General features: G+C 38.7%; 19 protein-coding genes, 1 long non-coding RNA gene and 1 other non-coding gene across 24 annotated transcripts in view; 7 read left to right on the top strand and 14 right to left on the bottom strand.

The window, feature by feature from the left end:
* Nucleotides 1-1026: 1026 nt before the first annotated feature.
* LOC116214521 lies at nt 1027-3979 on the bottom strand. Its single transcript, XM_031549918.1, has 3 exons — nt 3766-3979; nt 2295-2490; nt 1027-1880 (listed from the first exon to the last, which is right to left on the bottom strand). The coding sequence occupies exons 1-3, from the start codon at nt 3977-3979 to the stop codon at nt 1739-1741; spliced, it is 552 nt and encodes a 183-aa protein (XP_031405778.1). The 3' UTR covers nt 1027-1738.
* Nucleotides 3980-11468: 7489 nt separating this feature from the next.
* On the top strand, nt 11469-12759 carry LOC116212721 (LOB domain-containing protein 37-like). The gene is made up of 2 exons (XM_031547376.1): nt 11469-11826; nt 12062-12759. Exons 1-2 carry the CDS (start codon nt 11643-11645, stop codon nt 12508-12510), a joined length of 633 nt encoding a protein of 210 aa, XP_031403236.1. The 5' UTR covers nt 11469-11642; the 3' UTR covers nt 12511-12759.
* Nucleotides 12760-24756: 11997 nt separating this feature from the next.
* Nucleotides 24757-28965, bottom strand: LOC116212636 (protein SNOWY COTYLEDON 3-like). Of its 2 annotated transcripts, XM_031547267.1 has the most exons (7): nt 28535-28674; nt 27575-28443; nt 26931-27050; nt 26581-26697; nt 26389-26478; nt 25315-25422; nt 24757-25205 (listed from the first exon to the last, which is right to left on the bottom strand). In XM_031547267.1, the coding sequence occupies exons 2-7, from the start codon at nt 28391-28393 to the stop codon at nt 25110-25112; spliced, it is 1350 nt and encodes a 449-aa protein (XP_031403127.1). In that variant the 5' UTR covers nt 28394-28443; nt 28535-28674; the 3' UTR covers nt 24757-25109. The 2 variants fall into 2 exon arrangements, with proteins under 2 accessions (XP_031403127.1, XP_031403126.1); XM_031547266.1 differs by having other exon boundaries at nt 27575-28965.
* Nucleotides 28966-36679: 7714 nt separating this feature from the next.
* LOC116213318 lies at nt 36680-38029 on the bottom strand. The gene is made up of 4 exons (XM_031548206.1): nt 37923-38029; nt 37682-37800; nt 37477-37550; nt 36680-37190 (listed from the first exon to the last, which is right to left on the bottom strand). The coding sequence occupies exons 2-4, from the start codon at nt 37764-37766 to the stop codon at nt 36894-36896; spliced, it is 456 nt and encodes a 151-aa protein (XP_031404066.1). The 5' UTR covers nt 37767-37800; nt 37923-38029; the 3' UTR covers nt 36680-36893.
* Nucleotides 38030-45569: 7540 nt separating this feature from the next.
* TRNAA-CGC lies at nt 45570-45642 on the top strand. The gene has a single exon. It is a non-coding gene; the product is annotated as a tRNA-Ala (tRNA).
* A 645-nt stretch (nt 45643-46287) lies between these two features.
* Nucleotides 46288-47961, bottom strand: LOC116212961 (40S ribosomal protein S29). The gene is made up of 3 exons (XM_031547730.1): nt 47733-47961; nt 47244-47343; nt 46288-46619 (listed from the first exon to the last, which is right to left on the bottom strand). The coding sequence occupies exons 1-3, from the start codon at nt 47792-47794 to the stop codon at nt 46611-46613; spliced, it is 171 nt and encodes a 56-aa protein (XP_031403590.1). The 5' UTR covers nt 47795-47961; the 3' UTR covers nt 46288-46610.
* A 908-nt stretch (nt 47962-48869) lies between these two features.
* LOC116215154 lies at nt 48870-49883 on the bottom strand. Its single transcript, XM_031550756.1, has 2 exons — nt 49559-49883; nt 48870-49448 (listed from the first exon to the last, which is right to left on the bottom strand). Exons 1-2 carry the CDS (start codon nt 49644-49646, stop codon nt 49270-49272), a joined length of 267 nt encoding a protein of 88 aa, XP_031406616.1. The 5' UTR covers nt 49647-49883; the 3' UTR covers nt 48870-49269.
* Nucleotides 49884-53492: 3609 nt separating this feature from the next.
* LOC116213916 (casein kinase II subunit alpha-2) lies at nt 53493-57487 on the top strand. Of its 3 annotated transcripts, XR_004158174.1 has the most exons (11): nt 53494-53790; nt 54398-54527; nt 54963-55157; nt 55416-55573; nt 55686-55776; nt 55890-55955; nt 56180-56262; nt 56665-56728; nt 56836-56904; nt 57212-57327; nt 57445-57487. XR_004158174.1 is itself a non-coding variant. In XM_031549060.1 (10 exons), the coding sequence occupies exons 1-10, from the start codon at nt 53705-53707 to the stop codon at nt 57269-57271; spliced, it is 1002 nt and encodes a 333-aa protein (XP_031404920.1). In that variant the 5' UTR covers nt 53494-53704; the 3' UTR covers nt 57272-57487. The 3 variants fall into 3 exon arrangements, 1 of the variants encoding a protein (XP_031404920.1); XR_004158175.1 differs by lacking the exon at nt 57445-57487 and having other exon boundaries at nt 53493-53790; nt 56641-56728; nt 57212-57230; XM_031549060.1 differs by having other exon boundaries at nt 57212-57487.
* Nucleotides 57488-57656: 169 nt separating this feature from the next.
* Nucleotides 57657-59330, bottom strand: LOC116213918 (uncharacterized protein At2g23090-like). The gene is made up of 3 exons (XM_031549061.1): nt 59082-59330; nt 58777-58817; nt 57657-58015 (listed from the first exon to the last, which is right to left on the bottom strand). The coding sequence occupies exons 1-3, from the start codon at nt 59152-59154 to the stop codon at nt 57896-57898; spliced, it is 234 nt and encodes a 77-aa protein (XP_031404921.1). The 5' UTR covers nt 59155-59330; the 3' UTR covers nt 57657-57895.
* Nucleotides 59331-64712: 5382 nt separating this feature from the next.
* Nucleotides 64713-70852, bottom strand: LOC116214149. The gene is made up of 15 exons (XM_031549472.1): nt 70703-70852; nt 69565-70269; nt 69295-69468; nt 68996-69169; nt 68690-68863; nt 68215-68367; nt 67956-68126; nt 67602-67718; nt 67253-67381; nt 66304-66533; nt 65996-66211; nt 65825-65917; nt 65590-65691; nt 65143-65502; nt 64713-65074 (listed from the first exon to the last, which is right to left on the bottom strand). Exons 2-15 carry the CDS (start codon nt 70265-70267, stop codon nt 65024-65026), a joined length of 2847 nt encoding a protein of 948 aa, XP_031405332.1. The 5' UTR covers nt 70268-70269; nt 70703-70852; the 3' UTR covers nt 64713-65023.
* Nucleotides 70853-74862: 4010 nt separating this feature from the next.
* LOC116214034 (acyl-CoA-binding domain-containing protein 3-like) lies at nt 74863-77738 on the top strand. Its single transcript, XM_031549251.1, has 5 exons — nt 74863-75828; nt 76599-76704; nt 76791-76873; nt 76990-77053; nt 77378-77738. The coding sequence occupies exons 1-5, from the start codon at nt 75038-75040 to the stop codon at nt 77387-77389; spliced, it is 1056 nt and encodes a 351-aa protein (XP_031405111.1). The 5' UTR covers nt 74863-75037; the 3' UTR covers nt 77390-77738.
* A 4574-nt stretch (nt 77739-82312) lies between these two features.
* On the top strand, nt 82313-88706 carry LOC116214035. The gene is made up of 2 exons (XR_004158218.1): nt 82313-85631; nt 86545-88706. It is a non-coding gene; the product is annotated as an uncharacterized LOC116214035 (long non-coding RNA).
* A 4212-nt stretch (nt 88707-92918) lies between these two features.
* LOC116212716 (subtilisin-like protease SBT1.7) lies at nt 92919-95668 on the top strand. The gene has a single exon (XM_031547370.1). It carries the CDS (start codon nt 93082-93084, stop codon nt 95401-95403), a length of 2322 nt encoding a protein of 773 aa, XP_031403230.1. The 5' UTR covers nt 92919-93081; the 3' UTR covers nt 95404-95668.
* Nucleotides 95669-96475: 807 nt separating this feature from the next.
* LOC116212717 (protein arginine N-methyltransferase 2) lies at nt 96476-99423 on the bottom strand. Its single transcript, XM_031547371.1, has 3 exons — nt 99006-99423; nt 97698-98093; nt 96476-96951 (listed from the first exon to the last, which is right to left on the bottom strand). Exons 1-3 carry the CDS (start codon nt 99277-99279, stop codon nt 96638-96640), a joined length of 984 nt encoding a protein of 327 aa, XP_031403231.1. The 5' UTR covers nt 99280-99423; the 3' UTR covers nt 96476-96637.
* A 6673-nt stretch (nt 99424-106096) lies between these two features.
* On the top strand, nt 106097-108599 carry LOC116213870. Its single transcript, XM_031548980.1, has 5 exons — nt 106097-106436; nt 106721-106835; nt 106951-107514; nt 107636-107816; nt 108196-108599. The coding sequence occupies exons 1-5, from the start codon at nt 106360-106362 to the stop codon at nt 108219-108221; spliced, it is 963 nt and encodes a 320-aa protein (XP_031404840.1). The 5' UTR covers nt 106097-106359; the 3' UTR covers nt 108222-108599.
* Nucleotides 108600-108919: 320 nt separating this feature from the next.
* On the bottom strand, nt 108920-113529 carry LOC116213871 (cytochrome b5). Its single transcript, XM_031548982.1, has 6 exons — nt 113376-113529; nt 113227-113271; nt 111667-111699; nt 111421-111564; nt 109866-109921; nt 108920-109455 (listed from the first exon to the last, which is right to left on the bottom strand). Exons 1-6 carry the CDS (start codon nt 113410-113412, stop codon nt 109093-109095), a joined length of 678 nt encoding a protein of 225 aa, XP_031404842.1. The 5' UTR covers nt 113413-113529; the 3' UTR covers nt 108920-109092.
* A 993-nt stretch (nt 113530-114522) lies between these two features.
* LOC116214056 (3-oxo-Delta(4,5)-steroid 5-beta-reductase) lies at nt 114523-116427 on the bottom strand. The gene is made up of 2 exons (XM_031549298.1): nt 116107-116427; nt 114523-115869 (listed from the first exon to the last, which is right to left on the bottom strand). Exons 1-2 carry the CDS (start codon nt 116143-116145, stop codon nt 114724-114726), a joined length of 1185 nt encoding a protein of 394 aa, XP_031405158.1. The 5' UTR covers nt 116146-116427; the 3' UTR covers nt 114523-114723.
* A 2960-nt stretch (nt 116428-119387) lies between these two features.
* LOC116214520 (pumilio homolog 12-like) lies at nt 119388-120326 on the bottom strand. Its single transcript, XM_031549917.1, has 3 exons — nt 120138-120326; nt 119758-120019; nt 119388-119531 (listed from the first exon to the last, which is right to left on the bottom strand). The coding sequence occupies exons 1-3, from the start codon at nt 120287-120289 to the stop codon at nt 119388-119390; spliced, it is 558 nt and encodes a 185-aa protein (XP_031405777.1). The 5' UTR covers nt 120290-120326.
* A 485-nt stretch (nt 120327-120811) lies between these two features.
* On the bottom strand, nt 120812-122071 carry LOC116214519. Its single transcript, XM_031549916.1, has 3 exons — nt 121215-122071; nt 120947-121109; nt 120812-120841 (listed from the first exon to the last, which is right to left on the bottom strand). The coding sequence occupies exons 1-3, from the start codon at nt 122069-122071 to the stop codon at nt 120812-120814; spliced, it is 1050 nt and encodes a 349-aa protein (XP_031405776.1).
* Nucleotides 122072-125935: 3864 nt separating this feature from the next.
* LOC116214813 (metal transporter Nramp2-like) lies at nt 125936-129280 on the bottom strand. Its single transcript, XM_031550289.1, has 4 exons — nt 128540-129280; nt 127980-128116; nt 127216-127868; nt 125936-126670 (listed from the first exon to the last, which is right to left on the bottom strand). The coding sequence occupies exons 1-4, from the start codon at nt 129130-129132 to the stop codon at nt 126464-126466; spliced, it is 1590 nt and encodes a 529-aa protein (XP_031406149.1). The 5' UTR covers nt 129133-129280; the 3' UTR covers nt 125936-126463.
* Nucleotides 129281-133506: 4226 nt separating this feature from the next.
* The window catches only part of LOC116212878 (cytochrome P450 81Q32-like), a 5415-nt gene continuing 1423 nt past the window's right edge, over nt 133507-137498 (bottom strand). The window contains exons 2-3 of the mRNA XM_031547609.1: nt 134456-134765; nt 133507-134281 (exon numbers count right to left, since the gene is read on the bottom strand). Coding sequence (XP_031403469.1) covers nt 133661-134281; nt 134456-134765 — 931 coding nt within the window. The 3' untranslated portion in view covers nt 133507-133660. The remainder of the gene's footprint in view (nt 134282-134455; nt 134766-137498) is intronic.

Here is a 137498-nt window from a genome sequence, read left to right as displayed (position 1 = left end):
GATAAGTCAGATGGACCTAGTTCTGAATTAGTTTCAATAAGTTGGTCATGATCGATCCAACTGATTCCAATAAGCCAACGCTGATTAATTTTCTTAGATGATTTTTTCTGAAAAATGTGAAATTACATGAGGCCAAGTCAGCCCAATTTTGATTATGATTAAGGTGAAATTTCAAATACTTATCGAGAAATTATACATTACAGTGATTGAAAATTTTGATTATGATCAAGATGAAATGCAAAATTGAGATTGGGCTCAGTCAGCACAATTGGAGCTTCCAGTCTCGCCTTTATGTTCTCATATGGAGCCTATGTTTGCTAAGTGCAAGTCCCAACCCGACTGGACCATGTATATGAGTCGTCCCGATTAAAATAACCGCAACATGGTGGTAGCATAAACAAGAGAATATTTTACGTGTTTCACCCACAAAATCGGAAGTTCAATCACAGGAAGGGGAGCCTCATGCTGCCAGAAGTGGATTAGATATCGTTATGACATTACATCTTGAGTTCGTTGTTCCGAGGTAAGAACATATTGTTGTTGGATTACAAGCACATCTGACCTTCCTAGCGTGGGAATCCAATAAGTATTATTTATGTGGTCTTAGAGGCAAAGACAAGGCACTTTGCCTCGATCCTAAGCTTCATCTCACATCTAATCACTCGGTGGAAAGAATCTCTCGTCTCTTTCCAATTTTAGCTCATGCCATGCCCTCTCATGATCGGTAGAAGATCCTAAAATACGGGGCACCAACTCAAATCCAAGCCGGTTTATCACCGATGCGATGATTAATAGGTCCTGCATGACTGAGTCTAATCATAATAAGTCATCGTGCCCGTACCAATTCGATCTAAAACATTAGCTCAGCTAATGGTTTTAATTTTCATCAGCTGCTCTTTCATTTTTGAAATTTGCTCGTAGTAGCTTTGATGAAACTACTGATATCGGGATCATTCACATTCTTACATTTAGCTTCGAAACAACAATATTATTAGTGAGGCCATTCGAGTTTTCACGCTGATCCCCTGACTAATGTTCTTTTTGCATTGATTTCCCTTCGCTACGCCGACCATTCCAAAACTAAATACCGTGACAAAATGTCAAGACAACTGAAGGAAAAAAGTGAACATCCAAAACCCGAAGCCCATCGATTTCCGCGTTCCCTTTATCAATCCGATAGTCAAGCCCCTTAAGCCCAGTACATTCGCATCGCTGAATCGATATATGAAAGGTCCGGCTCGTGTCGAGGAGATCTGGCCTTTCGAGGGTATTTTCTCCCGCAGTGGTGTAGCTTTAGGCAGTTTCATAGCCCCCTTCTCCAACTCGTCGATCTCGCATCACCTGACAAGAACCTAGGAAGGCTGCATAGACTGTTGACCCGAGCGACGCCTTCTAAGGCTGACCACTCGTCATCTTCGCTGTTCGCGATGCTTTCCGCTAGGCTTCTCTTGGACTGCCCAAGACGTGAATTAACGGGCTTCTCCTCCTCCTCCTCCTCTGTTAGTTCAGAGACTGGGACAATCTCATTGGAGCATAGTCCCCAACCGCTCAAGGACCGGATGATGATCAGGACCAGCATCATCATAGGTGTCCAGACCTTGCGGTACTTTCTCGAGGGTAGGCATTGTTGTCTTCTCTACTGTATCCTCCTCCAGAGGAGCTGCGCATGGTTCATCTGGGGTGTCCTGGATTTAGATTTGAGGGCTTGTGATCCAGAAAGAGGCACACCGCAGCACAATCATCGTTCTTCGAACTGGGGTACTTGAGCCTCCAAGCCCGAACCGCACAGCCCACGAGAGCGTGGGCAGCTAGCGGTTGCCCTCCCAGGGGCAGAAGCCATGATGTCAACAGCTTCCCTTGTTCGAGAGAACATCCCATACCTGCAAAGGCATAAGACGTTAAGGAAAAACATCAGGATCTTACTTACAGGGAAGTCAATAAGAGATTACATAAGGCTATGGTTGATGCTGGAAAACATGTTCATGTTTCTGCTCTGGGGAAGAAAATTAATGATTGTTTTTCTTCAAGTTATTCAGAAAACAAACGTGTGTTTTGATCTTAATTTCATCCATCAGAAAACATATCTTCAAAAGTGCATCATAACACATACTATGTTTTCCATCGTGCATTTCAGGAAATAAAGACAAATTTCCACAACAAAATAAAGAAGCTAATGAAGTCTGACAACAGAAGCCGGATGAAGATGCTCCAAGGATCCTAATAGAAAATCATATAAGAAGTCTCAAGCCAACGAATTCATGAAAAAAGAAGTTTTCACTGGTTTAGATTATTACCCAGGCCCATCGGTTGCGAGGATGATGAGCTCGTCTCCTTCCGTTAGTCGACGATAGAAAATGTCAGGAACAGATATCAACCCAAAATCCTTCAGGCAGAAGTCACAAAAAGCTCTGGCCATAGCCAAGCCTCGTGAGTCATTATTTGGAATCCAAACACGGGCTTGTCCTGCAATGCCGATGCAAAGACCCTCCCCTTACATTGTTGTATCCTAGCAGCTGCTTCCCCTGTACGCTGCACAAACTTATAAGATCCTTGGAAAGTTGAGGAAGAAAACAGAAGAGGGACCAAAACGAGATTGTACTCAAGAGAAGGAGAGAGAGAGAGATAAAGAGACTTGGACGATCAGGTTTCAATTAGTCCTCTGTCCATGGACAGCAACTAGAAAGTTGTCTTCGTCTCTTAATGCTAATACTGCTCTCGAGTCACCTACATTTCCAAGCATCAGATCCTGACCCTCATATACCACAAGAATGGCATTGTGGATTAGGCTATGAAAGTTCCAGGTGCTTAAACCGAAGATGCAGCATGAGTTGGGTATCTATTTCTGTTTGAAGCAATCAAGCATGACCGATCAAAAGCATCAATTTGCCGGTGGTTATATTTTACGGAAATTTTGTAACAAAATGTGTTCTGCTTATCCGAGGAAGAATTTGTTAACCATCTCCTTATCCATTGTTCTTGATCTAGGTGGTGTCGGGCTGCAATCTACACTCTCCTTGGAATTCAATGGGTTGCTAAATTTTTGGTTCGTGAAGAATTATGGACTTGGCAAGCTATTGGAGGTTGTAAAAGGAAAATGAAGATCATCGAGATGGTCCCTCTATCTTTTTTGGTTTATATGGAAGGAAAGGAACAATCGAACTTTTGAAGATGTCCTCCTACGCTCAAGTTAGGAGTGTATATAGGGGAGAGTTTTTTTTTTAGGATAATCAAGAATGCTTGTGGTTACTTTAAGAGCTTCTTTTTATATGTATGCCATGGAGATGGGGTGTATAGAGCGTAAGAGAATTAATTGGGTCTCGGTGATGGACCTATGGGTCTTCATGGGCCACTATCAATCAATTGGGCTTCCGCAATACGGGCCGAAATTTACCTCCATATCAATATATATATATATATATATACCCGATGTCGCAGAAAAACAAACTATCAATTCATCGAACATGGATAAATTTTTGCACCCAGCATCTGCTAGGATTAAGCGGGTGGGAGTGTCTACTATGCAGCAATTGGCTAAAATTGAACCAAAATACGCGGAGATGGGGGTGTGTATTGTGCAGCAGCGAGTAACTAAAACGGACAGCGCAGGATAGAAAAGGTGAGGCTGCACAATCTCGACTACCTAGCAGTGATCATATGTGATAACGAAGCGTGGGTAGAGGCCGAACAAGTTGCACAACTGTTTTTACGAGCAGTTTAAGAACAAAAGAATGGACGTGAACTACAAAGCATTGAAGAATAGAGTACTGCACATCTGAAGGAGAGTCGTCTGGTAAAAGGCACGGAACGATATTAGGAGAAAGGCTAGCACTTCCAGTCTCCAGGAAGTGTGGTGGTTCGAAGGGCTTGCAAAGCGAAGGTCGACGAATAGCAGAATGCACCCTGTGGGCCTGCCGAGTTCCAGTCTCGAGAGGATAGCGTTGTCAGCGACCACTGAGAGAGACACTAAGTGCCATTTCATCCCAAGTTGTTCTGTTCATAAACCAAAGACAACCTAAGCTAAATTGTCCACCGGACAATTAACTTTGTATTTAAAAAAAGAATGTATATATATGGGATTAATTGTGTATTTTTTACTGTAGGTAGATAGATAGATAGATAGATAGATTTCGAGTCAAAGATGACAGTCACTGCATTGATCATCTTTCTTTACTCAATTCGTGAAGCTATATTAGCTTAATAGTACAGAAGAAATGTAACTTATTTATTAACATATATAACCTTTGATGTCCTAAAAGGCTATAAATCTCTATTAAGGCATAGTAATATTTTCATTAGGGCAGGCCACTGTAATTTTCCTAGCTAGCCCTCCCAAGACCACCTCCGTTGTTCAATTTTTGCATTTTTCGTGTTAAATGAAGAATCCCAGTTCAAAATCCAATTTAAGTTACCATATGACCATTTAAAAAATATTATTTTCATCATTTATCAGCTTGCACTTATTTTCTATGAATACAAAATATTATATATAAGATAATTTGTATATCTAACATTTTTTTATATTTCCTTTTAAAAAAATTCTAAATAAAAGTTGGAAAAAAATATATTAGTCCGACCATGACAATCGTTTATTTAGGCAAGGGTCCGGTTATCCGCTATATTGTCCTAGTCAAATTTACAAACACTGTGCAAAAGAAGAACTTTTTGAAAAAAAAAAGGTGGAATGAAATGTTTATTGAAATAACTTTTCAAATCATAATGATCATTTAAATTGAAAAGTCAATCGGGTTATCAGGTATCTTGGCAATCGAATCTAAAGAACACCAAAAAGGTCAAAGAAAAAATTAAGAGAAGATTGAATTAATTTTTTTGAAAAGATAATATTAAATTTTTTTAAGAAAAAGGAAGAGGATAGGAGTGCGGTTGGGAAAAACCCACCCTCTCCCCATAGGTCAGAAAGGGACCCGTGACGGATATCTTATCAATCGAATCTAAAGAACGCTGAGAGGTCGAAGAAAAAACTAAAAAAAAGAAGAAATTAAAATTTTAAAAATAGAGAATATTAAAGGAAAAAAAAATTAAAAAGGGAAGGGGATGGGGGTGCGGTTGCGGTTGCGGGTGGGAAAAATTCATCCACTCTCTCCCATAGGTCGGAAAGGGTCCTGTTTTAATTAAAGTTTATAGAAGAAGGATGGATAGATTCTTCTATGGTGTTTTTGAATAATCATTACTTAATCATAAAATATAAACGTAGAATTTGTCCCTCTCTGGATTGGAAATGCATAGATTAGTTCGATAGCCTGACCTATAATCAATAATTTCATGAACGATGTGATAATAAGACGAAGTGTTAAAGTCGAGTGATTGCCTTTGATATCATTATCATTATTATTATGATTTGTAGTGTTGATAGCCGGTGATTATGTACAATAATTGAATTGCATGCAAACACGAGATTGGTGCTTGGCACTGTTGTACTTGGTAGTCTTTTTTGGTTTAGAATTATAAGACATGCTCATGCATCTAAAAGTAGATATCGGTATATATAGTAAGAGGAAGGGAAGTAAAAATTTTCACGAACTAGAATTGAACTAAAGTGAGCTAGTTCAAGCAGCTCGGTACTTATTCCGTTTAAATAAGATCTCGAGTTCGAGTTCTTGTAAATGCAGAAAATCCACGCTGAGAGATTTTTACCCCTTAGTGGGCCAACTCGACTAGACTAGATTAATCGGGGTCCAATTTGGCTTTCGGATACCAAGGTTTTACATCGAAAAAAAATTAAATAAAAAAAATAATCTCATAATTTCGAGTCCAAGCCACCTTCAATTATATTTCATACGTCTATATGTATATCTAATGATAGAAAAGTTTTTAAAAAAATCCTTATTTATGTACAATCATCCTTTCTTAACTTATTTATCAAGTTACTCGGATTTTGTAACATGAGCTGGTGTCCCATTGATATGGGTTCTCTCCACCTTGGATGCATAGTGTGCCACAAGCCATATTAAGGGTAGTCTCTATCGTCTCTATGCAGGCATGCCGGTACTCCAGAAATCTGGTGTCCAGTAATGCCATGCGTGCCACAACGAGCAAACCCTTCATGCCGTGGTAGCTGAGGGCAAGTCGGATTGTATCGAAGTGAAGATGTGTGTACCCCTGAGAGATCCACTAGCGTGAAAACTCTGGAGGGATTTGAAGAGTCACGAACTGTTCAGCTTCCGAGGCTTGAATAGAATGCTGGTCAAACCTCGTAAACTGGACATATTCCTTGACCCGGTGAGGAGACTAACGGATGAGCTGACTCCAACATGGGGGAAGCAATGTCCAACTTACACGAATCATGATAACAGAACTGCAAGTTATTATATAATTAATCAATCATGATATATGATATAGTTGATAAATTACTTTCAAGTCTAAATAAACTTTTACTGCAGTGAGGAATTCAAAACTCACTTGACATCGAGAGACAAAATGGAATTAGTCTTACTAAAAAAGTTCACGGGAAAACCTCACCATCACACCAAATAAAGACTTCAAATTATCAATTGGCGGCCAGTGATTCTTTTTGTGATGTTACTATCCAATCAGATCCGGGGTCATAAGATCAATTGAATTTTTTCTTTTTGTATTTCCATTCATATGGAATACGAAGGGGGGCGGTGTGAGGGGTCGGCAACTTCCATCTACCATCGATTGCAAAGTCAAACCGTTGATGGCCCATAGATTTTCCGAAACTACAGTCTCCAATTCTCAGCCATATATAATAAAAAAAATTTACTCATCTATTTTTCACTCGAATATTCTTTTACATATCTTTACAGTAAGTTTGTTTAGTAATGATATCAAATTAATTCAAACTTCATTTGAATTTATTTTTCTCTCAATTTAACAGCATAATAATTACTTTTTTTATCATTTTTTTCAAATTCTTTCTCATACTTTTTTTATATTATTACAATTAATATTTTAATTCTAAATTATCTCAACTATTCAATACTTTTTTCTCAGTTCAACAACATAATTATTACTTTTTATTTTTTCTTCCAATTCTCTCACATGCTTTTCCCAATTACTTTTGTCTTCATCTCCTCAAATCAAACTAAATCAAATCAAATTAAATTTGACTATGTTACCAAACGCAACATAAATGAATGTATAGTGGCGCGCACAAAAAAGTCGAATATATAATTTCAAGCATACGAATGAATTGCATCGGTTTATATAAATTTAAATCATCAGATAAAAATATTTCCAATTAAACAGCTTGTTGAACTTGTTGATTTTCTTTTTCCTATTTCGGGTTATAACTTGTTGAATTTATATCTTCTGCTACAAATTTCCGATCCTCTTTACTCAGCAATTGGAGAACAATATATGATTAAGTTGTTACTGCGGTTTTCCTTTTAGGCACCATGAAATTATATACACACACAAATTTTATATAGTCACGCATATGGTCGCAAATCGAACTTGTAACCCTCGTTAACGTCAGCTAAAGAGTTTTCCGTCTGCAAAATCTGGATAATCCTCGTTATTGAAAGAATTATCAAATAAATTTTCGCATGTTATTGAGAAAGACATCTTATGCATGTTGACATGAAGTATCTTTGGTGGCGTTTGGTAATTATTAGGCACTAGAAAATCGGCCCTATTTACCGGGTCGGGTCAACCTTGGTATTCTCAATTTTTGGTAATATCTTTCCACTTAAGAAATCCATACATGATATATTCTATGTTATCTAATAATATTCTATTGATAAATATATTCTATTGATATATATATATATATATTTAAATGGGGCTGTAATAATGGTTAGAAAAAGTATGCGTGAAAATTTATTATTAAATTGAGAAATAAGATAAAAGAAAAAGTAATAATTGCGTTGTTGAACAATGAGAAAAATAATGAATAGTTGAGAGAATTTAGTATTAAAAAATTAATTATAATGGTAGTTAAGAAAAAGCATGTGAGAGAATTTATTATTGTATTAAATAAAACGATAAAAAAAGTAATGAATGTGTCGTTGAATTGAAGAAAAAGTAAAGTGGAGTTAAGTGGAGTAAATTATACTCCATAAAAAAATAAAGCACCTTTTTCCCTTATCCTTTTTTTTTTTAGAAAAGCTTAAAATAAACGGCAGTTCACTCTTTTTTCAATAGTCAAACAGGAACTCATCACAAGAGAATAGAGTCATAAAGTAGGATCGAACGATCGAAAAACTGAATACTTAATTTGCAATCGCGATTTTCAAGGATGAAATGACCAAATTACACAAACTCTGAACGGTCAACTGCATGGCTGCATAATCGAACTTTACCTAATACCCCTTGTTCACTTCGAGTAAAGGGATCTGCGGGTGAGAAGTTTGATACTCCTTGTCATCGTAAAAATTGTTCAAATAAAAATTTTATTGAGAAAGACATCTTAAGCATGTAGGCACTTATCATGTCCTTTTTTTTTCCCTGTATTTTCTTTTCTAGCAAAGGTTTTAAAACAAAAGGCAATCTCTTTAGTTTTTCATCAGCCAAAAAAAATAAAGAAATCATTCTTTATTTTTCTTTTAGGGAAAATAGCTTGAAAAATCAATTACCTTCATAAAATTCTTTGATATACTAATTTTTTAAATTTTGACCTAAAAAATCACCACGTTTACCTTTGTTTCCCTAATCTACCAATCCGTTAATTGGGCCGTTAAAACTGCTGACGTGATCGTTAACAGCGTTGATATGGCAGACAGTTGCCTACGTGGATGGCATGCCACAAACTTTTTAACCTAAAAAATCACATAGTTTGCTTTTTTTCCCCTCATCTACTAAAATATCCATAATTTTGAAAAATCACATAGTTCGCTTATGTTCCATTATCTACCAAAATATGGCTTCTTTCAAAAATCACATCCGTCAAAATATGACTTCTTTAAATTATTATAAGTTGAGTAAAAGGCAATTCGGTCCCTGACTTTTAAGTATTGTATCAATTTGCTTCTTAAATTATTTTTTGCATCAATTCGATCCTTGCCTTTTCGCGATTGCATCAATTTGATCCTCGGTACATCATTTAAGTCCATCACTTTACAAAATTGCACCATTTGGGTCCCTTACTTTGCAAAATTTACATAATTTTGGACGTAAATGAGGGACCTAAATGATATCGTTTTGCAAAGTGAGGGACCTAAATAATGTGATGAGAACCAAATTGATGCAAATTGATAAATTCAAGGACCAAATTGATGCAAAAAATAATGTAGAGACCAAATTGATGCAATAATGAAAAGTCAAGGACCAAATTGCCAATGTACTCTTATAAGTTTGAACTGGCGACCTATATATATATGTTGATTTGAATGTTAAAAGAAATTTTAATAGAAAAGAAATGCGAGAACAATTACAAGTTTGTTATTTACAAATCAAAAGAATATCCATATATGTTATCGCATTAAATAGTATAAGAATTTAAACATGTTATACTACAAAGACAATAATCATGCAAAAATAATTATTTCAACAGAACTTGTGCACGCCAACATTTATAAAATTTTAGCATTGTTATTTAGCATGATTGAACTTGTTGGACACGAGGATCAATTACTTTAGCGTGGTTCAACTTATTTTGACATGGTTCATGTAAATATAGATTTCTAAGATTGATAATTATTAAATTTTGATAATGTAGATATGATAAAAATGCTGAAAATAGAAATTCATCATATTTGCATTATCAAAATTTAACACCTAAACTACACATACAAAATTGAAAAATCCTAAAATTCTAAAAAAGTTTATGTGCGAGAAGAAATAAATAGTTGAATAACTCACCTCGAAAAATCTAACTCTAAATGTACTTAAAATTAAACTACGTACATGCGAGAAAATAATAATCGGTCCCAGATATCTATACTCATATGCTTTAAAAATAAAACTAAAATTTATTGTTTCTAAAAAATTAAAAAATATCAGAAAATAATGACCGGTTCCACAAATCTATATTTATTTATTTTTAAAATTAAAGAAGATTCAGAAAATCGCTAAAATAATGAATAGTTCAACAAATCTATATCTATATATTTCTAAAATTCAAAATTTTATTATTTAGAAAAAACTCAAAAGATCGAGAAAATGCCATTCAAAAATGAAGTGTTCTGGAACCATCTGGCATAGCCCACTTTTATCCTATTTTAGTATAAAACTTAGACATATTATACTACAAAGACAATAACCATGATAAAATAATTATTCCAACAGATCCAACAAGTTGAACAAACCTAAAAGTTTATAAATGTTAGTGTGCACAAGTTTTGTTAATATGGTTATTTTGGCATGATTATTGTTTTTTTTCTGTATAATATGTCTAAGTTTTTATATTATTTAATGTGATAACATATATGGATATTCTTTTGATTTGTAAATGATAAACTTGTATGTTGTGTTTGGTTTTAGAGTTAAGTAGAATTGAGTTTTGATTTTAATTATGTTATAATGATTGTGTTATTGAATTATGAGAAAAAGTGTGAAAAAATAATAAATAGTTAAAAAAAAGTAATGATTGTGTTGTTAAATTTTGGAAAAAGTAATGAATAGTTGAGAGAAAATAATGATTAGTTGATAAAAAGTAATGATTGTGTTGAATTATGAAAAAAGTAATGAATAGTTGAGAGAAAGTAATGATTGTATTGTTAAATCAAAGATAAGTAGAGTTAAGTGGAATATAGTTAAAATTATTTCCTGAAAAACAAACAAGGCAGTAACTATTCTATCACTTCTTTTCTATTAAAAATTCTTTTAACATTCAAATCAACATATATATATATATATAAAAGTCCATAATTCAATCTTATAATCATTTAAGAGAAGTCATATTTTGGTATATGTGATTTTTTAAAGAAGCCATAATTTGGTAGATGATGGAATATAAGCATACTATGTAATTTTTTAAAGTTATTGATATTTTGGTAGATGAAGGAAAAAAAACAAATTATGTGATTGTTTAAGTTAAAAAGTTTGTAGTATGTCATCGACATGGAAACAGTTTGCCACGTCAACGCCGTTATCAACAACGTCAACAATTTTGACGGTCAAATTAACAGATTGGTAGATCATGAAAACGAAAGTAAACAGTAAATTTTTATGTCAAAATTTAAAAAATTGATAGATGAATTTTTTTATGGAAATAATTAATTTTTCAGGCTATTTCTCATTTCTTTTATTTATTATATGTACCTTTTCCAATCTCCTCAAGCTAAAGTACAAGTTAGCGGGGGAAGTGCAGGGGAGGATATGGTCAGAAATTGAAAGATCCAACGGCATGAGAGGGAATCAGAATTTTTCTCGCGGAAACACGGAGCCGCTCGAACCCAAAGCTTAGGAGGAAGAGAAGATATGAAGATTCCCTTATACCCCCATGCGGGGCCCACCCTTAACCTTAACCCGACCACGGTTAATGATTGACGACGGTCTCCACACTCTCTCCTCCACTACTCCCCCCAACCCCTTCACTCCTCCGCCTTTATATTCCCCTGACCTCGCCATCGGTGCTTGAACCCCTCCCCAACAATCTCCGCTCTCTCTCTCTCTCTCTCTCTCTCTAGCCATCGATCAACCGGGATCCTGAATCGAACATCGCCGGCGTCGTCGTCGGGGGGCTGATCAGTCGAGTGAGGGGGTTTTTGGTTGGTGTGGACATGAGCTGCAATGGGTGCAGGGTGCTGCGGAAGGGGTGCAGCGAGAGTTGCGTGCTGAGGACGTGCCTGCAATGGATCCCGACCCCGGAGGGCCAGGGCAACGCCACCCTCTTCCTCGCCCGCTTCTTCGGCCGCAGCGACCTCCTTTCTCTCATCGCCGCCGTCCCCGAGCCCCAGCGCCCTGGTAACCGACTAACTCAAACCTGCCGCCTTCTTCTGATCATACTCTGTTTTCGCTCCTCCCTCCCAGAATTCACGAATCGATCATCAAGAAGTAAATTAGAAATGTGTGTTCGTCTTCTTTCCCCGATGCGGATGCGAATTGGGGCTAAATAATCAAACTTGATGATGATGATGACGACGGGCTTGTGAATTACCCGATTCTCAAATTGCTTTTTTTTTTTTGGATATTTTTTCAGCTTTATTTCAGAGTTTACTGTTCGAAGCGTGCGGGAGGACGGTGAACCCAGTGAACGGAGCGGTGGGGCTACTCTCCTCCGGCAACTGGCACATCTGCCAGGCGGCGGTAGACACCGTGCTCTCCGGCGGAGCCCTCCAACCGTTGCCGGGGATCCTCTCGTCAGCCTTGCCGAGGGACGAGCTGTCCACCAGCACGTGCCGGGGGCAGACCCTTCTCGGCCACCAGTTCACATCGTCATCGCCAGCAGCCCAGGGGGACCTCAACAATTGCAACCTCGGCCTGAATTCCGCCAACAAGTTCTCCGGTAAACGGCGGGGAAAGAGGAGCCATTTCATGGAGAATTGGCCGGTCAAGACGGCGTCGACCCTCAGCTCTGAGGTGTCGGAGGTTGCGACGGTCTCGAGCGGCGGAGGCCAAGAGACCAAGCTCTTGAATTTGTTCATCTAATTGACTGACTACCGATTAGGGAAGAAATGGGTATCTCCATCTTTTGCTGTTTCTTTTTGGTCTTTGTTTAATTAAGATCGGCGGTGCATAAAGAGCAATGGTAGAGAAAGAAAACCGGCCGCCGGAATTGAACTCCGGCGAGCTCTTAGTTTTGCGGTGGGTCAGATCTTACTTGTAGTGGCTTTTTTCCAATTGCAAGGAAAGATAATTTGTCATATAATGGAAAATTTTGCGCTGCTTACATATCTATCATGCCCCTGAATTCCTTCATATTTATGTCTTGGGTACAAAAAGATATTCATAATTCATGATTGAACTCATCGATCATAGTTTACGGAAACACGATACTCTCATTATAGGTCAAAGACTACATTATCACGCATTATTAACCGACACCCAGGACCCTTTGCAGTGTTGATGAAAGATAACTTCGCACCTCCTGAATTGGATGGATGCAATTCAAGAATCCTATTCGAGTTCCGTTAATATTCTAATGAGGCAAATGAATGATCATTCAGTCGTATATATTGGTGGTGATATAGATATTGATGCATGTTCTTGTTGTAGTATCAGATTGCTTAGCAGTCGATATAATATAACCTTTTTAAGACTTTAATGTGGGCTGATTAATTCAGTGTAGCCATACAAAAAGGAACGGATACAATGAAGAGAGTTCCTTCGATGACCAAAGGATGTGATGGCATCAATCAATCAGACAGACTCGGAGATGCCGAGACTCGACATCGCAAATTGCAGAGGCGGGTGGCCACATGACAATCAAACCCAAAAGCACAGATGTCCACGTGCCAAAATTCGAGCTACTACAGTCCCTCTTTTCTTTGTCCTCTTCATTTAAGTCCTCAGTTTCGGAATATATATTATATAGTAATATTTTTTTTATATATTTTTTAATTTTTTTCTTAATAAATTATATTGTAGAGAAAAAGATTTTTGTCCGCTAATAGAGAAAGGGAGGGAGGAGGGAGAGTCCACTTCGACCTGACGTGTGTTTGTCTTTTTCTAAATTATGTGTCGGTCCCTCCGAAGAATTTTATCCTATAATACTTATAGCGCCTCGAAATGGCGTCCATGAGCTTCGCACGCAAATATGATACAAATATATTTGTTTTTTATTTGTTTTTCATTACAGAGGACATGATTTTAGATGGAATATATGGAGAAGATGAAGCATATATAGATCCACGAAATCCATTGATAAAAATCGAATTTAAAATCCGTAAGATAGGCAATGCTATTGCATCTAAATTTCTTATGAATAATGTATTAATGAATAAAACATAAAAGGGGCTAAACTCCAAGTTCGATCCCTAAAGTTTGCTTCTCATCTCAATTTGCTCATCTATGATATGGTTTCAAGTATTATTTGATACAAAGGGATGAACGTATACGAGAACCGAATGACTAAACTATACGGGATTAACTTGTTTAGCAATTGTATTCTATTGCATTTAGTCCAGTTTGTCAGAATTATTGGTGAAAGAGCCCTCACATACGCTGATATTTTATTATACACGGACATTTCTAATTTTTCAGTGTGAGAGGTAATAATGAGATAAGCTTTTTGTTTGATTCTCTACGATTTTTTTAAAAGTTTGGATTGGTCTTGAAATGGTTCGACTCATATTCAATTTAAGAATTCAAGGTTTTAAATTGTGCCATGCAAATTTTTATGTTCCTTATATTTTCATATGAGATTTAAACTCTCAACACTAGCTCTCATATGTCATTGTGTGGTTTTGACACCTTACCTACACGTATTACCTGCATTTTAACACTCACCCTCAATATAAGCTAGGCTTTTTCACTTTCGTGCTTACAAACCATGAGGTCAACTTCTTCCACTACCCGATGAGAAGAGGATGGGAGATGATTGATTACGAAACGAGTTTTCTTTAAGCACTCGGACTTACTAGCAACCACAAGGCTAACTACCTCTTTTGTACTTAGACTAAACTGACCACAAGTTTCACGCTCTCTTTTGTACTTCGACTAAATTGACCACAAGTTTCACGCTCTGGCTAAACACGGGGTGTGCTTTAGCTACTCACAGCGATGGATTAGTCCTAGTGCGATGCAAACTCATACGGATGCATAACCCGATCTAATACCATATAAAAAATTTCACTAGGCCTATCAGTGGTTAGATCCATATCTAACTCCTGCAAACTAATAGATTTGCGATAACCAACTTCTTGTAAAACATTGACTTTTCCTTAACTATTCCAGGTAGAATTCTAAACTCTCTACATTTTGCCTCAATATTTTAGATCATATAAAGTTAAATCACTGAAACATTATAGCAAATCGAAATAAAAGGGTTGAACGAGGCAAGTTGACACTAAGGTCTTGTTGGTGAATAGGAATGGAATGGAGTGGAATGAAGAACCCATTCTTTCACACCGTTTGCTTATATGGTAACACATTCATTAGTTAGGACAATCATTTCATTCAGAAGGCATTTTTCCTTCAATTTTATCAAATGATCATTCCTTCAAAAAGTTTGAGGAATAGCTCATTTCATTATTTCTATGAAGTTTTTTATGCATCATATATTTTCTATTAATTTGATATATATCTAAAAATATAAAGTATAAAATGATCTTTTAAAAAATAAGTTCATCAGTAATCCTATAAATATTTTCTATTTTAATCTAAAAATTGCTATTTTTTTCTCAATATATTTAGATTTCACTTTACGAATTTTATTTTTGTTCCTTCCCAATCCATTTCGTGTACCAACCAGAGACTAAGAGAAAACTTTAACACTTTGTTTGGATAGCATCTCATGAAAGATTATGGAGGGATGGGGTGGGTTATGGAGGGGTTCTTTAATTCTCCATAATCTATGTTTGGATAAACTTCATTAAAAGGTGAGGTGGGATGGTATGAGAATTTGGAAAAGATCTTGAACCTTAATTATTTTTCATAATGTTATCTCAATAGTTGATTTTCTTATCCTTTCGTAAAATCCCAAATTGGTGGGATTAAAATACAAAGTTATGAAGGGTTATGGAGGGATAACTTATCCCTCCATAACCCTCTCTTCTAAAAAATTTTAAAAGCCAAATATAGGTTATTATAATCCATCTATAATCCATCCCTTTATAACCCTTCATAATCTCCAATCTAAACAAGATGTAAGGGGCAAACTGGAATTAATTTATCAAAGAAGAGGAGTAAGAGGAAAATGCAGGAAGGAGCCAGGTGAGGCCTCTAAGGCTAGCCGGGGACGATAGGGACAGCCCAGCAAATGAAATCAACGGTTGATACGTGAACAATTAGGGCTTTGTTTAATTTTTGAGCGTGCGATTTGATCCACTGATCTGATTGGATGATTCCACGTAAGGAGGCGGAAGTTTCTGACCGACGAATCAAGAAATGCCTACTGTTAATTGTTGTATGAATTTCAGGATTAAATCGGAGGAATCTTCGCTCAATTTGGATATAATTTATGATAATTTATTGCCTATGCCCGGGCAATGGGATTGGGCAATTTCTGAGGGGTCTGATTCAATCTTGCACCTTCTCTGATCATACATCATGGATCATATGCGAAAAATATTGATTATTATATGTCTAAAAATGCAATGCAATTATTGATGGATGCATCTTCTATCTTCTAAACTAGAAATTGAAGAAGACTGGAAATTGATGCAACATTATTCTTGTCCATAATTAATTATCAACAGCTAAGATTTGATTGTAATTAAGGATAAATCAGTAGATTCATATACTATTTTCTTCGGTGTGAATCGTGGTATCCAAAAGTACCATTATACCCCGACTAATCCAGTCAATCTGAGTCGACTTATTAAGGGGTGAAGCTCTTCCGACGTGAATTTTTTGTTTTACAAAAACTTGAATTTGAGATCTTAGTTAAACAGAACAAGCGTCCGATTGTTTAAATTAATCCATATTGGTATATTTATATAGTCTTTGTGGATTGTAAATTTATATATCCGTTAATTAATTACCAAATAATGATTACTCTAACAATTCTCTCCTTTTCTTCTCTCTTTCCCCTCACAGTTATTGAACTCCCACTCTCTTTTCTCTCTCCCATCTCACAATCTTTTATTTTCTTATTATTGTCGTTAGTTAATCACATAAAAAAATCTGTACATATATTAAAACTTGTAAAAAAAGTTACAATAGTCCGTGCGCAATTTGAATACGCTTCTTGTCTTCGCTATACTCAAAGCATATATATTAGCTCCTATAAAAACAAAAACAAAAAGTGTAGTACATATTGGAGGAGAGTTTTTTTTTTCTAAATAATGCATAATTTCATTAATCAAAACGAAGAGGAAGCTACATAGTTACGAAGATTCGGATATATCTAGAAAATACAAAGAGAGTTACAATTTCACTTTGAGCCGAATTGGCCCAGATCATGAGCCAGAGTGTTATCCGACCTTGGAATCCATGAACATTTCTAGTCTATAAGGCAGTTCAGAATATAAATAATATCCGATACTAAGCTTCTAATTTCTCACGGAGAGGTGTGTGGGTGCAAAATGACATTAACAAGCATTAATGCATCACAACGAAGCCAGATCTTCGTGAATCCTCTTTCTGCAGCTATTGAGAGTGTAAGGAGAGTAGCTCGGGCCTCTGCTTGAAGTGGCGAGTCCTTGTGTGATATCTTGAACCATGAGAGTGTTGGAGGACTACGTGGGTGATGAAGGACTCCTGATAAGCATGAGGTGGTAATTCGCCAGGACGCGTTCGAGCTGATGATGCTCCAGTCGGGGCCTGTAGGTTCTTGTGAAGGTTCGAGTTGCAGGGGCAGAGCGGATGAGCTTCCTTCTTGGTTTCTTGCATTTTGGCCTCTTTTGATGTGCTCAATGTAGCAGCTTTTGATTCTCTTGATGGTTTGGTGAAGGTCTCCCGATTTCTCTGCATGTAAGACATCATTGCGTGAGTTCCATAACTGATAGAGAGTTATAGCTGCATATAGAGAGAATTTCATTTTATCCGCATAGTTTGGAAACATCGTATGAGGGGAGCAAGTAACAAAATTAATCGGGTCCTTGACATGGGTGTTCGGTATAATGCTTTACTGAATATCCCATGGTGATTCCCTCCAAACTACACGATAAAATAGACAGTCTCCGTAGAGATGATTTAATTTATCGGAACTGGTTTGGCAAAGAGGACACGAGGTGTTTTCTTCGCTAAACCAAGGGAGGCATTCACTGGCTATTCTCCAAAGATGGAGTTTGAATCGGTCATGGAATTTCAGATTCCAAATGGGTTTCCATTCGATTTCATTGTTATTTTGGAATATGTGCTTCTGGTCAGTTAAGTAGAAGGATTTGACCGAGTGCTTTCCTGACGTGTTAGGGGTCCATACTGCTGCATCTTCATAGTCTTCTTGGGCCAAGTGAATTTTGAGGATTTTCTCCACAGTACCTTGCTCAAAGAGATTGGTGAGTAGTGAAATGTTCCATCTTTTAGGATGCAATAGCATGAGATCACGTACCTTGAGCTCCAAATTTGGAATTACATTAGTATTAGGAGAGGGCCTATGATCATGCGTACTTGGGATTCAAGGGTCGAGCCATGCGGAAATAGATGAACCATTACTTACAGAGAAACATGTACCTACCTGGATGGTGTTCTTACACCATTGGAGGCCTTTCCATATTGGCAATGGAGAGCTGCGATTGCTAGGGTTTAGGAAGTTTCCATATTTGGTCTTTATAGCTCTACCGGCAAGGCTGTTGTTTGCTTTTGTTAATGGCCAGGCTGTTTTTGATAGTATTGCCTTATTTGTGTCTTCTGCCCTTTTGAATCCCAGCCCTTCCTCTGTTCTTGGTTTGCAAATGGACTCTTAATTCTTTGGCGCGTAGTAACTTATGCTTTCCTTTGTTGTGTCCCACCAGAATCTTCTCGTTACTTTGTCAATGGTGTTCAATGTGGATTTCGATAACCGGAAGAGGGACATGGTTATGCCGTGGAGAGTTGCATGCGGTTAAAGCAAACTGAATAAGCTCATTATGCTCATGACTTTATACGTTATACAAGGTTACGGTAGGCTGAGAAACTCATTACATTCGTGGCTACATGTGTTACAAACGGTTCAAGGAGACTAAAGAAGCTCACTATACTCATGACTATATACGTTACACACAGTTATAGTAAACCGAGAAACTCATTATATTCGTGACCGTGCGCATCATATATGGTTAGGGTATAATGAAAAGTTCATTACACTCGGACTTTCTGTTAAGTAAATAAACAACCTTCAGAGAGATTCATGAATGCTTCAGGCATGTTTCTATATAAATGAACCTATTGGTTTCTCCTGCTCGATCCGTATTCTTGCCCCCCTCCCCTTTGATTTGACCATATATGTATATCAACAAGCCACAGCTTCACTTCTCGTTGAAACCAAATCGTTCTTCCTCAGTGATTCACCGAATACTGGATTTGCAATGGATGGAAAACTGTACACTACATAATCATGTTTGATAGGCATGAATGGATTGGAATGGAAATGGGATCATCCATACGAAGTACTATCATTTTGTATGGATGATTCCATTCCAGTGCTCTCCATCCACGCGAAACAAACACGCACTATAAGGATCTAACGGCTCTTCGAGAAATCCGAGCGGCTATTGTTTTGGATTAGAAAAAAAGGGGGAAATGAGTGTTTGATCAGTGGGTTATGACGATTGCTGAGAGTGTGAAAGACTAAACAAAGAAGGTGATGATGAAAGAGACATGAGCTAAGGTAAGCTTCCATTATAGCAAAGGATTGACAATTATTAATACGCCCGATGGAACCTACTCCAACAATTATCTTAAAAGATATCCGAAATAGAGATCCCATTTCTTCAACTGTCCAAGGGCCAATTTACTTACCCAAACAGAACATGCATGAATTCCTCGATTGAAAAAGAAATCTCGTCAATTATATAATATAATATCAATGGGGATTCAATTCTCTGCAGTTGTGGCTTCGTGTGATTACACTGATCGAGCTTTTTTTTTTTTTTTTTTTACTATTTTACAGCAAACGTGTTGATTTTTATCAAATGGAAAGTTAGCCTTTTGTTGTCAACAACATAACCAACAAGTAAATGCAATCACGAGTAATCAATCCATTTCACCAGGTTTGATTGGGACGAAATCAATATGAAAGAATCCACCCGATCCATTTAATACATATAGTCATATAATTATAAAATGTCTAACCATGCCTTCTCAACCTCGCCATCACTATAAGAGCAAATAAAATGATTACATAATAATCAGTATAAATACGCATAGGTATTGATGTACAACAAAAAATATTCCCTATGAATAATTACTTGGTAAAAAAAAGGATGTCAATTTTTCTAATTAACATGCCAAACCTCAAAGATTATTATTTAGCTAGTATATTGAGATAAAAAAAAATTTATCAACACTATAACTCCACCTATCCATTCAAATAAATTCCATGAATTAAATGAACTTTATTAAGCAATTATCTTCATACATTAGACTCAAAACAAGTTATTGACTAGAAGATTAGTTCTGGGTAAGTTAATTGTATCTATCATATTCATACATTCGCCTAAGAACCATATGATTACACGGTCCAATATACATCTAAACCTAAAAGGATTTATTTTTTGGTTTGCACCCCTAGTATCTAGAAGTTTTATGAGCCCTAAATGATCCATGTTCAAGTATGCTCGGCCCATTAAGAACTAAAATTCTCCCAGTCGTGGATTTTAATTAATAAAATTACAAAAAAAAAGTAATAAATTCAATTTTTTTAAAAAAAAAAGTAAGAAAAAAGGAGCCAAAATTTTGCAAAGTCTCCAGCTGGTAATTAAAGTACAGATTCATGCATATCCTCCTTTCCATCTATCTGGCTTTTATTTTTTTTATTTTTTATTTGTGCTCGAAATTCCATCTATCTGGCTTTATATAGCCCTTTTGTATATTCCCATATCTTCTCTCTTGCCAGTAAAAAAATTCTTCTCTGTGATCTTTCCAGCAAGTAATGTCTTTTTTGCATGTATTTATGCGTCTACTCTAAATTCTAATCATGTACTAATGGACTCTATACTAATGATTGAATTTTAATTGTATGTCGATCATTCCAAGTTATGTTTTTTTTTTTTCATTCTTAGGATGAAGAAAAAAACAATTCATAAGCAAAAACCGTGTTGCCACTTTATGCTTGACTCTCATTAATCTAGTTTACACAAAAAAAAAATGCAGTCTTCGTAAGGGAATAGATACTTTGAGCATATCAACTCCGATCACTCAACGTTTTCTCTTCTAGGCAGTCCAGATTGCAACAACATCCCATATGGACCTTTTCGTTGGCTAATGCGTGCATAAGGCCATTGGTTTAATATTATAACGATTTTATAATTGATGGATCGGGACTGAAAAAATTGTACAGAAAATATCAGAGGCATGATATTTTTGTTTTAAGCTAAAGATGGTTAGGTTCGTGTTATGTTCGACTTTGTCTCCATAATCTAGTCTGAATTGCACATTATTCACGGAGAAATAGCAAAACGGTTATTAAAAAAAGAAATTCAAAGGGACTTTTTCCATGAAATAAGATAACCAAGAAAATATAGATATAATTATTAGATAGGGAGAAAAGAAGATGGATGTAGATTAGATCAACCAGCATTTTCTTTAAATTAGGTCTTGGATTCAAATACTGTGAATGAAAAAAAATTATATTGAAATAATTTATCTCCTAGTGAAACGACTTAACTCGAACCAAATTAGTTAACAATAATTGAGATACCGAATATCAGACTAGACACTGTACGAAAATTGAGAGGGGAGATGCAAGTGGCAAAAAGGGACGGGGGAGAGGAGAGCGGGTCCCAGAAATTGGACCCTTTTTCATTCAAAAAGGAGGAGGAAATAAAATAAAATAAAATAAAATTTGGGTGGGAGCACGTCAGCCTACTCCCAATGGCTAGTCCTCCTCCACTGGAAGTGGGTTCCACCGAAGCATCTATCCCCCCCCGCATATATTATTTCTCCCTATTATTATTCTTTTTCCTTTTTATTATTCAATATATAAAAATATAAATCTTTTAAAGAGAAAAAGGGAAAACGGACGATGACTTTCGATTCCCCATAGAAAATCTCGTCCTCGTTTCGCCGCATATATGTTCTGTGGGTCCCGCAAACAGAACCTCTAATCAACTTCGCTATCGCCGCGCCCTTCCTCTGGTATGGCGATTCCTCCCGTCATCATATTCCTTATCAATTCCCATTTCCATTTGGCCATTCCTCTATCCATCCGCATGACATTAATAGGAAAATGTTCGGTCCCAGCCAAGACCATATATCCGGGTGCCTCACATCCGTCGGATAGGTTTACTTGGGACGGTCTAGGTCTGGACCACTCGGTACCCATAGTAACGGTAAGAATCTCTAAGAAGGGTTGTTCTTATTGTTTGTCCTTTGCCAATGGTGATTTTTGATGCGAAGTCAGTGAAAACTCACACAAGCCATGAATATAGTAAAGGTATCGTACTTGAGAATGATCTACTTATGCTCAAGATTCGAAATCACAACTAGGTTGCTTTTACTATGGTCGGATAAGAGTTTTGCTCATCTATTTATATTATATTAAAGTTGACTCATCGCATTCGAACAACAAGAGGCTCTCGTCTATTTCATGAGAGATTACCACACCAGATTTTTCAGTATTTTCTAGGCTCCTCATCGGATGTCCTTTCGGATGCATCTAAATTAGTAAATTTAAATAAATAAATTTATTGCAATAAAAAATATCAATCAATATATCTATTTATTGTAATAAATTAATATTTTCCTATCTCCCATTCTCTAGAATTCTCTCCTTATTGGTCCTCGCATCCCTTCCATCCCAACTATATATAAATCATCTCCATGAAATATCATTGTTTAACGCAATCAAGCACCTAATTGGTTACCAAACCCTCCATCTAATTTCTCAAGGCCAGGAAGTACTCTGAGTGAATCGGCGTCAGCGCTTCTATCAACCTCGCCGTGGTCCTCGAATTTTTTGCTGTTGAGGTAAGGATTGACATTCTTCACTTTTGATAATTTAATTTTAACCTTTTTGCTTGGATTTCAATTCGAGATTGATGATTTGATTGATGTTCTCGGATCGAGGTGGAGGTGACGGCAACGGCTGCAAGGTCCCGAAGTTAGCAGGGAACATGTCGAGGATAACATGAAGATGTGGATTGTGCCGAGGCAAATTTGGTTGGCCGTGAGGAACGACGAGGTGGCGACTGCGAAAGATGGCGTTCTGCTGAACATCTATAGCATGCTCCTTCAGAAGAAGGCCTTCCTCAGGTCGAAGTGCGAGCACGCCGACAACGTTGATTGAGCCCCTTCTGGATCATTGTTGTTGCCATTCTTTGATTCTTTTAGCTTTCATGTATGGCACTATGGCAGTGTCGTTTGAATTAACATTGCAATTAAGAGATTATTTTTCGCCATGTACTAATTGCGTGAATTTACTCACATTTTTTTTAACACGACAATAAAATTGTCTAATATTTTTGGATTGGGTTAATCATGTGGACTCAAAATTGCTATCGAGCTATTGAACTATAAAATTTTCACTTGACAATAGTATAAATATGTTAGTTAGTTAATAAATCAAAAGAGTTGAAATATGAGATTGTTATATATGGTAGACTTGAATTATTAGGAATGTAAATAGCGCAAATAATAAAATGTTATTTTCATAAAACAAAAAGTGATAAATGCCGAAAAAATAGATAGAATTTGGATTCCGGATTTGCCTTATCAAGGGTTTCTGGAGTTATTTCTTCAATTGTTGCCTTATTAGTTGTTGCCGTGCTTGGCTCTGCCGAATTTGCTTATCAATTGTTTACAAATATTATCTGAAACATGATCCATGCAACACGGAGGTTAACGGACTAGTTAATTGATCATTTTCACTCATAGTCATAACACCCAACAGGTTGTTATGTGTAGTAAATAGACTAAACCAATAGGACTTGTGACATTCATGTCAAAATTGTTCATAAGGGGGCTTGAGCTATAGCGAAATCATTAGGGCATAAATTCACCTAATCAATGAAAATCTATCACGCGGTCTATGTCTCCTATTCCGGTCCATGTCCCCTTCCCGATTTTGACTCGGGGCCATGATGAAATGATGTTAGCATGTTGGGATTGAAATTAATGATTTCAAGATAACAATTTGTAGTTATATCTGTTTTATCCCAATGTGATCTTTTCACATTATTTTTATTTGGTCGGTAGAAAATCATTGTATTTTGCTCTTATAATATCTGGTTGTACATTTTCTTGTTGTATTCGTTTTTGTTGTGGGTTTAGGAGGATTTCTCATTATTGTTCGAAGAAAAAAACAAAGTGACAATGTAAGAGCCAAACATTAAATAAATGTGGTTATGTACTTATATTATAAGTTGCCGGGTAATATAAGACAAAAAAAATTTTGAAACATTAATCCTCAATTGGGGTTTTACAATTTTTGTATGAATTGAATTGTGCGTTACGAGACGACCAATTGTCGTGCGTGTCCTCTCGGGATCCGAAGGGGAATATTCAATGTTGACTTCTTGAGGAACCAAAACGATATTCTACTCGAAGACGCAATATTATCCCTCCGCGTGACATATGACATATTGCAGAGAGAAGACATCATGCCATGTCGTGTTATATTATTATATGTATAATATATATGATTTAAATCTCATAGCACATAAGTTGCTCTTTCTTGTTTGTTTCGTATTGATAGGTTACTCGGAAAGTAACACTTTCATCATAAAGTGAGAATGTCACGTTCAACTGAACAGCACAGAAGTTGCGGGAACCAAATTTTCTCTTCATACTCGAAATTGAGAATTTTTCAAGATTTCCCCTTAGGTTGATAATGACATTATATTGCAATTTTAACTGTATCCGAGAGTATTTAACTCATTACAACTCGATTAATTCCATTTTTTGAGGCGAGTCAAACATAGAGCATCTGTGGGGATTTGCATGCAGCGGGCTCAAAAGCCCGAGTTTGCTATAGAACCTGGACCAACAATGCCTGAAATCTCAAAGAACGGGCCTAAACAATAGAGGCAAACTATCAAGAATCCATATGTATCAAAGCAATTCAGAGATATCTACCATTCGATTTTGCAGTTAAACGTGCTCGAACTTTTAGAGCAGTTGGTGGTGATCGAAAAACAAGTGAAGATACATAAGTTGAAGCATAAAGAGAGCAAGCGAGGTCCGAGAGATTTGTTCTTCAAATCAGAGTCACTAGCACGCATGCATATTTACATGATTACATAAACTTTCTTATTGCTTCTGTTATACAAATGGTGGATTCTCCTAACTAGGTCACCCAATTCGAAGTCGAGACGATGTTTTCTCCCTTCAATCTGTACACAACAAACAATGCACTCTAACTTCCTTCTACGATGTCAAATCCTAGAAACAAACCCCTAACTTGCAAGCCACAACCAAACCATTGACTACTTCATACAGCAACAAATTGAAAGAATCGGCAGGAAAATAACTTTGTATAAGATCATCAGTGTTTTCCATCGAGCTAGCTAGTCAGACGCTATTCCTAGGCTTGTGTCAGTGAAGTTTGAAAGTGCCCGAGGCATTAGCTGTACCATGTGAGTCCTGAGGCTACATTCCATGACCTATGCCATTGACAATCATTCAGTTAGATTTACGATGACGGAGCAACCGATAGTTCCATGATGACAAAAACTTGATGGAAGAGCATAAAGGAAGAGAAAGCACACTTACCTGCATTGTGGCAACGGTTGATAAGAGATCTCTCGATTGTTTCAGCAGAGCACTCTCTTTTGCTGCAGCATGCAGGAGCTCAAGCACCAAAGAGTTGACTTCCTCAACCTACGGATGGCAGAAACAGATAAAATGAGTCCACTCCAAATGGCTTGGGTGAGAGGATTAGCTAGCTTCTCCGAAAACATGAAGTAGTTTTATCCTTGATTTGAGTACGTTAAGCCGCTACTATATGTTACTGGACAGAGTTTGATATAAAGTCAATGGACCCTTCTTCTTTCTTAAATATGTGCGTATCCTACACTGATGCTCAAGCTTCTGAAAGGAAGCTGAAACAGACATAAGACATCTCTTAAGTAGCCAAGCTGGAGGAATGAAAAGTCCGGACCAAATTACCTCAATCTGCTAAAGAAGTGGAAGATAGTTTAGCAGAAGCTTCATTGCGACAAGGAATACAGTTAGATGATCTATGCTAATTCCGCAAATTTTGTGCCTGAATGTCTTAAAAGGAAAAACTAAGCTAGTGGGAAGGTTTGTTAATTCCTAAAAGGAGACAGCTAAATGTGTTGTGCATATAGATGCCACTGGGGGAAAAGAAAATCTTCCAGTGCAACCAGAGTAGAATCAGAAACACTATCAGATTTACTGTCAGTTCTTATCTGTATAATAGCAACAAGATACAAGTATATATATATTGCATTATGGAGCTTGCAAAAGTTACGAGGAAGGAAATAGAGTAACTATTTCTTTGCTCACGTATATGTTGTATCGAATGCATCAAGCAAAGAAGAAATACTAATTACCATAGCAATGCATTTCGATGATAGAAATACCAAAACAATTTCTGAGGCATGTGCCTGAAAGCAATCATCTATGATTAGGCTTGTCAGATTTTCTCTGCTTTATCCGTTTTATGAACTTTCTAAGGGAGGTCCATCAAAAAAAAAAAAGCAAAAATTTGAGGAAGCACAACAAAATAAACATGTGTGTTTTCAGCTGCCATCAAATTTTTAACAGTTCCAAATAGAAGTCGAAATTTCATATGAACTATTTGGCTTATAATAGCAGTATCACCTTTGTTGACAATAAATAGGTAGAGGACAGAACTGCCTGCATCACATCAGCAGCTGAACAAACAGCGTCCTTCACCTTTTGGATTTCAGCCTGAAATAAGCAGTAAAGAACGGTTGGTCACTTGCTCCACCAAAAGGGAAAGGATAGAACAAGATGCTCATAGGCATCTACTGAGAACTGGAGTAGTCATACCCTCGCCCCGGCAACAACTGGTAGACGAAGAGTGCTAGCTTTGAGAGCTTCAATAGCCCCAAATAAAGAATCAGAATAATCTTTGTCCATAGATTCCCAAGCTTCCAAGCTCACCATCTGCACTCAGACAAAGATGAGGAAGAATGGGATAAGCATAATTTTTGGAACATAGTCAAGTAGTATCTGTACTATCAGAGGCAAATGATTCAAAAACAGATGAAGCCACTTATAGAATGCTTTGAGCGAGAGAATTTGAATATCGGAAAACCAAATTCTCTGGAATAGGGATAACATGTAACTACATAGTAGGTTGCTGGGCAACAAAATTATCTTGCACTCGTGCAACTTACTTGCCAATGGAGAATAGAGGCCAGCTTCAGATTATGCCGTTGCCATTGCAGCTCTATCCTTTTACCTTTGACTGAGTTGCGCAATTTCGAGGTAATGAACCTTGCACTGAAGAGGCTCCTCTGGCACAACACGAAATACAACCTTAGCATATGCCTTCTAATATGAAGAGCTTATGCAAGAAAATAATGAATGATGAAAAGCATGATGAAAGGAATAGCAGTGAGTATGCAAATCCATTAGTATAATGGAGTAAATTTATTATAATTCTGTTTGAGCAGAACTCCACATAGAGGTTGAAATTACCACATTCAACAGTGAATACTCCATTCGAAGAATTTCTGGAGACAGCATTAGTATATTAAAACAGTCGAACTAAATACCTTTAACGAATATGATCGCGTAGCTACCGAAAGAAGACATGACGACATGCATCAGATAAGTGATGAACTAGGCTAACTACAAGCAACAATCCAACTAGGAACACTGATGGAAAATGACAAGGACTAGCATTGCAAATCGCATTTGTCAACCGTTGACTAATCGACAAACAGAAACGACCAGAATAAGAATGTCTGAAATTGGTCGAACTAGGACAACTAGTATGACAATGGATAGTTTTGCTTTAGAAAGTAGAAAAATTTACCAGTGCATCCAATTCCTGGGCACGGAGGGACGAATCGGCCCTAGCATTAACGAACCGCCATTGCAGGAGCCTGTTGTACAAGAGCCGCAACTCGTGGGCGTCGGCTACTCTGTTCTCTCCGATCCTCCCGCTTCTCAAATCAGCAGCAAAGCACAGTATAGAAGGCATGCTGCTCGCACTCCTTGCCGGCGTTGATGCTGCGGGAGTTGCCAACTTACTCGGGGACGGAGGCCAAACCGGCCTATGAGCTGGAGACTGATATCTCCTACTGTTTAAAGCTCCTTTTGGAGAAGACAACGGATTCTCAAAACCATTCTTCTTACTAAGTTTCGGAGTATTATCTGAAGAACCGGTCACGCTCTCACCATCGGAATCCATGAAAGCTTCACTCTGAAGATCAGATCTCAGCGGGTTTCTGTTGGAGCAGACCTCCACAGCCTTAGCTAAATCCGGACTGTTTGAAGTTAAGCTGACCTTCATCATCGTATCATTCAAGGCTCTAACCACATTCACAGATCCGGCGAATTTGCCGATCCGATCAGCACATTCCGCCCCGCTGCTGGCATAGTTCGCCGCCTGCTTTCTCCTCTCAGGGGTCCCTCTCCTCACGCCCGTCGCAGCAGGTGATGGCTTCGTTTTGCTGACCTGAAGCGAGAACGACTGTCCCTGGAACGCCACCGTCAAGCTTCTCGTAGAAGTGAACAACACCTTCTGCGCAGCAGTCTCCCGGCCGTTCAGGCCGCTGCCAGCTCTTAGATCGAGCAGATTCTGCCGAGGAGTCGCCACCGGCCTCCTCTGCACGGACTGTGAGCGCTTCATTGCCGCCGGAGGAGCTGGGGGTGACGGCGTCGAAACAGCTGGAGAAGCAGCTGTTCTTGAAATCAGGGGCGACGCGGACCGTTTTACCGTGGAAGGCGAGAAGGAATTCGAAGAGAGAGCAGACATGTAACGAGAGCTGACCTCTCGGCCCTTGGGACGGCGAGGAGCGGCGGCATTGTCGGAGTCGGAGGGCAACAGAAGCGACCGTGAAACGGCAGTGCGGGAACCTCCCTGGTGAGCTGCCTTAGGGCTCAGAGCTGTCGACACGGCCGTCACCATGACGCGAGCTCGGAGCCACGGCTCATGCTCCAAAGCCTTCTACCGCTGCTGCCAAATCTCGGCCCTGTCAGCCCAATAAATTCAGTGCGGAGGACGAAATTCAAACGAAACCGGAACTAACGAGAGTTTCCGTCCACAACGCAGCCACTCTGACACCTCTGCAGTGCTCAGACGAGGCCACCGGAGGTTACCGTTACTTGCCGCCGGCGGACGGGGAGGGAGAGAGGGGATAGAGTAGTGCAAAGCGGGTTTACGAGAGACTTGAGAGCGTACCATAACTGTCTTGGTTTTTGACTCGATGAATAGATAAATAGAAGGGAAGAGAGTGTGTGTGTGTGTGCGCCGTCTGCGAGTAGTCGAAGGGGCAATGGGTCTGTACTCGCCTGCTACTGAAGCCACGTCTGAGGTCGAGGGTAGTTTGGGAAATTGGGTGGTGGGAAGCGTCACACGTGGAAAGTGCACGTAGGCATAAAGAATGTTTTCCGGTTGGTGCCGTAGAAGACAGCGGAGACGTCATCGGAAAACGACAGGGAGTCTGTGCGCTATGGGTTAACGGCCGCCTAGTCGGCGCCGGATCGGACAAACTTTCGGGAATTGCAAGTTTTTGTCCTTACCAGGGAAATTTATGAGGTTAACCCAACGTACCTAATATGGCAAACAAGCTTCTCCAGTCTACTACCGAAGCTGTTCCGATCACCCGTAAGCCATGAAAATTCTTCCATGGTCCTAACTCGTCATATGACATGAAAAATTACCAATAAAATTGCTATAGACGAGTAAATGGACTTATAATCACATGAATAGTGAATCATAATGTCATATAACAAAAGAATTTCATTAGTTCTTTTTTACCGTAGCATAGTAAAGAAGACCATTCAAGTTTCTTAAACAAGCAAGTGGGCGAACCTTTTATGTTAAAACCCACATCAAATGGAAGTGATTATGATATGTAAATGCATGAGGTAGTTTTTAAAGGATTCAAATAATTTCTATTGCAACCAATATATGTCGATACAAGATCTCGGATCCGGGTCTTATCAATGGAGAATAGTCATGTTCAAGATTTAAAAAAAAAAAACTCTTTGATCGATCACAAAGCTACATAAAAATCTGTATATACTAATGGTTTATGGCGAAAGGGACTATGATCTTTCTCAAGTCAACTAATAGCTTTGCCACCCAATAAACTATGATAAGTATTTTACAACATTTTTAAGATATAAAAATCATTCTCATAGTCTAAGTGAACTCTCAAAAATTGATGAGATAGATCAGTCCAATGTATATGTTATTGTGGAGGCGATGATCCAATAAGAAGTATTATCCTACGTGACTCGTTTTTACATTTTTTTTCTTTTGTTTTTTGCGTGTACATTCTAATATCACAAAACTCAATCAGCACCGGCTAATCTTTTTCGAACTGGGTAAGCCAGATAAAGAGATGGGATGAATTCAACATTTTTCTTTTTATTCTTATATTTTGGCAATTTTATCTCTATATACGAGAGGAGATGGGATGGCTAGCTTGAAGATTGAGCACTGGTCCCAAAAACTCCTTTTAAAGCCAAACCAAATAATGTTGATGATTCCAATAATGCAAGGCAAATGTGGTGAAGCATTCAAGTATGCCCGACCTTCCTCATTCAGTTTCTTCTTTGCCCCTCTCTTCCTTTTACTTTATCTCATCCTCATAGCTTTACCTGATCTCTTAAGGCATTGTCTTTGCTTCAATGACCAAAAGATATTCTTTTACTTTGGTTTTCTCAAAGGAATCCATTGTGTTTTGTCAAGTTGGAAAGTCTATTAATTAGCATAAACAAGTCTCGGCGCTTACGTGATTGCATAATTACTTATTATAAATACAGAAAAAGGGTCAAATTAAGTTCGATATGAATAACTTTGTTGGCTCTTACCTCAAGATAGTTAAGATCGAGGTACAAACTCAAGTTATATACATAAAAGGATGTCATATACAGAGAATACTGATTCCAGCTTACTCTCGGGGACCAGGTATTTGGTGGATATGATGACAATGATCGAGGAGTTTTAAGACTGAGACACCAATTGGAAAAAGCCATGGATAAGCTTAAGCGGAAAGCCTTCGATGATCAAGGTTGTCAGGATCGCAATCCTACCTAGGATGAAGAGAGTCGTTGGATCGAGGATCAAAGGATCGGATCGAAAATCGTAAAATTCTACCTATAATTAAAAATATATATAATTAAATGTATGTTTTTATGTCTATTACAACTCCTATTTACCATCACTCGACTTTTATCTATCATAAAAAAATTCATGTTCATAAGATGTGAAGTTCTGAAAAGCCCAATCACCAACAATAAGTCATTAGAAAAACATAACGCATCGTTCACAAGTTACCAAAAAGCAAAATGGCATTATCGAACAGAAGTAACAAGCAATAACAAAGAAAGAAAACCAGATCACACATCATCGAAGTCATAGTGAAAATCATCGTCATTAATACCAATATCATCATCATTCTTAGAATCAAATTCATCTTCTTTAGAGAGCTACAAGTCATCAACTATGGCACTCACAGCTTGACATATGAGCTTAACATGCATGGACTTGAGCTAATTTTTTAAAAATTACTTATAGTGTTAGATCGTTAAGATTGCACAGATCCCGAGATCCTAGGAACCGGATCGAAATCTCACTAAGATCCTACAATTTAGATCCTTAAATTAAGATTAGGATCGAAAGCTTGCCATGGATTGTAAGATCTTATGATCCCAGAAGCTGAATCGAGATTCTAAGAACCTTATCGATGATTGTATGGAATCAAATGTTCTTTTGGACAACACCACATGGATGCTTAGCAAAGCTACAGTGCACTGAAGGACCACTTCTTTTTATTAGGTGCCTTCCTTCTATAGCACTCAACTTTTTCAGAACAGTTGGAATCGGTTAAGGCAATCAGTCTCTAATAGAATGCTAGCTAGCTAAACCAACTTTCTAATCATCGGCATATCTTTATTTCAAAGATGGAACAGATGTATTATATATGGTGAGATTGGGAACCGGATGTTTAAGGCGAGGTCTCATGTGATTAATTTCGACCATTGTCGAACATGATTAGTCCCATTTGGAGTCAAAAGATCATGGAATAGCTAGAGAAATGGACCGGTGAAGTGTTGCAAGCGACATTACAGTTGGTTTATGATGATCAATTCATTGAGATCCTTCTTTTCTAAGTCCAGTTGGGTCATGAATTATAATATCTTAGACTCTTTACATCAACCTTTTTCTATATCAGCCTTTTGATATACTCTTTGATTTTCTCAAAATCATAATTACATATAAACTGAAGAAGAATTGATCTATTTACACTTTTTTTTATTCAAACTGTTCCTTTCTTCTCGTCTTAATCTCGTCAAGACACTTAATAGCATCTAGTTTCGAACTCAATATGCTGGAACTATCTCTTCTGGTTGTTCAAGTTCATATGTTAATGAACCTTTTTTTTTTTCCTTTTAATGGTGAGACTATAAGGTGCCCGCAGCCTATTAGCTAGAAATAATCCTCTTCGGGTGTCATCTAGTCCGAGCCACGAAATGCTTCTAATTGGATTCGATCTCCTACAGTGCAATTCCTTTTCCTGTCAATGTAGAATGATTACCAGCAAAGGCCCTTTATAAGCATTAGATAGCAAATCGACATTAATTGACTTAACATTTTTAACAGTCATGATTGCTAAACAAATCTAAAAGGGGATCACTTTGAAGGATGCTCAATAATTCTCATCCCTCTAAAATTTTTCCCACTTTGCCGTCTTCTCTTGTCCTCTCTTTCTCTGCTCTTATGGGGTCCCTTAGTTTCTTTTATTTGCAGGACCATGTGTGATTACAGATACCCAGATTGCAACTCCTTTTATTCAATGTTGTGGCCCCATAATAAATTGATAGCATGGTCGTCCCGACAGAGGACTATCACGATAAAGTCCGATTCTTCTTCGTGCATATGCATCGACTAATGATTTTTCTACTTTTCCATGTTCAGTTCTGTTCTCTCTCGCTTTAGCTCAACTAACTTGCACTGGGCATGCATCTTGGTCTGATATATTTCAGGAGGGAAATGATCACCATTCTCATTAATTATTATGTTCGTTGTGATTAGTTAGGTGAGAGTCGATAGGGGGACTGTGTGTGGGGTGGGGGTCCTTGAGGCGTTTTTGTGAATCCTATCGGTGTCATTCTGAAACTAGCACTTTCATCTTTCATTCATTGGGTCGTAGAAAATGACTGGAACATGATATATATATCGAGTCCAATTAATCGTTTCTCGATGTCCCTTTGAGGCTCCAACTTTTTGGTTGAAAGGAGATCAGAGATAATCTACTGTTATTTGATGTTAACCCTAGCCTAAGAGTGCGAGATATTTTATTTAATCTAGCACTGAATTATTCGAGGTGCCGGCAAGCTAATCTGAATGCCGCTTGACTATCAAGAGATTAACAGGAGAAAAGGTAACTTTACTTTTCATTTTTTATTATAAAGGAGACCTATAGACATAATACAATTAAATAAAATCCGATCAATAATAAAATGGTACAGGTAATCCCACCTTACAATCTTTTGATTAATAAATGAGAGCATGTATTACACATAATTACATTATTTTATTTTAGTTTTGGATGAATGCTGATATTATTTCAAATTTTGTAATGACCACAGCCAGCTATTTTAAAAGAATTCCATTATTAAATGACAACGTTTACCATCTTCTTTTTAAGTATCGGTTACAATATATTGCCTATTAGAAGTATCGAATTTGTAATAAGCTGCCGATTGATCAGTAACATTTTTCTAAGCTAAGCTTGCCATTAGCTTGAGCTCTGCATGAAGCTTTCTGTGGAGTGGGAACCCTCTTTTTACTCTAATTGCAGAAGAAAAGTAGATTGCTTTCCTTAAAAAATGTATATATTGAGACCTTCTTTTACATATATACACACTTATATACGAAAAAAGAGAGAGGATATTTTTGGTCCTATAAATTTAACATTCAGTCAATTTTGATCCTTTAAGTTTGAAAAGTGCTGAATTAGTCTATATATTTGATTCGTAAGACAATTTTAGTCCATTTCGTGACTTATAAAACCAAAACTATCTTTCTTATTCAAAACTTATTGGACCACCACATATTACTTGAAAGCCAACTTATAGGGCCAAAAATATCTTTTTAAATTTATATGACCAAAATTGTCTTATAGAGCAAACGTATGGGACCGATTCTATAGTTTTAAATCTCGTAAGATCAATATTGACTGCATACTTAACTTATCGGACTAAAAATATATCTTCCCCAATATATATATGTATGTATGATCCATGATATCCATCCTTTAAGGATAACTAAGCTTGACAAACAATAGACACCGAAAGTGTCATGAAGGAAGAAAAAGAAAGTGTGTCATAATGAAAAAGGAAATCTGTGTATTATTTATAACCTATGTCCTAGCAGTGATATAGGAACCATAATGTGGAATAAGAATAACCTGATGGGATTAGTAAGTAGTTTAATGCTATCAATTAAACAATGTAGGAAAAGGAACAAAAAGATCCTAGCCCTCCGCAAGTGTTTCGCGCGTGCTAGATTGCTTTTCATATCTTTGTGTTTTTTCTTTTGGAATTTTGTGAATTCTTTCAGAATGTACCTGTTTAATTTTCCAATTAAGAGAACATAGTAGAGAAGATAATGGAAATGGTTTTTGAGGAATATATATATATATATATATATAATAGTGGGCGTTTCCTTAAATACAGTAGAGATCTCGAAGTCACTTATAACACAAGATCAGTCTCAACTTGCAATTTCTTTTTTTTATTTTTTTTATTTTTGCTGGATAGTCTCATCTTGCAATGTAATACAAAAACCAAGAATGGCCACATGGATTAATAGATACACGGAAAGGATCTCTATATAATTTGGCTACTTCCCATGTCTAAGACGCTGCTGATCTTATGGGTTTAGTTAATCAGGCTCTTCTAATTCACCCAAAAAAAATTAGCCTTTTCTAATAAAACTTTTTGTTAATCCTAAGGTGATAATTAATGACGCTGTACGAAATATAGGAAGCTAATGATTGTAGGAATGGAGTCCACTCTTGTTTAAATAAATTAAATTATGGAGCTAGCCGTGATTATAAGAGGTGGTCCCTCTGTATTACGACTATTAATATAAAGTAACTAATTAATCAATTCTTAAGCAGATTTGATTAATTAGTGTATTCAAGCCATGTATATATATATATATATATATAGTAGGGTAGCTCCAAATGAAAGAGAGATTCTATATGCTTTGTGCAGGGTACATATGTGTGCGCACTCTCATGTGACATATGGCCCATTGGTTTGCTGAAAACTTATGTGTGATCCTTTCTTTCTGGTTCATGACTCCAGAGGAAAAGCACTGTGGATAGAAAAGAGGGATGAATTCACTTTAAAAAATCTTATTAAAAAGAAAAAAAAATCGAAATCACTTGGCATGTAATATCATAACATACGAACTCTAATTTGATGCTTTCATATATAATTGGTGTCCATACAACAGGGACTGGTCCAGAATTGAGACCGAGCGAGCAAGTTCCTTGAAAGTGAATAAGCTAGTAAATTACACATGTCACGAGGCAAATATCAATAATTTCATTAAAAAAAACAGAAGAATAACATATAAATTTTCTTATATCATCTAAATTTTACCATCCTCGGTCCATCCCTGAATACCAAGTAGGTCATGACCGTTGTCTGACAAAGCTAGGTTAGTTTGTGCATTACCATGCCATTAGACTACTTAATAACCTTGGGTCGACTGGAAAGTGAGTTAAGAAGGAATTACTGACCAAGGACCTGTTGAGGAAATTCAGTGTGAAGGGTGAATTAATTGTGCCGAACCTTAAAACGAGAATCAGATAAGCTGGTGGATGGCTGGAGATCAGTTTCAATCAATAAGACGGCAATGCCTCATGATCTCATGGAGGTCTCATCCAAAAAGGGAAATGTCAAGATAGTCCATAGGTGTTGCTGATTATTACAAGCTGAGACTGGGCCAAAGTCCATTTCAATTTTCATGTTGAAAGCCCGGTTATGGGCCTGAGAGCATTCGCATGTTGTCTTGTTTTGTTGTAGCAAATATGCCTTTGCATATTCAGTCTTTCTATAATATTTTGATACATTATTGTGCTTTTATAAAGATGGAAATTAGGGATGTAAGTGAGTTGAGCCGAGCCTGAATTTAAGATGCCCTAGCTCATGAGCTCGAGCTCGGGACCGAGTTCGTCGTGCTTGAGTATTCGAGATTGATTTCGGCTCGTTACACTAATAGAAGGCTCGAGCTCGAGCTTGATATCATAGCAGCTAAAGAACCCTTGCTCAACTATGCTCGAGCTCGAGCTCGAGCTTGATATCATAGCAGCTAAAGAACCCTTGCTCAACTATGCTCGAGCTCGAGTTCGTATCGGCTCATTTTGGCTCTAAACAAAATCAATCACCATAAACCTATAATAAATCACACAACTATATCATAAGAGCTCAAGATAAATCATACAACAAACTATACCATAAAAGCTCGAGCTCAAGCTCATAATATTAGGCTCTTTTTTTTTAGATTAAATGGTGGGCAACAATGATAGCAAATTTGTTGCTCTTGCTACGTAATATTCGTGCTTTCGTGTTCAACCGCGAGCATATCAGACAAACTGAATAACTAACGTAAGCACTGGACTCATTAGTATAGCACCATCAAAGGCCTAGTATAATTCACAAAAGCCGATGTCCTCAAGTCCAAGTGAAGAGCATACTTTGAGCACATGTTTTGACACAAATGCATAAAGAAGATTCAAACCCAAGACCTTGAGATTATCAAACCACATGAAAATAAGTTTCAAACCACTAGGCCATCACTTTTGGTGGTTCGAGCTCGTCTAGGCTTGGATGAATTTGAGCTCATTTAGACTTTAAGCAAAATCAATGGTGACCTCAGCTAGAGTCATTTTCGAATTTTCATCGAGCCAAGCTTGAATCATTTGTGAACCGTCTCTTCTCATTTACACCTAGATGGAATCATTGGTGGAAGAAAACCGAATAGAGGCGGAAGCCTTGGCTTTGGAGTTTAGACATCGAAAGAGGAAGGAGACGATGAACAAACTGCGAGGTTGAATCAAACCACAAGCCAAGCCACTGACAGACTACATAATGTTATTAAGCTACTCAACAAACGAGAGGATGCATACAGCAACACCCGGATTTGACGTATCTACAAACTCGATACTTACTAATAATAAGCTACTGAACAACATCTTCAGCCGAATTTTACCTGCCTTGCACGGGAGGACTAGGAGGTGCAGGATCCGGTAAGTAAGGTATGACGGGAGTCCCATGGTCGATGGGCCCGCCCTTATCGATGTCTTCGAACTCGGGACTGGGTCGATGGGACTGTAATCCCGCATGCCCACGTTGCTGTCATCGGTTCCCTCGTCAGTTCCTCGGCCATAGCCATCTTCCTTTAACACCATCAAATAAACTTGTATCATTAATTTCATGTGTTTGGTTTGCTAAACACATTGCAATCTAGTGCAACAGTTCAAAACTCACTAGAAATACTTCAGTCTAACCCAAACACAGTATAAAATTTGAAACTCACTATAAATATTTCGTCATAAAAAAAAATAAAAACCACCAAGCTGAATTAATTTCAGCAAATAAAATTGGCTGAAAACACCTCATCAGAAAAAATAATAATAAAAAAGGGAGAAATAGAGAATAGTCACTTAGGTGTACTGCATGCACCTTGAGCTTCCTGCCAAGAGGTCCAATGGCCACAGCCCCACCATTAGCATTACGTGCAGAGACCTCAGATTCGTCTGGGAAGTTTCAAAACACAGGAAAATGTTCAGTGGTCGGAAAACATGCATATATATGTCTACTGCAGACAAAGACAACAAGATCGTTCAACGGTGAAGGTGAACAGAGCTGAAGGGCGTAACCATTTTACCGGTGACTGGGAGGAGGAGGAGGAGCATCAAAGCAGCGGCGGCAACCCCAGAGAGCAACGCCGTGGGGAGCCCTGAGACCTTCATGATTCCGGCGGCCTGGAATTCTGAGACTGATCGCCTGAAAGCCCCGAGAATGGGCGGTTTTAGACGGATAGAGTTTGGTTAGTCAACCGACAAAGATTCGAGAGAGAGAGAGAGAGAGAGAGACAAAGACCGAGAAAAAGAGAACACCGTACGTACCGAAAGCAGAGTGTCTTACTCGACTCGACAGAGAAATTGATGGGGTGGAAAAAAGGAAGGGTGTCGTGGAGATTTAAGAGCCGATCGAAGAAGCTATAAATACAGCTTCTTTGGGGAGTGGTGAAGAAGAACTGACATGCTGTTGGGTAACCCTCCAATTTGGAGGAAGTTAGGCTCAAATTGTATTGGGCTTTTATCGGGGTTTAATAGGCCCAAGAACCCATTTTTGTTAGGGTTTATTCTTCAGCAAATCAGCTGAGGTATAAAAGCAGCAGCAGACTGCAGTAGCAGCAGAGGGTAGACAGCAGCGGCAGAGGAGCTGCAAGCAGCAAAACAGCACAAAGAACAAAGGAAGAGCAGAGCCGAATTCTGCTCAACAGGGGCAGCGCGCAGCTGGAGATCAAACCTCGATCGGGATATCAAACGAACTCCGATTGGGACGAAATTTTGACAGCAGCTTCACAACACGTGGGGCTAACTTCTGAACGGTCAGAATTTCTATTCGAGCTCTGTAGGTGCTGTTTCAGCTGATTTTGTGAACCACCCGGTGTGGGTGACGAATTTAGTATTTGGGTGATCCAAGAGAGTGTTTTTCTTGAGTTTGGTGATCCAAGGGTTTACCCTTGATGAAAGACATTGTATAACCTTCATAGTGGATCGTTGATTCGGAGTTGGTCCCGTGGTTTTTCCCCACATTGGGGTTTTCCACGTAAAATTCTTGGTGTTGTTTTACTTTACTGCTTGTTGGTTGATTTGATTAGTTCCTATCTCGATTACACCAGTAGGGGAGGAAGATTAATTGCTGCGTTATTGTTTGGTTAAGTACATCCCTAACCCCAACAAATGGTATCAGAGCTTCGGGTTAGAGAAGTTTGAGTTTTTTCGGTGTTTTCGAGATGGAGGAGTCTACAGGATCCATGTTCAAGTTGAATGCAACCAACTACTCTATATGGAAGTCTCGGATGGAGGATCTTCTATTTTGCAGGGATTTGTACGATCCTATTGAAGGGGATTCCGCGAAACCCAAAGATAAGGATGACAAGGCTTGGGAACGCACAAATCGGAAGACTATTGGTTTGATTCGGCAGTGGATAGACAATAGTATTTATCATCATGTTGCTCAGGAGACAAATGCAAAAGCTTTGTGGGATAAATTGACAAATCTCTATGCGAGGAAGACACCGCAAAATAAAGCATTCCTCGTGAAGAAGCTGGTTCATCTTCGTTTTCAGGATGGAGGTGATATGGCTGCGCACATGAGTAATTTCCAGGATATTATTAACCAGTTGACGAACCTGGAGATAATATTACCCGATGAGTTGCAGGCTTGTCTACTTTTAGGGACTCTACCGGATAATTGGGACACACTTGTGGTTGCATTAAGCAATTCTGCGCCAAACGGGAAGCTATCGTTGGCTACGGTGACAGACAGTTTATTTAATGAGGAGACTAGAAGGAAAGGCACGGGAATTTCCATTCAGTCTGAAGCTTTGGTTACTGAACAACGGGGGAGAAGTCAAAGCAGAAATTTCTCTTCCAAGCATAGTAACTCACGTGGCAAATCGAGGGGCAGATCAAAGTCGAAGACGAGGAAAGTAGTCACTTGCTATCACTGTGGAAAAGAGGGACACTACAAAAGGGAGTGTAGAGCTCTGAAGAAAAATCAGAATGGCAACGGTGAGAGCAAGAAGGAAGAAGGCACTACAGCAGTGGCATGTGATGGAGAGACCTACATCATTTGTGATGAAGCTTATGTGAATTTCACATGTCAGGACTCTACCTGGGTTGCAGATACAGGTGCCTCGTTTCATGTCACTCCTCATAGGGATTTCTTTTCATCTTACACTACCGGGGACTATGGTTATGTGAGAATGGGGAATGGACAATCATGCAAGATTGTCGGTATTGGTGATGTTTGTCTAGAGACCGAGCTTGGCTGCAAGTTGTTTTTGAAGAAGGTGAGGCATGTTCCAGAAATTCGCCTTAACCTAATCTCGACGGGTCAACTTGATGATGAAGGCTACAGTAATGAATTCAGCAATGGGAGATGGAAGCTCTCCAAGGGTTCGTTGATTGTGGCACGGGGTCAGAAGACCGACACTCTCTACAGGCTGCGTGCCAGACACAACTCCGGTCAGGTTAATGTTGTTGAGGATTATCCTATCGAGCTATGGCATAGGAGACTTGGGCATATCAGTGAGAAAGGTATTCAAATTCTTGCTAGAAAGCAGTCTTTGCCCATTAAAGGTATGCACTTGAGCACCTGTGATCACTGTTTAGCTGGTAAGCAGAGGAGAGTTTCTTTTGTTAGAAGTCGTCCCTCTAGATGCCATCATATACTTGATCTTGTGCATACAGATGTTTGTTTTATGTCGGATAGATCTCTTGGTGGTGCTCTCTATTTTGTGACATTTATAGATGATCACACCAGGAAAGTTTGGGCTTACCCTATGAGAACTAAAGATCAGGTGACTGAGATTTTCAAGAACTTCCATGTAGCAGTGGAAAGAGAAACAGGCATGAAGCTGAAATGTGTCAGAGCTGATAATGGTGGTGAGTATAGAGGTCCTTTCGAGAACTATTGCAGGACTCACGGTATCAAACTTGAGAAGACGGTACCGAAGACACCACAACAGAACGGGCTTGCAGAGAGGATGAACCGCACAATTGTTGAGAGAGTTCGTTGTATGCTTTCTCAAGCGAAACTGTCTAAGCCTTTCTGGGGCGAGGCAATGAGGTCAGCGGTTGATCTTATTAATCTTACACCGTCAGTTGCACTTGATGGAGATGTACCCCAGCAGGTGTGGACCGGCAAGAAAGTATCATACAAGCATCTCAGAGTATTCGGGTGCAGGGCATCTGTTCACATTCCTCGAGATGAAAGATCAAAACTTGATGCCAAGGCAAAACAGTGCATCTTCTTGGGTTATGCACATGAAGAGTTCGGGTACAGGCTTTGGGACCCTGATAGCAAGAAGATCATCAGGAGCAGGGATGTTGTCTTCTTTGAGGACCAGACAATCGAGGATTTGCAAAAGTTAGAGAAGGCCAGTGTAGGCAATCCTCACGAGATCTCTATTCCTGTACCGGTTGATGTAGAGCATCCAATGGAAGAGGTACCTGGTGAATATGAAGAAACCACGACTGGGGGTGAGATTCCTCAGGTAGATGATAATGTGACTACGGATGATACAGGCTCGCAGTTACAGTTAGAGCCTGCAGATCTACCTAGACAATCTGATAGAATAAGACGATCATCTACAAGATATCCGCCTCATGAATATGTGCTACTGACTGACGGGGGAGAACCTGAGTGCTATGATGAAGCTGTGGCACATGAGTACAAGGAGCACTGGTTGAAGGCGATGAATGAGGAGATGAACTCCTTGTCTGAAAATCACACGTATGACCTAGTGAAGCTACCGCAAGGTAAGAGAGCATTGAAGAACAAATGGGTCTACAGGTTGAAGACAGAGAACTCGCGACCTCGATACAAAGCTCGACTGGTAGTGAAAGGTTTCAACCAGAAGAAAGGAGTTGACTTCGAGGAGATCTTCTCGCCCGTTGTCAAGATGTCATCGATCCGAGTTGTTCTCGCACTGGCAGCTAGTCTGAACTTGGAGATCGAGCAGCTCGATGTAAAAACAGCTTTCCTGCATGGTGACTTGGAGGAAGAAATATATATGAAGCAGCCTGAAGGATTCCGAGTTAAAGGTAAGGAGCATTTGGTGTGCAGGCTGAGAAAGAGCTTGTATGGGCTTAAGCAAGCACCTCGGCAGTGGTACAAAAAGTTTGACTCTTTCATGTTGAGCCATGGCTACACACGGACAACTTCAGATCATTGTGTGTTCGTGAAACAATTCTCGGATGGTGATTTTATCATTTTACTGTTATATGTGGATGATATGTTGCTTGTCGGTCATGATATGAGCAAGATTGCAGAGTTGAAGAAAAAGCTCAGCAAGTCCTTTGCCATGAAGGATTTGGGACCGGCAAAGCAGATCCTTGGGATGCATATTTCTCGTGACAGATCAAGTGGAAAACTTTGGCTTTCTCAAGAGAAGTACATCGAGAAGATTTTGGATCGGTTCAACATGGGTAATGCTAAACCAGTTTCTTCACCACTTGCTTCTCATTTCAAACTTAGCTCGAAGCAATGTCCTACAAGTGAGAAGGAGAAAGAAGAGATGAAGAAAGTTCCTTACTCATCAGCTGTAGGAAGTTTAATGTATGCCATGGTCTGTACAAGGCCAGATATTGCTCATTCTGTTGGTGTGGTAAGTCGTTTTCTCTCCAATCCGGGGAAAGAGCATTGGAATGCGGTTAAATGGATCCTGAGGTATCTCAGAGGAACATCCAAGGTGTGTTTACACTTTGGCACTGGTAAGCCGGAGTTAGTGGGCTACACGGATGCAGATATGGCAGGAGATATCGATTCCCGGAAATCCACTTCGGGATACTTGATGACTTTTGCAGGGGGAGCTATCTCATGGCAATCAAGACTTCAAAAGTGCATCGCTTTGTCTACAACGGAAGCCGAATACATTGCGGTGACCGAAGGTTGCAAGGAGATGTTGTGGTTGCAAAAGTTTTTGCAGGAGTTGAGCTTGAAGCAAGAAAGGTATGTTCTACACTGTGATAGTCAAAGCGCCATTCATCTTTGCAAGAATCCCACTTTCCATTCGAGGTCGAAGCATATCGATATCAAGTTTCATTGGATTAGAGATGTGTTGGAGTCCAAGCTGGTGAAGCTAGACAAAGTGCACACTGATGAGAATGGAGCTGATATGATGACAAAACCTCTCGCTAGGGAGAAACTTCATGTTTGCCGAAGTATAGCCGGTATGCTTGAAGCCTCCAAATAGTCGGGAGGGGGAGTTTGTTGGGTAACCCTCCAATTTGGAGGAAGTTGGGCTCAAATTGTATTGGGCTTTTATCGGGCTTTAATAGGCCCAAGAACCCATTTTTGTTAGGGTTTATTCTTCAGCAAATCAGCTGAGGTATAAAAGCAGCAGCAGACTGCAGTAGCAGCAGAGGGTAGACAGCAGCGGCAGAGGAGCTGCAAGCAGCAAAACAGCACAAAGAACAAAGGAAGAGCAGAGCCGAATTCTGCTCAACAGGGGCAGCGCGCAGCTGGAGATCAAACCTCGATCGGGATATCAAACGAACTCCGATTGGGACGAAATTTTGACAGCAGCTTCACAACACGTGGGGCTAACTTCTGAACGGTCAGAATTTCTATTCGAGCTCTGTAGGTGCTGTTTCAGCTGATTTTGTGAACCACCCGGTGTGGGTGACGAATTTAGTATTTGGGTGATCCAAGAGAGTGTTTTTCTTGAGTTTGGTGATCCAAGGGTTTACCCTTGATGAAAGACATTGTATAACCTTCATAGTGGATCGTTGATTCGGAGTTGGTCCCGTGGTTTTTCCCCACATTGGGGTTTTCCACGTAAAATTCTTGGTGTTGTTTTACTTTACTGCTTGTTGGTTGATTTGATTAGTTCCTATCTCGATTACACCAGTAGGGGAGGAAGATTAATTGCTGCGTTATTGTTTGGTTAAGTACATCCCTAACCCCAACACATGCTGGTTGGGGTCTGGGTTTTGGAAACGGAGTCATGTGCTTTTTGTTGTCTTCCATTGAATTGGAAAGAGAGAGAGAGTAATTAATTAGCTGGGCGCATTAAAAACACGAGCCGTGGTGCAGTTGATAGATCACATAGACGGATTTAGATTTGTATTTCAGTGGAAGTGATCGACAGCATTGAGTTCGGCTCTGATCGGGAATTAATCTCCACCAACGGGCTGAACATAGTTTCACCGAAAAAATTAGGGAGGCACCAGAACAAAGAAGGAATGATGGAGGTGGAGAAAACAGAGAGATTGAATTGAATGCAGAGAAGCGGAAGGGGGACGTGCTGGGTGGAATTCGAGCCGATGGGCACGTCCCATACCCTCTGCTCTGCCCCCCATGCCGTGCTATGTGCATTAAGGAGGGAAAGCAAAGGAAGAGACAACTCTGCTCGAATGGTGAAAAAAAAAAAAAGAACTTTTACGCACATTCAAAAAAAGAAAAAACTTATTTGGAGAAAGTGTTTAAGCGATTCTAACGCGCAACTCGGGAATCATTGCCAATAAAAATTGACTTGGAGAAAGCTTATGATCGTCTGGAATGGTCCTTCGTCAGATCGGTCCTTTAATTCTTTAATTTTATGAAAGATATGATCAAGTTTATCCCCTATTGTTGCGTTTCTCCTATGAATATTTCGGTCCCTCCCTCGTAACGGAATTAACTTGCCTATCTTTCCCAGGTCAAGGCATTTGCCAAGGGGATCCTCTACCCCATTTAGTGCCTACAATAGCAAGACTGATTCTAGGGGTTACCTGTGTTAAAGCTTCTCTGTTCGCCTTATATTTGTAGAAGATATTGTTCTTATGGGCCAAACAAATGGGAAGACTTGTGAAAGCATCCGTCAAAAACCGACTGATCATATCCCGGTGTGCCCCCTCGAAGCATTAACAACATGCATTCGTCCCTTCCACCCCACCCGGCCCTCACGAGACCGGGACGGTTTAAGCTTAAACGAACAAATCAGCAGTTGGTAACTTAGTAGGACAGTAGGTGGAGACCTCATGAATGGCGTAGACTGTCCGGAAGCTCGGGTAAAGTTTCTTATCGCAAGTGCTCGGCCAATTGCCCTAGAATGAATCAACGAACGAATGCTCGAACTAAGCCATAAAGGCTGGTAGCAAATTAAAGCTAACCTGGGGTCGGTACGAACAAGTCTATAAATACATGATCTGGACTAAGAGCTAACTAACTTGAGATTTCCCAATGAACCCTCTCTCTACATTCGCTCTCTAAACTATTCTCTCTCCCTGGTTCTTCACTCTGGTGAAACCTCGCCGCCGTTCTCCACCACCAAATCCCACTTCTCCGCCGTTCTCGTAGTCCCGACCTCATCAGGGATTATTACAATGCGTTTGTTTTCGGAGTTAAAGTCACGAATTTGTGATTGTGATTGTGATTGTAGAAGAAGACAAAAATATATGGGGTCCACCAGTTTGACTTTTGAAATATAAAATGAATGGAAGGTAGAGATAATTAATTGTAATGGGATTGTATTTTAATAATATATGGGACCCACCAATTTGACTTTTGAAATGTGTGTTTTGTTGTGTAGTGTTTTGAGTTAAAGTTAAAGTTAAAATCTTAAATCACGACTTTGAAAACAAACGGAGCATAATTAATCTTTTGATCAACCGATTCTGGCGATTGCAAGCTAACCACGTTTACCGAGAAGCAAAACTTTTTGTACAGATTTGCTCGCTAAGATAGACTCTTATTGAGTATATTATTCTTCATGCATGGAGCGAATACTTGGATTGTTAATGAGTGCACAAGGGTACATATTCTCAATCTTATCAATTGCAATATTGAATATCTCAAAGCTGCTATCCCACATGAAAAGGAGTGAAGAGATGCTTGTGTTTGTTTACATTTGTGTGAAACTGTTCGGTGAAAATGAATTCCATGAAGACAATAAGAGGAAAAATTGGGAAGAATTTAATGGAGAGACTGTCAGATCCTTGTCATTTACTGAGGTTACTTTGGTAATAAGGGCTTTCAACGATGGTCCACAATTCGGGGGTGTAGCTCATATGGTAGAGCGCTCGCTTCGCATGCGAGAGGCACGGGGTTCGATTCCCCGCACCTCCATTCTATTTTCTTGTTTTTTTGGTCTCGTGTTCGATTATCTGCCCCTCCACTCCTCTAATTGTTATTTTTTCATGCTTATTTGCCCATCGTCTTTTATTGGTGTAGAACTTCGTAACATACTGCACTCTATTAAACATTGGCATCTTTCTTCCCGATCAAATATTGCACATTTATACATTTATGCTCGGAAAGATTCCAATTATTTGCTTTCGATTATAGGAAGCATTTGGTTCAAGTATTATTAGATTTACAAGAAATGTGAAATTATAAGAAAAAATTGACTATTAATTCATTTATTAAATCCTAGATTGAAATATATTGAATTATTGGATTGTGGATGACGTAATAATATATGATTTAATGTGAGTCCAACACCTATAATCTCATTTTAATTTGAGAATTTCTTGTATTTCAAATACAAAATCTTTACTAATCACGGTTATAGAGTTTCAACTTGAAAAGGTGATTACAATTGTTAATAACGATGTAAAATACGATGCAAAGTTCGGATTTTACGATATAGAATCTCCACTTCACAGCGAACCAAATGCCACCATAGGGCAAATAACACTTGGAAGTATAACTTTCGACCAAAATAACCAAATAGAAGATGACAACACAACATCACAAAGTGGCTCGGTCATCTAGCATGAAGCATTAAATAGATACGAGGAGAAAGGGTCCCAGAAGGATGTACATAAAGATGCTCCAACCAATTGTCATTAACCAAGTAGGTGACTGTGCTCCATGGTCAAAAGAAACTCCGACCAATAACAATTGCTCGCCTCAAGCGGATAAATTGCCTCACCTCAAAATTTCTCAAAACATTTCATGATTCATAGCAATCTAAGATTGCAATAGACTAGTAAGTCTTAGATTAACTAACTAGGATAAGGAAAATAATATAAACTCCTGCTTCTTCAACCAATCTTACGGCGAAGCCTTCATCATGTCAATGCATCCTTTCCTTAACGATACTGCAAGGCAGCAGGGATAACATTGGTCAAATTTGCACTTCCATGACAAGATAAACACAGATAGGAGAACAAGCAATAAATATACGCGCTCAAGAAACACAGAGTATGCAAATACCACTGCCCTATCCCTTCTCCGCACAACCTCCTATTTTTAGTTGGTCAAGCACCAGAGTGGGTTGTTCTATGAGCTTCTATTCCCTCTATCCCATCATCCAGTCATGCTCAGCCAAATTAAAAAATCGACAACTTTGAGCCACAAACAAGCTCATTATGAACAAATCTAAACAGGAACAATGTGCTACTATCACCCAATCACGCTTCAGACCCAATCACGCTTCAGCCAAATCAAAAGGGCGACAACCTTGAGCCACAAACGAGCTCATTATGAACAAAGCTAAACAGGAACTATGTGCTACCATCCTTCCCCAGCCAAATCAAAAGTCTGACAACCTCGAGCACAAACAAGCTCATTATGAACAAATCTAATCGAAGGGATTTTGTGCTTCTAGGCAAGACCATTCAAGCTATGCATACGCAGGGATTCAAAGATGCAACTTTGTAGAAGCAAAGCCAGCTCAAAGAAATAAACCAAAGAGTGCCCAAGAAGGGGTTTAAAAAAAGGACCTTGATGAAGCCAATTTCCTTGGCATTGCTGCGAAAGCACTGCCTGCAGCACATGAGGCCGTACTTCCGGATCAAACCGTGAGGGTTCCCGCAAACTCGGCTGTGCACAAATCAACAGAATATTCCACAAATTAGACTCATCCCTTTATGCAAATTCAAAGAGAATTGGAATATCTTTTCTTTCTCCTACGACCTCCCTAATTTCAGCATCTGAGTAAGAGTCTAATAAAAAGCCTATGCCTCCTTTTTCCAGCTTAATATGAGAATTATGAAAGTCAATTGCCCAGTGAATATCATCAAATTACATACAAAATCTCTACTTGTCGATGGCCTTTTTAAGATCCTCAACGAATTCTTGAAATTGACAATCGCAGCTATGAAATTGATATCGAAGAGCTATGATTTCTGATCCCGAAGACGGCAATGGAAGATCGAGCTCAATAAATTCAATTCGAAAAATCTCAGGAAAGGAGGATCTGTAATGCATACCAGGCGCGAGAACCGGGACCGTAGTTCTTTGGGTGCGAGTTCCACACATTCGAGTGCCCCATCTTCCTATGTCCTGAGAAACCCTAGCTCGGTCGTCTCCTTCCTTGAGTTGCCGAATCTCCTCTGCTTGCGGTGGGAATCTATGGCCCCGCACTTAAACCCTAGAGGAAATTTTTCTTTTTGCACCCCCCAGTTTTTACATTTCCACTAACTTGCTCCCCGAAGTTTGCTCCAACTTGCACTTGCAGCTTTTGGGTTCATAAGAGACCCGTGGGAAGGGTTACGAGAAATCGCACCGATAAAAATTAGATATAGAAGTTGCACCTAATTGAGTTCAGAGCAAGTTTTTCCGAGTTTCGTTTGTTCCAGTGAAGTTTGCTTTCGGCTCTCAATCTATAGACTGTACCAATTGCTTGATATTATTCGTTATCTTGGCGAAATTGTCACATTACTATACATATTTTACAGTAGTTTTAGTGGTATTTTCAGAGGGATTTATGCAATAAATTCTACTATGTCTATAAAATCTGAATATTTTGTTAATCGGCAGATGACAGCTGGCATTTCGAACTGGTAAATGCTTGATGAATAGTAGAATCAAAATCAAAATTACTATTTTAAAACTCAAACCGAAATCACATAAAATCCGGGATGCAAAATGGTATGCTTGATTGTCCAGGCGTAAACAAGATTCAAGAAGGTGCAATTGGTTTGCAGCTAACTACACTGGCTGAGTGAACGCAAATTCTGCTTATCGAACCAGTATACGCATGTCTAGTTTTTTCCGAGATGCTCCTGTTTAGTCGGGCCGTGTTCATCGTCGATACATATTTTGTCGATGAAGGAGTTTTTGCCAGGAGTCTCTATTTCCTCTGTAGCTATCAAGTTCACCAAATTCTGGCATTATAATATTCACATCACATGAGACAGATCAATAATATATACAGTCGATCGATAGCTTTTGATTGTTATAATCGACTAATTAACTTAATGAATAAACCGAAGAAAGTTGAGTCTGCTTTTGATTATAAAAATAGAAGCTACTAAAGAGAGACTCCCTCGATGTCAATAGATCCAATTACATGCTCGTTTATACGTAGATATATATAGCGTGATGATATCAAAGAACAAGAGATATGAACAAGGAGGAAGTATACATATGCTATAAACAAAAATACATCCAAAGAGCATCATCAATTAATCATGTGATCATCGAAATCCCAGTAACGGCACGACGTATACATGATATAGGCACGTCGAGATTTTTTTTCTTTTTCATTTTTGGGAGCAAGGTACTGCAAGAAGAATTATGTTACTATATACGGCTAATATATATGTGGGACGATGAGGCATCGCGTTGACGTGCATTGCTCCAATGTCTCATCCTGACGAATGAGAAGTATAAGTCTAATATATCGACAAGTGATCGGTACTTCTGCTCTTTCTTTCGCTCTGATTCCTTGCCGGCTCGGAGACAGCGACAAAAGAAGTATATACGACATCTTAATGGATATAGGTGTGGATATAGGCGATCGAGCTAGTGGCGGAGGTTGGGAGCGCACCGGGCCCAATCGAAGAAGCTCCAGAACGATCGCTTCTTCCTCCTCTTAGGGCTCAGGGCTGCCGCCTCGGTTTCATTTTTCTTCAGCATGTTCCACATCACATGGACATCGTCGTACTCGCATCTCCTCACATCCTGTCGGAGCTTCAGCAACCCTGCAAGTTTGTTTCCCAACATGTTCGTAACAATCAAGATTCATGACGTAGCCAGATAGGGCAAAGAAGATGATGAGAAATCAATCGGGTGGATGTATATAGTAAGTTACCGCGGTTGCGGACACCAAGACGCGTAGCGACATCGATCCACAGGTTCCTGAGAGGAACCCTCATCTTGTCCCAGCAGTCCAATCCCATCGCCGCCGCCGGAATGATTTCACGACTTGGGAGGCTTCGCGGGGGCGTCAGGAGAGGAGCTAGGGACTAGGGATACGAGGACGACGAGGACGAAGACGAGGATTTCCGCTGAAACGAGGAGAGAGCTGGGGAGATCTCTCCTACATGTAGGCCGGCTGGATGTAACGGAACCAAGCTGACATTCAGAGGGAACAGAGTGTACGGAATGTGTTATGGAAAAACAAATAACTAACCAAATTACCTGAAGTTGCAGGACGTTATTAACTAACTCTACGCGGATCCCTCTCTCTCTCTCTCTCTCTACATGTCCCTTTCCCTCTCCTTCTCTGTGTTATTGACGTTGTTTGACGAGCGAATTGATCGCTCGGTCACTTCTTTAATTTGTTCAAATTTTGTTCAACACATGTATGTATGTACTCCTCACTGCATACACTTAGATCGATTCTTTTTTTAAAAATTTCGTGGAGAAAAATGTAATTATGCTTGACTGTGCAAAAGCACCCACTTTCACCGACATGAATGGGTTCAAGCGGTTTAGTATTTGTTCCGTTTAAGTAAGACGTTGAGTTCGAGTCTTGTGAATGGAGAAAATATAGGAAAACTTTACCTCTTAGTGGACCGACCTAGCTTGAACTTGATTAGTTGAGATTCGTCGGACTTCCAAATACCTAAGTGCACATAAAAAAAAATGACTTTTGCGCGAGCAATTACACGGATATAAAATCTGATATTAACAAGGAAAATGCAAGTTCGAGTCTCGAAAAACGCACTTATTGGGAGAGAGAATAATCTTTAATACTTGATTTTCCGGAATTACGAGGGCAATATCTTCCACAAAATTTTCACCCAAAAAATCTGATATTAACGTATATGGCTGAAAATATAAATTAATAAAATGCATATTTCTCTGAATATAGAAAATCGTCCTTCTATTTGTTATAACACACACACACACACACACATATATATATATTGAATACCTGTATTGAGATATAATCGATAACGAATACGTTACCATACTATGTCTATAAATTACCAAAACATTTCATGTACGTATTACTATAAAAGCGTACAATAATATATTACATCCACAATAATCAAATAATATAGTTGCCCAACTAAATATTCACAATTTTACGAGCAACTATTCAATAATAAATTTACTTAATTAAGATATCGTACATATATTAATAGTATAAAACTCTATTTTAATAGAAATATTATATCATACAAAAATTATGAAGAATTTATAAAATATAAGATGTTGATGTGGCGGCATGAGAGGACATAGTATTTCAATGATGTGACAGCATGAGATTAAAATGTTTTTAATTTGGATGAGATAGCCACATGAAATATCAACTTCGGAGTTTGTTATAATATATATAGATTTTTTACATCTAATTTTTGAAATTCAAAAATGGGAATCAAATCCATGATGATATATATCATGTGTCGCTCACACAATGTAAAATGCTACCACGCATAATATACCTTTTCCCCGAGCTCTCCCTCTATCTTAGGTCGAGCCTATATCATGTTGAGCCTGTCTGATATATCGAGTTGATTTTAGATCATAGGGAAAAAAAATAAAAATAAAAAACTACTTTTAGTCCCAACATCCCTTCATGTTTTCCTTAACGTTTTTAAGTAGTTATAATCCCCAAAAGTTATGAACCAAGAGTGTGAAATCTTCACCAATACCAATTTCAACCAACTGAAAGCTAAGGCTGCGTTTGGTTTGGGAGTTAGATTTTAATTTTAATTTGTTGATTTTGATTTTAATTGGATTGTAATGATTGTGGTGTTGAATTATGAGAAAAAATGTAAAAAAGTAATGCATAATTAGAAAAAGTTAATATTAAAAATTAAATTGAGTATAATGGAGTTGTATGTGAATTTATGTATGGGACCACCTTTTTACTTTGAAGAGTTTATTTTTGTTGTGTAGTGAGTAAAAAGCTAAGGTATTGTTTTTACCTACTATGATGAACGTAGTCGACTGTCTAGAATAGATCCCACACACTTGGAAGTCTTGTAGTGATTATACGGACACGGCAAGTCCCCGTAAATAAGAAAGGAGAAAGTAGTGGCCAGGAAGAAGAAACGCGAGGAACACGAGTTTACTTGCAGATGCCACATCCTAACACCCTATTCGATTGACTATACGATCTCTCCTTGTCAATCAGATCTTCCATAAAGATATGAATGAATGATGCTGTAGGAGAATGCAACTATAAGAAGATGTGGCATCAAAGCCCCATGATCATAGAAACGAAAAGAAAAGATAGACGAGGGAGCCACCAGAAGTGGCCAACAAAAAGTGGCCCAAGAAGATGTGGCATCAAAGCCCCATGATCATCAAAACTCAAACACACTTATTACGTAGGAAAACAAAAAAACTTTGGAGGACCGTGTTTTCTACTTCACTTCAAGAGTGGAGAAGCGTAGGAAACCAAAAAAAAAAAAAAGCCTTCTTCAAATCCTATATAAATTAGAGAAGTGGAGAAGAGAATTTTCTTTGAAAATTGATTCCACGTTTTAATAGGTAAACGTGTTTTTTCCCATTTTGATAATTTTTCTAAAAAATTGCAGAATTCTCTAACGGGGCCATGCTTTCACATTATATATATCCAGATTCTACATAAATTGCCCAAATGATGAGACTAATTCATATTAAATGCTTATAATTGTTCACTGAAAAAAAAGAAAGCTTATAATTAACATTAGTTACCTTTTTTTGCTGGGATGAATGATAAATCGGAAGGAACAGAGATAAATTTCTTTTTAGAATTTGAAAATAAGTTAAAAATAAATTATTTCATTAAGCTAATATTGCTTCTCATCACTTGAATTTATTTTTATTGAACAAACAAATAACTATTTAGCAAAAAAATCTTTTGGTTATCATATCTCATCACACTCAACGTGAGAAAAGAACCTGTAAAATTGCATATAACGAATTAATGAACTTTTATTACTGCTAATATGAGGGCCGAAAATCTTTTTAAGTTTCACTTTCAATTCTCATTTTTATCTACGCCCACTATAAATTTCATTGATTAATCACCATTGAATTGAGGGTGTGATGGTAAAATTAATCAAATAAACATTCTCTCTGTATTTTTTTTTCTCTATCTTTCCCTCCTTTCTCTATGTATCTCTCTCTCTCCCTTCTTCCGGTAGCGCGAGCATCACGTCTAATAAGTTCATTAGCGCTGAGCCATGAGTTTATAAAATACGACACTTGATCTTAGTCATAAGTAAATAACCATGAGTTTGTATCACGTAAGAATTTTATCGGTTCTTATCGATTCTTTTTCACCTGAATATCGTGAGGAATGAGCTCCAACCCTTTGTTTCTGCATGATCATCATTTACTAACTGATTTGAGTGTTTAGAGCCTGTTTGGATTGTGGATGCAATTTTAAAATCACAATTCTAACTTAACTCTACCTATTACAAAACAAAATAATTCATACAAAGTCAAAGAGTGAGCCCCATTTATACCACTTTTTTCCACAACAAAACAACATAACTCATACAAAGTCAAAGGGTGGACCCCATTTATTCCACTCAAAATCAAAATCAAAATCTGATTTTAAAATCCTACTATGAAACCAAATGCAACCTTAATCTAATCAAATTTTAATAAATACTTAAATTGTGTAAGAAATCCATAAGAAAGAAAACTATTAATTAAAGGCATAATAAAACTATTTCTGGCGGTTACTGTGTTTATGCAGACAATATTTATCCCACGTCAAAAATAGAAAGATAGATTTGAACAGACAAACAGTAAATAAATTGGGGAAAATATTCTCAAGACAAAATCCTGAAATAAATCCGAAAATCGAAATCACTGAATACGAAGTTTGCTTTCTGCTAAGGAATCCCATGATGTGAAAGCTCCACCGAGCAGTCTTCAATAATTTCTTCAATCCGTCAAACCACCAAAGAATCCTCTTGCGTCGCACCCCATCAACCGGCACCGAGGATCTGTTCCTCTGCAGATAACATCCGCCCCGCCCCCCCGCCGTCGCTGGATTCCGGCGTCAATGTCTAGAGCTCGCGTTTACGCCGACGTGAACGTCCACCGGCCGCGGGATTACTGGGATTACGAGTCTCTCACCGTCCAATGGGGGTAAAAGGGGTTCAAACCCTAACACGTTCTCGCTGCGATTATTCTGCTGTGCTGCTGATTTGCTCGTAACCTGAGTTTTGCAGCTGAACTTTCTCCGTTTCCTTTTGTGGTTTTCTTGCAATTGTTCTGGCAAATTGCTGTTCTGCGTTGTTTCTGAATTTGAGAGGCGAGAAGATGCGGAAGGACTGTTGTTGGGATGATTGAGGCTGAGCTCGGGTTTCGTTTAGTGAAGCAAAGGATAAATTTTTTTCTGGCAGTTGGGCGGGGAAGTTAATTTGGCTGTGTGGTTGTTGATAATAGAAGACTAGTAGTTAATTCTTGTTGCAGCATCAGCTTGTTGCTCGATTCCGATCCCTTTGTATTGTTTGATGTGCCTTGTCATCATTTATCTCTCCGCAAAATGAAGGATGCCGTTATTGGCCGATTCGCATTGCTTGGAAATGTGTTCGCATCTTGTTGGTTCCCTTGCTGCTGCTGTGTACTGGCTTTGATACGATGTGGCTGTTTTGAAGTGCAAGGTACTGACCATGCTTTTTCCCCCCCCCCCCCCCCCCCCCCCCCCCCCCCCCCCCCCCCCCCCCCCCCCCTTTTCCTTTGTCTGACTCAGCGATCAAGATGACTACGAGGTCGTCCGGAAAGTTGGAAGAGGAAAATACAGTGAAGTCTTCGAAGGTATTAATGTCACCAACAATGAGAAGTGCATAATCAAGATCCTTAAGCCCGTCAAGAAAAAGAAGGTGAACACCTGCATTTTCCACCTCACTGTGACTTTATGAATCTGCCCATATTTCATGGGATCTGAGCAGAGACCTTTATGTAAAAGATTTGTAATCTTAATTTCTTTGCTTGCATTTGTCCTGGCTTATTTTTGTTTTTCCATTTTTATTCTTGGCAATACGTTAGCGTGTAGTTTGTTACGCTCTGCTATATCCACTTGCTAAATATATAATATTGTTAGACTGGCTTACATTTAGATTATAAGAATCTTTCAGCAATATGCAAAATTTACGTGGGACCTAATCTCCAGTTGGCGGTACCTACCGTAGTCTCTTCAAATCGAAAACTTGTCCTACTGTTTGTCTTTTCAAGCAACTTTATTATCAGCCTGTCATTTGACATTTGCTAGAAGCTTAAACCCTGCTAATAAGATATATTTCTTTATGTCTGTGCAGATAAAGAGAGAGATCAAAATACTACAAAATCTCTGCGGTGGCCCAAATGTAGTGAAGCTGCTTGATATCGTTAGAGATCAGCACTCAAAAACTCCCAGCTTGATTTTTGAATATGTGAACAGTACAGATTTCAAAGTTCTGTACCCTACCTTGTCAGACTATGACATACGCTACTATATTTATGAACTTCTCAAGGTATGTTTTCGTGTGAATCTTGGTAATGAATCCACATACATGTCATCTCAGTCAATGACAAAGAAACTCAGCTCAAAATAGCGGGCAATATATTAATGTTGATTGATGATATCGTTCAGTTCAGCTCTCACATTTTCTTCTTCATCTTGTTCTTCTTGTGGGTTTGGTGGGTGCACTTTATGTAATTGCAAAGATACTTGTTCATGCTCTTCTGAAAGTTTTGGTGTTCAAAGGATTCATGCATCTTTTTGACTGCAGGCTTTAGATTATTGCCATTCCCAAGGTATAATGCATAGAGATGTGAAGCCCCATAATGTGATGATTGACCACGAGCTCCGAAAGCTGCGGTTGATCGACTGGGGTCTTGCTGAATTCTATCATCCTGGTAAAGAGTACAATGTCCGTGTGGCTTCAAGGTGAAATTTTATCTGGGTTTCAGTTGTCTTCGTTTCCCTTTTAATTCTAAATTAGTAGTTTCAATTGGGTAAATTTTGTAAGATGTCTGATTGTTTTCTTTGTTTCGACCAGATATTTTAAGGGGCCTGAGCTACTTGTTGACCTTCAGGATTATGATTACTCATTGGATTTGTGGAGTCTGGGCTGTATGTTTGCAGGAATGGTGAGTCAATATTCAACCATTGACTTTTTGAGGGGGGCTTACTTAAATCAAATTCTTTTTGTGAAGTAGCATTTTAAGGTTGATTACATTTTTATTTTCAACCCTTAATGCAGATATTTCGCAAGGAGCCATTCTTTTATGGCCATGACAATCATGACCAGCTTGTCAAAATTGCCAAGGTACTTTTGAGAACTCTGTTTGTTGAGCAATCATATGCTTGCTGGCCATACACATTTGAACTTTCTCCAACCTTAGTAGAAGTTTATTTCTCTTTGGTGTCATTTGTTTGGTCACTGCTGAAGTAGTTTAAACTGTTCGGAGATCTCAAAGTTTAGACTGCAAAAATATTGTTACACGCTTTTACTGCACTAAAATCTGATAAATTAGTTGCAATTTTTATCAGGTTCTTGGGACAGATGAGTTGAATGCATATTTGAACAAGTATCACCTGGAGCTGGACCCACAGCTTGAAGCTCTTGTTGGAAGGTTATACTTTACGTTCATGATCATTTTTCTTCTTTAGCTGAAGAAGCAAGTCACTTCCACATCTGAAAATGAGAGGCCTGAATAATCAATCTCTGTCTGGCACCTGAGCTTAATTTTTTTAACGCATCCTCGTGGGATTATATATAAAGTATCATCATAATGAGATGTTCACTTTTCACCCTACTTTTGATATTAGAAACTTTCAAGTATGTGATTTTCAGTTGGTTTCTATGGCATCAAAATCCCAAAAATGATCAGAAGCCAATGCTCTCACATTTCTTATGTCAAGCATGAAATATAAAGCTATTTAGTTGACAGAGGGATAGTAGTTTTAACCCGTATCACTTGTGATCAAGTTATTCCTATCGCATTTTTCAGTTTTCTGAGACAAAGTTAATGCAGACACAGCAGGAAACCGTGGTCGAGATTCATCAATGCAGATAATCAGCATCTAGTGTCCCCAGAGGTAAATGCTCTGGATATGTTTTGATTTCAATAAAAATTCCAAGATGTTCGTCTGTGATATGCTGTTACACTGTTTACAATGTTGATGTTAATCTTTATGCCATGCAGGCAATCGATTTTCTTGATAAGCTTCTTCGCTATGATCATCATGACAGACTTACTGCAAGGGAAGCAATGGTATGTAATCCCTGATTCGTCCAACACACATTCCTTTTATTAGAGAGCATTACCATTTGATAATTCGAGCAAAAAATATCGTCATGCATTGGGATGAGGCAAGAGGGAGTTGCGGTTTGTTATTTCATGCTTTTTTTGTTTGAAACACAAATCTTCTTCACAGCAATACAACTCATATTACCTTCGTGAGCAAGTACGGTGCATAGCCCTAACTAGAATGATCATAGGGAAGACTTGAGCAACCAATCTAATTTTTCACGAACTTGAAGTACTAAGTGGACTTTATATCTGCTACTATCTTTGTCAGGCACATCCGTACTTCCACCAAGTGAGAGCTGCAGAGAATAGTCGGATGCGGACACAGTAACACATTCAATGGCTTTTACAGCAACCATCCGGTTTCTGCAAGAGAATCACATTCAGGTGGGGCTCATGTTGTCATATGTATCACAAATAGTAACTGTGTTTATTTTTTTCTTCGACTTTTCTTGGTCGGTTTCTTTTTCTGTATGGGATGCTTACAGGTACTCGCTTTCTCAGGTTCCCGTTGTTATGCTAGTCAGATGAGTTCTTCCTTTCAAAATCCCGTCTCTCCCTCTCTATCAGTAATTTTGGTAATGCTTCCTCATCAAGAAATTTCAAACTGAAAGCAAATTGATTTGCAAACGATAGGGTCTGGAGTTGATCCAATTCATTTGGTTCGATTTCAGTTGGTGCTAATAGGTCGGTAACTGAGCTAGCTTTACGAACAGTTTATCCCCAATTGTAGCACGATGTAATCAACATTGAGACAGAGAAAGACGTCACACACTTATATAGCCACATACTATACACACAAACTTTTTAAAGCTGCTGAATGCCCCGAAAGAGTTTGCACAAAGGATTGCCTCACAAAAGCTTCACATACGATCACAATTTAATAGAAGTATGCAAGGTATGAAGTTTCAAAGCCATCTTTATTCCGGTCCACAGCAGACAGGGCTTCTATTTGTCACTTCTTGAGGTGAGGGAAGCATGCATAGAGGTCCGATTTCGGATGTTTTGCTTCGGCGTGTTCCCGACATTTAACCTCTGTGGTGGTGCATATGAAGGTCTGCATGCAAACCTTACACTGCAATAAGATAAGCCAATAGGTATGACTGAGATCAGCAGTCGCCATCCATAAAATCGGTATCCAAAGAGAACACGAGGGAGACAAACAACACTGCCACAAATTGGGTCGAGCAGATACAATAAAAAGATTGGTATAGTAGAAAGACCATTAGACCAACAAAACCAATTTAAATGGAAGCCATTACGCAGGATATCTGGGAACAGATTCAATAGAAGCACAACAAAACGTATAAATGATCTACCGGTTACAAGTCTCGAGCATGACCACTGAGAACACAGCAAGTGCAATTTGATACCTTTCAACAACCCGATCCATCTCACGCATTCAGATCACTAATTTTTTCAATGAATTGGTATTTAGCAAATTTGAAAATGAAGCTTTCAGCCGAGAACTGAAAAAACCAATAAGCTTAAGAATGTGCACATAAGCAAACACTTATCCATGGGGGGATACCAAATGTTCATCTGATCAGTGAAACGGCTTTTGGTATAGAAAGCGGAACAAATAGTTAGTTTGTAAATTGAATGAAATCTAGGTCATCGATCATTCGCAGGCTATCAAAGTGTCAGAGCATTGGTTTTCAGTACCAAGATCCCTTCTTTTTCAATAAGTAAGCAGGCGAGAGCCTCGGAAAACTTGCAGATTCAAGCACAAAATAATGAAAACTCGAAGTTCAAAATCAGAAGAGTACACAACAATTACTAATACTGTCATCACTATTCAGGTGAGATCGGTGGGAGAGAGGATCAGTAATTTACTTGTATAGTCATGGCCTTCTTGTTCGAATCGAGCTGGCTTCCTGCACAACGAATTAACCACACAAACAATCAAATGCGCGCCACAGAGAGAACAATGCTGAGGCAAAAATCGTCATCTATCGGAGCAAATCAGCATCAAAAGCCAGGAAATCGACTATCTGAAGAACAAGCTGAGGGATTCGACTGTGATAAGCGCTTGATTGAGTGGCTAATATGACAAAATTGAGTACAGATCTAAAGAGTTTCCCAATGTTTTCGCTCCGATTTGACAGTAATCAAAGCCGGAAAGCAGTGGGGGTTAGAACCTCGGGCGGCCTTTTGCTTCTCCATGTTCTTTTCGCGGGCCATCTTGGCCTTCTGCCCGTTGCCTCCTCCCATAGCTGCCGCTGCCGACGACGCTCCTTATTCTTCCTCTTCTTCTGCCGTGGAAGCTCTGAGTTTTGCAGGAGAGAGAGAGGGACAGAGAGGAGCTAGGAAATTTCGTGCGCAGAGGGCGTATTTATAGATGGCCGCCTCTTCTCTCTCTCTCTCTCTCTCTCTCTCTCTCTCTCTCTCTCTCTCTCCCCCATTGGGGGAGTGAACTGAGCATTGTCCCTGCGGCTGCTCCTCCTAAACGACGCCGTTAGTAAACGAGTTGATAACTGCCAACTACATCGACTGGATGGACGGCCCAGATTGCACCCCGTACACCATTGATTCATTGAACATTAACTCTAAATAATTTTTGTGGGTTAATGGTATAAAAAAGCATGAATTTTGATTTTTTTTAAATTTCGGCACAAATTTTATATTTTGGCTAAAAATGGCACGAATTTTGATTTTTTTTATCACGTTAAGCATATGTGCCATTTTCCATCCATTTTGCTGACTTTGCGAAAAACGGTGTCTACATGTTAAATAGTTTCATGCCAATTCAGCAAAAATTTGAAAAAATTAAAGGGAAAAAAAAAGAGAAAGACATTGATCGGAAAAAGGGTGGCCCACCGCCCTTCAATTGGAGTTGCCGGTGACCCTAAAAGGCACCAAAAAGCCTAATAGGGGAGTGGTGGATGAAATCAAGGATCTATCGGCCGGAATCAGGAGAATCGTCAAATTAAGGGTTCTCCTAATTTCGGCCGGTGGAGCCTCGATCCCAACCACTACTCCTCGATCGATGTCCTATGAGGTCAACGACGACCCCAATCGAGCTTATGGTGACTAGTCAGGACCCTCACCCTTTCTCCTATCAAAGCATTTCCCTCTTTTTTATTTTTTTAAATTTTTATTATATTTACTAACATAGGGTGACACCGCTTACCATGTAAGCACCGTTTTTTGCAGCGTTAGCAAAATAAATGGAAAAATGACACATGTGCTTAACTTGATAAGAAAATCAAAGTTGGTGCATTTTTTACCAAAAAATAAAGTTTTTGTAAAATTGAAAAATGGTCGAAGTTCAAATCTTATGAATTGAAAAAATTTATTTTGAACAAGTTAAATTCACTATGAGCGAGTTTTATCTCTTAATGAACTGATCTGGATCGAATTGAATTAATTAGAGCCTATTGAAATTTTTGAATATCATAATTAAAAAAAAAAGAAGGAAACTTCGGGGACATTTGGACCTTCAACTATATTCCCGGTCCGTAGCCTTGAAGTGGAAGCTCTTGCTCATTTGTCCGCCAAGGCTTTGCTTCTCAATCAAATCTTCTTTTGCTCGACAAAAGAAAGTTAAGCTTCTTTGAGACCGGTGGAAGTACCGTGATAGCTGTCGGGGTTAATTCGAAGTGGTGGGCTCGGAATTACTTGAAGCTGATGGGACCATCGAATGTCGTCGGGGATGAATCAACGATTGCTTCAGGTGGCGGTAGAGTTTCCGGTTTGCAGACGTAGTATTAGCTCAAATTGCATTGTCCACGTGAAGGGTACTAGCTAGAAACTGAACATGCCTATATAGAAATGGACATGTTCGAGAAGAACATCCAAATTCAGTTCCATGAACTTATATTCTTAAGGATTTCAATGTTATGACCATTGCGTTCACCATATTGTTCCATTCTATTGCGTTAGTCCGAACGATGTATGTGTGGCCTAAAATACTCCATGAGCTTACATTTAAGGATTTCACCATTCTTTACTCTTTGTTGGGTCAGTTTGGTTCCTTGGCATCTCAAACCATCACTCCTTTTGGTGTTAATCTCGCATTATTCTCGATTATCTGAAGAACATTTTGTTTACGCCTTAAAACATTTACATCGAGCATACGTGGGAACAAGGGTGAAATCGATCGAGTGAACCAATATTGTTTTACCCTCTTAGCAACATCACGGAAGATGCATTGAGAAAAGATCTGACTTTCATGGATTCGAACAAATTGACGTTTGAACCTTGCAAGTCTCATGACACGCGAAGAGACAAAAACATAAGTCGTATGATCACGAGATATATACAAGTTCTTATCTGTTCTTTTACGGAATAAAAAGCAAAAAATATTTTATATATTTGGTTAATTGTTTATTTTATTGCATTGCATTTGTATCGGATATGGCCATTGATATTGGGAATTGGATGGTTGGTTCAGATCAGATAAGCCCACTCTATGCCACAAGGCACGACTAGTGGCTTAGCGCTGTGATGCAAAACATACAGCTGGAACTGACCCACATTCCAATATTAATAATGCTATGGTTGTAATCACTTGGTTTCTTTATGTTAGTGAGATTACGAAATTTTTTGAATCACGTAACTCATATTACCTTCGAACATGGACTTTTCCATATCATGAAGCATTCTCAGTGTAATTTGTTGGGCCGATTTCTCTCCTATATGGAGAATGGTGAGGGCTTGGTATTAGAAGTAATCTCACATGAAAAAGTTGAGAGAAAATCCATAGGTTTATAAGAGATAATGGTCTAACAACCCATTAGCTTAAGCTTTTGGATTGCGGATGGGCCCGAGTCCGAAATAAGTCTATGGATTTTTCCTAATAAGTGGTATCAGAGCCCAAGGTAACGATTTTAGGGAAGTGCACACGTTATGCGTGGAAACCCACACCACGCCAAGGCCCGAGTGTGGAACTCGTGGCTAGTGAAGGGCCTAACAATTGGTATCCAAGTGCGGAAGTGGAAGCCTGGCTTGAAGTCCCCCATATAATCGAGAAGGGGGGAATTATTGGGCCGGTTTCTCTCTTATGTGGAGAATGGTGAGGGCTTGGTGTAGGAAGTAATCTCACATGGAAAAGTTGAGAGGAAATCCATAGTTTTATAAGAGATAATGGTCTAACAACCCATTAACTTAAGTTTTTGGGTTGCGAATGGGCCCGAATCCGAAATAAACCCATGAATTTTTCCTAACATAATTTGACTTTGTATTATTACTAGATATTAACCAAACATTAGATTATGTTGCCGCCTCCTTCTCTGGCGTTGTAGCTATCCCTACTCCCCGGTGCAATGCCAAAATCATACGAAACAGTCGGAACAAGGCTTCCGGAGTCGGCCACGTACCAACCAAACTCAAACAAGGTCACTTATGAAGGTGGCAGACATTCATCAGATCACGACGGGGTCCACGATGATTGTCCGCCTTCCTCAGTCGGTGACCTCCTCAATCCTCATTGGTTCTCGGTGACGGCGCTGTTCATTATTGGCAGTTGGTGCTAGTGGCCCCCTCCGATGTCTCCACCCTCAGATCAGTGGCAAGGACGGTTCTGACGGTGTCCCAGAGGTCACAGAGGCCCTCCTCCTCCTCCTCCTCCTCCTCTCCGTTTCCGGCGAGGTGGCTGTAATGGCTGTCACCCACTCCCCTCCAGTGATCGAACCTTCTCCCTCCTCGAACGGACCTATGGCGGCGTGTGGTGGTGACCACTGATAGTGAGACAGCGGCAGCGCCGCCTATAAATGGCCCTGACCCCCTCCTGTCCGCTTCCAAATCGGCTGACCGCCTCCTAACCAAGTCTTAACCAAGTCTACTTTGTTGGACTGGCCTCCTCCCTTCTTCCCTGTTTTGGATGCTTTATGCTCAGCTTTGGACTCCCTTGGGCCCAGATCGGACCATTCACTTCTACATTTGTAGAGATCTGACCATGGCGTTTCCTCCTCGGTGTTGGCACCTCTGACGGTAATAAAATGGAGTGGCTTCTTTGTCTTCGGCTTATAGCTCCACCCGCAGTGCCCCCTTCACCCCTTTGTGTTAAGGAATTGCCTCCCTCAGGTAGAATTGGACCATTGCCATACTTTTCCTCTCTATTGACTCGACCGTTTTTGTTCTGGTGTGTTAGCTCGGGCTTCTTGAGCCTATCCGGCTGTTTTGTCTGTCTTGTTGTAGTAGTGGAGTGGCAGAGGCCGGTTTGATTGGCAGCTTGGCGTCTTCCCCTGCTCGATTGCTGGTCTGAATGAACCGAGATTGCTAAATTATTCTTGGTTTGACTACATGGGATTGCCTCTTTAGGGCTCCCTGTCGTGGTCACTGGTTTGAACCAACCGAAGTTACTTAGTAGTTCTAGGTTTGACCCTGCCAAATTGGTTGACAGCCTTCCTCGGTCCCATCAGATTGGTCCGCAATTTGGTGTCTTCCCCGATTTGCCGGATTGGTCAACAGTCCTCCCTAGCCTAGGCTGTGATCCTACCGGTTGACACAATTCTTTAAATGGTTCATGACGCTTGGATACGGCTCAAGACCCCTTCTTCTTTGCTCTGGTGTCGATGTCTCTTCTTAATATCGGCATCAGATGGCTGAGTTTAACATGGAATATGTCTTGAGTACCCTCTTCTGATTTAGCCGGGATCCATGTGTGTAAATGATTTTGATTGAAACTTCGAAATGTTGTTACATTGTATCTGTGCCTATTCTGTTTGGTGACCTTCACATTCAATTAACTCTATGTAGTATGCCTGGAGGATCCAAATTTTCTGATCTTGTAATTTCGATTTTTTGAACTTTTTATCCTGTACCCATCACATGTTTATATTATAAATGAATTCTCAATATTCACTGAAAAAAAAAATACTAATCATCCGAAATATTATTTTTGTCCACTGGGTCCCGTAAATAAATGGCCCGATAAGGAAAGATGGACAGAAGGAATAAAAATGTCAAAGCTTGCGGCTTCTTCCACGGTTGGCCCTTCGCAATTGGTTGGGTTGGCTGTTTTCGGCTGGGAGTTAGAGCCCTTAGTATATGCTGATTACAATCTCATTTACCACTGTGAGTTGATTGATTCAAATGATTTTGTATCAGTCACTTTCCTGAGCCACGTCTCAAATTCGAATTTTATAAATTAATCAGAACCTATTAAATATTAGAAAATCAGATAATACATACGAAAAAAAAAAAAGAGAAAAAAAATTTACCATCCTATTTTGTTTAGGAATTCATTGGACACTATTCAGCCTGGATTTGTTCTCTTCGGGACTTGTATCGACCGCAAACAATTAGCTTAGATCACAGGCCTGTATAAATCGATCAGACGGCCCATAAATCTTTGAGAAGAAGTAAAATATAAAATGTTCTTTGACACAACAACACTACCTCACCTCCTCTCCCTTTCCCTCCGAAAAGAACATCGTCCCAATGAGTTGAGCATCTGCTCACAATCCTGTTAGATATCCATCACGAATGGAATTCTCTATAGATCCGGGCATGTTTCCACTCTTCTCAAGACCAACTAATCATAGGATGGCTTCGACTAGGTGAAGCAATATTGGCAGATTAAAAACCGAACATTGCGTGCAAGGAGTCAGCTTCTTAGTCCAAGAAGAGGAGCAAAAGAAAAGCAGCTTTAGTAGGCAGATGACGCTTTATTACAATTGAAGAGATCCAGAAAATTGAAGAAAATTTGAAGAAAAAACACAAAAAGGTTAGTCAGGTCTTCAACAATGATCCCATTGATACCAATAGAAGTCTTGGCCGGAGGCATTGCAACATTCCGTTGAAATTTAACATCAGAGTTACCGATATACAAGGATAACAGTAACTAGGATTGATAGACCAATAGAAGTCTTGGCCAGAGGCATTGCAACATTCCAATGAAATTTAACATCAGAGTTTCTGATATATGAGGGTAGCAGTAACGAAGAGAGACTAGTCATAGACAAACTTAAATACAGTTTCATAAGAAAAAAGCGACTGAGACCTTCACATGCAGTAAATGCAAATGATAGACAAGGAGCCCTCTAGAACAACTTACGAGCAGGAGAGCCCCATAATTATCGAACCAAAACCTACATCATGCCAATGTTACCTCCATATCAAGGAGCGATTGATTTATTCAGAGTGGCTCCAGGTACTCAGGATCAGATCCAGCAGAGTCACTTGGAACCTGAAGCCAATTCGTTACAGATGAAACACAAACCCAAAATAAAGGTACAAATGGAAGGTATATCATACCTCAGCTTGTGTGGCTTTTTTCAAAATATTGACCAAGTCCTGTTGAGGCAGGTTCTCCTGAAGAGTAGACAACAATGCGCCCATCTTGTTCTCTAGGCCTTTGAGTCGCTCCTCTTGAGCTCGTAGTTGCTCCTTCATCGACTTCTGTTGCTGCAGGGTACTTCTATACTCTTCCCTACTTATCCTTACAGTTTGAAGACGTTTAGATCTTCCACAGCTCCATAGATTTGGACCCTTCCTCTTACCACGCATTCTGCCTAGTTTTCCAGGGTAATAATATTGACCATAAGTGCCATCCTTCAAAGTATTGCCGACTTCATCTGCCTCCAAATCTCGGGTTCCAAATTTCTCAAAATCTTCCTGTCATAAGTAGTCGATCCACAGTCTAATAAATCTCCTAGTGCAAAATCAAAATAATATTAAGATCAGAGTACGCTAAGAACATACAATTGCTTTAGCAGTTTCTTCATTCACATCGGTGCCATCTTTATGCCTGTGGGTCTTTTCATACACTTGGGCCAGTGTTGGTGCTACTCCATTCTTTTCCTTCTATAACAAAATAACCAACAAGGCAAAATAAACAATAGAACGATTGACTCAGTTTGATGTCGCAAAGAATGAATTCTATGTGAAAGAAACTACTTTTTTTAGCAACAAAAACTAGACAATCAGAGAGAATAACCATTTCCGCTTCCACCATCGCAAAACTCAGTGTCCCAGAGGTGTGGTTGATCTTGCCATTTTCCCGGTTTTTTTTATTGACCTCACTCATCCTCTGCCGAAGAAAAGAGCAAATCTTAAGAGATTTAAATATCATAAGATTAGCCAGCACATGATATATACGCATTTTTACCTTCCACTTAGGCGAGTTCCAAAGATTCAGAAGCCCGATCCATTGATCGTTGTCAACAGTTGGTGGGCGCAACTTCACTAACTCAGAAAGTGGCTTGCTTTCATCATAATATTTGCCTCTCAAGATACATTTGTAGTTCCTCCATTTATCAGCCAAGTCTTGTATGATCCACGCCCTTATCTCTTCTTTGCGCTCATCAGGAATCAGGAATTTGGACTATTACCAAATGAAGGCAGAGTTAAAATTCAACTGAATCCAGGGGGAGCTTTGTAAAAGAACTCTTATCACTGGAAGTTTCAGGATCATACCTCAACTATCTTTAACATCTCTTCTTTCTTCTGTTGGGGCATTTGTTTCCAACCCTTAAAATCCAGAGGAGCCAGATTAGGTTTCCGTACAACTGTCCCTATAAATCTGGTAAGTAACCGACCCTCTGCTTTAACAGGTTGACATTGTTCATTGAATTCACATATAATGCATTCTCCCTCTGGCATATTCCACACATCATCCAAGCGTGTGCACCCTCTGCCCCTTTTACCTATTTGACACATATGCATAAGTGTTACAGTGTAGAGTTGTATTTTTGGTGGAATTGCAACATAATTTTGTGATAAATAAATCAATTAGAAAGAGGATGAAACCATAGATGAGGGCCGTATTAGTCATGACATTTCTCTAGGGTGTGTAGCTGTATTTAAACATAATTAGTCGATCTAGTGGTCGTCGGCATCCCCATTGGGATGGCAGTGCCGCCAAGGAGACCTCACCGCTCCACATTAAAGAAATAGAGAAAGGGAGAGAGAAAGAGGCAGCAGGGATGCTCTGGCAACTGCCACTGCCTTGGCAGGTCACAGGTGGCCACTGAGGTGAATGACGACCCCGATTGTGGGGTGAGGCCCCCACCAGCCGCTCCTCTCACTGCACTTCAGTGTTTTTTTTTTCTTTTTTTTTACTTTTTATTTTAAAATTATTTTAAACCCCAAAAAACATTGTTCTTTTTTTATTTTCAATTATGAGAGCAAAGAAAATTTTTCCTAGAATATAGGAGAAGTTTTGACTATTAAAGTGAAACTAAAGCAGTTTTCCTTTAGCATTACTATATAGATTTTATAGATTAAGTACAAAATCAAAGAGAAATCGATCAATTTAATAACCAAATAGAAGAAAAAGTCATTCACAACTAAAATCTGGCTGCAAGTCACGTTGGCAGTTATTGGTAATAATAATTGCAATAGTGAGAGAAGCAAGTTCTTATACCTTTTTTACACACTTCAAGAGAACCCTCCATGGGTAAAGAATTTAATGGAACAGTATCTTGCACTTGAGTCCTGGGTTGGCATTTAGCTTTACGAATCTTCCCACGCTTACGATTTTCCATGACATATCCTGAAAACGTATTGACTACTCAGTTTTAGAGAATGTAAATGCCCTGAAGAAATACCTTGAGTTCTCCTTGAATGATAATTAAAAATCCTTCTTGAATGATAATACATATAAAATAACAGAAAAGGCATACAGAATAGCAACATATGTATGTGTACTTTCTGCTATTAAGTTTCCATTATTATTAATTAAACTTCGATATTGCGCAAAGAAAGTTCAAAACCTGTGACAAGCATTTCCAGAGATTCCTCTCTTGATTTAGGACTTGGTTGATGTGAAGAGATGTGCGGGTCTGAGTCTTCATGTGATTGTGCTGGATGAAGTGTTTGGATTGGAAAATCTGTTTCATATTGGAATCCATGAGTCATTGTAAGCTTTTGATTTTCCATTCTCCTTCCTTGATATGAGTTAACTAGTGCAGATAAATAGTTGTGATCAACAAATTAAGGCAGATAAATAGTTGTGATCAACAAATTAACCGGGAAGAAGAGTCCCATTCACAACACAGCCATATAGTCTCCACATTGACCCTCGCTTATTATTATTATTTGTGTTACTGAGTATTAAGTTTCAGTACCTGTTCTAAGCAACTCAGGAGAGTCCTCCATGTGTAAGGAATTTAATGGAGCTGCAGAGAGTTGAGGATCTGAATTTTCAAACACTTGTGCAGGATTGGTTCCCTGAAGCTGAGAATCTACTGGGCCTTGTGTTTTATGGACCTTTGCCCACTTGTTTTTTAACGTATTCCCTACAATAACAAAAGCCAAGCCAGATGCTCAAGTACAAAATTATATACTTACGTAACTTGGATCACTGATCGAACAAGGTTCTAATACCCATGACACCCTCTTCAAGAAAATCCTCAGTTGGCAAGGAATTTGGCGGGAATGAAGACATTTGTGAGTCTGAATTTTCATGTCGGACTTGAGACTCTCCTCGACTTTGGACTTTATGAATCTTTGCCTGCTTACCATTACCCATCATGTTTCCTGTAAAAATTGTCAATTAGCTCTTGATCAATATACCTGACATACATACACATTTCACATTGCCCTTTATATATATTGAGCTTTGAGTAGTAAAGGAAAAAAAAATTAAGAGGCACCAAGTAGATGCGTAATTAAGCATATATAAAAAAGAGGGGTCACAAAACACAAAAGGTTTCAAGAACATGACATAAAATCAATCATGCCCATAAACATGTAGAGACCCCAAGTGTAATTCTGATTATACCAAAAATATACATCCCTAATCCACCTCGCATATATATTGAGCTTTATTATACGAGTGGAAAAAAAAAAGGTCCTGCACCTGCGATAAGCTCTTCTGGAGAGTCCTCCATGGCTAAGGGAATTGATGGAGGGGAAGAGATTTCTCGTTCTAAATTATCCTGAGATTGTTCTTGATGGCTTGCTTGAAATTGAGAACCTATACGGCTTATATCTTCTTGACCGTATTCACGTCTGCCATTTCCAGTGATACTTCCTACAAAAGAACAACTTAATCAAGGAACACCAAAAGTGAATGGATATCATCAACAATTAACATCCTGTCTACCATCAATGATGCCTTCTAGTATTAATCAACATCCTAACGATAAAATAGGGTTCTATTTACCAGAGAGGAGCACTTCAAGAGCATCAACTACGGATAAGGAATTTGGCAAACGTGAAGAGATTTGTGGTTCCAAATTGCCATGTGACGGTGCTCGAGAACTCGACTGTACTTGACAGGCAGTTCTCTCACGGACTCCATGATTACTTGCATGCTTACTGTTGTCTGCAACATTACCTGCAAGAATAAAAGTTGACCAGTTTAAAAGAAACGTAAATATATTTGTTCAACATCCAGTCGTGGATTAGTCCAACACATTAAGGGCACTGGTACTTGTCATATTGCCCTGTTAATTTTAATACCTCTGTTTAGCAGTTCACGAGAATTCTCAAATGGAAAGGAAATGCGTGGAGGTGCAAATGTTTCTCTCTCTATATTCCTTTGGGACCGTGGCGGATATCTTGCTTGGACTTGAGAACCTACTTCCTCTAGGACTCTGGAGATATTTGCAGGCCTGTGAATTTCCTTGATATTTCCTGTAACAACAAGAGTTACATGGTGTAAACAAAGGAAGATAGATGAAAAATCATTTATTCACTAAAAGACACAGAACTATTGCATCTCAGTTCTACCTTGCCCAAGTCGTACTTGATGGGCATCTGAAGAGAGACCTAAGAGTCTCATCAAGATATCATTATGATGGTCTTGCTGTTGTTTCACCACTGAAGCTGTTTGAGAAGACATCAACAGTTGCTCGAGTCTCTCAAGTCTCTTATGGAGTGCTTCTGTACTATTATATTCACCATCACTCTCTCGGTATCTTGATGCATGTGCCTCATTAGCACGGTCACGAAACGCTTCTAAATCAGACTTATCCTTCCAGAATATTCCACCACCAGCAGGAGGACGAGCAGGCGTCTTGTCATGAGCATTTTTTTGTGAAGTTTCAACTTCTGGCAAAATACTCTTGATTGTCTCCAAAATCGCAGAGTAGACTCTGTCATTCACTGCACCGCTGCTGATATCTTGCCTAGGGTAGACTTCCTCGTCATCATCCCTAAAGGAACTGTGATCCTGTTGTGGCCCCCTAGGAGTTTCACCTCGAGATTTTCGTATCGAAGAGGCACCCCCATCATCTCTAACTCTAAAGGATTCAGGTTGAGATTTCCGTATCCTAGAGGCAATCCCATCATCTCTAACAATAGACGACTCAGCTCGAGATTTTCGTATCATAGAGGCAACCCCATCATTTCTAATTCTAGAGGATTCAGCTCTCGATTGTTGCACTGAAGAAGCAACCCCTTCATCTCTCACTCGCTTACGCGTTCGGTACATACCTGCACATCAGAATGCACAAAGAGAAACATGCATGAACACGTATTTCGTTCAAGAATCCACAAAAGCATTACCATTTTCGAACAATCGAGCTCGCGCGATCACAAAAAAGAGTAACAGGGCATTGGAAATTTCATGAAATGGCACAAAATCTTTAACATCAGAGCAGATTAGACTTGATCAAAGCAATCCAACTGTTCCCCATCCCAATTTTAGCCCAGCAGAGCCCGCTAAGAGCTTCCTGATCAACATGCAACACTGTTTAGGTTTGCCGCAGGCGGCACAAGACAAAATTCAGCATTCTTCTGATCAGTCATCAGTGTGGGATCCAGCTATCCATGGCCACTAACTCCTCAGTAAGCATAACACAAAAAAATAAAAAACCTACTTGCTGAATCAGAAACCCAAATCGGAAAGACGGAGAATGCAGCTCACTTGATAGCTGCCGGCGGACGGGAACTGATCGCGAGTCGGAGAAGTCTCCTCCGTCAGAGCGATTTGACCACTGGCCGACTGGGTGAAGAGCTTCCGTCAATCGGCCATTGGGAGCGTGGCGAGGAGTCCAGTAGGAAATGTACGCGGGAGCAGTGTTGTCGAATTTTATTTGATCACCAAAATATTATTTTATTCCACTTCGCACCTCGAAGTTTTCTTCTCATCTCAGCATGATCCTTCTACTTTCCTATTACAAATAAAGCTAGTAAGCACCAACAAAAGTGTTGGCTGAGTGGTAAGTAGCTCACCTCGTAAAGAAGAAAACACAAGTTTGAATTCCGAAAAACGCACTTGTTGGGAGAGAGAATAACCTTTAATGCTCGATCTCCCAACTGAATTAGTCAAATCCCATTAGATTTCTGGATACCAAGATACACACCGAAAATAAATAAATAAATAAAGCTCATAAGCCTAATTGGGGATAAAGAAAAGTAAAGGCAATGGGAATTCCACTAATAATGATTGAATTTTGAACCTTTTAATTTTAAGTTTAAGTTGATAACTTGTATCGCTTCACTTAACCCCTTAGAATGGTCCCTCTATATTCAACAATCTTATCATCATTTGATTGTATATACGATATTTTGCCTAGGCTTGTCTTATGTGAGTTATTCAAGTTGGGATTTTCTAACATGTTTAATGTATGAACCATTATATGAAAACTATTTGTATGAAAGTGACGTTCACATTAATTTTTCTGAATCAAATTTATTGCAAACTAACCTTTGTTAAAACGAAAATCAATGGGACTATACATATACGACCATCGTGTTCGCTGCCTTAGTTCATTCAGAAAAAGGGGTTTAAAATAAAAAATTTACATTTATTTTTGCAATAATGCAGTATTAATATCCTTCCAAATGCAGTAAGATGATTACTCTTTGAACTATCTAAGCAGTTTTTGTTTATCATCTCGATTTAACATACACAATAGCTTGTTATGGTTGCTGGTTATGACTTGTTATGGGATGGTGGGTTATGGATGAGTTATTATATAATCTATAACTCAAACAATCCCTGCGCTTTGTTTGGATTAAAGGTTATAGAAAGGCGGAAAGGGGCAGTGTTATGTTGGTTAGGAGGGACAGAGTTGTGTGAATTGTGGAAGCATTCTTATTTTTTTTTACTCGCAAGGTGATAATATTAGAAAAGACCCTGACTCTTGATTTTGATTTTTATAAGTTTCCATAACACCCGAAAAGATAGAGATTATAAATAATTATGGTGAGATTTGTTATTCCTCTTTAACCCTCCCTTTCTTTTTCAAAAACAAAACATAAATTGTTAACCTTTCTCTATAAATTAACCCTCAATAATCCTTCACAACCTTTAATCCTCAAAGAAAGTGCTAAAGTGTGGTTGGGAAGTACTGGTGTTGTTCACGGAAAGTGTTAGAAGATAATTTTTCTTCATTTATTATTTAAAAACTCTCAGTAAAGATAAATTTAATAATCACTTACTAATTTAGTGGAGAAAATTAAAACCCTCTAGTTTAACTTTATAATAAATTAGGATTATACACTAATGAAAGAATTATGAAAAAAAGCATTATATATAAAGCTATGTTCAGCGGGATTCTATTGTCGGGTCTCTCTCGCCACGTGGCGAGAAGAGAGACCAGCGGAAGAGTTTCTCCCGCTAGAGCATCTCTCGAACGAGAGACACAATCAACTGATGCCGCACGGTGACAGTAGACCCCAAGTGACAGCAATTGTCCTATATTTTTTTGAATTTTTTAAATAAATGGGAATTTGGCTGTGAAGGGTTCATTAGAGATTTTTTAATAATAATTATTACGATTTAATTAATTAAATTTAAGAATTATTAATTATTAATTATTAATTTGAGTTATACTGATTAAATGAATATAAATATGAGTGTGGGACCGACCAGAGATTTAAACTTAGAGACTATAACTGGAGTGACGAGTCTTTTTTTTTTTTTTCGAGGTTGTGTCTATTTGATTTAGCGCCTATATAACAGTGGGAGATAAAGATCAGTGGTGGAGGTAGTCTAAGATCCTACGGCACTCCCGTGTGTACAGTCTACCTCGTGATTTAGTCAACCTTTTTTTGCCAGGTTCATAACTGGAGTTCAATTCCTAAGAAAAAACAAAACGTGAGAAAAGCAATTGTGCACGTTTTTGAAATCAAAATCCGTACACAACTAGTAATTTCTCCCAATTATTATTAATATTATTAATTCAGAATGAAACGGAATAGACCGATCGACCGACCAAGAAAAGATAATATTGCCAAGGTAGACAACAATTTTTATTTTTCCAATTGGTCGTTTGGAATCCACGCGCCAGAAAAGGGGAGTGGGGGGAGGAGCCCACGGCGGGGAACGCTATAATGACGTTTAGCTCCCGCCGTTGAGGGGACAACGCAAACGGTCGCCAAGTCACGCCCCCTCATTGGATGTTATCGGCACTTTTTCAGGTTATTTTCTCAGGCCCAATCCAGTCCCCCGTGGCCTTTTTTTTTTTCCGATATACATCGTGATTTTCGAAAATTCAGTGTGTCGTGATTAATTTAATTTAAAACGGGCCAATCCAATAAAACTCTATCAATAGCAGATTTCCTGCATTCACATAATTCTAATTTAAAACGTTATTTAAGAAAAATGAAGATCGAAACCGATTGAAGTTTTTCTCCTTTTCTTGCCTTCGCTAACGCTGCCAGCTAGAGGCTGGGCCCCCCACGCCCCCTCCTCTTCTCATGCCAGACAAAAGCACCCGCGGTTGCCTGCACCGGCTCCATGCGCCATCCCCATAAGATCACACCAACTATATATTTGGTCATCCATATCATATGGATTATGGGGTCTTAGCAACTTAATCCTATATATTCTTTTCTATTAATGGTTCTCATATACAAGTGCGTATTTTGTCGGCCAACAAACAATTATATAGGAGTGTTTTTGTTTTCTTTATTTTGTCTTCATTTGAAAAATATACGGCTAATTGGGATGAGTTCTCAACGAGTACTAATAATCTTTTTATAAAACATTTTACTTAAAAATAATAATAATACCAACATGATCAGTTCAAGTTGTTCGACGCTTATTTCTCTTAAATAAGGTCTAAAGTTTGAGTTTTGTGAATTGAGAATATCCACGTTATGAGAATTTTATCCATTTAGAGGGTCAATCCAATTCGAACTAGATTAATCGGGGCAGTTGGGTTTCCGAATATCACAGTACACCAAAAAAATTAATAGTAATAACAAGAAAATTTCATTGAAATTATAAGTAATTGGATTATGTCTAATCAACTCTCGATAGAATTGAGATGACCTCCATGTACGAGTCCATGTGTACTTTTGAAAGCAAACACATGGATCAAGATTGAGACAATAGTCTGTACTATTTGCACCAAAGTTCCTTATATGGGGAATTATTTGAAAAACTAACTGGGATAATTTCTAATTTAAAAAATACAAACATTGAAGATCTCGGTGACAGTTACACCCCTAACGTCCTTGTAGCTGGCATGTTTGAAAACAAGATAATAGTTTCTTCTAATTACTTAATTAGTGTTTTTTTTATTGAGAAGCTTTTAGTATCATTTTGAACTATCATTATTTAGATAATCAAATTGGCTATAATATTCACAACAAAAGATCCATTTCAATTGGTCAAAGATTGTTAGTCGTAAGCGAGTATAGACACTCCATCTTACATATCTTGTTACGCTCTTTATATTTTTTGAAGTTGTACATAATTTAGAGAATCATACAATAACTCTAATTTTATTGTCAGTTTTTGAACATTTTACTTTATTCTAGTAATGTCAAGTTGTTCTTTAAAACCATATTGGTGTAGGTACTAGGTAAAATCATCATCATTCGTTAGAAGAAAAGGATCGAAACATGTAAGCTTGCATTCCTTCATGTAATAAGCCAAAGTCGTTCCATCGAGTTTTGCATTCCTCAATCCTTATCATCACCGTCCACTCCAGCGTTGGCTCCACGACACGGTGGGACCACACATGTTCTTCTTGCCAGGGCGCACGTGCTCCCGGCGCAGCCAACAGCAGGGAGCCAATGATGCGCCTTTGCTATCAGCAAGAAAAAGAAAACCAGCTCGAATATGCCTTCCCTCTGCTTCGCAAATATACTTTCTCCTCGCGACATCTTTTTCTTCTCCTTCTTCTTCTCTCCCACAGTCCACCGCTCCCGTACACATTCACAGTTCCGTGAACGGCAGTAACCCATCCCCCTTCATCTCCTCCTTCTCCTCGTCCTTCTTTGATCCGTGGAGGTGGTCTCGATCATGGAGCTGGTCCACGAGCTGTTCGCGACGGCGGTTCTCGCCGTCATGTTCTCCTTCATAGTCGCAAAGCTCGTGTCGGTGGCGATGGCCGGTGACGCTGCTGCCCGCCCGGAGGCTGAATCAGGGGAGACAGCAGGGCTCGATCGTGGCTTTGGCATGGAGGAAGTTAAATTCGAGGACAGGTTGAGCGCCCGGGGCTTCGAAGGCGAGAGCAGGGTCGAGCTTGTGGAGGAAGCCGTGGAGGAGGTTCACCGGGTCGAGGCTGAGCTGGTTGCTTCTCGGGATGCGGAAGTTGAAGAGACGCCGACGGTGAGCGGAGAAATTGAAGTCGATCGTCACGAAGTGCTGGAGAAGTCTCCGGTGGCGGTTGAGCCGGTTGAGGAGCCGCTGGAGGAGGAGAAATCTGGTCAATGCTGCGTTGAAGAAGTCCGGCAACGGGATGATGAACCGTTTGAACGTAACAGCGTGGAATCGGCGCCTGATCAGGCTAGCGTCGCGGAATCGGAGGAGGTGCCGGAATTCAAGTCCGAGACTGAGGAGGCTGAGGACGAGATGACTAAAAGAGACGGTGATGGTGAGGATGATGATTGGGAGGGAATCGAGAGGACCGAGCTGGAGAAGGATTTCGCTGTGGCGGCGAACTTTGCCGGCGCTGGAGAAACCAACTACTTCTTGGAGAGTGTGGGCAGCGATGTGATGATGCAGCTGTACGGACTCCACAAGGTTGCTACTGAAGGGCCTTGCCATGAGCCGCAGCCTATGGCTCTCAAGGTCTCCGCTCGGGCTAAGTGGTACCATTATTCTCTATAACATCTCGATTCTCTGTTCAAAACAGGGCAAAGTTTTCGGCTTTATCATTCGATATCTATTGGTGACCAGATTCGGATTGTTCCGCGTGGATTTACATTTGCTTTATAGACATAACAGCTTAGAAGTTTGAACTGATTATAATGCAGTATTCTTCAGATAAGACGTGTAGATTCCAAGTTAAGGCCGATTAAAAAGGCATATGAATTGACCAATGAATTGCTCTTTCTAGAATTGGGTATAAACTGATCTGTCTGCTCGATCTCCCGGCGGATAGCTCGTTGAAAGTCGAAAACCGAAAGCTTAACGAATCATTAGGAGAAGGCAACTAAGCATTGGTCGTGAGAGGATCAGTGGATTTTCCTTTGACTGGAAAATGCGCCAACTGCATTGCATCTAGCCCTGGCCACTCTTGGCTTTTAACCATACACTTGCCAACCCTGAACTACTCTGGATTGTGTATGTATAGGTTAAAGATCTATCGAGTGACTTAGCCTGAGAATTCCAAATAAACGGTAGGATTATACTCTTAAATCAATATAAACTTCTGATGTCTAAATTTAAACTAAGATTGTTGGGCTTTCGTGACACCTCCGTGACTGTTTTAAAATCCTAGACCACAAGACCGAGTATTTGCAAAATATTAGGGCCTGCTGTGTACCAAATTACACGGTATAGATTGATTGGTAGGTATAATAACAGGGTTCAAAGCTGCTATATGTGAGTGATGGGGGGCAATGCTTACATTGTGAAGGAATGCTTGGCAAAGGCTTGGAAACATGAGTCCAGATGCAGCGATGGAGAAATACATCACCCTTCTTTCAGAAAATGTTCCTGGTTGGAAAGAGGAAAAATGTGCTGTAAGTTTCATGTCAATGGTGATTTGGGAATGACGTCCTTATTGTATTCAACCACGTACTCTGTCGGCTAAGGCTCTCTTTTGCAGGATTCAAATAAACCCGATGCTGCAAGCCCTTGTCGGGATTTGAGCACATTTGGCAATGAGCACCTCAAGTTAGGAGATGAAAGGTAGTAAGTGAAAACTGGAAACTCATCAATGATTTTCTTAAGGTCATCTAGCTTCATATGCCTTTATGCTGTATGCTGATCTCTTCTTATTCTTCTATTTCTTTGCTATCTTGCAGTAACCCTATGGCAAATAACGCTCTTGATGTAGCTGAGAGTATGGATAATAACTCAGAGAACAAGGTACATTTCTTTGTCACTATTTAGAGTATGATGACAAGCTTGTCTAATGCGTTTGATATCCCCTCTTTTCTTTCTCACTGTTAAGATTAGGACAACGACATTCAAAAAAGAACATGTAGTGTATATCTGCCAGTAAACCGCATGATTAGAGTAGAAACGGCATGTCCGTGTCCTCCCCGATCGATTAATTCTGCTTGCACGTCTAGTTTGTCTGATTGTTTTCTCATGTTGTTGTTCTCACCCCGTCTCTATTTTTTCGTCAGGCCATCATTTTTTTTTGTATATATATAATATATCCTGAAGCAACGATGTTTACTTTTTCAGGCCAAAGAGTAAGGGGCATCTCTTTGCTTGTTCCGGGCCTGGAACCAGAATTAATACCACATTTCCGAGTGTGCTCTCAATAATCTAAGGTTCTACTGCTATTTATACAGCCGATTGGTTGTCCACATTCCATCTCAATGCTTGTCTGCACAAAAAGCAGTATGCGTTGTGCATATTCATGTATATCAGTAGATTGTATATATATAATGAAGTGTCTTGGCCCCAAAATAATTTCCATTTCAGCCTGTCAAGTGGCTGCTAAAACTACTTGTACTCGTCTGTGTTTTGAGCCCCATGTTGAAACTTGCGTTGCTACAACGCAATGAGCCACAGGAAATGATAAAAACGACATTCTGTGAAAGGTAACACGATAAGTTTAAAAACTTTCCCGCTTGAATCACTGTACATGGTTCGACCTTTTTATACCGGCCTGAAAAGTGTTTTTTTCAATATCGTAAGGCAGGATATTGGGAGCCCCTGCTCATAACTGATGCTATTATTTTGGGGTTGCCCATCTGAATTTGGTCTCCCTTTTGCTTATTTGTGTCTGACCTTTTCTAAACTACATTGCTTAAATCACCCGAATTACGTGAGAAAATCCACTTCCAGACTTTTGTATTTGTCAGTTGATTCTCCGTGCTGCCAAAGACGATTTAAAATTGCGAAAATTTTACGATCCTCCGAAGACCGTTTAAGGAGTACCTTGGACAGTTGAATTGGAGACTATACCCCAACTAAGTGAAGTTTAACCAGAAATTGCAGAATTTCGTGAAGTTTTCTCGTATTTATCTTGAAATGGAAGAGAAGTTACGTTATTGAATTAGGATTTGGTGTGGTAGGCTTGACTTTTTGACGTACGTTTCCTTATGTTGGGCAAGTTTCTCCATCGTATTCTCTGAGGATAAGCTAAGAATTCTTCAATCGGGAGATCTAAGGATTTCTTTTTGGGTCGTACAAAGATCTTTTTCTTTTCATTTACTTGTTTGGTGTTAATAGAAGTAATAACGGTCAGATTTATATAGACGAAAGAATTTGGATAATTTTACAAGTCACTTTAATCGATTAGAGCGAACCATGCAAATGAGTTTTTATGGGCTATCAGAAATATAGCAATGGCTTGAGCTAATATAGCAAAATGATTGGCTTATGGGCCTGCCTTCTTACGTATAGAATATCTTGGAGATCCATTTTATGAATGGCCACACAAGTGCAGATTTGGGCTTCAATTCGACCGTGATTGCGATTTTGAACCTTGGTTGGAGCATGGAACCCTATGGTTTCAGGTATATTTTGGTACTTATGGCATGTCCGCTTAATGCACTGTGACTTATAATCATCAAACCTAGGAGACATGCAGTGTCGTAAGCGGAGTCGGCACGAGAAGTTGCAGGGATGCATGCAGCGTGAGGGACTGGCAACTTCACCAGGAGAGCATCCTGCTGGGCGCTTTAGCTCAAGATGTCGACCTCCTAGATAACCCGGCTCCGGTTCTGCATTTGCATTGCATAACATTTCGGATTTGGAAAGCTATAATCCAGTCAAGACCATGATGGCATCTTTGTGCTCTCCAGACTTACCCGTTTGGTTTTGCAAACGGTTTTTAAAATTTTAGCTTTAATTTTAATTCTACTCACTACACAACAAAAGTCAACAACACAATTATTAGTTTTCTTCTTTTTTTTTTAATTTTTTTAACCATTCAATTCAATATTTAGTACTAAATTCTCTCAATTAGTCATTACTTTTTCAACAATTCAACAATACAATCATTACATTTTTTCAACTATTCATTACTTTTTCACATTTTTTTCTTATAATTCAACGACACAATCATTATAAACTAATTAAAATCAAAACTCAACTCAACTCAACTCTAAAACCAAACACACTTACTTTCTAATGGATCAGTTCAAGAAAAAAAAAGCCATGATAAGAGTCAGTATTTTCTTGGTTAGAGGTAACTCTTTATCTCGGATGTTGCGGCTAGCCGTCGAGGCATTGGCAAGGCGGCTTTGGATTATCAAAAAAGATCACGGGCATGCTCTATATTTCAGGTATATTCGGCCCCATCACAATTTAACTTTTAGCTCTTGATCCCTCCTTATACATCATCCTACTTCAGCCATAAATTCTGACCGCGGATTAATTAGCCCGGTAGAACTGATTGATGGATACGTCTTTACTAACTATAAACAGGCAAAGCAAACGGAATCCATCAAACACCGATTCGTCTAGCCGCTGGACGTGAAAGCATGCATTGCCCGTGTTTTGAGTGCTTTCTCATGTTTAACCATAAGGAGAAATCTATGTTGATATGTGAAATGGAAGGGGACTTTATTGCCGCAAAAGGACATGACAGCGCATCGAGTTTCCCTTTCTTCGGTCATGTTCATAGACAGTTAGCAACGCCTTCTTTAATAATTCACCATGTCCCTGTCCCGGGCCAATTAACATCACCTCAATTGAAAACAACTCGACTCTCCGATCCGGAACATGGAAAAACAGAAAACATGGAGGTCGCTTTCCAATTTGGAAATTGACATGAAGTTGTCAAAGATCAGCCCTAGCAATAGCAGTACTATTCCATTAGAATAGGTGATTCTACCCGGGGGCATTGGCGTTCAAACATTACTTCTGGCGGAAGTAGCTAGCCTCTGACGAGCGGCTCACATCGAGGCGCTAAAACTAGACATCTCGGTTGGCTTGTCAGGACCTTCGCGGTCCCTTCTACAGCTCTAAGTTGCCACAAACCAATCCTTGCATTAAGAGAATTGCAAGAGCCTAGACAACGCGCATGTCCGAGTCGTTAACACCAAGTCTCACCGGACTTGTGCCGAGGAGAATCATTAATCAATTAGGTGCTTATAGTTTTGTTTAAGTGAAATATATCCTTAGCCAGGGGCCGCAAGACTAAGAATCTCTTCCTGGCCGTAGAATTGTGACACACCCTTAAGCTAGGAAGGTCCCATATATTATAAGAATCCAATTGAGTTGGTGGATATGATAAATCTCTAATTTAAGTGGACAAAATTTAAAATCAATATGGGCCTTTCGTAGTACACTTTACAGGTCATTTATCCACTTGCTTAGGTTCAGGTGTTGCTCTCTGATTAGCCCCCCCAATTAAAGAATTATTATGAGAAAAATAGTAATGAGAAAAAGGAATTTACCCTTCAATTTTTCGAATTAATATCATTGCCTTTATAATCATCAATGGATCAGAAATTAATGGTCATTTGAATTCCAAGACCCCCCCCTTCATGCATACCTGCCATTCGTAACATCACAGCCACGTGTAATGAATTCAGATAGATATATAGCGTATTCAGACGCTAATTCGTTCAAATCATAATGGTCAAAGTTGCATCAACTAAAAGCCCTATATCTTATTCACATTTTGTTTGGTTCGGACAGTTGCATCATCTAGAAGCCCTAGTTCTTGATCAAGCAACTGGGACTTAATTTTATTCGGCAAAATAACTTCGACTGAGGTGCATAAGCTTTTCAAATCAAATGATGTTGTTATATCATGGTCTAAGAAGAACTAAAGTTTTCCCCTCCTTTTTCCGTCAACAGTGAGTCGTCGGGTTGAGCCCAGTAAAGAACAAGGGGAAAGAGCCATATAGGAATTTCAATTATCGTGCATCAAGTGGAGAATCCACTCGCTGTATTATTCCAATTATTGAGATTTAGTCTCGTCTAACCCTTTCTGATTCAATGCGATTGGCAGTAAACAGGAAACAATAATTTTCTGGGCCCTTTCCATGGGGTAGGCAACAAAATAATTTACAATAATTGATGAGATAAGTCATGCTTGGATTTTCTATTTTATGGTGCTTCAGATTTTGAATTTTAGATCTCATTACATTGTTCATTTTCGTTGCAGATTAGCTATTTTATCTTGGATTTATATAGGCCACGAATTTCATGGGTGTCTCGGTTTATATCACACGAGTGAGAAGGCGGAATTTTTCATTGATCAAACTCTTAATCACTATGTGACGTGAGAAAATACTTATATGATTATCGTAAATGAATGCGTCGGATTATATATACATATCTATCTATCTACCTACAATAAAAAGCGTGGGGTTAATCACGTGTTTTCATAATTCCTTAAATGCCCCTGCCTTATTAGCACCGTTCTCGCATTGCAACCAGACACCTTCTTATGCTCCATCTGTCCTCAGGCCCTTCACCTTCTTCAAACATCGCGTTGTTCTTGCCATCCCTCCCCTCTCGCCAACGTCAGCAGTCCACTCATGCTCTGTTCAACTACCCCCTAGCCCCCATCTGCGCCCGTCTCCTTTCGGCCCACTCCTCAGAGTCCATCGACTGCCTCTGAAAATGATCCCCTTAACGTACAACATTTGGGACCCTCGATCCAGCATGTTACCTTTCTGCCCCTGCGTTTCCCACCAATTGAATTTTCATTGGGCTTATCTGAACTTGAGCTCATTTTCAATTAAAAGTTCAAACTGATAAGTGGTGGTTTACAGCCTCATATATATAAATATATGGTTGTTCTTTCATTTTTTCAATGTGATTATAATTCCCAACACCCGCCTTCTCGTACAGCGTGTGGTCTATTTCTGCCTACACGTTGTCACGTGTCCTTAAACACCCGTTCTCAACAATTGACCTCGAGCTGGACTCATCTTCCGTGCTCGGGGCGAGTGGGAACACTAACACAAGGCACACTTTTGACTGCACTCGAATATATTAGGCCTGACGTGGTGTGCATGCATACATGCGCACGGGCGCGCATACACGTAACCTGATTCTGATACCATATTAAATTTCCATGGAATTTATCTGGACTTGGGTCCATTTCCACTTAAAAGTTCAATTTGATAAGTGATGGTGTACAAGTCTTATATAAACCCATGGTTGTTCTTTTATTTTTTCAATGTGATTATAACTCCCAACATCACCCAATGCTTCGCGTCTTGTAAACATCTACGCCCTTTCTTCGAGTCTATCGCTCTGTTTCACATTTCGATTTTTGCCCTGACTAGCCATTCCATCTACAGCAGTCGCCCTCGCTGACTCCCTAGCCCCTAACCTCGCGCTCTACATGCCATACAACCCATGACCAACCCAGCAGCACCAGTGCGTCGGGCTATTGCCTCTGCCTACCGAACCACGAATTTCCCATTCAACCGCTAGTGCCTTTTGGTCAAGTCCCATTGAATTTCACGCCTCCAATTGATTATATTTGCAAGTTTTTTCCCCAGTTCACTAATGTAGTGTACTATGCATTTGAGTCTATCATGTGTTTTCGCTAAAATGCTCCTAATGTTCCTCTTATACACTATTTTACAATAGGTTTTTTGTTTCTTCCATAGTTCAATAGAAGAGAGAAATGCTACGGCCTTGTCCAGTAGAGTACATAGTTAATAGAACGTAGCTGAACAGGTTCATGAATTGCTTGCACCTTCTGTTGATACCTTTCAATAAAAGGATTATACTTTAGCTTTAAAAGATTATTTTGTCAAGAATTACTCTTTTTGTTTCTTTGTTTTTCATTTTGTTATCTTTTGTGTTGCATCGGTTGCAAGATCACGTTTGAACTGCACATATGAATAAGTTATTCAATTTAGCATCTAAAAAACGTAATTGATTTACTCTAGCAACACTACTGCTAGTTGTCCTTTGATAGATACTTTGCTAGGTAAATATGTCTACTCATGTAGATGATTTTATGTTTTACTGTATATAGCTTGTATATGAAGCAAATAAGTTTTAGGGAGACTTCTTGGTTGTATGGAGCTAATTATGTTGCTTTCCTAACCTTATAGATATTGGAACGATTGTGGAAGTAGTTAATAACATCGATCAATGGTGTATGTGTTCTTTAAATTTTAGAAATTTGTTCTTTCAATTATGCACTTGAGGTTTCCTTTTGCTTTTGAGTCGTCAGACGCTTTTGACCAAATTTCATGACTTTATTTTCCGACTGGGTGGCCATTATAAAGAGTTTTCTGGGACACCTGCTTATTCCCCTTACACCTTTCCTGTGCTACCTGGCCCCTACTTTGTCAATCACAGCCCATTCTTAACGGCCACGACTTGATGTACTAATGATCAACTCACTGACTTGCAGAGCTATGGCCCTGTTAGCCTGCATCATAGAACCCCTATAGGACCTGTTCGCGCCATCAAGAACATTTACATAACCCCATTTTGCTTGTGCCTTTTAGGCGAGTCGTCTTTGTCTCCCATTTACGCCTTCTGCTTCTTCTTCTTTGCTTTCCCCTGCAATTATCAAGGTTTGCTTTTGTAGAGCGCTTCTATTGAAAATTGGAAGGTCTTAATATAAGCCGCAACTTGCATCCTCTCGCATCCGATGCCCCGCTTTTTACTTCAATTGTTTGAACTGTTTGAACTTCGATATATACTTTACGTTGTTGGTTAATCAACCTCTGTTGAAATCCACCAAATGGAACAACTTGCATATTTCAAATTCTAGTTTATTATGCCTATGTTTAGGGTTAAACATGACTGTGTTTTTTTCTAGAGAGTCAAGCTGAATTATACTATTAGATAGATTAGTAACCTAATTTTTTCTTCTTTTATAATTGAAACAAGAGATTTAATTTTTTGTGTACAAAAATTTGTTAACTCTAGTGCTACTTAAATTAGATGAAATCTTGCATGGGTCTTCGTTCTAACTAAGAGTTGAAAGTAATGAAAATCGTCCTCTGTTGTGTATTTGAAGACATGATACATCGGGATTACTGACTCTCACCATTTAATTTTTTTGGTTAAATCTCACCATTTAAATTTAAAATATAATGATGTTCATTTTTTTTCTATCTTTACAATAGGGCTTGCAGCTGGTTGAACATTGTTGTTTCATTTTCTTCCTTATTTTTAATACTTAGCCTAACGATTCTCATATACCTAAATGTATTGTTCCAAGTCCAGTTAATATAAGAGTAGATAAATCGAGCTGCTATTAATGAACCAGGTAATGTGGCGGTTGCCAACTTAGGAAGCAAAGCAAAACTATGCATTTTTATTTTAGTTACGAACAATTTGTATTTTATTTTTCAATCAATTAGTGTGTGTTTGTTTGGAGTTAAAATTAAGTGCTGAAAATTAAGTAATTATTTTTTAAGTAATTAATGAATTAAGTGCTTAAGTGATTAAGTTGATTTTGTTTGGCGTAAAATGTGGATGTATTCTTAGTTGTTACTATTACCATTACAAGATGACCCCAAAACTTTTGTTTTTCTAAACTTTAACCGAATATTTATACTGTATTATTTTTGATGTTTTTAGAAATTGCAAAATTTGATTTTCTTTAAAGGGACATATCTTGAACATAGTGGCTGCGATCATCCAGAAGTGGATGAAAGTTGGTGGTGGCTCGTGATAATTTGCTTTCCATCCTAGCCCTTCTGAAGTTGGTTTTGGTTCAGAAAGAAAGTTTTTATATTCACAAATACATTGACATGGGTTATTTACTGGATTTAGTTTCGGAGAATGAATTCTTTCTCCAAGTTTGCTCAGTCATCTAATAATGCTCTCTCCTTTGGTTCTGATTCATTTTTGGAGAATGTAGAGATCTTTTTCGAAGCGCTTGCGAGAATTTGAAGATGCAGCTTTGATTCCTCTTTTTATCTCTATAAAATTATTTTGTTATTTTGTGCCTGTGTGCAAGCCGATCTGTAGTTTTAAATGCTAAATTGCCATAGATTCCCTTCTTCATTTGCTTGAGGTTTGTTCTCTGGAGATTTCTAAAGGAAAAGGCATATTCTGTTGTGATCGACGTTTGAATTAGTTTCATGAATCCAAGCAACCTCTCTCAAGTATATAGCCTTTCCTATCCTTCTCTTTTCAGATTTTTTTTTTATATATATTTCTGGCTGCTTATGATTCTTAAAGTTTTTATATGATTTTATCAGGAATTCAACTCTTTGATTATTTGATTATTATTAGCTTATATAATGCATATGTAGGTTTTTTTGAACAAATTTTTTTGATATTATTTTAGCCTCGACTAACTCAAACAAAATTTCCTTCTTTTCTTCTCTATGTTGTAGTGTTGTACTATGTTGGTACCAAACCAAATACTCAAACATTCACCATCCCAAACCTCTGAGATTCTGATGTGTCATTTTCATACTATATGTTACTTTTCTAATATTAGGCCAGGAGCACTAATATACTTCACCAACCGAGCTAAAAATGAACGTTCTACATTGCCGACTTGTTCCAGCTCATTGAGCCAGATAATCCTTTTGAGGTAAGAGTTACGCTTGAAACAATTTCCTCACCAATTATATTGATATAACTACATTTTCTCTTGTTTAATGTTTACATAGTGTTGAGATATGTTGTCTCACATCGAAAAATTGAGAAAGAAACCACAAGCTTATATGAGACTTGGGTCCAGTAACCTATCAGCTTAAGCTTTTGGATTGCAAATGGGCTCGAGTCCGTGTTGGCCCAAGTGGGTATTTTACATGGTATTAGAGCGGGTTATGCTTCCGCGCGCTCATGTGGGCTCACACCACGCCAGATTCGATTTCGAGGTAGCCAAGAGTGCGCCTCATGTTAATCAGGCCCAAGAGTGGTCCGGTCCAGTTTCGAGGTAGTTAAAGGTGCACCTCTAGTTAAGCCCGAGTGTGGAGCTCAAGGTTAATTTGGTATTTGTCCCCCCTTGCCCGAGCACGGAAGAGGATGCTCGGCTCGGGTCAGTTGTTAAGGGCGGGTGTTTAAGGCACGTGGTACGTGTTGGACCACACGTTGCCACGTGAGGACCGGTGTTGAGATATGTTGTCCCACATCGAAAAATTGAGAAAGAAACCACAAGCTTATATGAGGTTTGGATTCAGTAACCTATCAGTTTAAGCTTTTGGGTTGTAGATGGGCTCGAGTCCGTGTAGGCCCAAGTGGGTATTTTACATATAGTGGGTTGCAGAAGAGCTCGAATCCGTGTAGACCCAAGTGGGTATTTTACGCATAGGATAGGAGGACAAAATCCAATATTATTATAGACTGCCTTAGTTGGTAGGGCACTGAAGCAGCTATGAAGGTAATTAATCACGATGCTTCATGTTTCTTGGTATTTGAAAATCTTTTTCTCTTGAAGTTTTTGAACTTAAATTTGTTTTGCGGCAACATGATGTTGGTTAATAATTGATTAACGGGAACAGACAATTAAAACTAGAAGACACAAGATGGAAAGGCAGCGTGGACAACAATGGTGAGTCTCCATCATCATGTCTTCAACAAAGCAGATTGACCTCAGTTCGTCACTTTTTTTATTTTATGTCGAAAAAATAGCAATAGACTAAATAATGTTTGATTTTTTTTTTGTTTGGATTGTGGATTGAAGATTTAGGTGTGAAACAGGTTTTAATTTAGGGGATTTGAATAGTTGCTTATTATCTCAGGAATGGATCTCATTTGGTGGAAGGTAAGCATATGCGAATCCTGTTGTGGGAAGATTATAGTGTATGATGACTTTGAAGGCATCGACAAAATACCAATTGTCATTTTAAATATATAGATATAGATGAGGGGTATTAATTTCGTTATTCCAATTGTAGGGTACAAATAAGATCTATCAGTTTCATTTTGTGGTAATTCAGTGATACAACACTGGCTAGTATATGAAAGTTTCATTACCATATCATTGCATGGAAAAACTGTTTAAGATTTTACAGTCGAATGGGCAAATGCACAACTATATAATACTGTATCATAGCTAACTTATTGGTGATAAAGACCATATATATGTCCGATCAATTTTGGGAACGGATTAATTATATATCATATATAACAAACAACAATTATATATATATGTGTGTGCACACACACCAAGTTTTCCACCTCCACAAAACTTTATATTGGGGAGGGGACCTGGTGGCAGTTAGCTGGAAATTGGACCCTACCACTAATAATTTCGATGCATAAAGTTAAGAAATTGTAGGCAGCTTTCAATCGCAGTCCTCTCTGCTGGGTGACGTGTATGCATGAAACTCATTCGACATGCATAATTAAGAAGATGCAACAATTATTGGAGTTTAATATATTATATTATTGGATAAATTAATTGTCCGTTGTTTGTCGCACGGTCTATTATCGTTATTTACTACTCCATAGTCCATAGGCTAATTTCTGTTTCGAAGTTATATTTCATACGATGTGATAGATTTTGTAAATTATCATAACGTAGATTCTGATATATGACGAAACTAATCAAATTTAAATAAGCTAAGAATGAAGAATCAATTACTTGGAGTTAGACATTTTAAGATGCGGAAGCATTGCACATGCGCTCTCGCTTGGTATCGAATAATTTGTGCAATCAGTTATCACTTGTGCTATTTGATGGTCATGTCAATTGTTTTTCTTAGGTGCCTTTCCTTTCCACTTTCTTCCTTTTGAATTGCTTTTCCTCGTCTGTCCGACTAAGTTAGTGCATGGTCTTGTCAGCAGAAAGATTTATTTCATAGCATCCTATGGTGAAGCATTAATAAAATACATTAATATATACACATGTATACATATTTTATAAGTTATATATATTTATACTTGGCCGAAATCCAATAGGAGACAAATCGGATTTCTCTTTGAATTTGTAAATAGGATAATGTGAGCAAAACATGCGCAGATATTCTATATATTATTTAATAATCCCAATAAATGATGCACAAAGAAAAGCAGTCGGGCCTGATATAGACAAAACTCGATCGTCCGCATAAGTATGTATATATTGTCCATTCATCAATTTAGCTTTTTAATTTCCAACTTAAGTTTTTTTTTTTTCACGCACTACTTGATATTAGAAAATTCAATGAATTCTGACTAATTAAAATTCAAGAGGAATCAGTCCATTATTTGGGAGGTTCTCCTAATTTTCTGAAATACTTCTAATTTAGTGGCCGAATGTATTGATGGTATCCATCAAGGAAATCAGTGGACCCTCCATGGCCTGAATGGGGTGTTCTCAGCCCTCCCCTGTGATCGAGGAGTCCTTCACGAATGCCCTGGACCGTGTTTGGTGGTCTTTTAGCTTCGACGTAGGACAGAGATCCCCGGGTTAAGGCAATCGTCGGTGGTTCAGTTCGGCCGCCTTCAAAAGGTCCTTTATGTTGATTGAGGGCGGGGAACCCCTGATCAGAGGTCGATCCTATTAACGAGCTTATCGCCCTTTTCTCATGGAGGGACAAAGTCTTAAATTGAGGGACTAATTGATTAGGAAAAAAAAATCAAGTATACGACTTACATCGACAAAAGTTGCAAGGGCATATTGATTTGTGACTGATAATGAATGGGAACCGGAAACTATTGCTTCCTACTTTCAATGCAATGCCACTTTTTCTTGATACGGAATTTAAAATTTTTGTTTTAGTTCTCACTAATAAGACTTTTTATGTCTCGTTATTTTCTTGCTCACGTGACTTGTTCAGTCAATAAGTTTCTCCTAATGAAACCAAAAAATTAGGAAAGTTCAAATTATATATGCAGAGAAGAAGATGCATCCATCAGCATAACGTGCAGTGATTTGTCCTTTGTTTTTTCCTTTTGGGTAAACAGTCGATTATGTCCCTTTTTTTTTCTCCTAAACAGTCGGTTGTGGTTTTATGTGCTTCGACCCAATTATCCACTGAAAAAGAACAAATCAATTGTGGTTTTGATTCTTAAAATATTCACTCATTACATGCCATAATTAAGGCCATCACAAAATTCTTTACCCCAAGACATTGAAAATACAAATTTCTTGGCACTAAAAAGAGGAACTTAATAGTAATCACGATTAGATAATTTAAAATAATTGAGTTTCTTTTTTTTTTTTTGGTGAAAGGAGAATGCATTAAAGATTAATCGTTCGCGCGCAAGGCGCTTACTGTTCTTGGGGACATAAGCCCCATAAAGTTTTCAAATAAAAGCTTCCTAATAGAAGGGGATGAGAAAGAGTAATAAGACTATGCGGGGACTCAACTCCTAGATTAGGGAGGCGGTCTGCACATTTGTTGGCTTCCCTGTAGGTATGCTTCGGTATGATCGTGTCAAAATGGTGGCAAGGGGTCCTGCAACCGTCAATTAGATGGGTTAGAGCCTTATTATGCGAGTTCCCCCAATTAGGCAGACTTTATCTATATATAGTCCAAAAGTTTGGAATCCACTGAAAATATTTGTGGTTAAACTACCAATTGATGCTTGAATGAAATTTGTCTCAGCCGATAAATTACACATTGGTTTAAAAAGAATGTTGAGTTGAAAGGGACAAAAACTAATTGCTATTAGATATCTGATGTGCAAATAATCTATTCATAAAAAAATAAAAAATAAAATGTGCAAACTAATCACATCGATTTTTTCATGCAGGAGTTAATCAAAACACAAACATTTATGTTGTTTTTGATTTGAAAGTAGGATTTTAAAATCAGATTTTAATTTTGAAAAAGAGTGGTATAAATGAGATCCACCATTTGACTTTATATGAGTTATTTTGTTTTATTGTGAAAAAAAGTTGTATAAATGGAGCTCACTCTTTGACTTTGTATGAGTTATTTTGTTTTGTTGTGGATAGAATTAGGTTAAAATTGTGATTTTAAAATCACATTTACAAATCAAACAAGCCATAGTCTGTGTTCACCGAAGAGGGGAGACTAGGGTGCATTTGGAAACAGAGTTTGATTTTGATTTTGATTTTGATTTTGATTCTGGAAAAGGACAAATGAGATTGTATTATAAATTTGACTTGGGAAACGTGTGTTTTTGTTGTGTAGTGGGTAAAGTTAAAATCAAAATCATGAAAACTCCGTTCCCAAACGGAGCCTTAATTACGTATGTCATTGTTGAAGGAGCAAAAAATAGTGCTTATTCATTTATATATTTTGACAAGTGAAAGAGATCTCAGGCTAAAAACAAACAGTGAATCTTGCATATTTTGAAAAAATGTATCTATCGCTCTCCTTTTCCTTTTGTCGGTAGTAATATATCGCTCTCTTTGATTGTTAGGTGTCATTGCCTAGAAGAAATTAACAAAGTGAACTTTGTAATAAGATAAAGCTATCAGTCGCTCTCTTCGATTAGGTAAAGATTGCCTAGAAGAAATCAGATTCCGGTTCATTAACTTGAGTGGATTTTATTGAAATTCTCGACTTCTCCCACGTATTACACCGACAGCTTTTACGTCCCATTCTGATACATCGAAAGGACCAGAGAATAAGATGCTAAAGCATAGGAAATATATTGATAGGACGAAGTATCACATTCCACATTGACCATTCTAAGACTAAAAACAAACTAATTAACATCGTGATCAGTCAGGAGTTGCTGCGTTTGGAAAAATAGACACACGATGCCAGTAGAAGAATGGAAAGGGAAGATAAAACCCAAAAAAAAAAAACAGAGAGAGAGAGTAAAACCATTTTGCATTATAGTACTCGTAATATTAGGAAGATTTATCTGCTCCATTCCCTGTATTATCTGTTGTCACTGAGGGATGGAAAACTAATGCAGATTTGATACCCCGGACATGGAGGTACAATCGGACAGTTCGGGTCGGGATCATGAAATCTTTTGTAACGATAGAGAGGATGCTTTTCGAAGGGGATTCTTTTTTCTTTTCTTTTCTTTTTTTTTCCCCTTGTAATATTAAAGAGGATGCTTTTTTAATACAATCGATTGTCCGGGGTGGGAAAACAGGAATCATGGGTAAATAATAAGAAGAAACATTACCCTATTGCCTATGCGCTATGGGAGCCATGATCTTTACTCCTAGGACTTTAACTTGATACGAATGATGACTTTCTAAACATTCCTTGTGGGTATATCGCATCTGATAGAAAATTATTTTATGATTTTAGAACGAATGAAATGCCTCTTCAAGAAGAAATTAATCGAGAAAGCTGAAATTAAGCATATGCATACCCCATCTTCTCTCGTGTCCTCATCACGCGGCCGAAATTCCTGGCCTCGCACGAGTTTAGGGGCTAATTCATCTTAATTTAAAGTTCAAGGAGCTAATAGTTTCACCTCCCATAGTTCAAGGGCCAACAGGTGATTTTACCTAATCTGGGACATCCTAGTTGTTGTTTAGTCAATCTTTGTCCAACTGATGATAAGATTTTTGTTTTTTTTTTTGTTTTTCTTTATTGGCTGGAAACAGCAATCTTCATCAATCAATGAGCTAATTAATGATCAATTGGAGTGGTGGTCATACTGCCAATTGCGTTTCATCTCTTTGCACCTTCCTCCAATTAGAAGGAGGCCTTGGCTCGCAATCATTTTCACATACGGCAAATGGAAGGAGACTCGTAAACTCATCTTCCCCAATTCAATATACAATTTGCAAGAAATATGCACCGTAGAGAGGACATTGGACTATCTTAAAATTCGTCATGGATGTAATGATAGAATTCGCCTATTTATAGCCATCAATATTGTCATATAAAAGGACTGATTATCTACTGACTGCTCATTACGAGTACACTTACGTATCCAATGAGCGCAAAAATGGCATATTGTCACTCTTTCATTTCTCATGCCACTTGGTAGTAAAAGTCATTATACAATTGGGTGCACGTAGAATCCGGATGGAATCCGGACGAAATAGACTGGACTATGATCCATGTAGAATTCCCTTTACTCGAACACTATATAAAGGCTCGTTTGTTTTGAGAGTTAAAATCATTTGATTTTAACTTTAACTTTAACTCAACACACTACACAATAAAAATACATATTTTTCAAGTCAAAAATTTTAACTTTAACTTTAACTCGACACACTATACAACAAAAGCACACGTTTCCCAAGTCAAATTTATAATTCCAACTCATTTGTCATTTTTCACAATCAAAATCAAAGTTACTTTAATTCTGAATTCAAACGGACCGTATTATTCTTGTCGTTTATCGCTATAGATATACCTAACTCTACTATTATGTAGTCAACAAACTCGACCTGCGATGAAGAGATTATTTCAGGAATGATGCAACACTCAGATTGTGTATGAGCTAACCTCGCGAATGAACATGTTTTTTTGTGAATTGCTCTGGAAAATGAAATAATTATTCTCAAATCTCATTTCCATCAAAAACAAAAACATCGTGCCTTCGAGGTATCCATATTCAACATCACGCTCGAATCGTCTATCCACTCTCTTTCTTCGGGAAAACCTAATCCAGATTCGACCAGGAAAATCAAACGCGCGTCTTACTTAAAAAATTACAAATAGCCTTTCCCTACATACTTTCTATTAAAATAAAATAAAATAAAAAGGGGGGGCCTTCCCTCCCTTTTCTGTTTCCTCAAGTTAATATTTCTTAAATGACAATTTAATCGAGAAGGAAATAACACAGTATTGCACTTCTCGTCTGGTGATTAAGAAGTGTTAAGTTCGATATCCAGTGGGACTACCTGTGTTCCTTTATTAGATATTTAAAATTTTTATTTCAATACACTAGATTCATGGGTCTCTCTGGTAACAAAAAAAAATGACAATTTACAAGGATTGTATCAGTTCAAGCAGTCTATTAGGTCAACAATGTTATGACTATATATAACAGTCCAACCAACAAAGGGACCCAAACACCAATATTCACTTGGAAATAATACAGTCCACTCCTTCCTTTAAGCTTATTGAAGATTGCCTTTCCCTTCTATGCTTTCTCCCTTCTTTCCTTAACCCAAAAGCTCCACTCTGCTCAGCTCCGAGCTCAGCTTCTGCAGGGCAATGGAGGTTGCGAAGATGAACAAACTTATGGCTCTGACACTCATGGTGTTGTGTTCCTTTGTCTTCCTCGGAAAAGCAGGGAAACAGCTTCCTAAGAAACAGACTTATATAATCCACATGGACAAGTCCCAGATGCCGACCGACTTCACCGACCATATGGAATGGTATGGCTCGTCCCTCCGCTTGGTTTCTGATGCGGCGGACGTGCTGTACTCTTACGACACGGTGCTTCACGGCTTCTCGACTAGGCTGTCCCCGGAGGAGTCCCGGTCGCTTGAGCAGCTGCCTGGGATTCTCTCGGTGACGCCTGAGGTGAAGTACGAGCTCCACACGACCCGCTCCCCGGAGTTCCTCGGGCTCGAGGGAGACAATTCTTCATCTCCACAGGCTGTGTTTCCCGCGTCAGGTTCGGGAAGTGAGGTGATCGTTGGGGTCCTGGATACTGGAGTTTGGCCGGAGCTGAAGAGCTTCGACGACTCTGGGCTGGGACCGATTCCTAGCAGATGGAAGGGCGCGTGCGAGGAAGGAAATAACTTCAATTCCAACAGTTGCAATCGGAAGCTTGTTGGTGCGAGGTACTTCTCGAAGGGGTACGAGGCCGCCATGGGGCCAATCAATGAGTCCATGGAATCGAAATCACCTAGGGACGATGATGGCCATGGAACCCACACCTCCACCACCGCTGCGGGATCCCCCGTCTCGGGGGCAAGCCTCTTTGGGTTCGCCTCAGGGAAAGCCCGTGGGATGGCCCCACAAGCCCGGGTTGCAGCCTATAAGGTATGCTGGCTTGGAGGGTGTTTTGGATCAGATATCTTGGCAGCAATGGACAAAGCCGTAGTTGATGGCGTGGACGTTATATCAATGTCGATCGGGGGAGAGGTCGCAGACTACTTTAGGGATACAGTCTCAATTGGGGCCTTCACCGCGATGTCCAACGGGATTCTTGTCTCATGCTCAGCCGGGAACGCCGGGCCCAGCTCAGAGAGCATCGGGAATGTGGCCCCATGGATAACTACTGTTGGTGCAGGCACCCTAGACCGCGAATTCCCAGCTTATGTCACCCTTGGGAATGGAAAGAAGTACATGGGCGTGTCCCTTTACGGCGGGAAATCGATTTCGAATACGTCACTCCCGCTTGTATTTGCTGGAAACGTGAGTGGTTCATTGAGCGGTGATCTATGCATGACCGGTAGTTTGACTCCGAGCAAGGTCGCTGGGAAGATCGTGGTGTGCGATCGTGGAGGGAATTCGCGGGCCCAGAAGGGTGTGGTGGTGAGGAATGCAGGCGGGCTCGGGATGATATTGGCCAACACGGAGTACTATGGGGAGGAGCTAGTTGCTGATGCCCACATCCTACCTTCAGCAGCCCTCGGGAAAAAGGCGGCGGATGCGGTGAAGAGGTATGCCTCCTCGGATCGGAATCCAACGGCCACAATAGCTTCGGGCGGCACCCACCTAGAAGTCCAGCCATCACCAGTAGTGGCAGCTTTCAGCTCACGAGGACCGAACTCGTTAAACCCACAGGTTCTCAAGCCTGACCTTATCGCCCCCGGGGTGAACATACTCGCAGGCTGGACTGAAGCAGCTGGCCCTACGGGCCTGGACAGCGACAAGAGGAGGGTCAGCTTCAACATAATCTCCGGGACCTCCATGTCCTGCCCGCACGTGAGCGGGCTAGCAGCCCTCCTCAAGGCCTCCCACCCTGAATGGAGTCCTGCAGCAATCAAATCAGCCCTCATGACCACGTCCTACACGACCTACAAGGATGGGGACACCATCGAGGATGTGGCCACAGGGAACCCGTCTACACCGTTTGATTACGGGGCAGGGCATGTGGACCCGATGGCCGCCAATGATCCAGGCCTAGTCTACGACACAACAGTAGAGGACTACCTTGGTTTCCTCTGTGCACTGAACTACACTGCAGGCCTAATCAAACGGGCCACTAACAGGGACTTCACTTGCTCAGGGAAGAAGTATCGGGTGGAGGATCTCAATTATCCGTCCTTTGCGGTTCCATTTGAGACAGCTTCAAGCAGAACGGGTGGGGCTGGGTCCACGAGCATGGTCAAATACACGAGGACCCTCACCAACGTGGGCAGCCCAGGAACATACAAGGCCTCGATATCTTCTGGGACCCCAACGGTAAAAATCTCAGTCGAGCCGGGAATGTTGAGTTTTGGTGGTATGAATGAGAAGAAAAGCTATACAGTTATGTTCGTTGCCAGCTCCATGCCATCGGGCACGATCAGCTTTGCACATCTTGAGTGGTCAGATGGGAAGCACAAGGTCCGGAGCCCGATTGCTTTCAGCTGGACATGATCATACCACAAGGAGGTCCGGTATTACAATGGTGCAAATTCTCCAGCTGTTAAGGGCTATAAAGGGCCTTCGATGCGAAGAGTTGCTCTGCATATGCGTGGAATGAACTCAATAGGCCAAGCAAAATTCCCAAGAGTAGGGAAATATGACTAACTGTACAGATATATCCCAAGCAGTATTATTATCAAGCATGTCAAGAAGAAAACAAATAATCAAAGAACGATGTTGTTTCTTCCTCCAAATTCAGTTAGCCGAGTTCTCTAAAGTGCCATTGCCATGGGCGTTTTACCATATAGCTTGATTCGGCACATGCCTCTTTGGAGGAGAAATGGTTCCCCTTAATCTAAAGCCCTGTTGCGATAGCTTCTAAAGTCAAGTCGGTTTTGGGATCTCTTCAAATTCAAAAGTTTCCAACCATGTTCAACTCGACTGAAGATCAAGCTCGAATTTTTGGGTACTCAAAACAACTCGTGAAACCTTTTCGAGTATTTACACAAACATTAACATGACAAAAGCATGAGAGTATTGTATACTTAAAACCAGGTCAAGTATATGGCTGATCCAAGTTTAAAGTACAATACCGCTTCTTTAAGTCCCACACATCAAGCTCAATGGAGACCAACCAGCAAGACAATGAGTCCGATAGACAGAGGGGACATATTTCTTCCCCAATTTTGGAAGTAAATTTCGCTGTCCCTTAGCCTAACGATTCCTTAATAGCATCAGGCCCATTGGATTAAACTTGGCCGAACTGTAAGCTTGATCCATTGGCCCTAAGGTTCTAAGGGATCGTCGGGCTAAGTGATAATTAAAAATTGTCAATAAACTCAGTGGCTCAACCCCAAGCCTATCATAAATCAAAGGCTCAAAAAGCATCTGTCTACAAAAGTTAGGCCGCATAAAAAGGAAATTATCCATCTCAAAACCCGAGCTTTTAAACCAAACTAATCACAACCATACGGCGTCTTATGCTAGACAGACAATGACAGTTTAGGTTCATCCGGTTGGAAGTAATGAACCTAAGAAAAGGCTACTTGGCAGTTATCGTTATAAGCCTCCAGGGTCAGATATATGCAGTTAAATTTGAAGTCATTTTTACCATTCAACCTGTGATGGGTGAGTGAAACAACTGACAAACAAATTTCCAGAATTCTGATAGATGAAATGCTATTTAGAGGGCTCTTCAAGCAACTTTTTCGGTACAAAAATCTTAACCATCTGCAAATTCTAAACATCATTCATCGTCTTGTAGAGGCTGACAAACGGGCAGATAATACGTATCGAGCTGCCAGTACTTGTGTTTCACACCTTCCCAAACTTCGTCACCCAAACAGTCCTTAACTGGCAGGGGTATCAACTGAGTGGAGTAACCCAGGTTCTCCAGTTCTAGAGAGACTAAATGGCAATACACAACATGGAAAAATGCATTACCTCCACAAAGCCCATTGAAGAACGAATAGATTCCTCCAGGCTTTAACAGCTTAGGAAGGTGCTGGTGGAACTCCCTGAGATCGTCGTAATATTCTCCATATGTGTCGAAGAATATCCCTGTAATGGAAAGAAAACATGTAAATTTTTGGTATTGGTGATCTCACCAGGTTTAATATTCTTAAGGGGCAAATTAAAGGAAATGGAATGCAACTATCCACTTCCCTTTGCATTAGAAGATCTGTCAGAAGATAAAAACGTTCTCTTGAGGATAGAGAAAAATGGAAATACAGACAACTTCGAATTCTTACCACATAGAAACTAGGAGACAACCAAAAACAAAGGCTAATGGACGCTGGACAACATTCAGTAGAAAACTGCATCTGATCATTTATAATCTTAACTGAAAGGAAAAACATTTGGATACAAAAATGTTGGTCACATCAGTTTACAGCCATGTCCAATGCCCATTCTATATATATTACTTTGACATTACAAAAAGTCATGTTGACATAATAAAGTTTCATCAACAAAAAATCAGAAATCAGAAATCAGACACAGATCGGGCCCATATTTAGTGTAATACCTCAATCCCATCTATTGTTGTTGAATCCTAGCAGCAGCATATCCAAATCATATAAAATCTAATTTGCGAGCTTATTTCATCATGAACATGCTAGATTCAGTAGTTAGTTGCGATGGTTTATACATTAGTTGAATAGAACCACAGATGTCAGTAGGGTTGTCTCCCTGTTACTGTTAAATACAAATTACAACTAAAGAAGCAGAGGCAAATCTACTGATTTTTGTGTTTTAATCGAGATACTATTTCATACTTCTTCCGAGTAAAAAAAAAGAAGTTTTACCATCATAAGATTCAAGTTGTGAAAGTACGTCTTGCCAACGACCAAATACAATCTTCACATTATTCTTCTCACCCCAACCAGTACGGATCATTCGATCATAAACCTCGGGGTGCGCCTCAATGATCGTGTGCGAAGCAGGGGAATATCGCTGAATAGCTGTATCCACAAGGCCCATGCCAAAACCTATATTCAGTATGTGGCCTCCACCCGAGCAAATGGCCTTTGCATGAGCCTCCATCAATGGCTTCTCCCAGGCCATCATTACAGCTTTGCTATTCGAATCCATGAGCTTATCCTCACTAAAACTGACCCGATCATCCAAGTAATCTCCCAGGCCATCACCAGTTTCCTTCGTTCTCCTCGCAATCGTCCCAAGTATCAACTCAGCTTGAATCCCTTTTGAACAAAAATTCATCAATCAAATGGCCGTGTTAGATAGAGACTAGGCAGGAGATTTTCACATACTCAGGACCATTTATATAGGTATTCATGGAATACAATATTTTGCTTTAACATGCCAGTGGAAACAATATAGCCTCACCATAACAATTAAATTATACTCATGTCATTTGTCATGCATATGTTATATTTCTTCTCCACCTAAGACCCAGTTTTCAAAAAGACTCAAATAACAAGTTCATGCAGCCCAGAGGAAAACTGAGAACGCCAGCTCCAGCAAACCAGTAAATTTGACCTTATTGTTGGTCAGATGTGGCAAAAAATGGACCTTTTATATTATTTTGAGGCCTAAAGTCGAGAGAGACAATAAACTTGTTTCGTATTAAAACAATCTTTATAAGTTTTGTACTTCGCTATTTCAGTCTACCTTACAATTCCTAAAGCCTATATATATATATATATATATAGATAGAACAACTCATGTTTTATCATAATTGCCCGGAGGACAAAAAAGCTATGTTTTTTATCTACTCAGCTGGGAAGAGCAATGGCATTTTGAGAGCTTGCCTGCTTAAAGAATTATATGGTCATCACCACAGTTTTAACTTTTCCTCGGCAAGATCTTGCAAGCAGATTCCAAGCACTATTAAAATCTTAAAGAACCCGAAGAAGTCGTGCAAATCAACCATGGACTCTTATCACCAATCCTACATAACGCCATTGACTTATGTTTTTAGTCCAATACTACCAGACGTTTACGATCGTTCATTAATAAGGCGAAAGCCACCATTGCCAAAGTCAGTTAAGAAGCTTCGGAGCTATCACTTTTCGATTGAACTTGAAAGCTACAGCTTTGCTACAGAAGCATTTGGTTCGAGAGCGCCAGCTTTGCTCGTTTCAACAACTCACCGGCATTGAGGAGGATCTCATAGGCTTCTTGGTGGCCGGCCTCCATGGCAAAGTCGCCAGCGGAGAGGTTCGAAGGCGAGAGAGCGTTCCAGGGCGCGCCGGCTTCCAGGAGCGCCTTGACTACGGCGGCGTGGCCCAGCTTGGCGGCGTGCATCAGCGCAGTGAGGCCGTCCGCGTCGAAGCAGAAGACGTCAGTTCCGGCGTCGATTAGGGTTTTGACTCTTTCAACGTCGTCGTTCTTAGCTGCCTCGCACAGTTGCTGAGCTTCCGCCATAGCTGAGGGTCGAGCGTGCGGCGAAATCGTTCTCACCTCTCAGAGCTCACTGCCCAGTGGAATCACATTACCTGACCGAAGGAAAACAGTTTCCCCCGCAAAAATGTACTCTTTTTTCCGGAAAAGTGTTTTCCCGGGAAAATGAGAATAACTTTCTTCAATGTTTATTTAGCTTTGGAAGAGCAATTCTCTTTGGTTGGGTTATGGCGAAAATAATTTTCTCAATTCCAGCGGAAGTCAATTCTCGAGACAATAACGATCAAGAGATCAATGGGTTTAATATGAAGAAATAAAAAATTTAAATAAAAGGAGATATAATTTCACTAATGAAAATTAAATAAAAAATCATAATTTCAAAGTGAAGATGTGTACCTCTATATTATATTATATCTCATTTATCGAATTTTGTATATTATATGTATAGGAATTTGATCAGACTAGGCTCAGATCGACTCGGTTGCTCCCAATGAAATAGATGGGGATTCAAATATTAAATAAAAGCTTTTACTTTCGCCTAAAACTAAAATAATCATTAATTTTTCGAGGAATTCTTCATCAGTATTGTGACCGTAAGTGACCGATTTTTTTTTTGGAAAAAGACAAAAACCTCTATTGTGATTTGGGATCGGGACAAATTGCACCATATTCTTTTGTTTGGGACAATTAATCTCCTGTGGTTTGCTCCGTTAGACATAGGGGTTACGGCGTTAATTGTTTTCATTTTCAGCCCTCAATCTTTAGCATTTTAATCATTTTGGTCCTAAATCTTTTTCTTTTATCATTCATATTCTCAACTTTTTATTTTATTTCATTCTAGTCCTATAAAGAAAAATCGAAGGGGGAAGGGATTGGGGCTGCCAATCGGCAATCCCGACCCCTCCACCGAGAGCGCCGGCACCCGCAGAGGACGCCGGCGACCTCAGTGGAGGGGTCGGGGTCGGGGCCGTCGAGCGCCGACACCCACAGAGGACGCTGGCGCCCTCGGTGGAGGGGTCGGGGTCGCCGATTGGCGGCCTCGGCCCCCTCCCCCTTCAATTTTTCTTTATAGGACTAAAATGAAATAAAATAAAAAGTTGAGATTATGAATGATAAAAGAAAAAGATTTATGACTAAAATGATTAAAATACTAAAGATTGAGAACTGGAAATGAAAAAGAATTAACACCGTAATCCCTTATGTCTAACAGAACAAACCACATGGGGTTAATTGTCCCAAATAAAAGAATATAGTGTGATTCGTCCCGACCCCAAATACAATGAGAGTTTTTGCCTGTTTCCCCTTTTTTTTTTCCAATCTTTTTGACTCGATTCAATAATCTCCCCCGACAAGTCTAGCCTACATTTAACTACACAAGCCCAAGCCCAACAGCTCGTGAACAAGTGGGCCCCAAGTTAAAGGTCAAAGCAATCCCCTCCATCCAAGCAGATACTTACTTTGATTCACTCACCATGTCCGCTTGGAAACGACATCGTCCTCGCATATTCCGTTTGGAAACATGGTCCCACACGCGACAACGAAAATCTATATATACGTAAAAGCAAGATATGAGATGAACTTGATCAGATGGTTTTAGAACGCACTATTTTTTAATGGAATTTTTTGGATTTTTTTTAGTTTTTAAAATTTTAAATGATCTTTGATTATTAAATTAGTAGCAAAATCTTCTTAAATAATAATTTTTAAAAAAAAATTGAAAAAATCATAAAATCTTTGGATACTGTGGCGATTTTCAATTGAAAGCAATATAAATTTTCTAAATGAACTTTCCAGATTTTTAATTTGATTTAATTTTCGAAATTATTTTTAATAAAAATATATTTTTTAAAATATATCTCATCGTAAAATTTAATTTATTGATTTCTTTAATTTTATAATTTATATATCATTTAATAATCTCGAATTTTTTAATATGAAAGTTAATATTTTATCCCAAATGGCCTTAGAATGCTAAGTTTCCGAATGAAATTTTCTTGATTTTTTGAGTTTTTTAAAATTTTAAATTATGCTCAATTATAAAATTAGCAATAAAATCTTGTGAAATATTATTCTATTTAATAAAATTGAAATACCATAAAATCTTTGGATAATACGGTGATCTCCATTAAATGCAATATGAATTTTCTAAATGGAACTTCCTAAATTTTTAATAAAAAATATTTTTTAAAAGATATCTCATCATAAAAAACATTTTCTTGATTTTTTTAAAATTTTTATATTCTATTTATTATTTAATAATCTTGAATTTTTTAAAATAAAAAAGCATATTTCATCACATCAAAATAAGTATATATTAGTATATACTCATACATAAAATAGATACATTAATATATGGTTATGTGGACAACTTTTATATATATAATGAGAAAAAGTATATATGAATTATATATTGTTTAGAGATCTATTTTTTTAAAATAGATTAGATAATATTTTATAGCTATATATTGAATTTTATAGATTTTTTTATTTTTTTATTTTCGAAATTATTTTTAGTAAAAAATATTTTTTTAAAGATATCTCATCATAAAATCCAATTTCTTGATTTCTTTAATTTTTATAATCTACATAACATAATTTATTTGAAATAAATGAGAAGAATTTATTATATGTATAGATATTATTTAATAATCTCGAATTTTTTCAAAATTTTAATTAAAATTTATAAATAAATATTAACATCAAAATAAGTATATATTCATACATAATATAAATTATGTTAACATATAGTTATGTGGACAACCTTTAGAATATATAGTAAGGAAAAGTATATATAAATTATATGTTTTTGCACATATCTATTTTTAAAAATAGATTAAATAATATTTATAGATGTATATAAATTATATTTTCGTTTCAAAAAATAAAGGGTCAATAACAAAAAAAATTCCAAACTTTTCACATTTTGAAACGTGAACTTTTTTCTTTAACCAATTAAATCACAAACTATCAATTAGATAATAATGTTAGCACACCGTCAATTTCTTCGTTAATTTTAACTAAGATTACTGACGTGTACATGACGCTGCCACGTGGCTTATGGTGATTAGTCGAGTGGACCCCACATTTTTCAAAAAATAAATAATATTCTGAAAATTAAAAAAATAACAAAAAAGGAAAAAGAAAAGGGCACGTAAAGCCAAAACCAAATGCGAGGAGGAGGGGAGGTAGCCGGCGGTGGGGGCCTCGACACCAGCCACCATCCCCCCAATTGGGGTAGCTGGGGACCAATTGGGGGGATGATGACTGGCATCGAGACCCCCACCGGTCGGAATCGAAAAACCCATAACATATACGAAAATAATGGAAAAATTGGAATCGATTATCAACTGCTCATATCGAAAATAGACGGATTCAAGCCATGGCACATGGTTTCAAAAAATCGTATGATTTTCCCAATCTAAATCAAGCAGGTTTTACATGAAGAAGATTTGGCTCAGCATGTTCTATTCGATGCAGGTAGAAAAAGAACCCGTATAGATATTTCTTAAAAAAATAGAGAAATCTGAACCAGTCATGATGATATGGATCAATGTCGTTTTCTTATGCCAAAGATCTTACCATTTCCGAAGGAACTAGAGTTACATTTCTTTTCCATTTCCATTCAAGAGTTCTTATGTGTTTCCGTGCGCCTTTCAGACCCCAAAAAATGGACAAATTCATTTTTTTAGGAACACATGCAATATTCGTCACTACAAAAAGGATAATGGTAACTCCACCGTTAACTGCTTCATTTATGAATTTCATAGTAATAAAAATACATGTCCTACTAAAACAAAATTTGTAACTTGCTATCCTCTTGTTTAGCAAGCAAATATTTACCTCCGCAGAAAGGATAATTCATTTGTATCAAAGCGAGAGTCCCGAGAGTCCAACTACATTGCATTACCAGAATTCATGTTGTATATTTAAAAGAGGTTGATCGCTTTGCTTCTCTCATGATACAATCCTCTTTCCATTGAGCCCCCTTTCCTCCTTGCTCCACAGCACACAGACAAAATGTAGGACTGGTGCCAAAAGTTAATCACGGAAGAAAGGACTCACTGAGTTGGGATCACTAACTAATACAAATCAAATACTAATATAATAGAAAATACTAATATAATTGAAAAGAACTATCTTTTATGTATATTTTCCCCGTTCCTTGCTACTGCGAGCTTTAGGCAATCGATCTCGATATCCCTTCAACACAATGTAGGTCATCGAAAGGATCTCGAATGCCCACCAAAGAACGAAAGGCAAGATCTTTCAAAAAATGGATTCCTATTCAAAGAGTGCATAATCGCATGGATAAACTCGTACTAACTTGTCAATTTTGAATCTAATTCGGCATTTTCCTTGGGAGGTATCGGAAAAGAATTGGAATGGAATAATATCAATTTATATAGATAGAGAAAAAAAGGTTATCTATTGATTCAAAGGTTATATCTATGAGATGGAGATAAAAAAAAAAGAGGAAAAAACTGAAGATTTCACTCACATAGTACTTTTGATCGAAAAATCAGTATGGTTTATTTCGTACCCTTCGTTCAATGAGAAAATGGGTCAGATTCTATAGGATCTAACCTATGAGACTTAAGTAATGGTGAAAGGGAATAAAAAAGAAGAGAGAGGAAAAAAAAAGTAAAGTAAATAAAAATTGAGTTAAAGAACCCATATTTCAAATGAACAAACTCAAACTTGAAAATGATCTTTCTAATTCTCGAAGAATAAGGGACTAGGGGATTGATCAAGAAAGATCTCTCGTTCTTATTATAAGATTGTGATTGGATCCGCAAATGTTTGGTAAAAAGAATAATATTCTCATTTGAGAATAATAAAAAATGGAAAGTGTTTAATTGGAACATGAAAACGGAACTGAATTAGTTCTAATTACTCTTCGAGACAAAGTGGAAAAAGGGAAGAGATTCTCGAATGAGGAAATGGACCCAATGACTTCGAAAGAATTGAACAAGGAGTCATATGAGGTGAAAATCTCATGTACGGTTTTTGTAGAGTGGTAGTAAGGGTGACTTATCTGTCAACATTTTCACTACCACCCCCAAAAAACCAAACCCTGTCTTACGTAAAATTGTCAGAGTACGATTAACCTCTGCATTTGAAATCATTACTTATATACCTGATATTGTTCATAGTTTACAAGAACATTTTGTAGTCTCAGTAAGAGGGGAAAGGGTTAAGGATTTATCCGGTGTGAGATATCATATAGTTCGAGGAACCCTAGATGCTGTCATAGTGAATGATCGTCAACAAGGGCTTTCTAGTGCATTGTAGATTCTTATCCAAGACTTGTATCATTTGACGGTACCATATGAATAGCTAGAAACATATGAAGTGTATGCCCAATAACGAAAGTTTCTTAAGGGGACTAAAGCAGGCTACCGTGAGACAAAAGATCTTCTTTCTAAAGAAATACGATTCAGAACTATTATATGTCCAAGGTCCAATATCGAAATAATTTCAGAAGTTTTCGTGAACTTTGTCTATGCCAACAAACAATTCGAATTGCCTCAACCTTTTTAGAACAAGTCCGAATCAAATAACAATGATTCGAAGAACTTCTTTTTTTATTATTAACACTATTTCGAAAACCCAACCTCTCAATCGTTTGGATATGTAAAATATAGGATTTCCAATCCTAGTAAGAAAGGAGGGAGGTGAGAAAAATAATAGAAATAAGTAACATAGTAAATTAACAAGAAAATCAGTTATCTTAGAAGTTACCGAAAATATAGTAAACCTGATACATGTATATTAATTCGATACATCTTTTTTATTTTTCCTTTTTGTTACTTGTTTTAAATTTTCAGAATATTATTTACTTTTTTTTTAAATATGTGGGACTCACTTGGCCAATCACCATGTCCCACGTGACACCGTCATGTACACGTTAGCAATTCCAATTACAATTAGCGAAGAAACTGACGGTGTGCTAACATTGTTATCTATCGGTAGTTTGTGATTTAATTGGTTAAAGAAAAATGTCCGTGCTAAAATATGAAATGTTTGGAATTTTTTTGTTATTAACCCAAAAACAAAACAGTTTTGTACATAAAAAAGAAAACAAATCAAATTATATTTTATTTATATTTTATATGATAATTATAAATATGAATTATCATACACATAAATAGGAGCTTATTCAGCTCTCAAAAGTTACGTCTACAACTAGAAGCGAGCTTACAAAACTATCTCTCTCTAAATGCAAGAGTGTTGATTAAATTTATATTTTGATTTTTCTCTCGTTTTTATTGAAAATTTTTATTTTTTATTTTTCTCAATTTTTTTACTTTTTTTCATATTCTTTTTCAAGGATTGATGATATGAGTTTTATCTCTCGAAAGATATTGTTACCCCTGCAACTACTAAAAGTAAATGTTACTTGTTTATTTTATTATTTTCATTCCACATGAAATTTTTCTTTTTAATTGTTAATTTTTTTTAAATTGTTAGAATTATCTTGTGCAATGCACGGGTTTCACGACTAGTATTATTAATAAACAACAACAATATAAAAAGTCCGGAAACACGTGCATATTCGATCATGCGGCTGCAGTGCTCCGATTCCTTCCATTTTCACTCTGCAATTTTCAATTTTATCAATTGATCTAGATTGGTCCAAATAAATTATCACCGGTCTCCCTTAAATAAATTTAGAATTCAATTGTGAATAAAAAAAAAACCCACGTTAAAGAATTTTTTCCCGGTCGGATCCAGTGGACTTCTGGTCACCGGGCATGCGCATCCAAAAAATATATATATGAATAAATCGGTAATTAAATTATTTATTTACTTTAATGAACGCGTAATTAAATTAATTAATTACCTATATTTGTTTTGCGTGGTTTTCCTCTCTCCGCGCGATTATTTTCCCCCTTCTCCCTTGCGAAAGGCCGTGAGATTCCATTCCGTTATGTCTCCGGGATCTCTTCCAGTCTTCCTGATTAGATTCGCTGTCGGAATCCATTGATCTGCCTGAATCTTGTTGTAGCCAAGTGAGTGGATTGGAGAGTTGCAGTTTGATTTTTCCGGGTAGGGTTTGTGTGTAGTCCAATATTCATTGGAACTTTGATTTGATTCGGGGGTATGGCTTCGAGTTTCGACCGGTGGGAGAAGGATCCATTCTTCTCTGCAGCTGAGGAAGTTCAGGAATCCGCTGACAGGTGAGTTCTTCTGCCCATGCTGGAATGATGCTGCATTTTGTTCCCCTGTCAGGAAGAAAATCGCAGGTTTGTGAATGAATTCCGACGGATGTGCACAAGGGCTTGTCTGTTCCAGCTTTTGCTCAAGATCTTAACTGTCAAAATTGTACATTTCTGCTGTTTCCCCAATTAGGCAACTGTGATGCGAATCACGTTTGCCCGTAAAAGTTTGCTCCTTTTGTAACTCATCTCTTGGGATTTTCCGTTGTTAATGAATAAATGAGACTTAATGCTTGGTTTTGAAGGATGGAATCGACGTATCGAACATGGGTTCACGCGAAGAGTGATGCTGCCAAGGAGTGGAATCTGGAGGAACTCCGCAGGGATCTTCATACAGCTGTAGGCACTACAAAATGGCAGGTTCATCTCTTGCTCCCGCTCCCTGGGTGTTGTTTCCCGATGTGCCTGCTGGAATTGCTGGCCTTCGGCTTGTGTGGTTGATCAGTTGAACTCATCTGGTGTGTTGGAAATGCAGTTAGAGGAGTTTGAACGGGCTGTCAGGTCGAGTTACGTCAATGACTCAACTGATGATGCTAAAGACAGACATCGGGACTTCATAGTCGCAATTGAGGATCAGGTCACGAGAGTTCAGAAGTCGTTGCACGAGTCTGCCGTTTCAGAGGGGAAGGAACGGCCCTCCTGGGTGTGGCTCAATGAAGGAGAGAGCAAAGAGCTTGCTTTGTTCCTTACAGGAACATCAGCATCAAATGAAAACCCGCAAGACAGGGATGATGCTGTAGAAAACTCATTCCATTCTTCTGAGAAGTCATATGGGCATAGAAGGACCGCTAGTGCAAATGCCAACATTGATGCTTGGAAGATTGCCATTCCAGATGATAGTCAGTGGCAGCAGAACTCTTCCAGCGGGCATCCTCCATTGCCTCCGCGGAAGATTCCCAGTCTCTCAAGCTTCTTGAATTCCATGGACTCCTCACCTTCCAAGTCAAAGTGGTCAAAAAATGGGTTTAGGAAGTTGAAAGCAGTTGATCCAAACCAAGAATGTGATTCTGCATCACTGAGATCGTCTCAACAAGCCAGGGTGAGTTCTTAAAATTGATTATTTTTTAGTATAGGTTTCCTGTCAATTTTCCCATCTTCAGCATTGCATTTACATTGTTGGGTCAATATTAATTGAGTAATGTTTTCCCTCTGTCAAAAAGGCCACAAATGCATGCTACGAGCGGAGCAAGAGTTGCCTAGATAGTTGTGACGATTGCTATGATAAGCAGCTGTATGGATGGTATGGAGCTGTGCAGAGGCAGCTTCAAAGATCTCAATATCAAATGCGATACAGTCGGCCCGCCCAGCTAACCTTTTCAGCCGTTCTCCTATGCTTGATATGTTAGTCTGCCCATCTATATCCCTTTTTCTTTAACCTTTTAATATGTTCACCTTCCCATGCACGTGGATTAAGCTTGAAAGAATAAGTATAATGTAGCCGTTTCACTTAAACAATGCTGTAGATCATCATGCAAACACGTATTGAACTTTTTACTTTCTCAATGAACTTGGTCTCTTAAACTTTTGGGTATTTTTGGTGATAACTCAGTTGTGAATTGTAGCTCTTAATTTGCAATAAACACATTGTGACCATTTGGCATACGTATAAGGGATAATTGATCTGCAATATAAGAAGCATAAACCATCTGTATGGTTTTTTGAAAATGGTTTGACTACTGAGGCAGATTTCTTACTTTTTGTATCTTTTTCTTCTGTGCAGTTTTAATCACATTGCATGTAATTTGAGGTGGAGCCACAATTATTCATTCAGAACAGATTTTTCCGTCCATTTTTATATCTATTTACCACATGTAATTATCACTATGAGCGCTTGTTGGTAACTGTTCGGCAAATGCCTCAGCATTAGCCTCAGCTCCTCCATGATCAAATGGCAGCTCCATAGTTACAAACACGTCCCAGTGAGGATTCCATTGCTTTCCCTTGGAAGAAAATTGTACAATGTATTGTTTTTAGAGTAATATAGGAGATGCAGATCGTTAAAGCAAATGCGATCTTGTTAGCTTTGCACACGTTGAGTTGTATTAACAATGGCTTGGCAGCTTGTATATAATGTATTAACACCCATTGTTTCCCCTCATTGCTAAGGAATGTTGTCTTTTTTCACTTTCCCTCTTATCATTGGATTGTATCCATACTGGCTCTCTGAACTGTGAATTATTACAATAGAGCAATTCATTGTTCGAATTCGTGTTGGATAGAAAAGAAAGATGACGCTTACACATATGACTGTGACTGGCGATGTTCAAATAGTTCAGTATATTTCGGAAAGTTTGATGCCAGAATTCTACAATGGGTATTCTCGTGCGTGTTCGGTACTGGAGAATGGAATGGAACGAGAATTTCGGACAGTTGTATTTTGTATTCATTGAGTTAGTTCCGTTCTCTTTCCACTAGTACGGACAGAAAGGGAAGCACATGGAATATGATGAAAACAACAAAACAAAATTGCTTTTAGACACAATTTTCATTATTCTAGTAAACGTATGTTACATATCATAGTGCAGGGATTGAAAACTATGAAAATCAAACGACATTGAACACGAATGGTCACGAGTGATGTGGCAAACATTTCCGAATGCAAGAAGATCTAACACATTTAATAGTCGATCTTACTGATGGTGGTAAAGTATCGGTAGGCAAAGTAGGAGCCAGCAACCAGTAATGGAATGAAGAACTCGAGTAGGGCAGCGTATTTGACAGAAGGTTCGTCCTTGACCACGAATGCGCTCATCTCCTTCCTCGCAGAGCCCTTGGAAGCCTTGGGCTCGACATCAGAGCCAGTAGGATCCTGAACTTTACATCCTTCGAGAAAACCAACCTGGTACTTCACGAGCAGGCTCTGGGCTGCTCTGCTGTGGCCTATGTCCTGGAATTCCTTGGTTGCATCCTTCCCAGCCGATTCCAGCAGGACCTCTTCCCCTCCCGGGTGTTCTTCCAGGAAATTCGTCACATTCAACACCTAACATTTGACAAAACAAAAAGATTCAGCCCCTCTGTTGCCTCGATTCCAGCTAAGACAAAGTAAGGGATCGCCCCTTGTAGGAAGAGAAATCTAAGACTTCTACAGGAAACTTTGCCTTGTTTGACACGGTTAAGTTCTTGGGTTTTTAGGCGAATGTCAGCTGGATTCTGGTCGTATACCATGTCCTCAGTTGGACAACATTGGAAAAGATTCGTTCGGGTCGATCAAGAAACTACATATTTGGAACATAAGGAAACATAATAAACTCAGATATTCACGAGAAGATATGGAAGCGAGGATCCTCAAACAACTCGATTTCGAGGATCAAAAATTGATGGTTGATGTTGAACATGACACGCAGACAGGCATGTCAATCGTTTGAGAAGCAGAGAGGAAGGGGGACTTACCCGGCCATTGATGACAAGCCAGCAGTCTTTCTTGGACTTGTGTCGGGCAACCTCCGAGAGAGTGAACACTTTTGTCCTTCCAGCCATCGTTGCTTCAAATTAATTTCTAAATCTGATTTTCTGGGGCTCGAAATTGATTTGTGAGATTTTTTCTAATGGAAGAGTGCATAGGAATTATGATTCGACTCATGGTGAAATATAAATGCAAAGATATTCTGTCTGAGGCGAAACCGGTTGGCACGTGAATCCTTCAGCCACGGAGTAGCTGCCTCGTGTTTCCACTTCCCCTCCCAAGTTTAGTTGGATTACCTCTTTCAGCATTTGAAAATCGAGAGGTTGGATTTGAAAATACATGCTCCGTAAGAATTCCAGGTTCCTTTTTTTTTTGTTCCGGTCATCCGTCTCGACTTTCGGGTTTCGATAAAGCCAAAAAACAGGCGATATTAGTCTATTAGATGTAGACATTATTATGAATTGTGAGTATCCTTTGATACGAGTGATAGGACCATAGGAGACTCGTGAGTATTCTTTGATACGGGCGATAGGATCACTGGACTCCTTCTAAGTTCCATGTACTAGAGCACGAGCGGCTAAACCGTACGGGAAAATAGAGGAATGGTAGACATGGTAATATGAAGACAGACAATCCATAAATGAAAATGAGTAAGAACCAGCGGCATCAAGTAAGTTACCGGCATTTGTTCGAGATTTATCGATGAAAAACCGTGTAAGCCTTGAGAATTTATTGAATCATTGCAAAAGAAGGATTAGCAGCCTACCTCATATTTCATCCCCGTCAAACTAATATCATACCTGAGGGAATAGTGATTGTACCTAACGCTCAACGCGGATTAGGAAAATATCACTATCAATTACTGACGACATTCTACTCGAGGTGCTGAAAAAGGAGAGGCACTATGTAGTAAATTACTGAAAGGGTTAGATTGATCAACATCTCATTGCAATCACAATTCTCAAAGCATGACGTTCGTGATTCGGTTTTTCTCAGTAGGACTATCGATTTCATCTGCCATCTTCCCCTGCATCGCACTATGCCTAAAGAGAAATTATCAGCAGTATATAAGGACCATATCAAAGCCCTCACCTGCCATCAATTGCATCCCATATGATTCCGCACAAGTCGCAGAAAAGCAAAATCCGATATGACAAACTCGATGGGTTGAGATAAAAATTAATAAATAAGACGCATAATGCCCGCTGTAGTCTGATGGTACTCTTAATCGTTTCATCTTCGTACAGCAAGATCTGATCTCAATCACTACATGCCACACAGCTACACCAACAACATGTAGACTTGTTATACATTTTTGACAACCTGTTGAAGACATCCTTAGAGATTCACCCCTTTATTTGTTTTCTTCTTTCATCCAACAACCAGATCAGCAAGCAAAAAATAAGTTTCTTGTCAATATCAACTTGCCCAAACTTTCGAGTAGAACGATTTTATTCCAATTCCCGAGCTACTTTCTTGCTCTCGCAGAGGTTAACAAAACAGGAACCTACTGTGAAGCTTTGATTCCGAGATTGCTCTTTGGTGAGTCTTTAGACTCCTTTACTTCAGTTTGGTTTTTGCTTGAGAACTCGAAGCCTTGGAATGTAACCCGAGATGACCGGTACTGACTCCCATAGGCAGTCCCAAACCCCCATCCAAGGCCCAGCCCAACACCACATCCTCCGCCTTCAGACAAAATTACAAAGAAACTATTTTATCTTTTTTCTTCCTCATGAATACTATGCAATTTAAGTGTCATGAATACAAAGTACTAAAGCTAGATCTTACCTGCACCAAGACCGAGAAAGTTCAAAGGCATACCTGCATCGGATGAAGATCACAAACATGAGAAATCATTCTTCGGCATATAGAGCAATCCTCAGATACCACCATTTTCAATAAGTCAGAAAACTGCCCATAGGGCCAAGAATATGAACACTCAGTGAAAACAATTCAACGAAAGCATAAGCTAAATTTGTGCGAAAGAAGTGGAGAGATGAAGATCAGAGGATGCACACTAGAGCCAAAACAAAACGAACCTCTCTGAGCAAAAATTGTAAAAATCTTGCAACCACTAACTCATTCTTGGATACCCGATAACGGACCAAGACTGGATTTCTCATTCTATGCTTCATTATATATTCCAATTTCTAGCATTCTCCTATATCATTACGTCGATTTTCTCAACAACCAATTCAAGCAAACCACCAATGTTCTTTCAATTGAAAAAATTGAAGTGTACTCCTCAATCCTTACATCTCTGAACAATTTAAAGTGGAACCAAGTAAACTTTCAAGGAGTAATACGTTTTGATTCAATAGATTATGACACAGACAAAAACAACAATTGTATTCTAAACTAAGTTTATGTTTTTTCCACTTGCTCCCCTAAAGATGCAAAATGATTATAGTGGTTTCATCTCTCATTAAGCCAATTTCGAAAATTTAAAGATGATGACTCCTATATGCAGTAAAGGGCAAAATAAGGCAATTTAGTTGACGCATAACCCACCACCTGTGATTTTACTAGAGTAAGACTATAAAGAAATTAAAAACAGGAATATCACAAACCCAACCTTCAGATGACTACAGATGACATGAATGCAGTGACCAGTGCTGACTCAACATCAACATCCATGACATTAATATAGTCCTCATGAAATTGTAGTAACCTCAAACAACCAAATCTATACTCTCAAATTTTGGTTTAGAAGAGACGATTGGAGAAAGCAAAAAAGATGGCCCTTGCAAAGTGGAAAACTTGATTCATACATTTCCTTGATTAAACAGTCTGAACTCCACGCCATGATGATACTAACTTTATCAATTCAAATTAGAAGACCATTAGAACTTTGAAACCCGAAAATGAATTCACCAAACCACATTCCAATGAAGTAAATTATGAGACTCCCACATTTCTTCAGTCATAGCGTCGGCAATTCCTTAGATTCCGGGTTGCTATAGTTTGGCTCCTGGATGATTGTTGTAGTTATTCTTGTAAATATCGATTCGATCAATGAAAGCCACAAGACTTAACCCCCCAAAAAAAAAAAAGAAAGAGGAACTTTAATTCCCTTTAAGGGCCTCCACTTTAAGCTTTCACCGTTTATATTTCCTGAATCATTAGAGTGTGAAATGAGTTTAATAGCAACAATTACGCATTATTGCATCGCACATCATCCCATGTTTCGGATTTTCCCACGGTGTTTAGTTTCAAGTTCCTGTCAAGCACATGTTCTTAGACTAACCGAAAACACTCAAAGACAGCAATGATATCGGCACATGTGATAGCAAGATGCGAGGATCAACAGGAATTAGCAAGAAGAGGAAGAAAGAAGGTAAAATATACCTCCGAAACCCCATCCGATGCCGAACCCGCAACCGACGCCGAAGCCTGAATCCGAATATCAAAAGATAGCGACCAGTCAAATTGCAGGGGAAGAGTAGACTCACTGGAAGAAGGAAATTAGGCAGTGGCTATTTGAATTGCAAGCTTACCGAAACCGACCCCAACTCCATTGAAGTTCGTCACCATTGCCGCTCTTCTTCTGAGCTCTTCCGGTATCTGAAACCGAAAAGGAAAGAAGCTCCGTCAATGTCGCCAAGCTCCTCAGGGACTGGGAGTGGGAGAGGACAATGTGCTCGTGCGCACAAAGCAAGCAGGGCTTGTTGGGCCTAAAGCCCACCAAAAACAAGGCCCACAATCAGCAGCCCAGCCCATTGGCTTTTTTTTTTGGTTGGTGGATCTAACGGGAGTGTTTTGCCCGGCTAATCCCCAGATCTCAGCCTGCGAAGCCCGAAAAGAGTAAACTGGGCCAATTGACTTGGCATGTGGTCCCAAGGGGTTTTCAATTTGGGATGGCGTGGTTACTTATGCCTTTCCTACCACCAAATCAAAACCCTTGAGGTTAATTGACTAATCTCTTTTTCGGTGTTCATTATGGTCTCTGAACCCTAATAAGTTTTGACTAATTTAGTTCAAACCTGATGGCTCACTGAGAAGTAAATCTCTTCCAATCCGAATCGACTGATATTGAAGAATCATAAACTTTATTCAAGGAAAATAGATCTTGAACCATCTGAACCAACTCATACAGGTCAATTGGTTGTTCTTGATGAGCTTTCTCGAGCGAGAATCCACTATTTTTCAAGATCTTCCTTATTTTCCTCATTGCAGTCATGCTTACTCATCACTAGACCAAATTTTCCAAGCTACATGTTCATTTCATTCGACAGACAGTGAATCCTTATGCCGCATAGTGATAGTCAGTAGATAGTAGTATGATGCCCTCTATTTGAGATAATTGTATCGGGAACTCCGGCGAATCTTTCATTAGATGTCTCAGACAATGGCAATTATGGCGGATCTACGGTCGCCGCCCTATTTAGTTACCAAATGCAAAACCGGAAAGCAGGCAAAATCGACAAAACAACAGCTATGAGTTTGGAAAGTTCTATTGTTAGATCAACTTTTTGAAGCCTCAGCTCACGCCAATCAACTTTTCGAAGCCTCAGTTCACGCCAATCAACACTGATCGCTTAAATAGACCAGAGTAGTAGCCCGATCGCTTTTATCCTCCGCAAAAAGATTAAAGAACAAAAGGAAAGTTGCTTTGCTTCAAAATCTCCAACAGGCCAATGCGAAAAAGATCCAAAAAGAGCTCTCTCTCCACAAAGAAAGCACAATCAGGAATCCCATATGAACGTTTGAAGAAAACAGAATACAATGGCCAATCCAACTCTAATGGTAAATAGGGAATGTGATGTTTATTCATTATTACAACAGATCATAACAATTTGATCTACCATCATTCCATCTCACTCTCGGAGCCTTCCTCGACACAACCTAAGCTCCAGGCACAATCTTGTAGCCCTTCACCTTATCGATCCAGTAAATGAAGGAGTTCCTCGAGTTCCGGAACCCCAAGAACCCGTGCTCCTTGCTCTTGTTCATGCTGTCCAGCCCCGCGTCCCCGCTCAACACCAAATCCACGAACCACCAGATCCCCACCTCCTCCAGCTTCGTGGGCTGCAGCTGGTTCTCCCTTACGATCTCCTCCCACACCTTTTCCTTCCCTTTCATCGCCTCCTCGAGTCCCAGCTTCCCTTCCTTCTTGTAGAACCCGTACTCCTCAATCCCAAACTGCTCCGCCAGGACCTTCCAGAAGTGCTTCCACCTGAACACGTCGCCATTGCTGCAGTTGAAGGCCTCGTTCCGCGCATATGGGTCCACTGCAGCCCAAATCTGCTGCTCGGCGATGAGGTCCGCATCCCCAGCTATACAGTAGCATTCCCACGTCTCCTTAGTCCCTGGGAATTTCAATGGGGTACCCTCGTGCTTGCAGATTGCAGCGTACACGCAAAGGGATCCGACCATGTTCATGAGGCTGTAGGGTGAGAACCCGAAGATCACAGGCGGGCGGTGGACCGACCACGAGACCCCATCCTTCTTCGCAACCTCCTCATAAAGGATGTCCTCAAGGGTATAGTAGAAGTTCGGGCAGTCCAGCCTGGGCAGGTCCTCCGTGTAAGGTGGTTCGTGGGGACGCACTTTGCCCGTGGCCATGTCTTCAAAGTTGCCAATATAGTGCTTCTGCCCCGTCTGGAGGCACACATGACAGAGGTTCGGCGCGTTTGGAAGCACAGCCCTCAGCACATTCCTCAGCATCCTCCCGTTCACCTCGCAGTTCTCGACCTCAGCAATCAGGTTGGTCCACGTGACATAGAAGATGTGGGTCACGTCGGTGAGGACGGAGAGCTTCGACTCAGCATCCTGGGGATCGGAGATGTCGCACTGGATGTACTCGACCGGGTGGTCAGCGTTCCAGCTGGGGCGGGGTCTGCGGGCCACGCCATAGACCTTCCACGGGCCGCCGGGGGTGTCCGCGAGCGGGAGGATCTCCGCGAGGCTGTTCCCGACTATCCCCGTCACGCCCACCACCAGCCCCACGCTCTGGAAGCTCTTCGGAGCATCATCCTCCTCGAACTTCTTCTGCAAAACCCATTAACAATAATTGAGCATCGAATTCCAATTCCTTTTCAAGAACCAACAAAATCTCCGCAAACCTAACCGATTCCCAATCATTTCTACCCCAGTAATCAAGACCCAATTGCGGATTGAATCCGACGAGACACGAAACTAAGAAGAGCTGACAATAACCGATCTCGAGCCCGATTCTATTCCTGAAATGGGTATGGCAGAGAATGGGAAAGGAGATAAATTTCTTACCTTTGCAGCGCCGATAGCTCCGGCCCACCACCAGCTCATTCTGGGCTCCGATCAGAGATAGCAGGAGGATTCGACAAGAACTCCGACAACACGATAGAAGGCACCAAATTGAAAGACTCTATAGAGAGAGAAAGAGAGACCGGTAGATGTGGGTTGAGGAAGATTAGGAGAAGAACACGACGCACCGGTTGGTCTTTAATAAACCGAGCAAAATTGAGACCTTTCACGAGTGTCGATGATGTTCCAGCGTCGGACAGTAGATGCGATTCCGCGAGAGGGAGGAAGATGACAAGGCAAGAGAGCTATGGCTGTTGTGCTCTGTTTCGGCGCGGTTAACACATGTGACGGGTCCGATCCAGAAACTGTGGGGAGGGTGTTATGGTCATTTCGGCAACCTTTGGTTTGACTCGTCGGCAACTCAGTTGTCTTTTTTTGTTAGGTGGCGTTCTAATCTCGTCTTATTAAATTGTAGTTAGATAATGGATAGCGCTCAGGTTTGATCCACATCAATCAATGGGCTCGTAAGTAAGGTGGTTGGATCAATCCAGCTTCGGGATAATTACTGCATAAATGCCACATCATTTTATATAAGCGTACTATTACTTATATAAAGCAAGAGTGTATATTTGATGGTTCAGTTCTTCTTTGGTAATTTGCCATGTCTTGATTTGCCTTAAATTATTTCATATAATATTATTTTTCTTTCAAAATATGGATTTTTATTTTTTTTAATTTTAGCATAGTCTGCACATGCACGTCCTTTGCCAGTATGTGTAACTCTAGAATAAGTTGATATAGATGGAATGGAAGAATTGGTTATGATTGTTTTGAAATATATGAAGATTTTCTATCTCCATACTTACAAAAAGCTGCACAATTGAGTGAGCAACAGAAGGCCTTCATACCAGTTAGTATCAAATCAATACGAGCTGAAAAGTGAATTTGGTCAGTTAGAATTTCAAGTCAGTTATGTTGAATCAAAAGGTGAATTTGGTCATTCAGGAGCCCGTTGGACTCACATTGATGTGTGCATTATAAGCTTGCGTTTGATTTTCGAGTTGGATTATGATCCAACTCAACTTGATTTCGTTCTATGATTATAAGTGTTGACAAATATATTGATGTGTAAGAATATATACATATATATATATGTGTGAAAGTAGAATGAGAATTTCTTATTAAAAAATTAATTAGGAAAAAGTATGAGTGATAAATTATTATTAATTGGAAGAAAAAAAACAAAATAGTAATGATTATATTGTTGAATTTGAAAAAGAATAGAGTTGAGTTTGGTAGAGTTGAATTATTATCTAAAAAAACAAACATAGTTCAAGAAGCATGCAAATACTAAAATTGCATAGTTTTCTCTCAAAAAATAACTTTTCCTATCGGAGAATGCATTGGATATTCACTAGGATGCATTAGTTATTTACCCAAATCACTAAGTCCTTGAGTGGATCCCGCATTAGCCCCAAGACATTGGCCTGTAACTAAAATAGCAAATGCCTGAGCTTGAGAAACTTCTGATCAAGTAAATCTATAAAATTTACTAGAATAAGCGATATTATTGAGCTAGACAAGGTAACGAGTAATGATACAAGCACATACAAGTGCGCGAGGGGCCCATACAAAAGGTTTGGTTAATATGCCAGATTCCACCAAGCATATTGGAACCTAACAGTACATTTCCCAACTAAAATTTTCAAATAGTCCAAACTAACAATCCATTACTCTCCTCCAAATGGGGATTTTTAGCTAATAACCAAACAAGACATTTGGATATGGTCAAGTTGGTAATTTTTCGTATATCTCCTTTCTCTTAGAGCCCAAGTATATACCAAAAATAGTATAGGATAGTAACACACGCTTTCGCCTAATAACTAAGATGTTCCAAGTTTGACACTTATGTGAGATTACCTGTGCCTCTTTATTAGATATATAAAATTTTTACTTCTTTGTATTAGGTCATGAACCATTCTTATAATAAAAAAAAATGAATCTTGAATACTAGAACAAAAACACCTATTCCTAACTATCTTTTTAAGTGAATACCCGAGATTAAGCCATTTTATTTTATGTACTTCTCTTGTGCAGGCTCGAACTGAAGTTTCACTTGGTCATGATCACATTTGAAGAATGTCTGTTCTCTATACTGTTATCCACATTTTTGCCAATACTATGATTAATTCGAGCGCCTAAAAAAAAAGAAAGAAAAAGCAGCTTTTCATTTGCTGGGTTAGGACCGCGTACTGGGTCCTCTTTGGGCCTTCAAGGGCTTCATCCGTTAGTTTTGGGCTGTTTCATTATATGGGTCTTTACTTATATAAATGGGGCATGGGTCAATATTTATTTGTCCAAATTTCTATCCAATAATTTATTTATTTTTATTTATATATATTACAAGAGTTATCATTATCAAGCTTGTAATTGAGAAGATAATATATGGCACCTTGTCATGGACCCTAAAATTCTCATTTAGAAAGTTTATTAACCTTAACCAAATTAGGTTAGACATAAAAAAGTGTTTCGAGAATACTTATTCAGCAGAATCTCATAAAATTTTCGTCTTCTTATCCATCCATAATGAAAAATATGTAATATCTCCCGTGATATATGAGTACACTAAGCATCATTATATGATTCACGAGTCCTCATGCAAGTTGGAATTAGACAGATTTCTACGAGAAAGAAATGTATATACAGAATATATAATGATAATTATGTTCATCCATCAAATAATGGAAAAAGAGTGCCCATGAACTTTTGTACGAGTCTATATGGGATTGCGACTACTGTGAGATATATAGGATTGATCATTTCTCATCGAAACCATGAAGTACTTGTTATCAAGGAAGAAGAGAGAAGCGGAAGCGGAAGAATATAACAAACAGCGTGCATTATTATTGAACCTTTGTTTGAGGTTACAAGAGATGTCTGCATAAAACATCCCCTCCACATGATACCAAGAACCCCGAATTTAGATCACACACAACAACCGGATGGTACTGCCATGAAGCACGCCCACTGACCCTCCTAGGCACGCCCTAGAAGCGGTAAATTTCATACCCCACATTAACAACGTCAACACATGAATGGACAGCAAACCTAGATAAGACACGGTGATGGACAGCAAAACCTAGACAGAACACAAAGAGAACACCTACAGAGCAGTAAATTAAAGGATAGCCAGACGACCAAAGACAATAAACACCACCATAAGGATCGAGGGATAGATATAGTGTGTGTTTCTCTGTCCTAAGTTGATCTCCATGTCAGGCTGATCAGTAGTAGTAGGAGGGGATGATGGGGATGCTGTTCCTGGGAAGATGCTTCAGAAGCTGCTTCCCAAAGTTAGTGGTGCGTAGCTTGCCTGCGCTCAGCCTCAAACGCTCCAGCAGCTTTTGGTGGATTGGCCAGCTCTTATCCTGCAATGAATCCGAGATTTATTTAGTTGTAAGGAACAGCTTGGAAAGCCCTATCGTTTAGTGGGGCATTAAGGGACGGTTTTAGTCACGTGACATTTACAAACTTTTCGCTATTCTTTGCTCCACGTTAGGACCAAGGTCGTAAGTTCAATTATTGTGCTCCTTTTAATTCCGAACAGAAAAATACACGAACGAAGCGGTAGAAAAATGCAAGGGAATTTCTGACCTTGGATTCTACCAGCGCAGCTTGCATCACATAGTTCCCGTACTCATCCAGGAACAGACTGGAGGAGCCGGGCCTGTTGAGCAGCTCATGGATGATCTGCTCGAGTTGCTGAACGCTCGGAGCATTTGCTAGGCACTTCTCCATCACGTGGCTGCCGAACTTGTTGAGGGAGAGGCTGAAGTATTGCCCGCGGAGCTCATCTAGGATTTTGAAATTGAAATACGGGAGCCCCAGATTGAGCAACGATTGAACCACAAAATTCCTGCATAAACCAAGAGTGGATATTGTGACGTTGCTCATACGAACCAGCAGAGAAAACAGTACTGTGGAAGCAAAAACTAAGAATACGTCGAATGGTAAAATTAAGGGCGATCACCAACCCGAACTGGTCGAAGGAGAGTTGCAGGGCATTTGCTGCAATGCTACTCAACACAGCATGTTCGTGCCGCCTGCCATTGTATTTGCTAACGGTATCACACAGCACGAAGTATCCACTTTTGGTTGATCCTATTTGACAACAGTTGTTCGCCATCTCTCCCAAAATCAGCTGTAAACAAACAAGAAGTGTACAACTTTATTGATCAATTCCCCATTTGGCCTTCATCGTGACGAACAGCGATACATTTTTTCGTTGTTTTTCAACCAAATGAAACCTTACAAGATGATAATTGTTAAATGGTTAATAGCCGTGCAGGGTGGGCTAAATAGCGCATGGACTATAAATTTATACATTGTAATACATTTTTGAGTAGTGCAATATTTAAATTACAAAAACTAATAATAATGATATTGATAAAGGTAATGATGATATCTGCACTAATATAAATATTTTTTGGCTTAATCTGTTATTTTTCGGTGGAAAAGGGCCGAAGCTTAATGCAAAGAGGAGGCAACGAATCTTGATATTATTTTGACAATATTTTCGGTTTATATTTTTATAATTGAAATTCGAATTATCCATTAAATTCTTTCACTAGATAATGTCAATGGATGATGAATTTGAAATATTATTCAGTCTCAACAAACTAGATTTTAAGGAGATATGCTTCCGATCTCATAGCCCTAATCTTTTGCTATGATCGTTCTTATTAACCAATAACAGAACCAGCATGGAGATTTTCATGAATCAAATCGAAACCAAGTCCGATATTTTATATAAAAACAGAAAAAATATTATATTGTAGATTACCTTGTTTTCCTCATCGGAAAAATTCTGCAAACAGCACATGATAACATGCCGGCCACCATCGCTCTTTAGCAATTGCACCGTGTAGGGCCTGAGAGCCGCCGTCAGCGCATCCTTCTGGGACGGCACTGTTATCCTCTCCAACAGCTTCTGCATTGCCCTCATCCTGCACCGTTCCAAGAAATAACCAGCCCATTAAACCCTAACAAGCATATCAAACAAATTATTGACTGACATAGGGTTATTGAGGACCAGTTATGGTCGTACGCACCCATGAGTATTGAGGCAAATTCGACATAGAACGTCGCTGTTTCTGCACAGCCTGTGGACGATCTCGCCTATCTGGTTTGCAGTCAAGAATTCTATGAGGGACAGGGAGACAAAGTTTGCGGATGTGTGAGTCATCATCTTCTCAATCTTGTTCTTGAATGCCGAGAACAGACGGTCTATCTCGGCCCGGCTCATATGCTTGATGCTGTTCTGCAGCTCCCTCGCAGTCCTGGGATCAGTAGCACTGGCGACAAGGTCGAGAGGATCCTCACATAGGCTGACTGGGTACGGGCACCGGCTCATAAATTTGATGCTGTTCTGCAGCTCCCGCGTGATCTTGGGATCGGTGGCACGGGCAGCAAAGTCGAGGGAATTCTCGCATAGGCTGACGGGATAGGGGCACCGGTTCCAGTTCCTCCCCGAGGAACCACTTGAGAGGCCAGAGAGGAAGGGCGATGGTGGTAACTGGTGGCTGTGACGGCTCAGTTGGCTCGGGTCCTGGAACCCGCTGAGAGCCAGATACGAATCATAGCCAATGGCAGCGTCCCGCGCAACGGCAGAACCTCCCAAGGGGAAACCCCCGATGTTTGACAAGTCCGCAAGATTCTCACCGTTGAGCCCCGGATAACGCTGGGAGGTGCGATTCTCACGGTCGAACATCCCGTAGGAGGTGTGATTAATATAAATATCATTGACACTCATATTAGCAAAGGCCTCCTCGAGCGGCGGCTGCTGCTGATTCGAAACCTCAGCCATATAGAGGTAATAATGGAGCATCTCCTTGGCCTGTCGTCGCACCTCATCCGACTCATCTCTAGCCGGACTGCCACCAGTGGGTGGATTCTTCTCTTCTTCCATGGACCGAATAGATTAGAGAGGTGAGATGAAGAGGGTAGTCTGAGAGAGAAGGGAGGGTGAGGGTTTGGTGATATAAAGGGAAGGCGGGCGAGGTCATATATATATATAGGGGAGGTGGGGATTCTGTTTCTGCTGGTAGAGATATTATTTCCAGATTTAATTCTCGCGAGTAGGCCGACCAAAGAAATAGGGTTGACTCAGTGATACGAGTAGAATGAGAGAGCGAGACGTGTGATATGTCTTTTAAAGATAGATTCGCGAATGCAATTTTACTTGATTTTAGGAAATATTCACGAGTACTTGTAAGATTTGATCAAGTTCGAGAGATCAAGAGAGAGATTCTATATCAAGTCATACGGAAGTAATCTTACGTGCAGTTCGTGAATTATTAATCAATAGTAATATATCAAATTTCAAATGTGTACTGCAATCTATCTATATATATTGTAAATCGTCTATCTGTAGGTTCAAATTTGATACCTATAACACCAAAACAAATATATATATCTTATCGAACCCGCTGAAAAAATGATCAAGAAGAATTGGTTTCGAATTTGAAGTTCTTTACAAACAAGGACCGCTTGATCTCATAGTTAAGAGTCATATCGCTTATGGTATATATTGTTCCGAGAAGATTAATCATAAACGAATTATGATGAAATTGGAAACAGTTTCCTATTTGATTGGTGTTCCTTGGACTCTAAGAAATCGTGCCGCAGGAAGTTAATGTGCGGAGAGGTTCTTCCTTGTCCCATTTTATTATTTTTTTCCTGCAAAATAATGTAAAAACCAATGAAAAATAGAAGGAAAATAGACTTAAGCTGTAAGAAATTAATCGAAGAAAATGCATATGTTCTTTCATCTTATGCAATTGAAATTTAATGGAACGCGACACGACTTCCCCTGACATTGTAGTTTGGAGTTGTTCCAAGTAATATGATGATGGCCCGATACTAACCAACAAAAATTTAATAGAACATGAACACCTAGTATATTTCTGTTAATTTTAATGAGAGAGATGAAACAGAAATCACTGTGGCAAGTTTTTATTTAATGAATTGCAAAGAAAGATAATGGATCGATGTGCAAATTGGCTTGCTGGGAGAGTTCTCTCTTCACAAGCATACAATTTTTTCTCTTCGATTCCTAATGCCTTAGGACCTTAATGTTTTCAGGTGACATTATCTCCATACCTTGCCTCTGTCGTTTCTAATTTTTTTTTTGGGGACTCTGGCTCCACGATTCATCGAAAAAAGAGTTGTCTTTATTAGTTACTAACCAACAATAATTCTGTTGATGTGAAAAACATAAACAAACGTATAGGGGAAGATTAAGTTGGGGGAAAATCTCGACTTTTTTTTTCTCCTTTTTTATTTTTGGTGCGAACCCTTGTATCCGAAAACTCAATTGAGCCCCGACTAACCCTGATATCTTATTTTCTTATTTTCATTTCTTATTTCAAATTATTATTATTATTATTATTTGGATAAGAAAATCATTATTTTTTATTCTTTTCAATTATATTTGCGAGTAGAAGTGTGATCAAACAGTTCATTAAAATCTCACGGAAACTCCAGAATTCGATAAATGAATTATAATACATAAAAGCCGAAGCGCACCACATATACATACTGTCCAATCGAGATTACCAAACTCTAAGCTCCACATTAATTAACTTTTCAATTCCTAATATTTAATTGATCTTTTATTTTATTTTATTTTATAAAAATTCCTCAAAAAATGATATATTTCCTTTTAAGTTCAATGTTCTAAATACCCTAGATAAATAGAAGATATGAAATTCAATTTATACATAATCTTTTTATTTGTTTTAGTTTTTATCCCTACCCTTAACTTTTTCACTTTTCCCTTAATAGACACTTATACATATTATAAATTATTTTATTTTTTGTATATATAATAGAGACATGCCCGTGCTATGCACAAAATATTTACATATTATTTAAATGACATAAATTATATACCAAAAAATTACTTCTAGATAAAGTCCGATATACATTCTAGAGATTTTTGATCTTATTGTTTTTTAATAAAAGGTAATTAAATATATTTTGTCAAAGAAAGTATAAAGTAAAAAACAAAAAAAAGAAACAAAAAGTGGAAAAAGAAAGAGGAGAGTGGCGTCTACAAGAAACAATAATGTCAAATAACCAAATCAATTATAGTTCGTCGGTGTGATCTTCCTTTTCCAATCTGATTACAATCTCCGTTGATGGATCGACAAAATATATTATATATATGCGATCACTTCTAGGCAAAAGAGTATTTATTTGAAAGAAGATAAAAAATCTTAAATTTTTTTTATATACATAATCACATCTCATCTCAAAATATTTATTTAAATATATAAAAAAATCAAAAATATATTTTAAGAAATTACGTAGATGTAATCGCTGCTTAAGAAAATATATACTTGTAAATTAAATAATTTATCAAATAATAGTTACCGGAAAATCAAATCAAAAACACTAAAAAGTTTGAGAAAATTTTAGTGATTACCACATTGTCAATTTCCTTGTATATATAAATACTCAATGGAACTGTTCCAAAATAATTTCCCATTGTCGCATATAAAAAAAGTGAAAATATTTAATTCCCATGTTTTATCTTTCGTGCCAATACCACATTGTCAATTTCCATGTATACTAGTGTTCAATCCCATTAATAATTATCACAGTTTAATATATTAATTTACTTATTAGTATTATTATTATTATTATTAAAAATAAAATTTCTCAACAATCAATTTTCAAAAATAATTTTCAATAAAATTGTATGAATGCTTTTGAATAATTCAATTATCATTCAACAAAAAAACGTTATTATTATGTCCTATAAATTTACTTAATTTCTTTCACAATTTTAGTTTGTGTTATATATAATTATATATTTTATTCTTTTATATTATTTTTTAAATTTATGAAATCTTCCTTCGTTATTATTATATATAATATTATTTTTTTAAATTTATATAATCTCTCTTTGTGGGTAAGGATTATTACTATTCAATATATTGAGACATTATATATATATATATTTATATATGTATATTAACTATATTTTGTATATATATTTTTATATATTTCTTATTGTTTTAGAATTTATTAAAATGTAATCATTTCTATGATTCATGATTCTTATTTTTAACACGTTAAGTTTTACTTTTCAATATGCTCATCCATATATATGTTTAGTTTTTATGATAAATTATACATATGTTTCATTAATTTATGTAAGAATATCAAAATTTTTATATCAATTTCCATACGTTATTCTCAATTTTATGAATGTCACATTAAGTTAACTATTTATATACATTTATCACTTATATATATTTAAGAAATTACAAAAAAGTTTTCTCTTAATTGTATTTTAGTAAGAGATTTATGTACATTTAATTGCATTTATTAAATATTTTAATTATTATTCTTTGTTTTTTAATTTTTTTTCATATTATGTTAGTTTTCTTTTAATTATTATATAGTGAGTAGGAGATTTAGATACATTAATTGCATTTATTAAAAATTTAAAATTCTTATCTTTGTTTTTCAGTTTTCTCTTTCCATATTTTGTAAAAAAAATTTAAGCATTTATTGTGCACCCAATTACATTTATTACGCACTCAAGTTAATTTTAGTTATATACAAGTTGATTTTAGTTATATATAGATATGTACAGGTGAGAACGTTTAGAAAGGCAAATTTTATATAAATAGTAATTGCTCGATACATATTAGTAATAAATTCGGAAAAAGAAAAATGTAATTATTAGATCATCCAAGAGCGGGAGAAATTTAACAATGTTGACCGCCCATTTAATGTTGCAAAAAATGAACCATCTTTCTAAGTTAATTAATTTGAATAATAATGTCATCAGGAAAAAAGTTTGAACAAGAATATAGCCAGCCATCTTACTAATCGTTCATCGTCGCACTTCAAGAGGCGTATTTCTGCCGAATTCAACGATTGAATCCGTCCTACAGATCGATCTTATTTATGAGTAAGAAAGTACATAAAGAAAAATAAAAAAGTGTCTGACGCATTCTGACGTATGAGATAGAATGAAACACCATCCTTGACAACATGGATCGACCAGTCACCTTGCTGGCCCATCTAGCCAATGCTACGTCCGATGAGGGCAGGGAGGTCCTGTTTGAAGGAGGACTACGACATGGGTCCTCAGCACACGAGGTGATCATAGGGGCCTCTTGGTTCCTCCAATTTCTTCATCGGAACTAATCCAGCAATGCCAGCCCTCATGAAGATCTTCACGCTGGATGTATAGTGATTCTACTCGTTTCCTGTACGAGGAGACATCAGATCCCGGGCAAAGGTAAGAGTTCATCTTAAATGTACTGCGAGTGATTCGGACTCAATTCCCGAACTTGGGTAACATCAGGTTGAGCCAACTCAGGGTGCCGCTATGTGAAATGAGGTAAAGCATGAATGCTGCATATGCTGCTGTGCCTGTGAAGACAAGGAACCCGAGCAGCATCCCCTCAACCTCAGAGATGAAGAAATCAAGCAGAAGATACCCATTGATCACGATCACCAGGGCAGCCACTGCCCACGCTGCTTTCTGCACAATATGGATGTCGTACATGAGCTCATTTTTCATGGGATTGGTGTCGAGAATGTTAATGGAAATGGCATAAACCTTAATTGCAACATACACGTAAAGAACCCACAGTAAATGAAAAGCTACCAGAAAACCAATTGTCAGTCACGAATCGTTGTCTAGACTTCAGAAAAATGCAGGGTACAAAATAAGCAGCATACTCGTAAAGCTGGATTTTTACTTCTCCCACAGTACAAAAAGCTATGAAGCAATTTTAGATGATTGTATGTTAGAGAAAATTCTACTGATTTTACGTCCTTGTAAAGTCGTTTTAAGGAGAGATTGCTGCATTCCTTGCAAGCTGCAAGAAGCAACTTAGGATTGACGGCACAAAACAAACTCTCAGAAATTTTGCTTGATAAAACATTTTCCAGATGATAAGCTATTGAACTGAGACATGACTACTGCGATTTAGCACGGTCGATGGTGACAACCAAAAGAAATCACAACAAGAAATTAATGACAAGAAGATTTACGAGATGTTGAAGCAATTCAAGAGTTTCTACCTCAAGTGCAGGACCGATTTTGAAAACACCCATAACCTGCTCCTTTGACACCAAGGTAAGAAGTGGTATAAGGGCAAATGGTATCTGCATAGACTGAAGAACATTGAGCCACTCGTTCAAAACATCCAGTGAAGCTTCGGATCTGTTAAACACGAGGGCAACGACTATAGTCGGCAAGATGGCAAAGCTTCTTGTGATCAGAGCCCTGAGCCATTTCTTCAATCGAAGGTTGAGGAATCCACCCATAATAAACTGCCCTGCATATGTCCCTGTGATCGTACTACTCTGCCCTGCTGCCAATAATCCGATCCCCCATATATAAAGAATCAGAAGAAGTCCGCCTCCATATTTCTCCTCAAGGTACTGCCCTGCATTTACAAGCCCGATTGTATTTGCCTGTTTTGTACCATAGAACCCCTTGGCAAAGACGGTAGTTACAAACAGGTTTATCATGAATGAGACCAGAAGGGCGAAAGATGACTCGATGGAGTAGTAATTTATTGCTTCTTGGACCCGACCCTTCTTCTCAGGGTTGATCTTCCGAGACTGGACCAAGGCAGAATGGAGAAAAACGTTGTGAGGCATTATCACACAACCGACGACTCCCACTGCCTGACGAATTGTTTTGGATCCAAGTCTCGGAACCAGTAGACCTAATAGACGGATATGGCAGAGGAAAATGAGATTACCCAATGAAATCCCCAAGTAAAAGGCAGATTAAGAATACGAAAACAAGTAGAAAGAATTATCTGTGACAGTCTCACCCATTAGAAGTTCTTTCCCACTGGGCTTCGTGTCAGCGAACATCCACGCAAACGAAAGAGCCATGGTCCCGATCAGAAATGCAAAAACTGCTTCTAACTTCCTCACCCCATAGTTCTCCAGAAACAGAAACAAGAAGCTGTTCATACACAACATATTCAAAGAAAAATAAACTTCTTGTCAAGAACAGAACGCCCCCATCATTTCTATAGAAGAAAATCCGCAGCAAGCAATCTTCTCATGGAAACAACAGCTTAGCTCACTGAGGACCGAGAAACATTACCGCCGATAAAACACTATTGTCATTCGATTTCCAAATTTTCGAGGGTCACATGGAATAACTCCTCAATCATAATCGTAAATCAATTCATGCGGAGGTGAATCATGGAAAAAGAGAGAGCTCGGAAATTGCAATTTCTTTCTTCCAAAACTTCGAAAAAAAAAACATTGAACTTGAGCTCCCAGAGAGCAGTGTGCAAGTATGAACAGTACAGAACAGACAACATCAACAGAGAGAAATCGAAATCCTAAGCTAAGACTGGATTCCAAGATTTTGACTTACCAATCAGAAGCGGTGATTAGGACCCCAGCCCAGAGGGGCAAGTGACCGTTGCTCAGAATTTGGATGGCAATAGCGCTCCCTATCACCTCCTGTATGTCCGCCCCGATCAGGGCCACTTCCGCCATGAACCAGAGGGCCAACCCGGCCCAGCCCGGGTACTCCTCCCTGCACAGCTCCGCGAGGTGGCGGCCCGTGGCCACCCCGACCCTGGCGGACAGCATCTGAATCAGCAGCCCCATCGCGGTGGCCCACATCAGAAGCCACAGCAGCGAGTACCCGGCGATCGCCCCCGCCTGGAGGTCCCCCTCGAGGTTCCCGGGGTCGAGAAACGCCACGCTCATGAGGAGCCCCGGGCCCGTGAACAGCCACAGCTTCCTCCACGAGAAGGGCGGCACCGCCGTCTCGTCGGCGGACTCGATGTCGACGATCATGATCTTCTCGTGGGGCTCGAAGGCGAGATCGTCCCGATCATCGTCCGGCGGTGGCGGATGGTTGGCTTCGGGTGGCAAGAGGTGGCTTGACTCTGCGTCCGCCTCGTCGCTTCGGTCGGGCACATCGTGTTCAGGTTCTCCTGGTGGGGTTGGGGACGCCATGGCGCTTTCCCTCCGGAATATTGACGTTCCGGAGGCAGTGGGCAGCGACTAATGTAGGGTGCTCCCTTCAAACGTCGGAGTCCTGTCTCAGACAAGTCGGTCGGTCTGCGATCGATCATCATCGATGACAAAGAGAAGAACGCTATAATGGTCCGTCCGGACTTGCTGACGCCGTAGCATCTTTTCGATTATTCCATTTTTTTTCTTTTTAAATTTTCTTTTCTTTTTATTTATTTATTTATTTATTTATTTATTTTGTTTTCAATTCCCAGAATTTGCAAATAAGAATTTCATGTTAATTACCGTATAATCATATTTTTTTGAGCCTCGTCGCATTTCGTGAAGAAATATTGTTTACTTAATCACATGGACCGAGTACGTCGAGTGAGAAGTAATACCAAAATTCTTCATCCCGACTTTCCTTTCAAAATATGTCAACATAATGCTCCTATTTAACAATATTTTCTTAGGTTAGTCTAGTTCGCATAAGACTAGGATTTGCCCTCCGATGTCATTGCCTTCACTCCTCACAACTAAACCAATGCACACAATGAATCACTTTGGTTGCCCAATGTGAGTTGGACGTTGATCAATTCACATTGGGCAAATAACAATTCTCCATATTATTAACTTGTAGAGATAAATGAGTCAAATATCTAACGTCCTATCTATGTGGTCAAATTTTGTACGTTCTGCATATATCTATGTACACACACACATTTGATTTCGTCCAACTCTATCTCTTTTATCTTTTTTGCTTTTCTTTTAAGGGAGGTTAAAATATAAATGCAATCGCTTTAAAATGATTACATCGTATATACAGAGTTAATTACTCAAAGTGGGCCAATTCAATTCAAATTGGATTAGTCGGGTCACGTTAGTTTTCAGATATCATGGTGCATATATATATAAAAAGTAATCTTTGAATTAATAACATGTATTTTAAGAAAGCGATTGAGACAAATTATGTAATTAATGTAAATTACACAGATTTTAAAAGAGTCTTTACTTATTTTATCAGTAAATTATACGAATTTTGAGAAAAAAATTTACTTAAATTTTTAGTAAAATATAATTATTGAACCAATCCATGTTAATAAATGTAATTAATATATGAACTCACCATATTATTATTTTTAGTGATTGGACCGTAGAATTTTTCCGTGGAAGATTCCTTGTAGCGTTGGTGGACTCAAATGCATGCACGCACGATCATTAGATTTTATTGGGGATTAGACGCACTAGGGAAAGCGAAAAGGACACCAAAAAGGGTCCGAAGGGAAAAGAATGATCGAAAACGAGAGAGACAAGTGGGTGTTGTTCACTGGAAGTTAGTGCAAACATGTGGGAATGTCACCCAAGATAGGCGTGTGGAATCCACGAGCCCCCTTAAATATTATTGTTCTTTTTGTTTGTTCTCTTTCTATCTACAAAAGCAGAGTAGATCGAAGAAGAAATCAAAGGCAACAAATAGATAACGCATTGATTCTTTCAAATGTCGAATAGTAATGTAGCTATCATGCAACTAAGGGGAAAAAAATGTGGCTATCATGCAACTAAGGTCTAACGTGAATTGATTCAAACGGTATAACGCTTATTTCTCTTAAATAATGTATTAAATTCGAGTATTGTGAATGAAAAAAATTTACGCCGGAAGAGTTTTACCTCTTAATAAACCGACCCGGCTCGAATTGGATTAGTTGTGGCTCATTGGGTGAATCGCATATCTGGTTACAACACGGAAATGTAGCTACCATGCATGCAGATGTCCGATGTTGACACACTCACTAAGCATATGAACACAATCTCAACGACGCAAGCTCTTCCTAGGCCTTTCCGATGTCCATTTCTATATTTCTAGTCTTCTGTATTTTAGTTCATTACTTTGTATGTCGAACTTTGATATATAGCTATTCGTGTGTTTAGGAAACTTTTGAGTTCAAGAAATCAAATTACACCAGTTTTATATTGGATGTACTCCTAGAATGAGGATTCTGTGTTGAAAGCAAGATAGTAATAAAAAGAAGTGCGGGACTGCGTCAAGGAAGTAACACTTCCGATAACTTTTTCCAAATACATTTTTTATAATGGTTATAAAGGAGACTCATGAGCGTAGAAGAGGATAGATAAAAATGGATTATTTCTGCCACTTTATATCATAGGATTTTCCTAGAATAATAGCAGGATCCTCTATGAATATTAAGTCCCATAGAGCACTATTGGGTGTAGAGATTAGGTCGATTCTTGTTGGGCTTCTCAACCAGTGGCCACATGATTTTGGGGCCCAAATGAGGCATTTTCCTATGATGGGCCTGAAATTCATTTCATCATTATGAGCTGCCCAAAAAATAAAATATCCTAATCGACAGATACACATTCTCTTTTTTTTTTGGGTAGATTATACAGCATTACTTTAACTATCTATATCTATATATTAATTAATTTAGACTACTCCAATGAGAGTCTTCCATTCGATGACAAGCTTCCACATAAGCATTTTGGATAAGTCCATAGCTCATGGTTGATCGGTTCTTTGTATTCGCTACCTTAATATTTGCATTCGAACATTTTCCCAAAGCATAAATGATTGCAAATATCATTAATTATTATTGATTTGGCAAAAATCTATATATTAATTAATTTGGACTACTGCAATGAGAGTCTTCCATTAGTGCTATGACAAACTTCCACATAAGTTTTTTGGGTAAGTCCTCAACTCGTGGTTGATCGGCCTTTGTATTCACTACATTAATATTTACATTCAAACATTTTCCAAAGCATAAATTATTGCAGATACTATTAATTATTATTGATTTGGCACAAAATTTAACCTGATAATTATAAAAAATAAAATTCAACTTTGATAATTAAAAAATTAATGAGATAATATTTTATATATCATTTATTTTTGGTCGAATTTTCTTATATTATTGTTTGTTATATTACTCGGCATACTTTTTAAGCTGGATTAAGTATTTTTCTTTTACTTATTAACATTCTTATATGTGAGTTAAGTGTCAAGTAATGAGAGAATGCCATTTAGTCAGCACAAGTTTTTGCCTCCATAATGTCAATAGTATACATTTGATCTATTTTTCTTTTTAATAACTTAAATTTGATCCATTAAGTTCTTATTGTCTGATCCAAATCTATATATATTAATATATAAAGAGACCATTTGGCACACACTGCTTGATATATATTTTTGATAAATCCCTATTCGATATATAATAAGTACTTAAATTCTATTACTATTATTATATATTTGAGGAAATCTTTAATTACTATAAAATTTGTAAATTCAATTTACAAAACATTACTAATAAAAATCTTAAAAAGTAATTCTTAAGTATAATTTATAAAATATCAATTAAAAATACTACAAACCATCATTCCGTAATATTTTTGAAATATTTCACAAAATTCTTATTAAAATTTATAAATACAAATGCTGGCGCAAGTGTCAGCAAGGAGACTAATTTGCAATAAAAAGATCCATGCAATAATACAATATGGGCTTCGGCCCCCATTTCACAAAAGAAAAAAGAAAACTGTGCAATGCACGAACAAATTACTAAAATTTTAAAAAATAATTTTTATGATAATTTTGATAAAACTTATATAGAAGTACGTTCGGGCTTTTTATCCTACAATACTAAATATGAAAAGATTTGAAAAAAAACTGATTATATAAGTAAGCATTATAGTATTTAGGCAGCGAAAAATTTAAAGTACTACAATTAGAAAAATTCACCTAGTAATTTACTTGTAAATCCAAAATCTCTTATTTGATCTCACTTTTACTTTTCTAAAATGCCCTTATTATATAGCTGACCGGAAAAAATGCACTTATTATATAAACTTTCAATTTATATGGATCATTATATGACAAATACAATAACCATTGAATAATAACTAATCCTCGATCCCATTCTTTCTCACCGCCACAGTTTCCAAAAGCGATCATATTTTTAATATATTTTTTCAGTGTGAATCATGATATCCGGAAGCCTAATTGGATCCCAACTAATCTTATAAAGCCGGATAAGCCTATTAAATGATAAAGTTCTCTTAAAGTGAATTTTCTCAATTCATAAGACTTGAACTTGATGCCTTACTTAAGGGAAATAATAGTCGAACCGCTTGAATCAATCCGGTTCTTTCTAATATATTTTCATTCTTCTCTTTACCTCATGAATTTTATTTTTTTATAAAATTTTCCAATATCAAATTCATTATATTAAGTTGGTAACTTGGAATGTCGGGCATCACTCTCGCAGATTGATTACCGGACTCATTGTTATTCAACCGTCATTCTTCCCATTCCAGTGGTCATACTCGTCATGAATGATCCATAATTTTTTTTTTTCGGTAGAGGAATGATCCGTATTTATATCCAGAAATCGGAGCTGGTTCACCACGGTCCTTACTACTATTTCATCGCAACTACATTCATCATCCACGGCAAGAGCACATTACGACAATGGAACGATTATTTTCGTTACCTGATCATATCTTACACAACTACTCATATTTGGGAAAGGAGTGGCCGCATGCTTTCTCGGGGCCTACATTTAGCCATCAACGGATGCGCCTTTGGCATGGTGAGGCCCATTGCCTCGGTCATGTCCACTGGCTCCTCGTCGGTCCGCCCCCATTCAAAGCACTGGATCAGCGACCCCAGGGTCCCAGACATCATCCTGAGGGCCAGGTTCTCCCCCGGGCATCCTCTCCTACCCAATCCGAATGGCAACATCCTGTGCCCGTCTCTAAACCCTTCTGTCCCCTCGAACCTCTCGGGCTTGAACTTCTCGGGTTCTGACCAGTACCGTGGGTCCCGCTGGATCGAGTACAAGTTGATCAAGAGCATCGTGCCCCCAGGTACCCAATACCCGCCCACATGGCACCCCTCAGTTGACTCGTGGGGCACCGAGAGCGGGGCCACCGGGAACATACGGAGAGTCTCCTTGATGATGTTGTGGAGGTAAGGGAGCACGGTGAGGTCGGACTCACTTACCAAGTGGTCCCACCCGACAACATGGTCAATCTCCGCCTGTGCCTTCTTTAAGACCTCGGGGTGGTTCAATAGGAGCGACATGGTCCACTCCATTGTGGCAGCGGAAGTTTCAGTCCCCGCTGCTAATAGGACCTGAAAGAAGTTCATTCTCCATATGTCAGCGCAACTGGACTTTTCCTCAGGAATAGTCACACGGAAAGCTTTTAGACAAATTTTCTCCGACTCTTTTTCAATGTAAATGACTGAACATCAATCCATCATTCGAAAGCTAGAGGAGCTGGCTAGGAATTGATATATCGGACTTACGGACATCATGCTTCTGATGGTAACGTCTTTGTAGTACTCAGGTTCTGTTTCTTGCAGGGACAACAAGACCTGAATCAGATTCTTATTCTTCTCTTTTACCAGCTGCCTCTTTTGCTCGTCAAGCAAAGACTGCATGAAGCAGTCCCTCTTCTCTTGCAAAGCCCGCAGGTCCTTCTCCACCCCCTCGAACCCGATCCTCCTGAGGAACGGCAGGAACTCCCCGATGTTCGTGGCCCCTCCAATCCTACCCGTCTCCGTCACAATCTCCCGGAACCTCCATGCTTCCTCCGCTGCATGCTCTCCGTAGTACCTGTGGAATCTCAGAACTGACACTCATAAACTACTAGATTGTTTGTCAGGGAGATAGACATATGTTTTTTGGGAGTATGGAAAGGAATATTTGTCCAATCATCATCTTAATAAACTAAACTATCGTACATAGATGCCATGTGTCACTATCATGTTTTTTCCTTTTTTCTATTGTTTATTTGCCACAAATATTTTATCATTATTTGCGACAATTATAAAATGAACGGGATAGGTTTTTATTTTATTTTATTTTAAATTTTTATTAAATATAAGTATATAAATATTTTTTTTATGGTGGATATCACCTGATATTCGGAAGTGGTCTAACTTAGTTAGGTTCAAGTGAGGTCGATCTATAAAGGGATAAACATCTCATAATCGTGAATTTCTCCAACCACATGACTCGTGCATGCCGCCTTATTTAAGGATAACAAGTGCCAACTCACCTTAAACTAACCAACGTTGATAAAATGATATTTCAATTCTTCACCAATTTAAATAGTCTCTTTTTATTTGTGATTTTTTTTATCGTATACCACTTGATATTTGAAAGTTTTCTACATTCGATTAATCTATATTAGAGAGAGGTCAACTCACTAATGGATAAATTATTTTATTTTTTCACCTATTTAAGTAGCCTCTTTAATATGTGATGTTAGAAATGTCGTCCTTTACATATATGGTGAAACTACTGTTAGACTAACATATTAACTGAAACTAATTCTTATTTGGGTATTAACATGGTCTTAGCCACAATATGCTTTTAATAAATATCAAATCTACTGCAAAAAAGTTTGCACACTTAAAATTAGCAAACCACTTAAGACATATTATATTGCACGAACTACTAATAATAAATCAACAAATTCATGAAAATTTTTTCCAAGCGCGGCATCGTGCAGACATTTTCCTAGTACTATCCTAAACGTCATGCACAAAAGAGGTTATTGAATTAATGATGTGCAAGTAATTTCCTGCAGGTCAATTTCATACAATTTTTTTAATCAATTAAATGCTTCAAAATAGAATAGAAATTAGTTTACGTGTTTGTTTCTAACAAATTATAAAGTTCTACTTATTAAAATAACAATTACTATGTAAAGGTTGTTTATGTGAAAGAATCGGAGGACCGCCCATTCCATTCTCGAGTAGGTTTTATTGAAAAGAAAGAATTGATTTTTGTATTTGATATAGAAAAACTAATTTTCCACCGAATGAGATTTGTCTAGGTCACTTTGTTTCGTTTTGTCCAAGTTACTTTTCTTTTCGTTCAAGTTTTTTTTTTTGTCTAGCTCACTTCCTTTTTTCATTGTGAGTTTCGGGAATATCCCCATTCGTAAGTCCGAGATCCACGTCTATGAATGGAAAAGTTTGAATAATCAACTCTGCAATTAGTTGTTAGAATCAACAGGTCTTCAAATCGTTCATTGAAACCTTTATTGTTAGATGATCATGATACTTTTAAAAAGTCGAAATTACTGATCAAATCATTCAAAATTCGACCAAATGAGAAATGGGTGAAATGCCATGGCTCACTCGGAACCAATAAATCATGAGGTAGATCTTCATCAGTGGGATGTGATATCCATTTATTTTCCTATTCTCTACCATATTCACGGTTTTCCTTCATAGAAGGATTATAGCTCTGCGTGTTAGTAACCTATTCTCTACTAGGTTCACCATTTTTTTTTTGGGTGAATACTAGGTTCAAGATTTTCCTTCATAGAACATATTGACAAATTTAAAAATAATACACGCATTTAATTTAGCCAACTCCCGTATGCCAAGTGCGGTATAGATCTACTTGTACGAAAAGAAAAAGAAAATACATATTGATTTATCTTTTTTTTGGCCAATACATATTTATTTGGTTAGAGACTGAAAGATAGTCATATAGTGTTCACCGGGAAAAAACATAGTCCCATAGTACACAATATATATATAAAACCCGCTCCATCAGAATAATTCGACGTCAACATTTCCTCCTCGATACATTCAACCATCCTTGATATATCTTATCTAAAATATATAAATGTCGAATTACCCAATATATATATACATATAAAATAATTTAGTCTATGGATATTTGAAAAAAACATATGTTAATCATCCAACAGAAAAACGAAATATTCGTTAATCCAAGTAATAATCGTACTTTACCATATGTTATAGTATACATGTATCTATATTTTCTTTTTCTTTTCTTTTTATATGTAAAATGGAGAGCTAAGAGTTTGTAAATGAAGAATAATATGAGCAAGATGTATGCTCTCGATCTTGCATGTGGAGCAGAAAGTAGCAGAACAAACAAGCTAGTGTGACGGCACCTCCCCTTAATTCACAGTTTTGTATTATAATAATGTTGACATCTATATATAATTAAAATATATAAGTTGAGTTCCATGTTCGATATTTAGGTGCGACTACTCGTGCCTTTTCATTAAATATTTAGGAATTTTATTTTATTGTATTAGGCTCAATGCTCATGGACCTCCTTTATAACCGGGAAAAAAAGTATATAAGTTGAATTGAACTAAATTAATATCGTCCATATAGTCTCCCGCTCCAACTCTGTTAGAAATTTTGGACAAAGAAAACATTAGTTTGAAACTTACATCAACAATTTGTATCTATGAATCACTCATTTAAAAATTGATGAAGAGATTGGTGCAAAGGCTTATGCCTTATGCGTGCAATAGTATTAGCACAAAATCCAAAAAATAAGCATGTGTAT

This window comes from Punica granatum, chromosome 7, assembly GCF_007655135.1.
Source record: "Punica granatum isolate Tunisia-2019 chromosome 7, ASM765513v2, whole genome shotgun sequence".
NCBI lineage: Eukaryota > Viridiplantae > Streptophyta > Magnoliopsida > Myrtales > Lythraceae > Punica > Punica granatum.
Note: the sequence above shows the minus strand (reverse complement) of the source record. Positions and strands in the feature narration are given on the sequence as shown.

What these genes read in the sequence shown, in the direction of transcription:
- LOC116214521 (XM_031549918.1), bottom strand. Translation starts at nt 3,979, where the DNA reads ATGAAATGGCACTTAGTGTCTCTCTCAGTGGTCGCTGACAACGCTATC. An exon ending in GACTCTCCTTCAGATGTGCA is followed by an intron (nt 2,491 to 3,765) that starts GTACTCTATTCT and finishes CAACAATGTAAG; the next exon opens with GGGAGGGTCTTTGCATCGGC. An exon ending in CTCGCAACCGATGGGCCTGG is followed by an intron (nt 1,881 to 2,294) that starts GTAATAATCTAA and finishes ATGCCTTTGCAG; the next exon opens with GTATGGGATGTTCTCTCGAA.
- LOC116214519 (XM_031549916.1), bottom strand. Translation starts at nt 122,071, where the DNA reads ATGGAAGAAGAGAAGAATCCACCCACTGGTGGCAGTCCGGCTAGAGAT. An exon ending in ATTTGCCTCAATACTCATGG is followed by an intron (nt 121,110 to 121,214) that starts GTGCGTACGACC and finishes GGAACGGTGCAG; the next exon opens with GATGAGGGCAATGCAGAAGC. An exon ending in TTTCCGATGAGGAAAACAAG is followed by an intron (nt 120,842 to 120,946) that starts GTAATCTACAAT and finishes TTGGTTAATAAG; the next exon opens with AACGATCATAGCAAAAGATT.
- LOC116212721 (XM_031547376.1), top strand. Translation starts at nt 11,643, where the DNA reads ATGAGCTGCAATGGGTGCAGGGTGCTGCGGAAGGGGTGCAGCGAGAGT. An exon ending in CCCCGAGCCCCAGCGCCCTG is followed by an intron (nt 11,827 to 12,061) that starts GTAACCGACTAA and finishes ATATTTTTTCAG; the next exon opens with CTTTATTTCAGAGTTTACTG.
- LOC116214813 (XM_031550289.1), bottom strand. Translation starts at nt 129,132, where the DNA reads ATGGCGTCCCCAACCCCACCAGGAGAACCTGAACACGATGTGCCCGAC. An exon ending in CTAATCACCGCTTCTGATTG is followed by an intron (nt 128,117 to 128,539) that starts GTAAGTCAAAAT and finishes GTGTATGAACAG; the next exon opens with CTTCTTGTTTCTGTTTCTGG. An exon ending in TGGGAAAGAACTTCTAATGG is followed by an intron (nt 127,869 to 127,979) that starts GTGAGACTGTCA and finishes TCCGTCTATTAG; the next exon opens with GTCTACTGGTTCCGAGACTT.
- LOC116213916 (XM_031549060.1), top strand. Translation starts at nt 53,705, where the DNA reads ATGTCTAGAGCTCGCGTTTACGCCGACGTGAACGTCCACCGGCCGCGG. An exon ending in AGCTTGTCAAAATTGCCAAG is followed by an intron (nt 55,956 to 56,179) that starts GTACTTTTGAGA and finishes AATTTTTATCAG; the next exon opens with GTTCTTGGGACAGATGAGTT. An exon ending in CTTGAAGCTCTTGTTGGAAG is followed by an intron (nt 56,263 to 56,664) that starts GTTATACTTTAC and finishes AAGTTAATGCAG; the next exon opens with ACACAGCAGGAAACCGTGGT.
- LOC116215154 (XM_031550756.1), bottom strand. Translation starts at nt 49,646, where the DNA reads ATGGGATTGGACTGCTGGGACAAGATGAGGGTTCCTCTCAGGAACCTG. An exon ending in TCTTGGTGTCCGCAACCGCG is followed by an intron (nt 49,449 to 49,558) that starts GTAACTTACTAT and finishes ACAAACTTGCAG; the next exon opens with GGTTGCTGAAGCTCCGACAG.
- LOC116212717 (XM_031547371.1), bottom strand. Translation starts at nt 99,279, where the DNA reads ATGGCGGAAGCTCAGCAACTGTGCGAGGCAGCTAAGAACGACGACGTT. An exon ending in TGAGATCCTCCTCAATGCCG is followed by an intron (nt 98,094 to 99,005) that starts GTGAGTTGTTGA and finishes TTTGTTCAAAAG; the next exon opens with GGATTCAAGCTGAGTTGATA. An exon ending in ACAACTTGAATCTTATGATG is followed by an intron (nt 96,952 to 97,697) that starts GTAAAACTTCTT and finishes TTTCCATTACAG; the next exon opens with GGATATTCTTCGACACATAT.
- LOC116214520 (XM_031549917.1), bottom strand. Translation starts at nt 120,289, where the DNA reads ATGGCGAACAACTGTTGTCAAATAGGATCAACCAAAAGTGGATACTTC. An exon ending in CTCTCCTTCGACCAGTTCGG is followed by an intron (nt 120,020 to 120,137) that starts GTTGGTGATCGC and finishes TGGTTTATGCAG; the next exon opens with GAATTTTGTGGTTCAATCGT. An exon ending in CTGCGCTGGTAGAATCCAAG is followed by an intron (nt 119,532 to 119,757) that starts GTCAGAAATTCC and finishes GATTCATTGCAG; the next exon opens with GATAAGAGCTGGCCAATCCA.
- LOC116212636 (XM_031547266.1), bottom strand. Translation starts at nt 28,672, where the DNA reads ATGGTGACGGCCGTGTCGACAGCTCTGAGCCCTAAGGCAGCTCACCAG. An exon ending in CCTATTTATTGTCAACAAAG is followed by an intron (nt 25,423 to 26,388) that starts GTGATACTGCTA and finishes TGCCATCCGTAG; the next exon opens with GTTGAGGAAGTCAACTCTTT. An exon ending in CAACCGTTGCCACAATGCAG is followed by an intron (nt 25,206 to 25,314) that starts GTAAGTGTGCTT and finishes TCAATGGCATAG; the next exon opens with GTCATGGAATGTAGCCTCAG.
- LOC116212961 (XM_031547730.1), bottom strand. Translation starts at nt 47,794, where the DNA reads ATGGGGCACTCGAATGTGTGGAACTCGCACCCAAAGAACTACGGTCCC. An exon ending in GGTCCCGGTTCTCGCGCCTG is followed by an intron (nt 47,344 to 47,732) that starts GTATGCATTACA and finishes ATTTGTGCACAG; the next exon opens with CCGAGTTTGCGGGAACCCTC.
- LOC116212716 (XM_031547370.1), top strand. Translation starts at nt 93,082, where the DNA reads ATGGAGGTTGCGAAGATGAACAAACTTATGGCTCTGACACTCATGGTG.
- LOC116213318 (XM_031548206.1), bottom strand. Translation starts at nt 37,766, where the DNA reads ATGAAGGTCTCAGGGCTCCCCACGGCGTTGCTCTCTGGGGTTGCCGCC. An exon ending in CCTCCTCCTCCCAGTCACCG is followed by an intron (nt 37,551 to 37,681) that starts GTAAAATGGTTA and finishes GAAACTTCCCAG; the next exon opens with ACGAATCTGAGGTCTCTGCA. An exon ending in CTCTTGGCAGGAAGCTCAAG is followed by an intron (nt 37,191 to 37,476) that starts GTGCATGCAGTA and finishes ATGGTGTTAAAG; the next exon opens with GAAGATGGCTATGGCCGAGG.
- LOC116213918 (XM_031549061.1), bottom strand. Translation starts at nt 59,154, where the DNA reads ATGGGAGGAGGCAACGGGCAGAAGGCCAAGATGGCCCGCGAAAAGAAC. An exon ending in GAAGCAAAAGGCCGCCCGAG is followed by an intron (nt 58,818 to 59,081) that starts GTTCTAACCCCC and finishes TTCGTTGTGCAG; the next exon opens with GAAGCCAGCTCGATTCGAAC. An exon ending in AGAAGGCCATGACTATACAA is followed by an intron (nt 58,016 to 58,776) that starts GTAAATTACTGA and finishes ATCTTATTGCAG; the next exon opens with TGTAAGGTTTGCATGCAGAC.
- LOC116214149 (XM_031549472.1), bottom strand. Translation starts at nt 70,267, where the DNA reads ATGTACCGAACGCGTAAGCGAGTGAGAGATGAAGGGGTTGCTTCTTCA. An exon ending in TCCAGAAGAGCTTATCGCAG is followed by an intron (nt 68,368 to 68,689) that starts GTGCAGGACCTT and finishes CAATTTTTACAG; the next exon opens with GAAACATGATGGGTAATGGT. An exon ending in CGATGGTGGAAGCGGAAATG is followed by an intron (nt 65,692 to 65,824) that starts GTTATTCTCTCT and finishes ATTTTGTTATAG; the next exon opens with AAGGAAAAGAATGGAGTAGC.
- LOC116214056 (XM_031549298.1), bottom strand. Translation starts at nt 116,145, where the DNA reads ATGAGCTGGTGGTGGGCCGGAGCTATCGGCGCTGCAAAG. An exon ending in GAGCTATCGGCGCTGCAAAG is followed by an intron (nt 115,870 to 116,106) that starts GTAAGAAATTTA and finishes TGGGTTTTGCAG; the next exon opens with AAGAAGTTCGAGGAGGATGA.
- LOC116214034 (XM_031549251.1), top strand. Translation starts at nt 75,038, where the DNA reads ATGGAGCTGGTCCACGAGCTGTTCGCGACGGCGGTTCTCGCCGTCATG. An exon ending in GTCTCCGCTCGGGCTAAGTG is followed by an intron (nt 75,829 to 76,598) that starts GTACCATTATTC and finishes TACATTGTGAAG; the next exon opens with GAATGCTTGGCAAAGGCTTG. An exon ending in GGAAAGAGGAAAAATGTGCT is followed by an intron (nt 76,705 to 76,790) that starts GTAAGTTTCATG and finishes TCTCTTTTGCAG; the next exon opens with GATTCAAATAAACCCGATGC.
- LOC116213871 (XM_031548982.1), bottom strand. Translation starts at nt 113,412, where the DNA reads ATGGTGACGAACTTCAATGGAGTTGGGGTCGGTTTCG. An exon ending in CTTTCTCGGTCTTGGTGCAG is followed by an intron (nt 111,565 to 111,666) that starts GTAAGATCTAGC and finishes TTTTGTCTGAAG; the next exon opens with GCGGAGGATGTGGTGTTGGG. An exon ending in GGCTTGTCATCAATGGCCGG is followed by an intron (nt 109,456 to 109,865) that starts GTAAGTCCCCCT and finishes GTCAAATGTTAG; the next exon opens with GTGTTGAATGTGACGAATTT.
- LOC116213870 (XM_031548980.1), top strand. Translation starts at nt 106,360, where the DNA reads ATGGCTTCGAGTTTCGACCGGTGGGAGAAGGATCCATTCTTCTCTGCA. An exon ending in GTTCAGGAATCCGCTGACAG is followed by an intron (nt 106,437 to 106,720) that starts GTGAGTTCTTCT and finishes TTGGTTTTGAAG; the next exon opens with GATGGAATCGACGTATCGAA. An exon ending in TAGGCACTACAAAATGGCAG is followed by an intron (nt 106,836 to 106,950) that starts GTTCATCTCTTG and finishes TTGGAAATGCAG; the next exon opens with TTAGAGGAGTTTGAACGGGC.